Source organism: Thunnus thynnus, chromosome 23 (genome assembly GCF_963924715.1).
Source record: "Thunnus thynnus chromosome 23, fThuThy2.1, whole genome shotgun sequence".
NCBI classification, from domain to species: Eukaryota; Metazoa; Chordata; class Actinopteri; order Scombriformes; family Scombridae; genus Thunnus; species Thunnus thynnus.
Window position 1 is genome coordinate 10,277,302 of NC_089539.1, and position 138,582 is coordinate 10,415,883.

A 138,582-nucleotide genomic window follows, 5' to 3' on the forward strand; every position below is an offset into this window, starting at 1 on the left:
TGGTTAATAGAAAACGTAAACGCTCCCGAACAGGCAACAAGGGACAGAAAGAGGGAAAGGCGAGCTTTTCTTTTTCAATAGAAAGAGTCCTCTGTAACCTGGAGCTCAAGACTTCTAGTCTGTCTCTCTGTCTGTCTCTCTGTGTCCATGTCAGCACTGAAAGAGGTATTCACAAGTACAGACGTACTATTAACATAATGTAAAAAAGTTCTTATTATGCAGGCAGGATGGCTCTCCCATTTTTATTTATTTTTATTAATTTATTTTATCTTTTTACTTACATTTTGGTAGTTAAATCGGTAACAATGTATCATATTCTATAAGTTGGTCACCTGTTTTGCACATAAACGCAAAGCAACCAGGGGGTCACAGTAGCATTTAGCATATATTATAAAGTTTTAAGACCAAAGCCAACACATTTCAGGCAGCACAATCACATACAAAGTCAATGGAAAGACGTGAGTAGACACAAATTCGCCTGGGGAGGTGCAAATTGACACAAATACACATAAACGCAGGTTGAAAATGTTTCAACTTGAGTAAGAAATTTGCACGTATCCCAGAGTTTTATGACTTTGACATTTCATAAATGTAAAATGGAGAAAATGGAGAGAGACTGGAGGAAAATAATACAAAGAACCAGAGTGTCTGGTGTGTTCTGAGTTCGGTCAAAGGCTGAACTGAACACAAACACACAGGCACAGTCCATGTGTCTGTTGCTAGCGAAAAATGTGCAAACGAAAATCACTTTGTGTTCTGTCTGAACACGCCTTTATAGAAGTTATAGAAGTTTCTTGGTGGTAATTGTAGTTCCACAAGTACGTGTGTAGCCTGAAAGAATGGAAACACAGTCACTATGAGGAATATAATTAAAGCACAATGAAACCTGATCAGGTCAGGTATGACATATCCACCTAGTGTGGAAGGCGTTATCAATCAGTGAAATCCGATGTTAAACAATAAATCAATGGGTATCTAGTGTGGGACTCCAGGTAACCCCTTACATCAAGTATAATTAAGCACATGCCCATGGCGGCATGCAAGGCCATTAACACGGGCACACGAAGCAATTCAATAAAAAATGTTTTTTAAATATACTTTTGCTTTTGTTGATAAAAAAAACAAACATTTTTTAATATAAAAGATAGCCTAATGGTTAACTTAACGAACAATTTAATTTAAAATAGAGTGTATATAAAGGAGGCTTTCCAAAAGTTGCCAAATACGGACCAGAGATCCTGCAGCTCAGCAAAGAAAAGCAGGGACAAGGGTCACACTAAATCAGTAAGATTGAGTTAATTGCGCCTATGTAATTTTCATACATTATCACAAATAATAAAGTGTGTGTGTGTGTGTGTGTGTGTGTGTGTGTGTGTGTGTGTGTAGAATAATGATCTTTTGGCATGCAGAATCTAGATGGAGAGACAAGCAGCAGCAGTAAATAAATAAATAGATAAATGGTCATTATGAAAATTTTTTTTAAAACATTGTAAAGTGGCATGGGACATGCAAAAGGTTGCCGACCCCTGCTATAACCTATATACTACAGACTCTCTGTCTCCGTCTCTGTGTTTATACACTGTGCTTTTGTTCTGGCTGTCTCACTTTTCTGTCTCCACTTCTGTTGATACACAATATTACTATTCTTTCTCATGAGTTTTACAGCTCTCTCTCTCCCTCTCTCTCTATTTATACACAGTGTTACTGTTCCCTCTCTTGGCTCTTTTAAGAGCCTCTTGCTCTTGGACGCAGCCTTAAATGGAAAGTCTATACATGCTGCCTGTTTGTGAAGGCCAAAGAACTCCGTTCAACAGCTGAGCATTTATAATGGTTTGTTTATGTTTGAAAGGGCTTTCCACAGTAACCCACTGTCAAGTGTGGAGCCTGGTTCGACCGGTAGGCAACAGTAGCAGAGGAGTGGGTACACACACACACACGCACACACACACACACACACACACACACACATACACATACACACACACACACACGATACACTGCTGTGCTTGAGAGCCTCAGCGATATGGATTTAATTAGTCTTATTATTCTAATCATAGGCTGTACATGACAGGCTGTGCCACTGGGATGGGAGGAGGCAGGAGAGGAGAGGAGGAGGAGGAGGAGGAGGAGGAGGGAGAGAGAAGGAAAGAAGGGAAGAAATGAAGAGGAAAAAAGGGAGGGAGGGAAAGAAAGGTGGAAAAGACTGCTTTTGCGACTGATTGCGAAGATAGTGGGGTTATTATTGGTCGTTTTGAAGCATGGAAATTCTACGCTAGCTTTATCCTTCCAGGAAAGTGCTCAGATTTAATAAATTGATCGCTTGCTGCTTGAAGCTCTCCTTCTGTGCCTCTGTTTGATCGCAGTTAGAGTTATTGGTTTGAATGTTGCTTGACTCTAAGTGTGTGTTTCTGTCTGGATGCACGTGTGCTTGAGTGTGCACAGTTTATGTTCTGGCTGCACATGCTCACGCTTGCAAAACTGTGGCATATTTAATGGGTTACGTGTGTGTGTGTCTGTATTTAAAACTGTGGATTTTTGATTGACAAGTGTCGAGCCTCTCTGCACCTGTCTCTGGCATCACTAATGGAGCTGTGAACACAGGAGGTGGAGTAAGTGTGTGTGCACTTTAGCTGCAGCTTGATGGAGTGGTCCTCTGTGACACACACTCGGGGTGGAGGTGGGTGGGTAAGTGGGGGGTGAGGGGGGCGGTGGGGGGGCTCCTCCCTGCTCTGTCGTTAATTGCCCCTACTCCATAACCCGCTGAGCCGCTATGGAGGAGGAGGAGAGAGAGGGGGGTGAGGAGAATAAGAGTAGTAGAGGGGGAGGAGTGGCGCTGTCTGCCATCTGCTCTGACTCCTGACCCCACCCCACAACCACGCGCACTCCACCCTCCTCTCTTCCCTGCACATCTACCTCTCCCGCCATTTTCAGGGTCCTCGGGGGGATTGTTCCCTTTATTCTATAGTGAAAAGAAATCCTTGTATCTGCGTTCATTTTTGCATGTTGCTGTGTGTGTTTGTGTGTGTGTGTATGTGTGTGTGTGTGTGTGTGTGTGTGTGTGTGTGTGTGTGTGTGTGTGTACCGCTGCTACCTTCAATGAACAAGCAACCCACCCCCTAATTACATTCACACACTTTGTAACTGCAAATGATGCACACGTGCCTCGGTATGGTTATTAGAAAAACACACAATGAACAATGTACGCTTACGGGTACCAAAAAAAGACAATTACTCACACAATACTTAACACTTGTGTGTGTGTGTGTGTGTGTGTGTGTGTGTGTGTGTGTGTGTGTGTGTGTACAAATACATGGTTGTTTGAAACAGGGCATTCAGTGAATTGAAGGAAAAAATCTCAGCCACCACAAAAAACACATGTAAAGAGAGAGATGGAGAGATGGAGAAAGAGAAGAAAAGGGGAAGAACTGGGAGGGAGATAAAGGGATATAGGTAGAGAGAGAGAGAGAGAGAAAAAAAACTGACGGTGAGAAAGAAAGAGGGAAAGATAAAAAAGAGGGTGAGGCAGAAAGTAAGTGACAGAGAGAGGATCCTCTGTGAGAGTGGTAACAAGTGTCTGGCTCTTTGTGCCTTGATGTATTGTTCCAGTAGCAGAAGGAGACAGCCTGTCGTGGCTTGTGATTGACAGCTAGATGAATTGTGGAACAGCCTTAAAATAGGTTGCCCAGTTGTGTGAGCGTGAATATGTGTGTGTGTATGGGAGCGTGTATGAGCGCGCACATGTATGTTCCATTACACAGGAGCAATTCATCCATTATTGACATGTAGTTGTCACTGTGGCTCAGTTTGAAAATGCTGCATTCCAACTGTATATTGAAGAGCAGAATAGAATAGAATAGATGTTTGAGTGAGTTTGATTACAATCTCACATGTTTGATTGCTGATGATGTACCCAACATGACAAATGTGGTATTTCTCTGTGCTTGAGGGTACTTAACTATATTTTAGGAAATTTAAAGATGTACTCAGGCTAGTTTTTTTTTTCTTTGATGGAAAAAGACACATTGCCTGCACACTGACTCCGAACCACACATTTATTTAGGTGGATGTCTGGGTTCTTCTACACTTTTTTAAAGGTAATATTTAGGAATTTTCGCCTTTATTGGCAGACAGGAAAAGAGGGGAGAGAGTGGGGGATATGTCACATGACTATAGGGATGCCAGATCATCATCATTTTGACCTGATAAAGATCCGAGTGGAATATGAACAATGTCCATCAAATAAATTTGTGGTTCACACATTATTCTATTCATTGATGCTGGTTTCCAATAGCTTTCCTACATGTGACGCACATAATTACTTCTAATTTCAACACCTATTGCCCCAAATTGGACACATGTACATTGTATGACAGAGAGGTATTGGCACTGCCTCCAGCTGGATGGAAAAAGTGGAAAAACTAGAAAGGAAACAAAATGATGTATGAATGTATAACATGTTCAGCTCCACTGAAAATGCAAGCTCAGCATCCCTTTGCTGAAGGTGCTGGTGTGTGACCCCTCCTTCTAGACCTCCACCTCTCCAAAATGGCAATTGCCAACAGTCCATCAGTGCTCTGGCATTAATGGGCTAGCCCCATGCCCCCCTGGGTATTGTAGCATAATTACAGGGCATTCACCCTCAGGGCCGCTCTGATGTCAACGCCTAGAGCTGTCCCCCTAGAGGGACATCACAAAATGCAGGAGAGAGGACTTCCACCTTCTGAAATCAGGTTTGTTTAAGTCAAACGTAGCCTAGAGACTACACAGTCACAGACAATATTTGACATGCATGTAGAACTATCACAGGAGTCATACATGCATACATCACCAATGAATTGTGCGAGTTGTAGCTGTGTGCTCCCCGGGGACGTTCGCCTCGGAAAGGTCTGAGGGCCAACGGGGCCAAATCTGGCCCCTAAGGTGACAGTAATAATCAAGGCACGGAGGGGGTAGTGTGGTGTGTGAGGTCGGGTAAGGGGGGGGGGATCCAACCGTCATGATTACAGCGGAATTGAATTCCCACAGGGGCCATATATGTGAGAGGACGCAGGCTGGAATATAGGCCAACCATATGGATATGCTGTGATGATGAAAGACATTGCTGCGGAGGTATACAATGTGCATCCCTCAAGCAAAACAATGCTGCGGTTCTCCTTTTTTTTCACCATTTACCACATAAAGGCCAACGAGTTCATCGGCCATTCCACCACTGCTGCAGTGCAACTGTAGTGTGTGGCGGCTGCCAAGGCTCTCTGCCAGCACAGTATTGTATATCCCCGTATACTGTAAAGCCTGGAATGCTTTGTGACGCAGCCCAAGCTGAGTCACAACCTTGATTTACCTACAAGAAGCGGGAAATCAAATGTTTAGTGACCCTTAATGGATAGGTTCACATTTTTTCAAGTCTATCTTAAAACAATACTCTTATACCCATATGCTGTAATTGTTTCTCCTCCTGGCTGTATCAGTATCACTTAGAGAGAAAATGTGCAAAAAACTCCAAAAAGCAGTTTTGTTATCATACAGCTTCAGTACTGTACATTCATTGTGAAATGAAAATAATAAATTTGCATCTATAAGGTTCAGGAGGATCCAAACTGTATAAATGTTTTTTTTTTTGTTGTTGTTGTTTGTTTTTTTCAGTCAAAGCTTAATCTTGAGTGACAGTAGTTTAAAGTTTGGGTACATGTCAAAGGCTGAAAATTTAGATTTGGTTATTAAAGGGCTGATTGTGACCAGGATATGTAATGAGCAGGACATTTTTCATTTGAAAAATAATGCTATTAGCCATGCTGCTCTATCATTCAGGCTCTAATGGACATTTGTAGCATTTATTTAAAAAAAAAGAATTAAAGATTAATTTGTGAATCTTTCTCTTCAGAAATAAAAAAAAACCCTATTACATGATATGCATGAGGTGTCAGCTCAGGTTTGGCACTGCGATGCATTTTAAGAGTAACAGTACATCAGTGTGATGGTATAGAGGTCAGTCTCACACAGCTGGCCATATGTGAATACAAGCGCTGAATTCCTCCATGTGCCATGATAAAGTAGGTGGTGAGTGTGTCAGGATAGCATAACACAGTGTGTGCGCGTGTGTGTGTGTGTGTGTGTGTGTGTGTGTATATATGTGTGTGTGTGTGAAACTCTCTACTGTATCTTTTCCCTCTCTCTGCTCAACTTCTTTTTTTTATTCTTCTTTCTCTAACTTTATTTCTTTCCATCTTTGTCTCTTTTTCTCTCCGCTCTGTTGTCAGCTAGTTTCTTTTTCTCTCATTTTCTTTTTACCCGTCTCTCTCAATTACTCAGTATTAGCTGTATCCCCTCCCTCATCACACTCTCTTTCTCTCTCATCTTTCTTTGATGGGATCCTGTTATCTTGCATATAATATGATTGTGGTCTGGTGCAGTGGGCCTGTACCAACAAATGCCATTGTGCATGGGGGGTTGGCAGATCCCTCTGAAGCCATGCCAGTTCCTGTGCCAGGCGCACACACACACACACACACACACACACACACACACACACACATCAGTGGTTATCAAGCAAAGCCCGACAAGTGGGGAGCTTATAGAACTGCAGAAAAGGCCTGGCATGCATCCACCCACAGGCCTCTTACCCCCACCCCCACCTTCTCTGCTTAGCACCGTGGGGGGTCAGTACACACACACACACACACACACACACACACACTCTATCCACCCCCTGCAGAAAAACAGCTTCTGTATTGTGTTTCTGTGTTATTCTTCTTTTTTAGCCAATCCCAGCTCTCACGGTGAAGACAGGAGCAGTGTGATTCGGCTGAGCTTTCACTTTAACAAAGACATCTCGATGGGATCAAAGTGTTTTGGGCTGACGCACACACAAAGAAAAAAAACATGCAACATGCTCCAGTCATGTTGAATCACATACTTGTCCTCTTTGTTTCATTTCAGAATCCAAACCCAATGGGGTATCTTAACATGAAGTGACTAAGGATGGTGATTAAAGGGTCAGTTCACAAAAATTACCAAAAAAACATATTTACCAGTGGTATCTAGCCATGCAGATAGTTTTGGTTTCATTTTTTCAGGTTCTGAGATTTCTTTCTCCATGCAAAATACAACAGGGGTGAATGGGATTTTGACTGTGGTGCTCAAAGCATTGAGAAATTACATTACACATAATTTAATAGCAACTTGACTTTCCATAAAAAACGTCCCCATTACTCAAGATAATCTGTCAACAGCTTTCATAGGGATTATTTCTTTAGTAGAAAAATGAAAACCTTTGACAGTCAGGTCTTTTTTAATTTGGGGTTTGGGGGGCGGTGGGGGGAAAGAATCAGGATTTAAAGCAATAGTTCTTGTTTGTCTTGAGAAATATACTTATTCGCTTTCATGCTGAGTTAGGTGAGACTGATACCACCCTCATGTCTGTGCAGTAAATATGAAGCTACAGACAGCAGTTGATTAACTTAGCTTAGCATAAAGACTGAATGAAAACAGGGAAACGGCACCTATCAGCACCTCTAAACTCACAAAGTGACACTTTATATCTTGTTTGTTTAATTTGTCTGATATTAATGGGGGCTACATGCCAGACCATTTCATGGCTGGGAGCAGTGACTTCCTGGAATCTTGTTTACATTTTAAAAAGAGCTACGGTTAGTTCCAGTCTTTGTGCTAAGCTAAGCTAGCTGTCTGCTCACCGCAGCTTCATATTTAACCTCCAGACATGAGAGTGGTATTGATCTTCTCATCTAACTCTCTTTAAGAAAGCGAAGAAGCGCATTATAAGCTTGTAGGAATAAGCGTAACTATTTCTTTAAGATATATCTGATTGCTAAAAAAGCAGAGATGTAAGGATTTCTTCTTCTTCTGGTGTCTTCTAGTAAAATTTTGAATCTCTGTCAGCCATATTGTGACCCTGCACTTTGCCCTCTCTTTTTGCAACAATGTTTGTGCTGAGTGAGCTCATTGTGTCCCACTGCTGCCTTTGCCATTGTTTTGTTGTCTTTATAGAACTGTACTGGTACTCCAGCCCGCCTGCCCATGTCTCACACACACACACACACACACACATAGGAGTGTGAAACCTCCACAGCTGGCTGATCGGCACGTGGCCTGACCTCAACTACTGAAATGTCAAGGGTCACAGGTTGCCTTCCAACAGATGGACTCTCTGAGTGTGTGCGTGTGTATTTGTGTGTGTCGGGAGTTGGTAAGGGCTGATTGTCGGTGTGTACTCACATGGCTTTAACCTAACAACAAACACAACCCAGCGGATGGGCGGGAGTCGGGAGCAGGCCTGGCGTGTGCCGGGGTCATGACAGGTCAGAGGTCGATGAAGCTGACAAAGGCCAGCAGCGCCACTGAGGTCACTAGCCCAGGGCTTCTTTTTGGCTATTCACAGCCTTTTATTGCTACGCTACCAATGACCTGGCATTTAATGGTGCGATCCCTGAAGATGTGACCCCAGTCCTGTCGAAAAGGAGCGAGGTGGGTGCTAATTAAAAGGCAGGAAGTAAATCCAAAGGTTAGGTTTGATTATGTGTGTGGTATATACAGTATGTGTGTGTGGGGGGTAGGAGGGACACATATCCACTTGTTTTGAATTGAGGCATTTACAGAGAGGCGAAAGATGGAAAAAAATCGCCACCACCGCCACAAAATATTTCTCTCCAGTATAAACACAGAGAGAGAAAGAGAGAGAGAGAGAGAGAGAGAAAGAGGAGTTGCCAGTGTGAGAGAGAAAGGGAGGGATTTGGAGAGACAGCGGAGGGGTGAAAGAGAGACAGAGAGATAGGAGCCCATGGAAAAGGCCTTGTTTGCCAGCTGGGAGAGGCATGAGATCATTGCCCCGTGCTACTCTGCACCATTATCCCCCTAAACCCTGCACTCCTCCTGTCTCTGCCTCCTATTACCCCCCCCCCAAACACACACACACACACACACACTCATCTGACTGTTCTGTTTATTGATGACTCAAGCTTGCCGTTTCATTCCGGATACACAGTCAACACTGGAGCTCCGGCACCTCGGGGCCTAATGGACTGATCTCGACTGTTTACAGCTGTGCCCTTTTCTAGAATGACTCACAAAAGAACAAAGAGGCCTCTGTGTGCAAGAGCGCTTTTCCTATTCTTGTCAACAGGACCTTACCGACGATGCGCACTGTACTTTTCTTCGAAAGCCCTCCTGTCTCTCCTCCCCTGATAAGCTTGTCGTCTTCTCTCTGGGCCGACTGTCTGCTCATCCCCTCGGCTCGACAATCCCCGTCTTTCTTCCTTTCATCTACAGGAGGTTCTTTACTTTGTCATCTGTCATCACTTTGACCCCACAGTACCTCTTAGACTCTTCCTCTCCTCTTCTGCTTATCTCTTTATCCCTTTGGTTTCTTTTTTACTCAGATGTTTCAACATCTTTCTCCACTTGTCCTGTAAACACAGTAGCTCCCAAACATGCAGGTACAGTTTTCTTTGGCAAGCTCAAAACATCAGTTTGAATCTTGTTGCCCCTATGACATGCCAAGATGACAACAGTTCTCCTTCATCAATATGGAATGTCCCATTAAAATCTCTCATCTTTCCAACCCACCCACCACCCCGCACTAATTCTCTTTCTCTCTTCCAACCTTGAACCTTTCACCTTTGTCCCAGTTACCCTGCTTTCCTCCATCGTGTATGTATGTGTTTCCGGATATGTGTCTTTCCATGCATACCTGAGTGTGTGAGCACCTCTGTGTGTGTATACTTGCCTGTTTGACATCAAATTTCCAACCCTCGTTGGCTCTAAAGGACCATGTTTGTTTGTTTAGAGCAAAGCCCCGGCGCGAGCGCTGCGTCGGCGCTCACCGATTAGCCCGCCCAGGAACAACACCCCATCGGAATGTCAGGAATTCTACACAACAAGGATTAGCTCATCCCTGTCTGTTGTCTCTGGCCTCCGTGTTTGTCATTCTTTCACTGCATGGGCTTAGATGGACAGACTGATAGATAGAAAGAAAGAGGAATGGTAGCAGTAGTGTGTTACCTGAAGGCCTTAAGCATCATCCTGTGAGTCAGTGCTGGTCTGACCTGAAAAAATGCTTCAATTGTTCCTTGTTCTTGCTAAGTTTCTAATTGTTTTGAAGGAAATTTTCAACAAAAACAGCTGCTGGCACCGTACCTGGCATTTTTATCCCGGTGGATAACCGGCCAAGCTCAGACAGCATGACATCATGTTCAGATATTTCCAGCACAACAACAATGGATGATTGATTTAAGGAATTGTTTCAACAATCAAAAACATAAAAGGGAAGATCTTCTTTGTAGAATTCTCAGAATCAGTTATGAAAGGAGACAAACCTGCACAAATTCAAAATGAAACATAAATAGACTTAAAAATTTTGGGATGTACTGTGTTTTCAGTACTTTTTCTACCCACCTAGATGTATAACCAACAGCCAAATAAAGTTCTCTGGAAGTTAACAAAAAGCATTCTGGGAAGAGTGGGAAACCACTAACTGAAGTAGTACCAGACCAGGAAGGTTAAAAGAAAGTGGACACACCTTCATCGCAATAAAAGAGCTTTAAACCCACAGACTGATGATATATCACAGATTGGATTTTACCTTCAGCATTATTGTTTGGCTGCCTGTAATCCTCTTTTTTTGTGCTTTGAGGTTTAATGCCTTGCTCAAATGCACTTTTTGTCTGTACAGTTTATTCAGTAGCAGCTCCACTTCAGCCATCTTTCACACAATACTTTATGGTAGTTGTTGTGTTGGTTCCTCTCATTCAACTGTCCTAAATCCTTGCTGTCATCAGTGTTACTGTAATATTTTCCACTGATTTGCACCATGAGCAGTAACCGTTCCATGTCTTGTGTATCTTGTGCACATTTTCCCTCTGAGTTAAGCCTTGGTGAACACTGCCATCTCCTGGCAGGAGTTGTAGAATAATATGCAGGTATTGACAGTCCTGAGTGAAACTGATGTGGTTGATTGCTCCAAAAACAGTTCATGTATTAGCAATGTGACAATATGACCAATTCAGAGGCAGCACATGACAAGGATATAATATCTCCAGCATATCATTGTCTGATTACTGATTATTAGCTGTTTAACAGTAGCAGCAACATTACAAGTATTCCCTATTTGTGCATCTCTGCCTGACAGGGGGAATGTCAAAAAACGTATGTGATATTTCCTCCAGCATCACTATCTGCTGCATTCTGGGAATTGTCGAGGTCTGACATTTTTTTGCTTTACAACATTTCCTAACAAACTAAACAGTTTGAGATGGCAGAAATTGCAGGAAATAAATATGGCACAGGAAGTAAATATTCATACAATTAGTTTTTTTTTTAAATAAAAATGTGCTAGCCCTTTTATGTGATATTTATTTATACTTTGTGCCCCTTTATGTTTTTATTTTTTGTCTCCTAAGTTTATTCCTTCATCTTATTTTACTTGCGTTATTTAATTGTTTGCCCCGATTTATTTTGTTTTATTTCATTCTGTCACCCTTTATTCATCGATTTATTGTAATATGTGGTCTTGCATTATGTTTTGTGTATATTTGGAAAATTAATAAACATTTGAATTATGACAAAAAGGGAAATCAATATGGCAGTCATATCTTAGAAGAAGCACACCAATGAGAGCATGTCAAGACTCAGAAATCTGCTGTGTAAAACTGTCCTGAAGATGGCACTATTTACTATGTTTTTGATGGATATCATTTATCATCATATTTTACCATGGAAATGATACAAATAATAACTAATACTTTTTGCAGATTTAAAATATTTAGTAGCTTCAACAGAGAAAATCTATTTTAAAAATGTGGTGATTATGAAGGAAAAAATCTGTTATGCTACCTGTTCTCAAAAATTGCTCACCTCTTCAAAATGGATCAAATATGGACATTTTTCTCATATAAATATGAGCATTATCTTACACAAGATATAACTGACTGCACAGTGCTAGTTGTCAGCTTTTTGTTTGGAGTTTTTTTTACAGTGTGATAGGCAAGTGATATCACCTCATGTGCTGCCAGGTACCAACATGCATCCGTCCTTTGACTGAATGAGATAAGTGTTGGACGTTTCAGCATATCTGATGGTGAAAGGGGATATTAGTTGAAACCCCACCTTGTTTTTTCCCAATAAATCAAAGAAACAAAATTGTTATCAGATTGAGATTTTATCTGAAATCTCCTAAGGTTGGGAAACAACTAGAGCAGAGTGACTCACTTGTCGTGTTTTTCCCATAGTATTTCTTTTACTCATTGTGGCATTTGCTGACTTATGCTGTTTACTGCTTTGTTCAGTAGGTCTAGATGTGTATTTGACTCTTGCATTGATTTGCCTTTTTCCTTCTTTAATTCTTCCTGTTTTTGAGTGTTATGAAAGAACATTATTTTGTTGTCCATAAAGTAGAATTGCTCCATGCACAGCATCCACAAGAATACCTTCCCAGGTATTTATGAGAGCAAGAATCATATGATAATAAATGGAATATTCTTCAATAGTTCATTTTTTATTAAATAACAAATGCAACTGTGCTTTTCATATGTTGTTTTTTTTTTCTTAGAAAAGTCAGGGAGAACCTGATGAATCTTGTGGTGTGATGTTGTGTCTGTAAGCATTTCAAGGAGTTAAGGTGTCATTTGAAGCACAGGAGCTGAAAGCAGTTGAAATCAGTTTAAGTGTGATCACTATTCAGAAGTTGACTCTAGTTCTTGAATGGTCTCGGTTGTTCTGAGTGAGTTAAAAAAGGGAGGGGGTTAAGGAACATAAGTTTCTGTATGTTTCCAATAAAAATACATGTGGGAAAAAAGCGATCACTGAAAGCAGTTGCATTGTTAGTTTAGAGTTTGAACTCTGCAGGCAGTTGAATTGAATTGTTTGTATGTAAAAGCTGAATGTAGGTAAACTAACAGTTAAAGAGTAAGAGCTGAATGCAACAGATTAGTAAAGTAAAAGCCACTAAAATGTCAATGTCAATGCCTAAGCACTAACAGCAGCTGAACTGTCATTTAAAGAGCAATACATAAAAACAATTGACATTTCAATTAAAAGTTAAAGTGCCAGAGTTTGCCAGTTGGTATCTAAGAAGCGACAGCATCCAAAATGTTCAAGTAGTGGAAGTGTCACTTGAAGTGTTAAGCAATGACAGCAGTTGTGTAATACAGTATAAGGCTCATTGGATTTGAAATGACAAACAGTGACTATGAGTTATAGTCAAGAGTCGCCTTATCTTTAGTTCAAAGGTACTAACATTCAGAGTAGGGGAAAGGTGAAGAAATCATAGCCATTTCAATATAATATAGTCCACCAATTTTAGGGGGCTATGTAGTTGGACAAATTAAGATAATTAAATGAGGTCAAATTATTTTATATTTGCTTTTTTATTCGCTGTATTAAATGTAAAAAGCTTTACAGCATGTCCTAGTTAATCTGAAAACCCACAGACTTCACTGTGGACCATTTGGGAACTATTTTCTACTGACGTTTTATAATTAATTTATCAAATGTCTCTTATGAAATTCTGTGGATGCCATAAGTTCAGAAATCTCAGTGGCAGGTATCCCAAAAAACACACACACATGTGATATCAAACAAGGTAAGAGGGAGAATTGGTTGAAATGTTTTGAACATTTACCAAACACTTGTTTCAGGCTCAAGGTCACTTGTGGATTGAAGCACTGTCTGCTACGGTTTTTTGCTTTGTCACTATGAATAATAATGATATTGTGCAATTATCAAGTGACTATCAAGCAGAACTACTTCCTCAATATGATTAGCTTATGATTAATAAAGTTCAGTTATGATTTTACTAAATATGGGTATGGACAGGCTGTATGAGTCACACAAGAAATTTCAGTTACTATCTATTTTAAGGAAGCATTCTCTGTGTACATAGGTTTCAGGGAATGGCGTGGCATACATGGCTTTGTCATTTAATTTGTTTTCAAGCCCTCACATGTGTGTGGTGAACACAGAGAAAATAAACATACTTTTTGCTTTCCTACTTCCTGTGAGGTGATTACTTATGTAATCTCATTTCAAAGAGGGCATTATTTTCCTCGCCTGATTTGTATTTGAGTCACCAGATGTTTTACATGCTTGCTTACTGTGCATTCACCAGCAATCTAACAAGGAAATGTGTTTCATCTCGCCAAGGCCAAAAGGCAGACTCATTTTTACAGTAACAAGTTCCTCATGTGTGAAAGCCTGGTCACAAGGTGGATTGTGTACCTGCATATTCATGCCTGACCGGAACTTCTATGTAACTATCTGCACAGAGAGTCCTCTGTTGTCTTACAAGTAAAATGTCCTGTTTTGAGCAACATCATTTGCTTATGCAAACCAAGCAGAAATCATTCCCAGAAACACGTAGGCAGCACAGTTAAGGATTGAGGCAGGATGGGAGAGGTGTAAGCATCTTTCTACAGAGATGAAGGCTTCTTTCTTTCCAGACATGCATGATGTTTGGTTTCTGTCGAGACCAATGCAAGTCAAGCTTCACATCGATGCTCTCCAAGGAAGAGCACTGGACTAGAATCAACAGGAACAAATAAACCCAAACCTTAAAGAAAACTATAAATTGCTACTGGAGCTCTGGACCTGTAGCTTATGTACTTACACAATATGGTGATCTAACATTGGGCCAGACATTAGGACTTTACTTTGAGTTGATTATGAGTTTAGATGTACAGTAATGAGAGCCAAAACAAAGCAGATGATGAGATGAAAACTGGGGGGAATCATTTAAGAAATGAACGTAAAATGTACTGCAAACTTCTTGGATTCAACTCCATCACAGAATCATGTTCCCACCTTCCTCAGATTACCTAAAATATGTATTGTGGATCTTTTAGCTATGCTAGAAGCATGGATGGATGGATTGCCATGAAACTGCCTGGTGACTTTGGTGATCCTCTAACATTTCATAGAGTGCCGCCAGCAGGTCAAAGTTTCAGTCTTTCCGATACTTTGTTTTGAGACCAAATGCCTGCAAAACTAATAGCATACCCATCAGCCCCTGCTGTACTTAGTGTTTAGTGCTAACTAGTACAGTGCCCATTCAAAACATGCCTGTTCAGATCAGGTTGATTGCTTGGCCTCCTACTTCAGCACGTAAAAATATTAATACAGTTGATTTGAGGTGTGAATGAGTATATATTGAGTATATATATAGTGTTACATTTTGAGTTCAATACATTTCTTTATTCCTTGTTTATTTCCTCTTTGGATGCATTTTTCTCAAAGAAGTTTAGTTCAGTTCAGTAAAGTCAACAAGTTTTTTTTCCAGTCAACTACATAGTTTCAGTTCAGTAAGGGGCCCCCTATTTTTTTGTTTAAACTTATCTGTAATCCAAGTGGAGAATCTGGCATGTCCAAATCCATGGAGCAGCTCCTCAACCCTGCAACATGCGGCAGCAGTGGCCATTGTTGTACCTCTCGCTTGCTGAAAATCCTCTGTTGTCCTCTCTCGGAAATCGACCATACAAAAAAAAACCAACCAGAGAATAATCATCAAAACACATCAATTTTTGGTCTTCTATAACCTCCTTGTGAACAACAAAATACCAAAACACGGTACCTCTGTTCTGTTTAACCTTAACATCAACTTTTATGTAGTAAAACAACTTTTTCTTTTTACTGTAGCTAGCATGCATACCGGACTATGCTTGTTTTTCTTTTCTGTGACTTTGTTTGGAATCACATGAATGCATAAGTATGACATCATATCATATCACTAGATTAGCAAGAATGTCTTACTATGCGACATGAGCTCACTGGATATACTGAAGTCCCCTAAAATGCATTGCATAATGGCGGAGATTTTGAGACAGATTAAAAGCTGTTGTAATTTTCACTGTAGGACTATTAGTATGTCACTTGATTAAGTTTTAATATTTTTTTAGGTGAGAAAGTCACCACTTAGTTTCATAATATGTGGTCAGTTTAGTTTACGTTTCCGTGAGGAGCCGCTGGATAGATGAGACCAGCCGGTCATCTCGGCCCCTAGCAGCCCGATTCCTGAGATGATCAGCTGGTCAACATGTCGTCATCCCCTGGGAGAACATGATCCGCTGAATTTTCATTCAATGGTTCATTCTCGGATCAGTAATGTTGCGATTGATAGGCAGTACATTAGTATGCGATTTCAAACACAGCCTATCTCTGTCTATTTTTTCCCTTTGACCTCGGCTGAAAATGGACCTTTCTGCAGGCACCTAGTGCCTTCTATGGGATATTTTGAAAACCGCAGTATTAACCCTACAATTCAACTGGACTGTGTTCTGATAAATTTATGGGGTTACACTAATTAATAATACCATGCTAACATGCAAGAAGCCTTCCAGTAGTTCAGGCACAGAGGTCAGTTATAATCACATGTTCTCACAGTTCTGCCCTCTCTGCTACACTGTTGCCAGCTTCGGAATTGAACTCCCTTCACCTCCCTGTATTAATGTTCAGTTGGTTGTGAATTGTTAATGTTTCTTTTTTAACATGTTCATGTTCATAAAATGTTGTGTATCTCAGGCTCTACCGTGTGGGTTTGTGAGCTCAAGGACAGTCTGTGTCAAACTTGCTCAGACTTGTTCCAGAGCGTCACATGAGCAGAACCACACCGCCAAACAAAAATGCATGTTACAACAAATAATAATGATAATAATAATAATAATGATAATAATAGTAATAGAATAATAGATATTAACAATAATTAATGTTAACACTTCATTTCACGGGTCCACAAATTTCATGGTAATTAGGTGGTAATTAGCAAGTAACTTCTTTGAAATTACTCAAAATTACCTCAAAATTTGTCTCAACTTTCATGGTAAGTAGATATAATAAGCAAGTAAGTTGTTTGAAATTTTGTTGAAATTACCACAAAATTAAATTAAATTGAATTGAATTATTATTCATTAAATATTGCTGAATTTTTATAAAATTTTGCTGAATGATGTAGTGACAAGCTTGTGTAATGTGATCAATGCAATCATCTCCTGCCTCCCAGCTATATGTGGATATGTCTGTATAGCAGTTTATAGGCTGAGGCTTTCTTGCACTGTATTTCTCACATCTCACCACACACCTGGCACAACACACACACACGCACACACACACACACACACACACACACACACACACACACACACACACACACACGTTGACCTACATCACTTTCTGGGACATTACGTAGAGTTACATTAATTTCCTGGAGACTTACCCTAACCCTAACCATAACCTTAACCTTAACCACTGACCCAAAAATCAGCTTTTTCTCAGTTGGGGACACAGCTGTTGTCCCCAATTTTACAAGCCGTCCCAAATTAACTGGTCTTTAGTCTGAATTTTGTCCCGAAAAGTAGCCTATGACAGACACACACACACACGAACGCACCCAAAGACACAGATACACATCTCCTGTCCCCTAGCTGTATAGCAGTATATATCTCATGCTTTATTTCTCACATCTCACCGTACAGCATGCACATTTTTCACTTTTGGGAATTATTTCGTTTATCAGATCATCTAATGGTCTAATTTGCCTGTTCTGTTCATCATATGCAATAAAATAGATAAAATGATCCTATTTTAAACTAAAAACGATTTGTACATTGTAAGTTAAATGTGGTCTAAGGTACATAAAATATCAAAGTAAGTATATATATTATGGTTATTGATGAATAATAAGTCACTTAGCAGATACAACATTTTACTTATAATTAGTGTTAATTAGTGTTTTTTTCAGGGCTTGTTAATGAATTCAAGCAGGGGTCAAATTTGACTGACAAACACTAAATTAGGAGGGTTAAAGACTTAATGTAATGATGTTAATTCAGTCAGAATAAAAAGCTTATTGAATGTTAACGTCAGGAGTGTCATTTTTTTCAGCTGCAGATGTATCATTTGATTTGTTATAAATGTATTAGTTAAATTAGTTAAATGCCTCTCAGGGCTTCCGTATCTCTACATACAGGAAAACTTGATCATTCTTTACATACCAGTGAATACAGTGTGAAGATAGCCACTAAGGTCAGTGGAAAACCTATCGAGATCACAGTCCATGTACTCACGCGTAAGAATATAGGAAAATAATTTTGTAGATAGACAAACTCTTCAAACAAGTAGTCATGCAGAGTGTCATAGTCAAAGATGTAGTCGCTGTAGAACGGTGCCATTCTTCACAGTGTAACCTGTTGTTTGTAATAACAAAAGGCAGCAGGTTTGTTAGCATCTACTAATCTCTGTTCCTACCAAAACCATTATTTCCTCCATTACAATGTTCCCAAAAGTTTCACACAAACATGCCGACAATGCGCAAAATGGAACTGGAGAAAACATGGAGGCATGGAGAGGAACGCAAAACCTGATCATGAAAACTCAACTAACAAATAAAAGTACTGTGAACACATAATGAAAAGCAGCAGGAGTACTACTACTGCTATCACTACTACTACTGCTACAAATAATAATGATAATTAAAGTAGGGGAATACAGCAGGACTAACAGGAAAATATAAACATGTTCAAGAAGTTCCTGCTTAAAATTGTATTCATGCTAAGTAGTAAAATACCACAAAGCTTCCTAGTTATGTACCGCTGTTCCACCACTATGATGTGTTAAATGTATCAGCAACCACAGATTGTTATCTGCTTCTTAAAAGCCCCTGTACAGCAGTTTCAGGAGAAATCATTGCACAATTTAACTTCTTCCCCTTTTTTTTGCTTACTTCAATAGAAATAAGTATTATTAGATACAGTATTGATGTACAGTATAGCATTGTGCAGAAGTTTTAGGAACTAAAAGTAAAGTGAAGATTCTTTCAAAAATAATGCCACAAACAGTTTTAATCTGTCTATTAACTTCATACAAAGTTCAGTGAACAGAAAAAACTTCTGCTTTCAAAACAGCACTAGTTCTCCTCGGTACACCTGTACACAGTTTTTCAAGGTAGATGGCAGGTTGGCTGTTCAAAGCATCTTAGAGAAAGTACATGTCTCTTCATGTAATCCCTAACTGACTCCATGATGTTGAGATCAGGGCTCTGTGGGCAGCCATATAATCTGATGTAGGACTCTTCGTTCTTCTCGTCACTGAAGATAGCTCTTTATGACTCATGTATGTTTGGGGTCATTGTCATGCTGCAGAATAAACTTGGGACCAATCAGAGTATGATATTGCATAATTGATAAGAATCTAATTGTCTAATGTTAACTGCTGCTTATGTACACATCCAGCAGGCACAGAGCAACATTAGCCTTCATTTTGAGATGTGTGTGTATGAATCAAAAACAGTAAAACACTCCATAAAACCGAGGAGAACTGCAAGGTACAGTAATAATTATCACACATAGTCATTTTATCAAGTGTTAGTAAGAAAATATTGAGAACAGCAGCATCAATAATTTTACTACAGTTTCATTCACCTGCTCATATAATATGTTCATTGTAACTTGATAATGTTCCTCCAGTAAATTCAAATGCATTTTTTGTGTGTCACTAAACCTGTGTTTTCATTCTAAGAAGAATGGTACATTAGGGATAACATGCCCCAGCAGAAGCATGTGGGGCATTATTCAAAAGATGCAAAAGGATGAAGGAAGGGAATTTTGAAAGGAAATACAGCGAACAACAGTGTCAGCTTGTCTGAACAGGTGTTCAAACAAAGTGCTGTGAGAGCTGCATCGGAAACTCATTTCTGGGAAGCTGGTCTGTTTATATACCAAAGTAGACCTCTTGCGTATGGGGGTGTGCAGGAGACTGTCTGAAGGTGTGGACAAACACTATGTAATACAGTACAACCAGTAAATACCAGTTTGGTGAGGCTGTTTCATGAGAGGTGTTTATCATGTCACGTAATGTTGTGACTGATGTGCCACATTTAAGGCAGTTAAGGCTACTAAGGCTTACAATAGATCAGAAAACACAGAGCTAAAAACGTTAATTATTGCTTTCCTACAGTTTGCGTCATTATGAGAACTGCTAAAATGGCACAGCATCACTTAAGAATACATCTAGGACATACTATTGTGAAAAAATATTGTATTGTATTGCTGTTTATAGACAAAAACATTTTTTTTAAAAGCAATACCGTTACATATTTATTATGTAACAAAATTGTGACATTTTAGCTGCAAGCAAAATGAATATTTAACATAAAAAATGACAATATAACTTTCATACAGACAACAACACAGAATACATAAACATCAGCCACTAACTATAACAAACACACAAAGCAGCATATACACAGTAACATATATAAAATATCTGAAATATCTGTCCTAACATCTCACACTTGTTTCGACAGAGGACTCCTTTGGTTTGTGTAACATTTTTACAGTTTCATACTGCACATTGCGGGTAATGGAGCGCTGTTCTTTTGGTCAGTCAGAGAGTAAGTTGGCTTTCTCTGTGTTTCCACGCTGCGGTGAATCAGGTATGAGGACCCCTCCATGGCGAGCAGGATGAGTTTGTAATGTAGGGACCACACAGTCAAGAGTAGATTCTGACAAAACACAGAATCAGGTTCAAGTTTCAGGTGATTTTCATTAAATCTATAGGCTACATGGTCATCAAAAGTAAAAAAATAAAATAAAATAAAATCAGTTGATTATCTTACCTGTGTGCATTTCAGAGGAACAGTCGCCTCCGTTTCCCTTTTGTTTCCTCCTCTTATACACTGAAACAGAATACGTGGGGAATCAGATGAGGACATAGACCAATATGATGACAAATTCATTTAAATGAGTTGCTCATTTGGCATTTCCCATCACATCTGTGGTACGTGCTATTTTAATTTACTGTAAACACTTCAATTCACAGAGGAAGTCTGGCTTTAAGTGCATATTCAATCCAACTAATGTTTTATAAACACAAATGTTTTCTTGAGATCCCACAAGTTACTACTTAAAAGACTTTAATCAGACATCAACGAGAGGGAAAGCACACAAACATAATAACTGTTTTGAGTTTGGTTTTTGTTTTTACAGTAAACCACTATTCATTTGGGTAAATCTGTCATACAAAGTCTGCAGCATTGCAGACTTAACCAAGAGCGTGCAGACTTATCAGGAGCATGCGACAAAGTCTTTGAGTTTGAAGGGTGGACACTGGAACTAGGCTTAATTCAATTTTGGTACAAGTGTTATGAGTATGTCACCAGAGATAACTGCAGCCCTGAGCATGATAGCATGACTTTTTTACCTACCAGTTAACATTGCATGTAGCACCAGAGTGACAATTATGATGCCAGACAGGCAAACACCAGCAGGCACAATGAACCAGGTCAAGTCCCAAGTGACTTGTTTGGTGAAGAGAAGTGATGGATCTGTGAAGAGAATTTACAGTATGAAGACTGGTGGACACATGACACCCGGCTGTTGGAAGGATTTCATATGTTTTAAGGGAATAATTTGACACTTCTTCATTTTCTTGCCGTTAGATGAGAAGATCGATACCACTCTCATATCTGTCTGTTCAATACAAAGCTGGGGCCAGCAGACGGTTAGCTTAGCTTAGCATAAAGACTGGAAACAGGAAGAAACAGCTAGCCTGGCTCTGTCCAAAGGTAACAAAATCTGCCTACCAGCACCTGTAAAGCTCGCTAATTAATCAAATTTGTACAAAAACTGTTTGCCCCTGTTTACAGTCTTTATGCTAAGCTAACCTAAGCATCCCCTGGCTTCAGCTTCATATTTAGCGTAGGGGAGACCAGGGATGGTTGTAACATGGGTTAGTTGTAACACTGTCAATTTCTCCAATCAGGAACAAGTTACAAGTCACCTGAGTCACTCTGCACATGCTCACTTTAGTACTTGTTCCAAATGTGAGGAAGTAGCACCCTGTGGCAGACACAGCCCATTTTAGAAAGACAAAACTAATTTTGAGGTAAGAAAGTATTTTTTTTTACTTCACTTATTTTTGTGATAGCATTGCCTGCTTTGTAGATAAACTCATCAAACTTAAATCATGTTAATTATGTGTCTGTGTAGATATCTTTCATGCAAGTTGTTAGTGCTAATGTTTTAATTGTTAGCTGTAAGGTAAGCTAGTTCATGACTACAAGAGTCTGGGTTAGTTGTAACAATATGTCAAAAAATGTTGCAACCTTCCCCAAGCAAAACATTTCATTATATTTATATGTTTACCTTGAATTGCCTAGGTCCTGAAAGAGAAAGACTTACAGGGGGGTGCCTCTCAACATTTAGAAGAGAGCATCAAATGATGTAAAGAGTGGGGAAAGCTAAGATCGGGTTTGCTGTATGACCTGTAGTCTTTGGACCCATGAAGCCTGCACACCAGGAGTGCCATACATTTGTCACCACTGTGACTCAGACGTTGACTAACATACTTGACACACACAGACACACTCACACAGAAACTCACACAGCTAGTGCACATTTGCACATTTGTTTTCAGTTTTATTACTATGATTAAATGTTAGTGTGGCACACACACACACACACACACACACACACACACACAAACACATCCCAACTATGTTAAAAAGTCATTAAAGTGTTGAATAAAAAGTTTTTGTCATAATTCTTATTTCATAATGTTACATTTCATCCCAGGGTATGTTACAACGAACCCAGACTATGGGGTCAGTTGTAACATTTAACTCCTTGTGTTTGAGACTAAACCATGCATTTTCTGTTTGTGTTGCAGAGATAAAAGCTACACCATTTAATAGCAGACACATGTCACTACTTTGCATCACATTTTGAATGCAGTGGTTTAAAAGAGCTCCATGCTACAGACAGAAATGTCAAAAATGTTACAGCCATCCCCGGTCTCCCCCACAGACATGAGAGTGGTATCAATCTTCACATGTAACCCTCTTCAAGAAAGTGAAAGAGCATATCTCCCAAAATGTCAAACTCTTCCATTAAAGCAATATCTCTTGAGGATAATGAAGCAAATTTCACAGTTGGTCAGACAAACTGATATAATCAGTGTACTTTCTGCTTCCCACAGCTTCACAATCTTCAAATTTCTTAGGGGAAACTGGAATTCAAATCATAACAGGGTGCAACAAAGACAGGATCTTTCACTTTCCACAGAACCCTTATATTAACATATAATGATTTTTTTCCATCATTGCAAAGTAATTATCATCACTGAGTAAATGGCGCTGGGACAAAGAATACTTTCCTTTCTCAAAATGATGCCAGGAAACCAGAGCATACTTACCACATTGGTCATAACAGTGCATGACTGTGGCTGCAAACTTCACATCGAGCCTCTTTATCTGTCCAAATACAAAATGTGTATTCAAAGTCATTGTCTATTCAAGTAATGTGCTGGTTAAACTCAGAGGATCTATTTACTAAACAAACCTGGAGACAAGAGTTGACTTTGCATAGTTCTCCTGGCAGGTTTAAGTCAACAGACTTATGTTTCTCCTGAGAAAGACAAAAGACACATGAACTGCTTAACCTTTCAGGTGTTGTGGAGATTGTAATGGTTTCTGTTTTGCTTGTTTGTGTTGTTTTGTCTACAGCAGTGACTGAGGAAAAGAGATGAGATAATCGATACTGTTTAACATCAGAGTACAAGAATCTTCCTGCAACAACGAGTTCAAACTTATTATTTTGGCAGATGCCTTGTGATTTCTATACACCTCATTTTAAAGGTGTAATTACCTGTAATTGCTTTGTTGATCACAAATGATGGTTTATGCTTTACAAGCAGCGGTTCCAAAAGGGAGCCGCAAGATTAACCATATAATTGTTCATTTATTGTGCCTTTTTAATAACATTTCACTACATTAAACATGAAAATTTACAATTAACCGCAGCTAATTACATGATAACTTAAGGTTGCCGGTTGTCGTAGTGCTTCACCAGTCAGGAAAAAAGTGACTGTTGGAGCGAACAATGGTAAGATATGAGATGGCAATTGGAGCTCAGAAAAATGTTGATACATCTCAGCTCTCAACACAGAGTGACTTAATCTGATTTATGGTCAAAAAAAGTTCCAGAATCACAGAGAGTGTTTCCTAGCAACGAAAAGTAAATATACAACAAAGTTAACAAGAATGTTTTGAGCCCAAATGAAAAGATATCAGAGCTACTTATAAGATTGCAATCTCTATACCATCATCATCTTTTCTGAATCTGCACTGCTGGCACTGCCCTCAATTCACAGATGTAGAGTGTGTGACACCTACCACATGTACAGAGTGTGTCTCAGTAGTCTGGCACATGGGAGACACTGCAGACTGCTCACACAGCCCCACAGAGAAAGTCGCATTGATCTTTGACGACATCTTCACCTCTTCATGACCCTGTTGTCTTGTCACAGTCACCTCCCATGCTGGAAATGATTGTGCTGCTATCATTATAATGACAAATTGTACAACAACTGACTGTTGTATGCAATAATTAGATGTGACGTGATTATCATGCTGATGTGAGAAAAACTAGTACCTTGGAATCTCTCATCATCAAAGGGACACCTGGTCCAGGACTGAGAGCCTGCAGTGAACTAAAGAACATATTAAAATTATATTTTATATAGTGAATTTTGTTATCTCTGTTTTAGAACCAGACTAGGTGTTTTCCCCAGAACTCTAAGCAAATAAGCATATTTCCCAAAATGTTGAACTGTTCCTTTAACGCAGCTATGTTGTAACCCTGAGTTCTGCTATTCAAGCCTTAATAAGAGCAACACTTGCACAATAGCCACAGCTTTACACTCACATATGCACAATTCCAAGTATTTATATTCTGGGTGTCTGAACTGACACTGTAAGAGTATATAAATGACAGAAAACCACAAAAAGCATTTACGTCCCCTTTAAGTAAAGACTTACAATCCTACAAGTGAGAAGTAATGCCTACTAGCTAACTAATACAATGGTACTGTACTATCAATAATTAATTAATAACAATAATATGAGTGTGTCAGCTGTATTATTTCTCTACAGTGAAACTCCTAAAGCGCCAAAGGGGGAAAATGATCATTACCTTCATGCACAGTTGAGGGTGTGGATCCACTTTGGTAAATGTTATCTGCAAAGCAAAGTTTTATGAATAAGTTACACATGAAATGACAATCCTTACGCACGTACAGTGTTGTAATTACTTAAGTGGATGTATAAGTATTTAGTTTAGATCAGACTGAAAAAATGCTTCATCACACGCTTTGTTTGGGTTCAGACTTCATTGTTTTTTTTATGTCAGGTGGATTCAGATTTCAGCTGAGAGACTCCCTGCGTCACTGGCTATTTTTATATCAACAGGCAGGTCACTTCTCAAGTGACATGACCTCATGGTTTTTCTGATGATGATCTCTGATCAAAATACAATCTTGGTGTTGTCTAAGGATTCTCAGGTGCATAATCTCCCCCCTTGCTCCGTGCTCTTACTGCTGTTAGATGAGCAACAGTTTAGATAAGTTTATGAGTTTGGTTTGATGTTTAAGAAAAACATAAGAGTATGGGGTTGAAGCAAAACATGAACCCATACTCACTTCTTTTTTAAGACAACTGGCTAAGTATTCCACAGTTTACTTTAATATGTAAACACTTGACATTGACATCATCTGTGTAGCAGAGACCCACGCAGCATTAAGAGCACATTTTGACGTCAATAAAAAAGCACTCTTGCTGTTGTCATCGTAACTTCTTTCCCCCATTAAATGATGTGTAAAATTGTGCTGAGTCATAGTCTTAAGACATTTGAACATGTCATAAACCATGACACGTTCAAACTCCTGACACCTTATCACAATCACTCACCCAGTGATAGTGTGTCATCTGTTCTGTCATTCATAATCTAAATCCTACAATAATTATCATCTGTGTAGCATTTCTAGCATGCCAGGAATGTGTATAATCCTATGTACCATTGGCTTATGTGTACACTGCCTTCAGATTCATGCTTTAGTGATTTGTGACCAAAACCAGCAGCCAGAACCTTTGCCCTGAAGCTACTGAGCATGTCAAAGGCTGCTACCTTTTCTCTGCTAACATTCCGGGAGGAATGGGGCAGATCCACACAGATGCCGTCCTTTCTTTGTTGACACAAAGCAACAACAACAGCAACTGGACAAGCAAGTTCCCATGATAGTGCCTCCTCCAGTGGGTCAAAAGTTATTCCAAGCCACAGCTCCTCAAGACCTGCGGGGATAACCCAGGTCATGTATCCGTTTTTACAGCACAGAATCTTTTGTGACTAAATGCAATGAAGTGACTCACGGTCTTTGAACGGGCAGACCCGGACTCTGGGGGCATCTGTCACAGCAGACCATCCCTGTAAGGAATTAATCAGTGAATGGTAAAGGTTAACTCCTGTGTGCAGTTGACTAATACTAATATAAACAGATCCTAAGTGCTGAAAGCCAGGCGTGTTGACAGAAACTTTTACCTCAATGCAGAGGCAGGGCAAAGGTCTGGAGTAAGGGAGGGTGGCTCTCTTCATGGGTTCCTCCTTCTTTATCTGGAATGTAAACAGAGTTTATAGCATTTATCTATCTCTCTTTGGCACGTGTAACTTTTAAATCTGGAGACTGCCACGAATCCAGTAACTATAGACTGATAAACATACTGCCAGTACTCTGAAAGGTTGCAGAGAAGTTGTCATTGAACAATTGACAGCATTTCTTAACACAAGCAATTTTGGTTTATATTGTATGCAGTTTGGCTTTAGAGCAAATCATTCCACCAAACAGCTACCTTACATGCAATAGAACAAATTAAATCTAGGCTTGATAAAGGAGTTGGTGCTGTATTTTTAAATCTGCGTAAAGCATTTGATACAGTCAATCGTGACGTTTTAATCTCGAAACTCTCTAAATTTAACTTTTCATCTAAATCACTGACATGGATGTCTTCCTATCTATCTAGTAGGATGCAATGTGTTAAAGTTTGAGACGCACTGTTCAGTAACATGAAGTTCACAATGGGTGTACCACAAGGATCAGTGTTAGGTCCCCTATTATTTAGACTATATATTAATGATGTTCCACAACAGTGTACTATGGTAAAGAACTGCAAATGTATTGCAATTGCGATGGAAAGGATCACACAGCCAATCATGTCTTAGTCTAAATGTTGACAAGACAAAAGGTATGGTTTTTTTTTCTAAAACCATGGTACAACCTCCTAATGCTGATAAAGTCTCATCAAAGGTGAAAATTAGTCAATAGTCACTGATTTTAAATATCTTGGCGTGATATTGGATCCAAATTTTAATTTAAATTAAAATGTTTACAATTTATATAAACATGTTTAAAAAATGGCAAAAACCATAAAGTACAACTTGGCAAACTTTAGACACATTAGAAAATGTCTCTCTCTGGATCCAGCCAAGATATTTATGCATGCTATGATCCTTACATTACATGTTGGGGGCAAGCTAGAGAAACAGCCATAAAACCACTAGAATCTTTATATAAACAAACCTTAAAAACTCTGGATAAAAGATGATGCATTATCATCACTATAGGATACTGAAGAAATACAATTTATTGAGCTTAAGAGAAATAAGAGAATTATAGATCATATTCAAATTTTTGCCTTGTTTATAAAATTTTAAATGGCTTAGCCCCTCCGCCACTATGTGACTTTGTGTATTTTCATTCAGTGAAATCCTCAAGAATATTCTCTATAAAAGATTGTACTGCACCATTTCGTCGCACTGTATTCAGACAATCAGCATTCTCTGTGAAAGCCACAACTCAGTCAAATGCCCTGCCTGACAATATGAAGAACTGCAGCTCCACTAGTACTTTTATAACCAAATTAAAAAGTCTGCTAAAACCTAATCAGCTCTAAACATTGATTACATTTTATCTCATGGTCTTCTCATGAACGCAAATAATCTCATTTTAACTTTGACAAGCATACATTAGTCATTTCTAGCTGACATTGTGGGTCTATGTGTGATGTGCTATGTGTGTGTAGCTTTGTATTATCTGTCCTGTTTTTTTTTGCTTCATACTGTTAGATGTTTTAATTGTGACTTACCAAAGGGACTGCAGATGAAAATTAGCTATAAGCTATGAAATGAAATGAAATGAAATGAAAGAAAATAAAAAAGACTGAAAGGCAGATGCAGTTAAAAGACAGCTTTGAGAGTTTTGATGATAAGTAGTGAGTGTGTAATTTTAACCATTGAAATACAAAGTGAACGACCCACTGACTAAGTGAGAAAGGGCTCTAACCTTAAAAAGTTAATTGTCATAGATACACTACTACTGATGTGAAGCCGATGGCACAGTAATTGCCATTACATCACAGCCAGAAATTACGGCATGTTCAAAGTCCATACATCCATCATTCATACCTTCTTATCACACACAGGGACACTGGAGACTAACCAAGCACCCTGGACAGTTTTGAGGTACTTATACTTTACTTGAATATTTCTATATTATGCCACTTTGTACTTTTACTCCACTACATTTCAGTGGAAAATATTGTACTTGTAACTCCACTACATTTATTCGATAGCTATGGTTACAAGCTGCTTTTCAGATATACATGCCTTGTTTTGGATTAAAATAGCTAACAGTGCAAGTTGTTAAAATTAGCTTTATCTTCTTCTTCTTCTGAAATGCTGCTTACATATACATGTTAATGAATCATTATTAATCATCCAATAATATACTGTATATGATAAACGTAACACTCTAAATGGAGCCATTTTGCATAATGAGTACTTTTGAAGCATTAAGTACATTTTGCTGCCAATATTATTATTTAGGTAAGACTGTGAATCAGAACATATTTTTTATTGTGGTATCGCTTTTTTTTTTTTACTTAAGTAAAAAATCTGAGTACTTCTTCCACCACTGTCTCCAACCTATTACAGGTGACACAGACAACCATTCACAGCTATGAGAAATTTAGAGTTTCCAGTACACCCAACCTGCATGCCTTTGGACTGTGGGAGTACACCAGAGCAACTGAAAGAAATTCCCACAGTTGCAGGGAGAACAAACAGAAATCTCCAAGCAAGTCGGTGGATTTTAACCCAGGATCTTCCTGCTGTGAACTTAACACTGTACAACTGTGCTCATACCGTTTTCATTGACTCTCTGACAGACGTATACGTGGTGTATTCATATTTTCTTGCACTGTTCTGTAGTACTGAATTTAAGATTCTGTTGGCTCTCTGAGTTTATAGTCAGTATTTTACAGCACAAAAAAGTCATTCTGATTCTCATTTCCAATTATTAGAGGGACTAACCAGGGTATGGGCCCCTGTGCCAGCACAGATGAAATTGTTAAGGCACAGACGGAGGTGGTAGTCGTGGTCTTCAAGCATGTCTGTCACATTGACACTCAGCTCCTTCCTTTCTGGGTTTACATCATACGACAGCCTTCCAGCTGCAAGAGACAGAGGTCAATATTAGTAAAAGATTTTCAACTCACTCATAGGTACATGTAAAGGCTTACATCTCTCCTATTGTAGTAGTGTTCAAACTGAGGGACGGGACCCCCTAAGGGGCCACAAGATAAATTTGAGGGTTAACACAATGATTAACAGGAAAGAAAAAGAAACATAACACTAAATTAGTTGTATTTTTTTTTTTGCTTTTTCTCTCATCTTTGCTTTTTTCTCAAAAATCTTATAGTTTAACCTTCTCCAGTTTAACCTAAAATCTATTCAATCAAAACAATCCAAGTAGACAAAACAACTCCTTATAGACAAAAAGGGTTATAGTATGTGAGACATGTTGCCTTGTTTATTTAAGAAACAAAATTTTACTTACTGATGCATTCTGGGACATGTCTTCTCAAATCTTCACTGGTGCATCCTGTGGTGAAAAGTAAGTACTTTTAAACTAGTAAAAAGTAAGCATAGGAAAAAATGACAGCAAGAGAAATGTGACCTAGCCCCTGCACGTGTTGCTTTTACATAATAACCATCAATACAGTTTAATTATTTACCTTCATTTCAATATAACTGGGCTCAAAGTGTTTCTGATGTTGACTGTTTATATCAATTACAAGGAAGTACTTGAGAGATTACACATTGACTTCAACTATTTACTATGCGAAAACATTCCTTTACAGATACTAAATTTCCTGTTTGCTCATAAACGTGCATGTATGTCTGTGTGTGCATACGCCAATGTCAACATGTTCATACCTGGAGCATGATAGGTGCCAGTCCATGTTATGCCACAGTAGGTTGGCAATGTTTTCACCAATATTTGCATTCGTTGGTTTGGAGATATATTAGTGCAATCATCCTCAACCTCCACCTTCGGGAAAAAGGGAAATAAAAACACACAAGCTGTCACATGTCTGCCATGGATCAGCAATGTCGTCATGGAAACTACTAACTGTACGTGTTTGGACCCATATCTCTACCTACTTGATGGTTCAGTGTCAAATTAGCTGTTCTAGTCCAAGTTCTGAGAGTTCATAGCTTATTTATAATATAAAAAATACACCATAAATTAAGTTTTGTGAAAATTTAATTGTGAAATGAAATCAAATATATTTTAAATTTCTTCTTACTGATGTAGAACACACATGAACAAAATAATACAGGTGTTACAGAGAAATATTTTCTTCATTATTTGCTTTTTTAGCAATATAATTCCCTCCCTTAAACTCCTATTTCCTACACCCAATAATGTGGAGAAACTGAATGTAAACATGATGCTAGTGGTGCTGTTAACAGTACCTGCAGTCCAGACATCCTCTCTCTAGATTTTTTTGTGAAGCCGAAGATTTGGCAGTTGGTCAACATCCCTGGTGTCATCGTGCAGATGGACACACCATGGACGGACTCTGGTGAGAAAAAAATGTCTCAGTCAGAAGCCTGTGTAGAAGACAGCTGAAACTGCAGCTTGCAAACAGTAACATCAACTATTAACCAGACAGTTAACTAATCAGTTACAGTAAAAACTGTTGGTGCATATAATTAGTTAAAGTGCTGTGCAGGAAGACATCTTTCACGTTTTTTTGACTGAGTGATCAAAGGGATTTCCCCATGCCAGCCTGCAGAGTAAAGCTATCTGCAGCGGTTATAACAGTGCCAGCATGTGTGTGTTTTACCCAAACCTTATCAGTTCATGCAGCTTGTGCTGTCAGGAATCAGGAACAGAACATGTTAATTGGCATGACGATAATGCAAAAGCAGAAGTTCGATCATTGAAAGTGGTTAGCTACGTAAATGCAAACTTCCTTCAGCTTTGTTACTCTGCACTTTCCGGATGCTTTTAAATGTGTCATCAATGATAGTCATCTCTGACCATGACAGTATCTGTGTTTGACTACAACCAAAGAGTTGCATGTGATACTTCCTTGTCAATACAAAGTTAAATAACTGAAGTCACAACTTCTGTAGGTGTGAAGGTCAGTTCTAGAGAATGCACAGTCATTCTACAGAATAAAAATGATGTGGACAATATTTAGATTATATCACGATTTTAAGATACAAGCACCACCTTCCTGATTAGGACCTTATTCCTGCCCACCAGAATTATTAATGTTACATGTTTAGCAGCCCAAATGTTTGGGTGACTCTCCTTGCTTGACTGAAATTGAGCCTCTCTATACAACAGCATTTCAAGAACAAGTAATAATCAAAAGGCCATCATTTCTGTACACACTGTGCTTAAAGGTGCCCTGTGGGATTTTCTTGGAAAATTATATTTACATTAAAGATCAACTCCACTCAAAAATGTGTTTTTCTTCTTGTTCCTTCATTTGGATATTTGAGCGTCACTGTGCAGAATGATGTTTGTGCAGAGTTTCACACCAGAAGGCTGTTTCCACCTTAATCTCCTCACTGAAAATCTGAGTTTAAGGTGTACCAAGCATGATGGAACCATAATCATAGATCATTTTTCAGTTATAGAAGAGGGAGGAGAAGAACAAGGTAATTGAACTTTTTAGTGGGAAAACCCATATCAGACTCAATTTATAATTCCAAGCAGAGTCTTAAAACATGACTGGAGGGGATCTCTAAGTGTTTCTCACTCAAATGCATTGTGCGTATCCTTGAGGTGCGTTTCCTTCTTCATAAAACATTTACATTGTTTACATCCATGTTTGCTAGCTAGCAGTCTTCTTCTTCACTGCCTTTGATGGGGCATAGCTATGTTTCTTTCTTTAAAAACATTGGTCCATGGCACAACTAGTAGTCAAAAACTCCACAAGGTACCTTTAAATATTAATATTTATATATATATATATATATATATATATATATATATATATATATATATATATATATACCTGCCATCTACATTCTGTTGTGTACTAAGATGTACTTTATTTAGACATCTGGAATTGAAACCATCAGTTAATTCATTAGTTTCCAACTTTAACATTCATTGTAAACAAACACATTTCAACAGTCTGGATGGGTTTGGTTCTTATTTTAAGATAATATCCTGTATACCTTGGTGTCAGATAACTACTGTAGATACATTTCTCTGCTGAACGTAGTTAGTCACTATTAGTTAGTTGGGAATATCTAAATTTTCATTCTGAAGTCCGCTAGATAATGTGGTGAGTGTGCATTAGAGTTTCCCACCCTGTGGATGACCCAAGTTTATGAGAAAAGTCAGCTGGGTAGAAACTCAAAGCTCATTTGCATATTGAATAGCAGCAGCCAGTAAATGTTTTGTCTACTTCAAGCCATCACATGTACATACCAGTGAGTTGTAATACGGTTTTGATTCTGAGCTGAAGCGAGCACCTCTGCCTCCCCTCACAACTCATGACTGTGGAGAGGCTGATGTTGTGGAACAGGGAGGACGTGGTGAGATTTACAGGAGGGTTCTGACACGGAGGAGGGAACAAATCTACACAGGGCAGGGACCAGGAAAAAAAGACAAGTGCACATTATTTTTTCAATGCATCCATTGTCTGTGAAACTCTCTGCTTGCTTACCCATAAAGTGACGTAATACTGTATGTGTACGTGCAATGCAGGTTGTTGAGTAGTGTGTGTGTGTGTTTCCATGGAAAGCAGTTGCCATGGCAAATGGAATCTGTTATGCAGTCCAATTGTACCCCAGTAAAAATATCTATACTTTTTATTTCCGCTATTATTCACTGAGAGGAAGAAAACACATCATCTGTGTCATGCACAGCTTTAAGTTCTGTGCATGACACACATCTGCTTCCACATTCAATTTGAATAAAGATACAGACACTCAAAACAGATTCAATTTGAATGTGGAAGCACACACACATCTGCTTCCACATTCAATATGACACCCTCATACCTATCAGAGTAATAATTATAAGAATAACATGTAAGGCATTTATTTTCATAGCATGTCAGGTAATTATTTTAAGTAGGTTAAGTTCCTGATGCCTTAGCTTGATAGGTGGGGCACCCTGCTTTCAGATATTCAAAAGTGTTTACATGCTTCAATAGATGGTTTTGGTGGCACATGACTGTTTAAATGAGGTTTTATAGACCTTTACACTGAACAAAACAGTAAAATACTAAGATACAATATAATACTGGCTCTTAGCACTTAGTGTGTGTGTGTGCATGCATGAGTACAGATGTGATGTAGCAGTCATGCGTGTCTATACTCACAATTTGGTGTGGTTTTGCAGCGAAGACCCTACAAGGAGAGAGGAACAAGAGGCACTGGAGTGAGACGCACTTCAACTCTTTAAATCCTTTTTAAGGCTTTTTTATTGGGCTCCATTAATAAATGAATTCTTATCAAAATGACCAAAGGTAACACCAGGACAGGGGATTCCCAGACAATAAGGAGCTTTTTACATCCTCATTGCTCCTTCTGGTGAAACCCAACCTGTTTTTATTTGTGCTGCAGTTTGTTATGGTCCAGGGTTAATCTATTTATGCTGTGGTGTAGAACTGCAGTTGTGTTTGTGTGCTTCGGTTTGGCAGCACTTGCTATGAGAGTTGCAACAAAATTCTGTGCAGTGTGCAAAATTTATATGGAGCTGAAAGATGACACATGCAAATCATGCATCACCAAGGTTATCAAGCATTATTTGACTTGGATCAATATCAGAACTTTGTTAAATACATCCTTGTTTATCCATCAGGCAGGAAATGTGCCCTGAGAAAACAACAGTCATTACTGCAGCCAGTAATGACTGACAAAGTATGATTTGACTTGTGTACTTGGAGTACATTATTTATCGCAAGATGCGTCGGGGTTTTGAAAAAAATCTCAACAGAGATGTGAGTGGTAGCTTGTTCTTTACAATGCTTGTGCAGTTTTAACATTGCTCTGACGTATACACGATCAAAGACCAAACAGTCTCCAGCAGGAGGCCAATGTCAATACAGGATATGAGGTCAACACAGTCAAAGTCAACACAGTTCACAGTGGTGTCAAAATACTACCAGTCATCTGGGAAAAAAAAGGTTGGGATTTCTGGGGAACTATCAGCTGTTACAACAAGACATTTATCTCTGTTTTGAGTGTCTGTATCTTTATTGTGCACTTGGAACAATGAGAAAGATAATGCAACCAGTTTCTCAAGAGTTTATAGGATCAGAGTCTGTTCACTGAGACAGAAGAACATTGTTAGAGTTACCTGTCCAGTCTCACTTAACATGAGCTTAAGTAAATACTAAAGTTAGCTTAAGTGAATCATAAATGTCTTAGCTTTACAGCAGCACACACTTGAAGCACTTTCATCTGGATTCAACAGATTACGTCTTGTTTGGCAAGCCTTCAAGGAAATCCAGAATCAAGGTTAACTCATAAGTCCTTTAAAAAAAAAATCCCCCTCTAATACTGATTTATTTCTCTTTCTGTATCAGTCATGGCAGTAGCTGTATAATTAGTGGTAGCAGAGGTCTTCACAGCTGGTGTATGTAGTATTACAGGTCATCAGCAGTAGGAAATAGTAGTAGTTGTAAATAGAAGTAGTTAATAATAGAAGACACTGATATTTAACAGCACAATGAGAATCTTTGAGTAAGCTGTGCTAAAGTTAATGCTCCTGAGGATGCAGTTTTACCTGAGAACACGTAGTGCTACATTTCTGTATCCTCTCCAGTCCCATGTTTTCTGCTGCAGCTCCATTCAAACAGCAGTGAGACATCATCAGCAAGGCAACCCACAGGATCATTTTCACCAGCCAGCCAGCACTGGACACAGACTTCTGCTACTCCTCTGCTTTTCCAAGTCCTGTAATCTTGTAAACTCTTTGCACTCTTTATATTCCTCCTTTTCTCTTCTTCTTTTCAAGTAGGGTTGAGTGGCAGGCTCTGATGAGGGTTGGCTGGGAGACCACCTGGTATGACAGGAAATCTGATGCTGAGGAGGTTACTTGTTAATTTTAGCCCTGAATGTGGTGATATCTAGCTGTGGTGTTAGAGCTAGAGTGGAAGACAAGCTGCTGAAAAGAGTTTTTAATATTTCCCTCTAGAGGCGGGGCTTATTGAATATATGTGTGTGTGAAAGGATTTAATGTAATGTTACAGTCATGCTGGACATTGTATTAACTTCTTCCTTTGCACTGATGACACACTTTAATTTTTTTCTATTTGAGTGTCATGAACCATACTAAAGTGGAAATGGTATTGAATCCTTGCCCACCACCCGCACCACTGCACAAATAAATACACAAAAACAGAACGAGCAGTAAGTGTGTATCTGGATTTACAGGAGAGGGGCAGAAGTGCACACTACAACTTAATTTTTCCTTAGAAAACAGCATTGTAAATTTACCCAATTAAATCCAGTTCAATCATAAGTCACGTAGACAGAGACGTATTGTATAATGTGTAATGTGATCTGAGCATGATGTTCATTACGTTGTGTACAACCGTCTTTAGGAGCGCTATGTGTGAAAAAACATAATTGCTGGTTGAAATTTGAACTTCAGCACAAAACAAAAATGAACTGGAGGAATGAATACTCATGTTTCTTAACATTCGACTGTTGTGTCAACATGACAAAGATTCACAAAGTCACACAGGGAATGAGTTAGTCATAATATTTCCCCTTTGACATTTAACTCCCCAACAATTTACTGTTTTGAACTTCCTCCTAGTTTTATGATTGCCTTAACATGTTCAACAGGGCTGAAATTTAGTTTCTGCTTTCTGAAGGTAACATTTGAAGAGTTATTTATTTTAAAAGTAATAATTAATCAATTTTTTTTGCCACTTGGGAACAAGTTGAAACGAGCTCTGAACACAATGCTGACATATTAGCACCCATATGGCAAACTTGTTAGCATACAGTTGCTTATTTACACATCCAATGTATATAGAGCAACATAAGCATTCATTTAGAGGTGCGTCTCTGTCCAACAATAGTCCAATATTTACCGTCCTTTTAGCTCAGTTTTGTTCTCCACCAACTCCTGAGGGAATAATCTCGCCCCTTAGCAGCTAAATCCTACACTGTGTTCACCAGCTGGTTGCTAACAAAGTCTGTCTGTCAGCTCCTTTCCTGTTCTCTGTCTAGTCACCTATTCCCAATTCTTGTTGGATCCTTTAGTTCTGTTTTGCTTTGCTTTGCCAGCTTTGCTTTGCCTAGCCTGCACAAACCTTGAATAAAGAGTTATTCTACAAGAATGTAACTTAGTAGCGTTACATTGTGTAACATACAGCACTGAAGTACAAGCATGAAATTTTCTCACACTAGCCCAGACAGTATGATTTGTTTTGGCCATTCATAAGAACAGCTCACACCACCAAGGGCAGAATGTTCTGACACACAGGGAGGAGTTTCCATAAAACAAAAAAAAAGGAATTTCTTAAGGCAACACCAGAACTTCCTACTGTCCTAACACTGTAAATGACTTAGGGAAAAGCTTTCCCTTACTGGCATATACAGCTTTCAAGTAAGACAATAATTTCAGGTCATTTGAACATCTTGATAGCAGTTAGTCACCAAACAACAACATCTGGGACAACGCAGGTAGAGAAAGAAATGCAAGAGCGATAGTGTCCTTGTGTATGTTTTACTGTAAGGTAATGCACTTCTTTGAAATGTGTTGTTGTGCAATAACATCAAAGTGCAAGGCCGTACAAAAGATGAGACAACTGGACAAGTATAGGCTTATTGCCAACAGGCTTGATTTCATCCCAACAAAACATGGCCTTTAAAAACAGATGTCATCTTTTAATCATATAAACCCCACATTTTTCCATCACAAAGATGTGTGTCTAATAATAGAATAGAGATTATCGAGCTATGTTTCCGTTGCTGTGACACACCCACACGTGCCAAAATCACATGAGTAAGAGATAAAAGCACACAAAAAGCATTTAAAAAACAAACAATAGATAATTGGCTAGTCTGTATATCTGCACATCCTGTAGATTTATCATGTCAATGAGAACGTGAGACGAGGTAACACAATACTGACATGACCTGTAGACCAGGTAGCAAAGATCAATGAAAGAGCCGTTGACCTTAGCTGAACCTGTTTACTGTAGTATTTCTTGGCAGCTCTTATTTCACACAAGATCACGTGTAATACGGTTTGAAGCATTTCTTGAACAAACATTTTAAAAAATGATTTTGTATCTGGTGTACATGCTACCTTAACCAGTCTGTTTAAACTTGTCCATCTACTTTTGTGTAAGGGCTCTATCTACTGGGATTCAGTGTGTATTACAATATATGAGAGTAGGAAAAAAAGTGTTGCACGCTCTGGCTCTGCATGCTTTTCTCTTTTTATTATGATTGTTGTGGATATTTCTGAGCGATGGTCAACACTTCAGTGGAGATAAACACACAGGAGGGTTTGATGTCTGTCCAATTTGTAACCCCTAAAGATGGAAATGATGACATTTCAGCCCTTGGGCATTTCTTCAAGAACAACAATCATAGTATGACACAGGCACTGGTATGTTGTGTAGGCCACACCCTAGTGACATATCTGCTGGTGATTAGATAAACATGTTCCACCATTAGGGTGTAAGAAAAACAATCAAGACGTCGTCAGTGAATCAAAACGTTTAACAAACACACTGACAGGAACTACAGCCAATCAGTTCTCTTCAAATAAAGTGACAAAAACCATTATGTCTCATACCACATATAGAGATTTAAATTTTACATTCCAATTTTTTTTTGGTTAAGTATCTTCTGATTATTTTATCAGACCATTAGCAGAACCTTCAGAACCTTCCTTCCTTTACAAAAGACGCAGGACATATAGTAAACATTATCTATAATGTTTCCATCGACCCTCTCTTAGACAAGGAGGAACTTTATTTAGTGGTCTTTCATGTGAATGCTATGTGTACATCCATACCACATAATGGATGTATTGAGGCTCTGAAATTGAAACACAATTCTGTTTGAAGTCCATCAAAGAACTGTCTTTTAGAGTTGGCTAAGTTGATTCTAAAATACAACTATTGGATGTTCTAAGATACCTTTTATATTCAGAAACATGGAGTACCTATGGGTAGTTCCTTTTCACTTTCATTTTCTAACTTATATAAGAGAAGTTTATTTATTCTAATCATGGCTTCAAAGAGAATATATTCTTATTGAAGAGGTACTTGGATGATGTGTTTTGTTTATTTAAAGGGTCCAAGACCCATCTAGAGTCATTTCTTTACATACTCATCTCATGTTCTGAATTTCTGTCATTTACTATAGATTATGACTACAAACACATCAGTTTTCTAGATTTATGGATCATTAGAGAGAATAATTACTTGTATACAGATCTGTTCAGAAAACCTACTGCTAGTAGGCTGGTAATACTTTACTAATGGCAGACTCTGATCATCCTTTATCGTTAAAAAATAGTCTCCCAACATGAGTGAAATGAAAAACAACTTTCAACAAAGAGGGTACAAGAAATCCTAAATGATGCTGCCACTAAAATAAAAGACAGATCTAGGTCTGATCTCTTAAAAATTAAACCTACAGTAAAATCAAATGACTGTTCAATGTTTACAACAGAGTATTTAAAGGGTGCAGAATAGATAAAGAGAATAATAACAAAACATTGGCATATACTTGAATCTGATTGTCAGCTCAATGGTGTATTCAAAGAATGACCTCTCATGGTATATAAAAGAGGTGAAAACCTGAGAGACCACCTAGTACACTCATATTTACCTCCCCTTCAATCAGTACCAGCCCAAGCTACTTTAGCACTTATCCCTGAGGGCAGCTGCAGTTGTGGTTGTCTTAATCAGTGTAACTATACTTACTATTGGAACAGTTTTAAACACCCTCACATAGGTAAAGAGATCCCTATAAAAGGAGTTATGTCACTTTACACTAAGTTGGTCATTTATCTTATCACTTGCCCTTGTGGAAAGTCATATGTTGATAAGATGAGTTGAGCACAAAAACATGAATTATCCAACACGTTATCAGCACATTTTGTTGAATTTAATCATCCTATTTCCTTTTTAAGATATATTGGTATTGAGACGGTATCACTCCCCCCAAGAGGAGGTAACTTGAATGTTTCACTTTCCAGGAGGGAACACTATTGGATCCACTGTCTGAGAACCCTGTCACCTCATGGACTGAATATAGATCATGACTTGATTTTTTTTAAATTGCTTTTTTCACCCTATTATTGGAACATGACATTGTCTAATCACCATCAGATGTGTTACGAGGGTGTAGCCTAAAATAACATGCAAACATAACAGAACATACCAGTAACTGTGTCCTGATATCATTGTTTATCTCTTGGCCTGAGGGCCAAAATGTGATCTTAATAAAAGAGAAAAGCATACAGAACCAGAGCATGCTACACTTTTTTAATACACTAAAGTTTACTTCCAGTGATCAGCACCTCATTACAACCCTTGGCGTGCGTTACTTTTCCATTATGTATTACAATATATACCATTTTTTTCCACAGTCACAGGCACAATGGCTGTGGTTTTCTATGTGACAATGACGAAGTTATAAGAGTTAGTAAGCCATTAATAATAATAATAATAATAATAATAATAATAATAATAATAATAATAATAATAATAATAATAATAATAGGTTTTAATATATAGCGAGCAATCAATCAGTCTACACTTATAACTTTTGTCAATTCAATAATTCTTTTAGAATCAAGGGTTCATTATTTTATACTAAGTCATCAAGTCTGCAGTTTTTAATGTCCCGTGTTAAGGTCCTATTCACAAAAGATTTTGCGCTAATGATATGCCGGCGCAAATACGCCCATAAAGTTTTGCAGTTGAGTGCAAATAGCTCTTGTTTTGCGTCTGTTTGAGTGAGCGGAGCAGTTTCCAGGGTTTCAGGCTTTTTCCCCACATTTGAGCACAGAGATTGGTCCACAATGAAAACTGCAGAGAGCACAAAAGCCTCAAATCGCGCGTCTTTAATTAACAGAGGTGCGCACATAGAGCTCTCCACAATCACAAACCAACTTTCATGTATTTTGCTTCTTTTACTTCTCTACTATTTCGCATCTGTAACATAATATATTGAAATGTCCATTAAAATAGAATACAGCTATTAATATGACTATAATGTGAAATGTGTTAGATTAATGTCTGAATCTTACAATAATGTCGTACAGGTGTCACTGAATTTATCCGGAATTTCGCAGAAGCATCAGTTACGGCTGGCTGTGTGTCACAGCTGGCTGCAGCATCACACAGCAGCTGAAACGATAAGAACGTCGCTAAACTGAGAAAGAGGCTGTGCGCATTTACGCACACGGCACAGCAGCGGTAACTTCATTAACACCAGATCGGTCAGGATCTGACGGTACTTAATGTTCTGTGTTCTGCTACACATCTACACAATATCTATTCAATATCATTCAAGCCTCACAAGCTTGAAGATTTGAAGAAAGAGAGAGAGAGAGAGAGAGAGAGGCAGAGAGAATGAGTGTGCTCGAAGTTAACGCCAACTATCCAGTCAGCACCACTCTAACTGCTTGTGGCTATTAGCGCTGGTCTTTGTGAATTAGACTGTTTTTGCAAAGAGGCTTGTTTGCATAGAAAGGAGAAAGTATGATTATTACCTCATTTACATACATGCAAATGCAACTTTCTCATTTGCACAAGTTTAACCGCGCAATCCTTTTGTGGTTTTGGGCACTTGAGAAGTATAGATTCTTTTCTATTATGCAATATCAGGTAGGCATTTGATCGATCCCAAATTTATTCTGAAGCATGACAATGACCCCAAACATACAGCCAGAGCCACAAAGAACTATCCTCAGCGACTGGTATGTTACAGAGCCCTGATCTCAATATCATCGAGTAAGCCTGGGATTACATGAAGAGCCAGAGACAACCTCAATCTACAGAAGAACTGTGGCAAGTTCTCCAAGATGCTTTGAGTAATCGACCTGCCAAGTACCTTGAAAAACTATGTGCAGGTGTACCGAGGAGAACTGCTGCTGTTTTAAAGGCAAAGCTGCTCACACTAAATATTGATTTGATTAAGGTTTCTTCTGTTTACTGAACTTTGTATGAAGTTAATTGAAAAATAAAATCTATTCATGACATTTTAAAGATTCTGCATACAGTATTCTGTCAATTAACGTAAAAAACGTGCCATACTAAATTATATCTCTGAATGATACTGGTGATAATAATTGGGTTTGTTGTAGAGTACCTTGAGCTTTTGTTTATAAAGTGGTTGTATCGGTTTTAAAATGGAAACTCCAATTTGGGACCAAATTGTAACGTGATAGTGAAAACGTGAGAAAGTCATTGCGTGCGTGTACAGTTTTGCAGCATCTAGATAAGTTCTAATAAGTCTGAAGTTATAGACAAACTATAATGCATTTACAAATGATTTATCAACAAATAATAAAGCCATTCCCAACAAGCTTAGCCCTCATTAAAGTATGGTTATGCCTAGTAAAAGTAAGTAGTAAAATAATTCTCATGATGATTTCTCAAAACGTGATTACTGTCCTATATTTTTGTCTTTGCCTTCACACAAAGAAAATAGGATTTTTACAAAAATAATTATCATTATATAACAAAGTCAAATGTATATGATATTTTTCTTACCATCAATATCTTCCACAACTGCTTGTAAATGATCCAAGACCTTTCCTTTTAGGCTAAATAGCTTTTATCTGAAATAGTTAGAAGTCACCGCCCCGTGACATCATGCAGAAGTGTAATGAAACACAATAGTGAGTTTTTAAAAACAAACCAGACGACTGAGCTCCACCAAAATATGTGGAGATTTTTTTGGTTTTTTTAATGTGAGCAACTCCCAATTGGTTTTCCTTTTTGGGTTTCCTCCAAATGATTCTATCGAGACTCAGCCGCCCACGCATCCGTTTTATATCAACAGCCAGACACTCATAAATGTCTAATGCGCCTGTGGGGCTCAGTGTCACCAAGTTAAAGGGCTGTTTAGTTGTTTTTCATTTAAGAGATGGAACAATGAGATTAGTCAACCGGCCGTCTTAGCACTGACTACACGGACTGTGAAGCGCTTATTCTAGATGAAAGTGCTGGCACTGCATAATGCTCTCAGTGGGTCTCTACAGCCTACAGCTATAGGCCGGTTTTACCTTTAACCTGCTGTCAGCCGCTGTAAGCTGCTCATCCTACACTGTAAGAATTATCCATCTCTGCTCATCCTGCACTGCAAAAAAAGGAGCCTTGAAATTTTGTTTCGCCTAAATTTATTCATATCTGTTCTTTAAAAAAAAATAGAATTATACTTATGTTCAATGAAGTTACGTGCGGGTTACAGAAAAGGCGATAATAGCCTATATTGGCTTAAATTAATTCAAGCATGACTCCTGTATTAGACGAGTGAGTCAGAAAAAAAAATCGGAAAAATGTAAATAGCAAGAGCGAAAAATTACATCTCATATGACTAGACGTTTTAATATATTATTCTATTATGTCATGCATTTAAAGTTGGTATCTAGATATAAGCTTGGAGACCATGCATAGAGCGAACACTTTTTGCAGTGTGCGTTCACGGACGCGTCACATGACCCGTTAATCGCTCGTGTATTTCCGCTTTCAAGACGGCCGAGCTGTTATCAATGACTCTCCATGGGGGTGTGCTGGGTTTTACCTGAAGCATCATTGCTGTTTTCATCATCCTCCCCTGCTGCTGCAGCCGCCGTGTCCGCTCTGGATGAATGAGACCATAACCATCTGAGGGTCTCCTCCTCCTCCTCTTCCTCCACCTCCTCCTCCTCCTCTTCATCCTCTGCCGCCGCCGCCTCTTGTTCTCCATTGAGCCTGTCGTCGACCAGCGCGGCCGAGCTGGGGGGGAATCCGGGCAAAGGGAGCCGCGGCGCCGCGCACCGGCCGACGGACGCCCCGCCGCGACGCGCCACCAACATGCTCACACGGGTCAAGTCCGCCGTGGCCGGGTTCATGGGTGGAATCATGGCCGGTGGCAGCTCCGGTGCAGGGGGCAACCCCGGCTCGGAGCTTCCGCTGAAATTCCCATATATGAGACCCGAGTTCCTTGGACTGTCTCCGGATGAGATCGAGTGCTCCGCGGACCACATAGCCCGGCCCATCCTCATCCTGAAGGAAACCAGAAGATTACCTTGGGCCACCGGATACGCTGAGTAAGTAACCCGGCGGCAGCGGCTCTCAAAGCGACTGCTGTGCCATCACGGTGGCATTAAATGTGAAGCATCTGCGTTCAGTCTTATGAAGGCCCAAGTACTTGCAGGTGTTCATCACAACTGTTTATTTCACTGATTTGCGCTTCCTCAGCTTGAAATAAGGGCGTTACACCTGCACACTTGGGTCCCACTTACATGAAAAGACTTGGAACAAAAGCTGCACCTGTTGTGACCTCCTACATCCATCCATCTCCAACATGGCTTTTGCATGCACCCTCCAAGCTCTGAATCACATTCAAATTGCGAGAGCCCAAGCTGGGTTTCACATGCAAGAGGATGATGCACCTTCTACCTGCAGCATCTGGATATTTGGTCTACAGCTGTGCTCTATTCATGGCTAACTGTGTCTCAGTGAGAGGTTGCATGTCAACAGCCTCCAGATCCAGTTCAAAAAGATGCAAACTCACATTGTGGCTCAGCTTTCCTGACTAGTTTTCGACACCCGTTGCGGTTCTGAAAGTTTGCCGCTGTTTGTTGAGGGAATGAAATGAAATCCTACTCAACTGTATGCATTTCATTGCAGGGTCTGACAGCATCAACGTAGCAGAAAGACATCTGCGCTCTTATATTCAGATCCACAAATCTGATATTAAAAACGCACAGAAACCCAGAACACTGAAGATTTGCTGATTCTACAAATACTAACTCATTTACAAGTGCAGCATAGCAGCTTTCCACAGTGTGCTGCTCAAATCTGCCTGGTTGAGTGTTCAGAAATAGTTTTATAAGTGTCCAGACTTGTGGCATGGTCAGTATTTTTAAAAAAAATGTAATATCAAATAGATAGCTTGAGAAAATGCACCTCTAATGGCTTGGGCTGCATTCACACCAAATCCGGCAATGTGGCACTTCCCTGCAGGGTTGTGCGGAGGTGTTGGCGCACCACTACATGGCCTATTTGTGTGATGTCATGTCGTAAATTTTAATAAACTATAATATGAACTTATAATAACAATAATAATAATATAATGCAAGGCCCATTGTTACGATGGGTTTAAAACTGGTGCACAAGGCCAAATTGAGTGAGTAGATGGTAACATATTGTTACACTCCATTGTGTTTTGGTCATTCATGCTGCTAGCATTTGCTAGCCATGCTGATAGTAGCACAAGTAGAAATACTAACCAGAAATCCCAACTTGAAGAGCGATACAACGCCAAGCGAGTGCATGACGATTAATGTCTTTGTACTCCCTCGTGGCAGGGTTGTACAGCTCTGGAAAGATCATCACAGCGGCAAGTCTCTCTTCCATCTTGACGGTTGCTTGGTAAACAGTGGAGTGCTACATGGTAAACAAGGTTCTTCTTCCCATCATTTTCAGTCTGATCACTGGCTTACATGATCGGCCACCGCATGTCGGGTTGCATTTTGACAAAAGTTGACTCCAACTGAACTTCTTGCCAGACAACCACTGCGTTTTTTTGCTCAGCCCCTCCCGTAGCGTAAACGCACCGCCCCCATTCAAATGAACGGGAGGACTGCCGTTTTTCACACATTTCTGGATTTGGTGTGAATGCAGCCTTAATGATGATGATGTTGCTGGAGTGCTACACTGTGCAGCACGAAGCTCCTGATTTCAACTTGACAGAGAAAGTTTATGGGCCTTTTTACATTTCCCGTCATGTTGATGTTCATGTTTTCTCAAGTAAAAATCTAATCTGCTGCGTCACCACCCTAAGTACAATAAATAAGCAGGAAATTTCTTTTTAAATACTGATGAAAGGCCATATCAGTAGTAAAACAAAGCATCACAGGAACCTGATACAGAGACAGATTGACTTGAGCTGATGAATATATTTTGTACTAACTTGCCGCTCATGTTTGTTCTGGAGAGAAAAAGAAATCACAACACTTGGCAACCCACATGTCTTTAAACACTTGAACACAAAAAACACAATCTCACTCTCCACCCTGATACCAGTAGTGTGTTTGCTTAACATTTTCTTGTGAATGAAGGAACAAATCAGGAACTCAATGCTAACTAAAGAATAACTATCACATTACTCAAGGATAAGAGCAGGATGTGAGTGTAGATACTTTGTTAATGAACCATTGTCTAACAGTTAGTTTCTAGATAGCTGTGAAACTACGTACTGGCTTTTTTAATTTTATCGTTATCGTTCCACCCATTGCATTGTCCTAACAAGCTCAATAATGCACCATCAGTTCATGAAAAACATCATCATATTCATCATTCCTATTTTTGGGTAAGATTTGCTGACTCCTGTAAGATTCCCCTCTCACAGTGATTAATTCTTTTTTAGGAATATCTACTCTCGCCCCCTGGATCGTAATAGAATAATACTGAGAAAATTAGAGACATCTGGAAAAGGGAGGGAGAGATATTCCTCAATAGCTATGTCTGCAAGGACACTTTTTTCTTTTTCTGTCTCTCACACACACACACACACACACAGATACTCAGAGCAGGCATGAAGTGTCTCTTTGGGGCCGGTGTGGTTAATGAGTACAGCTCGTATCAGCATTTATCTGTAATTAAAGCCTCCTGTGTTGTCATTACAGCAGCCGCTTTGGCTCTCACCTCTCCTACCTCACACCTAACCTCATTCTCCACTTGTTACAACAAAACAGCAGGATAGCAGCTCTACAGTTGGTGATGCCTGTCAGACCACCGCTTTGGCCCAGACTGAAATATCTCAACAACTATTGGATGGATTGCCATGAAATTTTGTAAACATATTCATGTCTGCCTCAGAATGAATTGTAATAACTTTTTATGATCACTTAAAGATCCCCTCCAGACATGTTTTTAAAGGTGCAGTGTGTAGAATTAAGTGGCATCTAGCGGAACAAACTTGGCAGAAAGGTAATAGGCTATAATATTCATAAGTATGTTTTCATCAGTGTATAATCACCTTAAAATAAGATGTTGTGTTTTTGTTACCTTAGAATGAGCCCTTTATATCTACAGAGGGAGCACAGAGAAACTTTCCATTTTCAGCAGATGAATGTGAAAACAGCCTTCTAGTGTCAAACTCTACACATACATCATTCTGCACAGTGAAGCTCAAACATTCAACTGTAGACAAGAAGCAAAACATTGTTTCATGGCCAAATACTTGCAAAACTAATGGCATTACCTTCAGCCTCAGCTGCTTAATGCTACTTAGCAAATATTAGCTAACCCGCTAAATTAAGTAGATGATAATTTCAGTTTCTAACCCCATCCAATTCCATTTGAGATTGGATGGGGTTAGAAATTGTTCCATTCTGTTTTCATAAGTGTTTTTAGTGAGTGTTAAACAAAAGTCGTTTTTCTGTATGTTTTTATTTGCATTGAACTCTGCCTGCTACAGACAGTGATTTTAGCATCAGTCGTTTTAACTATATCCCACATCAACATTGGTGTTAGCTTGTTGTCCTTTGCTATTATTAGCAGCTAAATTATTGTTTTGTCAAAACAAATTTGCAGCACTGAAATGTGTCCTAAAGAGTTCACAGGCTCAATAGCTAAATAGCATAACGCTAAGTAAAAACATTAGTTACGTGTTTGTTAGCTGTTTTTACTTAAAGTTACTACAAGGAACTTTTAACTGGTTATGAGACGATGCCTCTGTATGACCCGCATAAGCGAACAAGACCATCAGCATGAAGACTGGCTATTTCTATATAGTTATTCTAAATGCCTGCCACCAAGTCAGAAAGTCAGACCGGAAGAGCCTATGTTTACATTACATGTAGCATTGGGAGTACAAAGAATTCTATAGAAGCCTATCGGACTATACTGCACGTTGAAAATGACGCTAAAGGGGTACCAAGTGGTCCTGACCAGGCTTCGGTATGTGATGAGTTGGGAGTGAGAACGGGCTGTAATAAGTTCATTCAGTTCTAGTTCTAGATAGTTACTGATAGGAGGGCACGTGAATCATAAACATAGAAGCCAAAGCAGATAATTACTGGTAACAACTTGGTTTGTTGTGAAGATCAATGTCCTACTGTTCCCCCTCAAAAAAAAAAATGACACCCCTAATTGTGACCATGCTATCTTGCTAGCATCAGTATTTTTGCATTTACAGCCTCACAGAGCTGCTAGCATGGTTGTTGACTCTTGTTTTGGAACAAAGGAAAGGCCAAGATGAATCAGTCATTTAGTCAAATCTTTTGTGCTTGCCAAAAAGGTCATAATTGTGCCAGAAGTGCTTTGAGCTTGTATTTCTTGTGTAATTACGAAACTCTGAAGATCTGTAAGACTAAATGCGTTCTGCTGCTGTAAGACACAGATATTTATTGATTTTTAGTGCCTCACAGTCCCATTAGGACTACATATATTTGTTATATAAACCATCCATTCCATCCATTCAAACTCTCCCATTTTGCCCTTGTATTTATCAACGGTCGGGTGTTGTGCTATACTGACCGAAATCCGCATGACAAAGTACTGAATTTAGACTGTTTCAGTATAAGCTGAATGTGTTGCTATTATTGTTCCTTTCATGTACAGAGTTAAACAGAGGCAAAAGCTTTCAACCATTGTGCCTCACCAAATAGTAATTACATCCTCGGGGCCGATGTCTGGCCCAGAATCTGTTGCAGAGGGTAGAGAAACAAAGAGGGCATTAGATGTCTGACAATGGAGGGGAAAATTAGGTTTTGTGCCTAATGGGAGGAAAGCTAATTGTTTGAAATGAAACAAAAATTTAATTGGCAGGGAAATATAATGACTAGATTGGTTGTAAGGGTACTTTCAGTCACTCACATACAAACACAATGGCACCAGCTGCACCTTCCATGAAACACCGTAACATAATACGATTATTGAGTTGAATGCATTGTAGTCATGAAGGGTGAGGATTGATTTTGCTGATAGTTTTTACATTCAGGGTTCAAAAGTGCATGTAAACCTGTTTTTTTTTTGTTTTTTTTTCACATAAACGTATAAAATTAGCAGCGCATGTTCATAACACGCACACAGGTCATCACATTACTGTGTTTGTTGACAGCTGATTAGATGAAGCAGACAAAGGCTGGATGTCTGCGTATCAACGAGCTCAAAAGTGGTCGATGCGTCAGGAGCGTTTTATGGCTGTTATAACTCAGAGGGCATTTTCTACTGTAATTATGGGTGCAGTGGTAAAGCATTAGGTTTGAAAGCAGAGCTGGGTAATCACAGTGACAATCAGCCCTTCTGGACATAATGGCTTTTATACAATGCATGTATGGTAAATGACAAGTTTTAACCAAAGTAGTGTCTGTCTTAGCTCAGCAGCTCCCTTGATACCGTATGTAGGACACACGTTCATGTTTCGGAGGCTCAAGGGATTCTGCTTTTTATACAGATTTTGGAGAGGACACAGCTTGAGGTTTTACAGCTCATCCATCAACATGTACTGTAAATGTCTTGTGTCAGATAAGAATAAAAACGAAAGGAAAATCAGCTTGAGAGGGCTTTTTACAGCTTTACGCTTTCAAATACAAAGTCCTTCTCCTTTTTGAAACCCAGGTAGTATCAAGGACAGGTGCAACAGACAGCTTTCTCTTTCTTTCACTCACTGTGCGATTCTTTTTCTTTGTCTGTTTTTCAGATTAAAATATTGAATGGGTGTTGGCCATCATTGCAAACAAAAGTATTTGTGGCAACGTAAAAAAAACATGACTGCTAGAGTTGCAACGATTACTCAATGGCCAACTATTTTGATAGCTGATACATCGTTTTTTAAAGCCAAATTCTCTGCTTCTCAAATGTGAATAGTTTGTGGTTTAATAGTCTTCTATGACAGTAAACTGAGTATCTTTGGGTTATGGACTGTTGTTCTGGACAAAGGAAGACACTGGAGGACGTCAGCTGGGGAAACCATGATCAGCTTTTTAGCAATTTAACGATTTCTGGACATATCAACAATTAATAAAGAAAACAATTGTCAGATTGATTGAAAATGAAATTAATTGTTAGTTGGGGCCTCCATGACACCAAAAAATGGAACATACATAAACCAGACATTGATAAATCTTAACAGTCCTTACCTGTAAAGTCAAAGAAACACATACATGCATATATGTACTTAAACATACTGTATATTCATGCTATTATAATGCATATACTCACATCTGTGTAGTCTCTCTGTGTTTGATTAGCTGTTTCTTTTTCTCTATGACTGTCCCTCTTTCTCTTTCTATATGAGGTTAACAAGCATTTGAGGCTAAGAACCAACAATGATGCGGCCCAGCAGAAAACAACCTACAGTCTGTGTCTATAAATAGTTTTTCCATTTTCTCAACTCACGCATTCGCAACACCCTCCAGAGACGTCTGTCAGACTTGGCGGTCTTATCGGAGCTGTCTCCATAATCTCACTTTTTTTTCACCATTTATTGGTAGCTCAGTTGCGTTAGCAATCATTAGCTATCATTCAGTGGGTTTACTGTATAATGACCTTTTTCAGATGGCCAGTAACAAGTTAGCGCTGCAGATTAAGGATTTGTTTGCTTTAACCCAGAAAACCTTTGTGTCAAATTTAGGATGTAGAACTTTTTCTCAATAAGTAGAAATGTCAGAGTGACATCTACGTTTGCGGATATCAAGGTCATGTCCTTGGTAATTTTGGGGGTTTTATCCACCTATAATTACATGTTTTAATTTAAAAAAAGTCTGGACTAGTCCAATAATAACAATCTACTCCAAAGTATTGGAGTAGATTCCAAACCACAGTCATTGTGGAGCTGTCCCCAATTGTTAGTGGGTTACATGTCTTGGTCTCTCTCTGTGGTCTGCTTTTTTAAATAAGGCACAAATAAAGCCGAGTAAGGCTGCACGCACATAGCTTTGGGCCTGTATGTACAGTCATAGAGAAACAAAGACTTCCAGTTCACCCAGAAGCGACTGTCCCGATGCATCAGGAGAGCAGTACCACAAACAAGCTCTCCTATTTGATCTTCATCAGGAACAGGAAACATACAAAGCCAGCTGCTTTGTTGGGTTCACGGATACAAACCTCAGGCTGTGGCTCTGACTAATTGTTGTGATCCTGCAGTGAGCCCTAATAACTATGAAAGACTCCAGTAACGTTTCATCCAACAAAAAGCATCTGATGTCAGGCTTTCATTCAACCGCTCGTTCCAGACCACAGCTGTCAGACTGGTAAATCCCAGCAAGGGGTGCATCTGTTACTTGTAGCAAAATTTTAACTCACCATAGAGGAAAAAAAGTCTGTTGCTAAATATGATTTTTATATAACAAGACTTCTGAATGGCTGTAGATAAGTTACCAAGCAAAGCCTAAATTATGACTCAGCCTGTATTTATCATGTCCATCTAACCCTCCATTACCCCCTCCTTCCTCCTGCAGGGTGATTAATGCTGGTAAGAGTGCGCTGAATGAGGACCAGGCATGCTGTGAGGTGGTAGTGGCGAGAAGGAGGCCAATGAGCTACTGCCCCCCCTCCACGCCCAGCAAGACGCCCACCGCCAAGAGACGCAACTCCCTGCCCAACGGAGAGGGCCTGGGGCTCCGCATGGAGCACAGCAAGCTGGGGGAGGTAAGAGAGTACACAAATACACACTTGATTGAATGCCTTCATATAGGCACAAAGGCTATACAGTGTACATGCATGATGCATTTAGAACCAGCTTTGTTCACAGGCACACACAGGGAGCTGTGACCTTACTAGCTTATCAGTAGCCGACAGTCACAGTGTACGTTCACACCATGTGGAATCTTTTGCTTTAGTGTGTTTGGTTTTGGCACATTTTGAAAAAAAAGTACAAAGAGTGAGGGCTGAATGATGTGTCTAGCTATGAATTTTTTCATTACTGAATAATCTTCAGATTTTTTTCTCAATCAATTATTTAATCTATTAAAATATAAGAAAATGTCCATCACAGTCTCCTATAACCAAAATGTATATCCTTGAAAAATGACAATTCAATCAGAATGGCCTAATTTTCTCTTGATTGGTTTAGTTCTAGGTGTGTCCTTTTCAAGAGAATGGCCTTTTGCATCACTGAACTGTTATATAATTTGACATTTGCTACTTAAGTGTTTTGAAATGAAGTTCCTGTTTAAGAGTAAATTTAGTTGAAAAACTCAACCATAGCTGACAATGTGACTGAGTTTCTGACATTCATTGCGGATGATCCATCATGCGAAAAACAAAACATCTATAAGAAAGAAAGTTCAAGGAAAAGTCACCTCATAAGAAGGCAGGTTTCATCAATCCCAGGAGTTCATATTGTATGATAAATGATTAAGATCAATGTTCAGAATATTTCAGTTCAGTGCGTCAGTTTCACTACGTCACTTCCAAAGAAATTTTACCTTCAATTTGGTTTTCTGTCATAGAAAATTGATTGGGCCAAATGAGAGTGGGTCTAGGCCCAGTGGAAGCAGTCATGTCATTTGTAACTAAGGAATGAGGTCATTCCAATAGCTAGGGAAATTTTTGTTAAAGTTACACCCTCTGCGCTGCATGGGAAAACTTGAGCTGAAGTCTTTCAGGGAATTGTTTCAGAAGGTCCAGATATAAGATAAATATAATTGTGAGTTCATGTGATTTCAGTCACTACATCCTGGTGCTATTTTAACAGAACAGAATGCACAAAAACTAAATATTAAATAAACTGAAGTGAACTTTTTCACTTTGCTTCAGACCAAAAGAAATGAACTGCACTCAGTTATGTAAAGGTTGGTATTTGCAAGCCTTAGTTGGAAGTTCAGCTGGAAAAAACTGAACTTTAGTTGACAAAGAATGTGTGTTGCCAGGAGAGCAGAGTGTACAGTGACACAGATATGTTGGGCTTGGCCTGTTCTTCCCTACAGAGAAAAGATTTGACCTCTGTAGCACCCACACACACTATTGGACAGGATGAGTCATGATGTTTCCTCCTAAAGATCTGCTCTCAGAGATGACTCACATCTATTATGAGCTCAATCCGGAGCTTTCTTCCCTTTTTTTCTGATTGTACAAATTTTCAGGAAATTACAGAAACATTTTATTTTTACAGTGTTTGTAATGAAGAGGGCTGTAGGATCATTTTGTGTCTACACTGACTCATATTAGTAGTAGTACAGTGATTTTAGGTCATCCTGCCCTTACTGGAACACAAAACATTACAGCCTCTTTGTAACAACAGGAGTGGAAAATTACAATTTTTCACAACACTGAAAAAGTCTGTAATGATTGTTTATGCGTAGTAAAAGAAACAGTTGAACTGGTGAATTTGACTCTACAATAAATAATAATGACTCTGATTGCTGATCATCTTATAGATCCACTCATGGAAACACTGATCTGGGAGTGACAGACAGACGGTGGGTCAGATATGTCCTGAAGCCAAAAAAAATGATAATCCCTTTATCTTTTTGGTCAGGATTGTGTTTGAATGTGATTATATTTGTGAATTTGCTTTGTTACTATGTGCTGTTGCCTCTTGATGTGTAATCAACATATGCATATTTTGTATATGTGTGTCTGCAGGACAGTGAGGGACTGGTATTCCACTACTGGGCCTTGTTCGACGGCCATGCCGGTTCAGGTGCGGCAGTTGTCGCTTCTCGCCTGCTGCAGCACCACATCGCCTGTCAGCTCCAGGCCGTCATCGAGATCCTGCGTAACCTGGCCTCCCTGCCCCCCACCATCATGGGGGAGGAGCCCGACAACAACCCCTACCTCCAGGGAAACACCCCAGGCCCTCACCGCGCCCTGACTCGAGCCGCCTCACTGCGGGGTGCCACGGGCGCGCCGGGTTCCCCGTGCAGCACCCCGCCTCCCCCTCGCTTCTTCACCGAGAAGAAGATCCAGCACGAGAGCCTGGTGATAGGAGCCATAGAGAACGCCTTCAAAGAGATGGTGAGAGACACATGCAATTACTTTTTTGGCACAAACGTCCACTTGGACTGAAGGATGAATTGATTTGATTTTGGTGGTCAAAGGTTGCTGTGACCTCACAAAACACATTTTTTTCCATAACTCAAGAATTCATACACTAATTATGACAAAGTTTGACCCAAATGTCAAATAGGATAAAATTATGAAGTGATGACATTTTATATCCAAAAGGTCGAAGGTCAACTTCCTTGTGACATTTTTCAATGTGACATTTTTCCATGTCTTTTCTGGCCATTACTCAACACCATAACTCAGAAACAGAAGGGGAGATTGTGACCTTGTTTCACATTTGGTCAGATACTGAATTGATGACACTAATCTTGGTGCCCACCTTGAAACTGTGGTGATTGTATAGATCTTCTGTGCTGCCGGGTTGAAGATGTGTGTGAAACATCCATGTTTTAGAATTTGTAGCTTCTTTGCAGCAACATCCACACCTGGATGTAAACTGCAATTTGACTAGTTGGTGGAGGCATATAACCACAAAGTGGTATTTTTAGCTGAATTTTGCCTGACACTGTTATCTAGAGGAAATGTACTGTGAGGTTGCAGAAAGGTGTTCATTATCCTCCTGCAGGGATCAGTTGTCTTACTCTACAGTCACAGGTGATTCTGTCATCAGCCCATCATCGCTATTTTTACCACCTACACTGTTCTGCCCTCAGTTCCAAGTCCCATCCTGTGAAAATTAATATCCACCTTAACTTACTTAGGCTGCTGTGACAGTAGTAATACAGTGATTTTAAGTCATTTATTTGTCTTTTTCAGCGATGCCCCACCCTTACTGGAACACAGACGTTTTGTGCTTGTTCTGCCCATTTGATGATTTTTCCACTATCAACATATTTTGACATTTATAACAATGGCTGCCGTCACTCGTAAAGACATGGAAAATGGGCACCACCCCTCAAGGACTAAACTGTTCCAAAATCATTCTAAGCCATTTAGTCATAAGAACAACAGTTTGTCAGTAATTTATTTTGGGCTTTTCTACTTGGTTTACGTTTATACAAATATATGCTTGTGTTTGTCTGGAGTTAAACACTGAAAAAGTCTGTAATGATTGTTTATGAGTAGTAAAAGAAACAGTTGAACTAGTGAATTTGACTCTACAATAAATAATAATGGTTCTGATTGCTGATCATCTTATAGATCCACTCATGGAAACACTGATTTGGCAGTGACAGACAGACGGTGAGTCAGATATGTCATGAAGCCAAAAAAAATGCTGCCACTCGTAAAGAAATGGAAAATGGGCACCACCCCTCAAGGACTAAACTGTTCCAAAATCATTATAAGCCAAATAGTCATAAGAACAACACAAATGCTGTGAGGTTGCAGAAAGGTGTTCATTATCCTCCTGCAGGGATCCGTTGTTTTACTTTACAGTCATAGGTGATTCTGTCATCAGCCCATCATCGCTATTTTTACCACCTACACTGTTCTGCCCACAGTTCCAAGTCCCATCCTGTGAAAATAAATATCCACCCTAACTTACTTAGGCTGCTGTGACATGTTATAGCAGGAAAAGCACAGGTGAAATTAATAACATTAACAATGGTTGCATTACATTTAGATGAGCCAGTCCGACTGTCCTTGTATTGTGCTTGCTGGCTCACTGGACTGGCTTACAGCAACACTTATTGGAACAGAACCTTCATTAATGTTATTAGTGACATTAGTTATTAGTACTTTACACAAGTCAAGTAATATTTTTTCACATCATTTTTGTTTATGGACAAGATTGTCAATGAGTAGTTTCAACAGTGAATTCATCATGTATTTACCTTGTTTCAGTTCACTACCCACAAATATCCAACTAACATTCTGTGATTTATCTGTTAACTGCCTGACAGCTGTAAAGTTAATTTACACATATTACCTTCGGTACGAAACACAACTTTGGTGATGAGTTGAGGGACTTGAAAACTGAAAAAATGTCACGCATTTTTGAATATTTTCTGGTTTCTTTCTTATTTGAAGGAAATAAGAGCACTAGAATACACAATGTGTCAAATTATATGTTTTTTCTGCAGTATCAACAGGCATGCAAGTATTCACATGGAAACCAAGCAGATATGGAAATGTAGTTACTGAAGGAAAATGCAACACGTGCAAACAAGTGCAGATAAACAAACGCTGTATCTGTTATATCTGTTGTGTTTGCACTGACCCGAGGACAAGAAGGCAGACACACTTAAAAAAGATGCACACAAAGATTATTTTCAGACCACAACATTTGGCTTTCTCATTTTAGAGTTTGTTTAGACAGATTGGAAGCGTCTGAGCTGAAATCATGGCCCCTGGCTACTTGTCAATGAACCGCACACCAGTACCCAGACTTCAGATTTCTGTTGCCCTGTGTAGTACAGAAGCATTATCTGACTAAATATGTCTCTAATAAGTTTCTGTTGAATTAAAAGCTTAATGTTTAGTTTATTATACAGGAAAATATGCTGTATAATAAATATACATATGCTGATATAGTGGTGTGTTTCCTTATGACTGTATATGTATTGTACGTTTCTTCTAATTTGCTTTAAGAAGAAATGTTTTTACAAGTGTGTGTGCAATATTACCACTAGATGGCACTGGAAAACAGTCAAGCTGCACCCTGTGATACCAAGACTGGAAAAAAAATCACTAAGGAAGCTCCTCTCAGATCAACCCCTCACCACCCTTTCCCCAAGTGAAAAGAAGCACTCTTACACTTGATTGGACATCCTTTGTAGAAGATTATCGCTGCATCAGTTAAAGCTGCGGCCCCTGTAGAAACACGTCAACCATCTTAAGGCTGCAGGAGAGAGCTGCTCTGCAGAGAAAGCTCTGTCTGCAGGGTTTGTTTATATGCATGCAAGTCTATGTTAAAATATGGAAAAAAAAAATAATGTTAATATATTCCTGACATAGAAGGTTTGAGACAGAAAAAGGATAAAAGGAAACAAATACAGAAATATGCGTTATGACATGGACGGAAAAATGCTCTAGGCTGTACGCGCTGGACATGCAAAGTCGACACACAAACCTTCTCACATATCTCCATCTACATTATTCATGCGCAACACAAATCCTTGTTTACTGACATGTGGTCAAACAAAAGGTTCAGGTTAAACCGATCAATAGTCTACAACGATGCCCACACCGCCCTCTGAAAAGTTGATCAAATTTTCTCAGTCTGCCTTTCGCTCACTTTCCTTCAGTTTTCTTCTTCTTCTGGGTCTTGCAGTCATATTTATGAATATTTATAAGCGCTATTGAATTGAAAAGGGTCAGACTATATACAGTATTTACATTTGCCTCTGTCTCTGTCTCTCCCAGGATGCCCAGATTGAGCGGGAGAAGCACGGCTATAGCATCACAGGAGGATGTACCGCTCTCACCGTGGTGTACCTGCTTGGAAAACTATATGTTGGGAATGCAGGTGACAGCAGGTGTGTGAGCTTCTAAATGAAAAGGGTCTGTGAAGGATGTAGTAATATTAAGCTGCAAGGCCCCGAGGGACCCAAAGACATATGATGTCAGTACATCAACATGTCGGGGCAGAGACAGTTGGAGCTGCTCGTTATCTTAAATGTAAGGGTGGGTGTACTGTACATTTCTACCTTTTCTTACTCTCTGCAGGGCTATCATTATTAGAAACAATGAGATCATTCCCATGTCGACAGAGTTCACACCAGAGTCAGAACGGCAGCGACTCCAGTTCCTGGTAAGAAAATTCTGTATTGATTTTTATATAGAAATCCTATTTTCTATGCAAGAAATGTCTCTTCAGTCAAAAGTGTAGTTTTGTTGCACAACAGCAACAAGTGTTATCTGAATCTTAATATTATCAAATATTTATGATAAGGTTAGTCACACGAAGCCATACCAGCCTACCTAATCTCCTGCCACAGTTACTCGCTGTGTGTTCACTACAAGCAACACAATCAGAAAGTCCATCAATGTCCTTTAGAGCTGTACGACACAAAATCAGCCGACACTCACCGAGCTTGTCAGCCAAGAATAGTTGACCGTGACTGACCTTTTTATAGTCGGTGGCAGTAAACAGTGAATCAGGTTTCTGCAATTCCTTTTGATTTCTTGAATAAATGTCTCAGATGTTGCCTCTTCGGGTCAGAAAGTTCAGTACTGAATTTCAATCTTCTTCTGCTGGCTCTCAACAGTAGCCATTGAAGAGTGTTAGCATTTTAATCTGTTTTGTGGTTCATATAATGTCTGCACAGATATATATAGATATATAGATATATATATAGATATGTACAGTATCATATATTAGCATGGCCATTATTACCCCATGATTTCATGTTATCTCTTATAAACCAGTGTTTATCTCAGCCAATAAACAACAAGAAAACAAGAAATTGCAGTACAGAAATGCCAAAAATATGTTTGTGCTCATTTAGTGTTTTCATTACATAGTTTTTTCCATCAGAGAGCATTGACAACTGTAAAATAAACCACTCACTACACAGTTTAGTCACAATTCTTCAATAACCAAATTTAAGGAATCTTTTCAAATGCATGTTTATCTTGTGTGTTTTGTTGAATAACTAAAGTCAGCAGACATATTATCAGATTTTTTTAAGTCTCAAATATCAAGTTGTACTGTCCTTAAATGTCCAGTATTAGACGGGGCTTCAGAGTGAAGTAACAGAGCAAAAAAATAATTAAATTGAGTGAAGACTGTTTTATGTAATCTGAAAGTCAGCCACATGATGACCATCCTTGTCTGTCCTCCAGGGTTTCATGCAGCCTCACCTGTTAGGAAACGAGTTCACGCACCTGGAATTTCCCAGGAGAGTTCAGAGGAAGGAGGTGGGCAAGAGGATGCTCTACAGAGACTTCACCATGAACGGGTGGTAAGTCTCCCCCTGTCTCTTTCATTTTCTTTCTTTTCCACACCAGCAAACATCAAAATGCGTGCTATAATTTGACCTTAAATGAAAACTCCAATGAAATAGTAATCAAAATCTGAAAAAGTTTGAAGTTGTTGATCACACTGTGGTTTGTATCTCTGCTTCTCCGTCTTATTTCCCCTCTTTTGCTGCTGCTTACACTCACACTTCTACACAGTGAGAGCTGAAGAGACCAGCAGAGAGCTAATGAGAGAGCAACCTAACCTGATATGACATAATGATACGGCAGAGATGGTCCCGGACAGTTTGTGCAGTGCAATGTGGGTTAGCAAGACACCATGCTGTTTTACTGCGGCTGCAGTTGAAGCCAGTAATGAGACGTGTTTTTACTGACTTTCTGACTCACTCTCACTGACACACACACAAACACACACACACACAAACACAGACGCATACTTTGGGAGTATTGTGGTGTGTGATGTAAATTTAACCATAAAACCACCCTTCAGGAGCAGATATGAGCCTGCCAAGATGTGTTACTGTACAGTATGGACTACATTTCTCAGGAAGTAGTTTGGAGTCATTTAATCCACATCTCAGCAGGACTGGGTATCATTTAAAAGATTGGTACTGCTACCACAACAATACTTAACTACCTACTGAATGTAGCTCCTCAAAGACCAAAGTAAAAGCTGTGGTTTTAATCGTTTAGTTTTTAAAATAGGAAATATGCCAATCACAAGTTCCAAGAGTCTGAAGTGACATATTTAGACAGCTTATTATATCCTCCCAGCAGTCCAAAACTAAAAGATGTTCAGTTTACAACAATATAAAACAGAGAAAAGCAGCAAATCCTCACATTTGAGAAACGTGAACAAGCAAATTTGTGGCATTGTGACAATTATTTAAATTGTTGGTTTGGTTTATTTTCATTATTGATTAATATGTCGACAACATTTTCTCGATTAATCCTTAAGTCTGTAAAATGTCAAGAAATCGTGAAAAATGCAATTTCAAATGTCATGTTTTGTCTGAACAACAGTCTAAAGATATTCAGTTTACTATCATGTATGACACAAAAAAGCTTAAAATCCTGAATTGAAAAACAATTATTCAATTATCAAAATAGTTGCCAATTAATTTTCCATCAATCCACTAATTGTTTAATTGACTAATGGTTTCATCTCTAATCAAATCATTTAAACTCTGAAACACAATCTAGTACATTATTGATAATGAGCCTGCACTTTCATTTGGCAGCCCTTCAACACCTCCTATGAAATAGAGGTATGATAAAAGAGTGCAGTGTGTGACTCACTGTTGTCTATCTGTGAGCTGTAAAGTTTGATGGGAAGATTGCAGGGTGCCTGCTGGGTTAAAGAAGTTGTATCTCTACCTCTCCTGCGCTAACGGAAAGGCAAAAAGCCAGACAGACAGAGTTTTATATGTTAGGGTCAGGAAAAGTACACGTCTCAGTTTTGAGACAGACAAATGGCAAGAGAGAGAGACACGGCCTGACAGATGGAGCAAACCCTGGTCAGATTTGAAGCCTTTTGAAGTTGTTGATATTCTCCGCTGGCTGGTGACGCCAAGTCTAATCTAGCAAGTTTAAGTAAATCAGTGTCTTTCAGTCTGACATCAAAGCTCCATTTCTAAGTGCATTTTCAGATCTTCTGCCTCTATTTGTGCACTTCTGAACCCATTTTTTTGTTGTTCGGGTGTTGCTTGTGTACTCTAAGATCTACGCCCTCCCTTTGCTTTCTCTCTACTACATTTTTCAGTAGCAATTCAGTGTTCAGTGTGCACTCCGGAGGGATTCGCTTGTAACAAGACGCAAGCGAAATCAAAAACTGTGGGAAAATTAAAGAAAAGAAAACAGTTGAGTAATGTCTTCTGTGGCTCTGGAGCTTTCTAAAGTCTCAAAACATAACACAACCTTAGAGATGTCAAGTTGTATTATGGGAATTGTGGGATCCATTATATTTGGAACTTGCTCCATACTTGAGGCTAAAAGTCTGGATATTTCAGCCAGTGCTTTTCATTTTTCTCTGGAAAGTCCCCCAGTTTTATGGAAGTGAGACAATAGTTTCAATAGATAGAACCTTTTAACAATGGATGACAGCACAAGGAAAATTAGCCTATGCATTTACATATGGTCATGAACTTAAAGGTCCAATAAATGACTTTGAGCCTCACTGGATGTCAGCAAACAACTATTTGCTATGTAAAGACATAGTGGAGTAATGGCGACCTGTGTTCTGTGTTTTGGTAACCGCATTGACTGTGCATGTATGTTAGTGCATGTATGTCCTCCTTGTCCTCCATGTCCATTTCCAAAATGGTGCCTGGATCAAAAACTTTCTCAGATTACAGCTAAACAGTACACTGAGGCGAGAAAAAGGCAATGCAGTAACAGAATCTTGATCCATATTTGATCAGCACTGCCTATTTTGACAGTTTGATCTGAGTCTCATGAGTTGTTGGCTTTTTTTTACCCCCAATTTTATTAAGTAACCAACACCTTTGATTTGGTCTGAGATGTTGGTGTTATAGTGTGACATCTAGTGGCTGAATGTTGTATATTGCAACTTTAAAGTAGCCTTAAGTTTCTTTTTCTTTTTTTTGGCCACTTGTGGGCAGCAGAACAAGTGTAAACACAGACTGACATACAGTTTTGTCACCTTTTTTAATGAACATTTCTGTAAATGTGTTATCTTGCTGGCTAATTTTCAACTGCAGTCCTTTAGCAAGATGTTCTGAAACCAATTAACTGTAAAACCAATTATATTAAAGTTAATATGGCTAATATGTTAGCAATGCAAGAATGTAAGTCCAATATTCACTCTCTCTTATACTCTGTTTTAGTCTCCACCAACTCCAGAGAAAAAGATCAGTCTCTTTAGCTGTTAAATAATCCACTGTGTTCACCAGCTAGATGCTAACTTTGTCTTTGTGGCACTGAGCACTGGACAGGTAGAGTACAGTGGGTTTATTACAGCTATTTTGCAGAAAAGGGAAACCAAGAAGACAAGAGCAATGAGTGGGAAACAAAACATTAAAGCTGCAGGCCGTGAAACCAAAGCAAAGAGCTAAAAGACGCTAAAATGCTCCGCTTGCATTTTGTGTGTGATAATTCTCTGTGTATTTGTCACTACAAATGACTCATATTACACATAATCATTTGAATTGAAAAAAATATCAATTAGTGCAGCTTTATTGAATATTTTCATCAAAATATAAATCTGAGAATAATCATTAGCTAGAATGAGATTAAAAATTAAGTTTGCAGTTGAATTTCCCCACCAGTACAGACAAAAGGGGCCCAAATGTGGTCAGGCAGATTTGTCCTTTAATTTGATTGATTTATTTTAATTATATTCATCTCACTCCTCTTGCATAGTTATCTTTCATAGAATGTATATATTTGTGTCAGACAGAAAGAAAGAAGAGAGAGAAAAGATACATTCACTGCTTTTTGGTCTATTTTTCTTTTCTCTCACACAGGGCCTATAAGACAATTGAGGATGAAGATCTCAAGTTTCCACTAATATATGGTGAAGGGAAAAAGGCAAGTGTGTGTGTGTGTGTGTGTGTGTGTGTGTGTGTGTGTGTGTGTGTGTGTGTGTGTGTGTGTGTGTGTGTGTGTGGATGTAAGAGAAAGAGAGAAAGTGTGTGTATCTGCTCTGGAATTCAAGACTGAAGAGGAAACAGTAAAGCACTTGTTCCAACATTGTCAGTCTGACACACAGACGCACGCTACAATGCCTGCCAGCCACCCAGACAGTGGGTGAACACTCGGTCTCTGATGTGCAAATAACACATTGTGCATGTGTGTCAATGTGCGCACACGCTAGAGAAAGGAGGCGGTCCATCTGTTTCACTCCAGTAGCTACATCTAACACAACACACACACACACACACACAGACATTCAGACAGACACACACCATTCGGGAGATGACAGTCGTCTCTCTGAGAAGTGAAGTTAATCCCCACTGGGACAGCAGGAAAGAGATGAGAAGAAGAGACCGAAACTGAAAACACACTCCACCAAATAAATTGCACAACACGCTTCAAAACTCTCAGTCATGTCAGTTTGTCTCATATTTTCAATCAATTCAGTTTGATGCAAAGAGAGACATAACAAGAATCTCCATCAGAAAGGAAAACAGCATCTGTCAACCACACAGCGCCATTGTTGTCTGATGAATAGCTGTTGAATTCAAAAGGGGGAAAAAAAGCAAAGGGTTTTCACACAGGCATGAAAAAGTGGAAAAATACTGAAAAAGAATTTGATAATTAAAGACATTTAGCTATTTAGTTTTATGGCAAATATAACCTAATTTACTGCTTATGTTTTCATAGATTTTCTTTCTATCAAACTGCACTGACAATATCTCAACTTGATATTGAGACAACTATAATTTTCAGTGTATCCACTGGAATAAGACTAATATACCACCAAGTACAATTCCCCCCCATAGTGCATTCTGTAGCTATATGGCAACACGCTGTACTGTGAGCAATTAGCACCAGCTCCACCACCCACACAATGTCGTACATTGTGACAGGCTGAAACACCACCATCATGGCTACTGTCAGACTGTCAGACACCATGTTTACATCCATATGTTCATTGATAGCTAACTGACTGTGAAGGTGGCTGTAGTAAGTATTTACTATTTGAACGCATTTTCAGTTACATAGCAGTCCCAAATACCAAAAGTTTCTCTTTAAAGAGGACATATCATGCACATCTCCAGGTCTTTATTTTTATTCTGGGGGACTACTGGAATATCTTCTCATGATTTACATTTCGAAAAACTCCTTATTTATGTTTTAGTGGCCCTTTATGCAACCGCTCAGTTCAGCCTATTTCTGAAACAGGCCATTTTAGCTCCTGTCTCTTTAAGGTCCCTCCCCACTTTACTCTGATTGGTTAGCTCTCAGAGGCTACATAAACAAACAATAGTAATCAGATTTTTCTTCTTTTCCTTGTTCTTTACACAAAATGGAAACTTCTCATATACATCCGTACATGTTCAAATCCAAAATCAAGCAGAAATACGCGAGTGGACGACCCAAACAACCTGTGGAAAAACCTTAGCAACAAAGGCTACGGAACAGATGGACGCTTGTCAGTTTGACGGTGAAGTAGAGGTAACTCTGCAAATGGAGCCCGGGCTTTTGACTTTCAGGGAGCATTTAACATGTGTTCACCTCAAGTATTGGACTTTTGACCATGTTTAACATAGACATCTGACAGTATAACAGCATATAAATGACAGAAAATCACAAAAAGCATCATATGTCCCCTTTAAGCTTGGGTAAAAATTATTTAAAAAATAAAGACATGTAGGAAATCTAACTGTATGTTTTCCAGGCGCGGGTGTTGGCAACCATTGGTGTGACCCGCGGGCTCGGTGACCACGACCTCAAAGTTCACGACTCCAACATCTACATCAAGCCGTTCCTTTCCTGTTGCCCCGAGGTAAGAGCTAGCACTGCATATAACCTTCTGACACATCCAGTAACTGAAGACTTGAAAACTAAGCTTAAGTTGACTTTACTTTAAAAGGCTGCATACACTTTGAAATGTAACTTCTTTTTTTTTTGTATGCGGGTCATTTCAGGTTCACCTAACTACAAATGAATCATGCCTTTGAAAGGAAACTGACATGCACTCATGAGCATCTTGTTTTATTAGACATACTTTTAATGCTCAGTTACCTTACCAGTTCAGTTAGATTTTGGCAGCAATGGTTTGATTCCACTCTCTGTAGTTTCAGCTGAACATCACAAACTTGCTGTCCCTTCTCTGGTGCTCACACCATTTAAGAACACATGGAGAAATACAGTAGGTATTAATTTCGTCTGCGGTTGGACTGTGCTTCATTTTGTCATGCTAGGATTTCCATGCATGAGGGATTCTGGACTAACGTGGCATCTATCTCCTTAAACCCATTAACTCCTGGACTGGGGTTGTTTCCTGTAGCTGGTACAATTACAATCTCAACATATTGATTGCTTAATGATTCAAATCAGATGTTCAATCAATCTTTCCTTCTTCTGTCTTTCGTCCATTCATTATTTCATCTCGTTTTCTCGTTATTTCTGTCCTATATGAGAAGAAAAATGCCCCGTCACATGACCTACCCTAGTTCTCCTGCTGTCATATCTGCAAACCCTCTGTGGAAGTAGCATTTTGCTGCCTCTTTGTCTGAAAAAGGTCCTCAGCAGCAGAGGAACTTGAGCTCACCTGTCTGTTTGTCTGGTACTGGTTTCAAAGCACTTTCATCTCCTGATGTAGTTTGTCTTATAAAGTTTTGCATTTTTTTTCCTCCCAGAGTTCTCTGCTTGATCTTTTATTCATTAATACCCGGGTTCATAGCAGGTTCACGCCAAAGACTTAACTCCTCTCAGCACTTTGCGTCTCCGTCTGTGTCTGTCTTTTTCTCACAAACACTACTCTCACCTCTTGCTGAAGACTGTCGATTGGTTTCTCGAGATGCTCTCAGTGACTGAAAGCTGCATTTAATTCATCGAGTTGCGGGAATGCCACGCATTGTTACATGTGAGGGCTGGGTCAGTGTAGATTTCACTATGGCTGTGAAACTTGAGCCACTTTAGCTGAATGTACTTGATCTTTCCAGCTGCTCAAAGAAATCTTTGACTTGTAAAGTTACAATTTGAAGTTCTGATTGGTTGTTGTTGACATGTTGGCTTTTTTTGATCAAATGAAACTGGTTTAGTTTACTTGCACTTTTTTAAACAATTTTTATGTACTTATTTATTGCAAAGTAGGTCAAGGCGAAGCTTGTTTTTATTGTCTTCTGAAATGGAAAATTGCCTTTGATTGAAGGATTTACTGCTCAGAAAAGCAGACATGTAACAAAATACCCTTGATATGCTTGAATAAAAACCACTTGTAAACTATATACACACCCCAAAAAGAAACATACACTGTTAAAAATACAAGAATTCCAAAAACGCACATTTCAAGCGAGATAAAAAGGTGTAAAATCAAACATGTCAGAGAACAAAACAATAGTTAAATAAATGTGTGAATTTAATAACAGACTTTAAATGACAGTAGACAATGGTAGAGCATTAACAGAAGTACATACAGTATATATTTACGATGCAAATAATAGTCTCATTTTATTTTCTTCCCTTCTTTTTATACATTTTTCATGTTTACATGAAATTATTAAATTATTATTTTTTATGGGTTATTAAAGATAAAAGGGGGGGGGCACTTCTGAATGTCAGTGGTGGAAAGAGAAATGTGTAAATCTGAGCCATCAGTGTGTTTTAGATTTAAACCCTTTGTGTTTTGGCCTGCAGGTGAAGGTGTATAACCTGACGCAGTATGAGCACGGGGCTGATGATGTTCTGGTGATGGGAACCGACGGCCTGTGGGACGTCCTCTCCAACCAGGAAGTAGCTGAAGCCGTCACCACCTTCCTAGCCAACTGTGACCCTGATGACCTCCACAGGTGCGATGCTTTCTTTCTTTCTTTCTTTCTTTCTTTCTTTCTTTCTTTCTTTCTTTCTTTCTTTCTCTCTGTATGAACTGAATGCTTCATCTCTGTTCCCTCTGTTGGCCAGGTATACGATGGCAGCACAGGACCTGGTGATGCGAGCGCGCGGCGTGCTAAGGGACAGAGGCTGGAGGATCACCAACGAGCGCCTGGGCTCTGGAGATGACATCTCAGTCTTCATCATACCGCTTATGTACGGCAACCGTCAGCCCTGAGGATGAGCCCAGGAGGACCAGAAGGCCCTGTTCAGCTCATAAACCAACAGGATTAATCCTGAACTCAGAATCCCCCTTTCAGTTCCCCCGGTGCCGTTTGCACAATTGTTTTCTTACTTGGACGAAGGTCAAGTAGAACATTTAGATGGTATTTCATGTCTCTGTGGATGTTCAGGATCGGTCTGCCACCAAATGTGGTTGCTCGGGGGAACTGCAGTCAATGATGAACAATCTTTAATGTTCAACAGGATGATGGAGGTTGACTGGTCCTGAACTTCTGCAGACATGTGAAAGCTGAAATGGTTGAATGCTCTTCCAAAGTGAAGAAAAGACCTCTTTATTTCTTCTCCTTCCCTCTCTTGCAGTGCTGTAAACTTGGCTCCCCTCTGTTTTATTTCCCTTTGCTTCCCTTATACTGTACAGTCAACTTGTTTATAAAAAAAAAAAATACCTCCTTCATCTCATGACCGTGGACCAAGCTGACAGGTCAGCTGCGTTTTCTGTTTCGCCACAGTGTGGCTTTGAAGGATTCACTCGTTGAAGAACTGCTTACAGATTACAGACTGATTGTAGCGCTGAGATTTTGGCTGGAACCTGCATTGCTGTTCATCATTTCGGGAGGCTTTTGGTCAGTAAGAGCCCAGAGTGGCTGAAATCTTATGTCACATGAAACATTGAGGGGTATAATTTACATGTTTCATGAATCAGTTCTTACTGTCAAGTGGGAAATCTGAGCCTCTCTGCATCAATTGCAGGGATGTAGTTTGACAAAAAGGTTTCTGAACAAATTTTGATGTGGTTAATCCAAACTTGCTCCATCATTCAACACCTGTACAAGCAAGAAAAACGTTCACTGTGTCAAGTCATTTAATCTGATGTTTAGTTTTAAGATGTAAACATTGGAAATTAGTCTTTAATTTAAGTACATGGTTCCAGTAGCTGTTGGACTTCAGCGGATTTGGTTGTTTGCAGTTAGTGAACCAAATCATTAAAGTGGCAGGTCGTAAAAACCAAAACAATGAGCCAAAAAGCTCCATGCAGCTGAGGGAAAGTGCAAAGTCCGATCATTTTCTGGAGGTGTCAGAACTACTTTGCTGAAAATGGGGATGAGAGCGGTGAGAGTGAACTGAAACAATAACATTGTGGGGACATAAAACCAAAACAAAGAGCTAAAAGGCGCTAAAATGGTGGGCTAGCTTCTCTGTGCATTTGTCACGATGAGTGAACCCTATCACATTATACATTGCCATTTGATTGATTGTTTATATAAATATATTGATTAATGCAGCTTTAAGGTAATATATTATACATGCTAACTAACTACACTGAGAAAAGTAGAAGCAAATTCAAAATATCAAAAAATATCCTTAAAACTTATATAAATTCCTCTATGAAAAAAACAAAACTAACACCCAACACTGGATTAAATGACTTGTACATCAGTGTAGATGCACTTTAGGCTGACCCACACCACTCACCGAGGAGGTGATCTATGGAAGGTTGAAAAGGCAAATATTCCCTGCAGCAGGGAGGAGAATTAAATTCATAACTTTGGGGAAAAAAACATCATGAAATACAATCAAAGTTGAGCTGAACCAACATTTCACAGAGAAAAAAAAAGCTAAGCTTTCTTTTGCTTTAACATGTTTTGCATGTTTTACAAGCTGAAGATGCTTGACCCGCAGATTTGGGAATAACGACGTACCGTGTTTGGATGTAGTTATTAACTGTGTGTCAGTGCATGCAGTGACATATTGTAGGCCTGGGAACATGAGTGATGGTGCAATGTTTTACACTGCTGTTTGTTTTTTTTATATGGACTGAATTTGTGTTTCTGTAACGTATTGAAGAATTAGTGACAATGTTATTTGTTTGTAAACGTGCAGAAACCATGCATACATATATTTGAGGTTGTTTTTCCTTTAGAATTATTAGACATTTAGTGGAAGAGCTATAGGATAAAGATTCATCATGAAGGAAGGGAATGAAACAAAAAACATTTGTCATCTTTTTGAGTTGAGTCACCGGATTTCAGACAGAAAAGTGACCGTCAAGACTTCCATAATGACCTCAGAAAGTGATGTGCATGTGTGTGTTTACACCCCTTCCCTACATTATTATTCTGTATTCATACAGGCTGCGCTGCCCAGCAAGCTGCTTTGAGTTAAGATGAAGGAGATGAGAGGTAGAGTCAATTCAGAGAGTCAGTAAAAAAAGTTCATTTTAGAAAAAAAGTTTGATTCCAAGTTGAGGAAATATTTCTGTCAGAACAATTGGCAGCATGAAATTAAACACAAACTGTGTGTTTTATAGAAGCTGTTAAAGTGGATATGTAGAGTTTTGGAGTAGCACTGGTTTACTTTAATGTAAAACTTGACTTACGAAGCGGGAATACATCTACTTCTTTCATAAAACAAGCGATTGACTGAATCCAAAGATGCTCATTTGGAAACTGTGCAGTGCCAGGATGAGGAAGCCATTGTTAGATCACATATGTATGTGCCATTGTGTTGCATGGCTATTTATCTTCTCTTTTTTTTTTTCTTTTTTTTTTTTGCAGTCGACAATTCTCTATCTATCTACATTCCTCCAAGCAGCAGTCATTTACATTTACCTGAAGATCGTATGTGCATTTTTTCCTCCTATACATTCCATGAAAGAAATGTTTAATCTAGTACATGTTGTTGTTATGTACCTGTTGTTGCTGTTTTTCCATCAAATAAGCTATTTGGCAGTTACCAAGTTAGTTATCTATTTATTGAAAGCCTGTTTTTTTTTATTTCTCTGATTTTATTTGTGGATCTTTTTAAGTTCAAACTGTCCTGACACCACCTGAGCTTTGTCTTAGCAATTGTCACAGTTCAACATTTCAAACAGCCAGACTTTACAGTTTAGAGTGATGTTTTGAACTGTCAACACATTAAGTCTGAATATACGTTGAATGTTCATCCTTCCGTCATTAAGCCTTTTTCTCTTAGATGAATGTCAAAGAATGACTATATAATTTATTTTTCTCATCCTATTGTGCCACCCAACTGCTGCACATCAACTCAGGTTCAATTATGAGGTGCGGGGAAACGTGGACAAGTCCTCTAAGGTGGTTTTATTAGTTCCACTACATTTGTAAATACATGGGAGAGACCGGTGTGTTCGGGAAGCTCTTAGATTTGAAAGTTTACTTTGTCCCTTCAGCTTTACAGCTCCAGGCTGTGGGTTTCCCTTTCTGAAGTTGCTGTATTGTGAAATAGTCACTACTGCTGTTGTTTTTTTTTTCTACTTAGTTAATTGGGTTTGTCATGGGACAATGAGAAGAGGTTTTTTTCTGTAGCAAGAGGAAGTTTGAAGCCCTTTGGGTAAACGTTTTAAGTGACCATTGTGCTCCCTCTCAACCTCTCCGTTTGTGAATGTGAAATGTACATTTTGTATAACAGAAAGAGAACTTAATGAAATCAAAAAGAAATATTTTTAATGTTTCCTTGTGCAAATCTGACTTTGGGGAAAAAAGGCAATGTTTACCTTCAGTGTTTCTTTTCCAGAAATGAAAAAAAAAAAACGACAATAAATGTTAAAGATCAATGTAAGAAATGTACAGTTTTGTGTCATTAAAAACAGGAAGAAGTAGAAGTAAAGCTTAAACTGAATATGCAAGTGCTCAAAATCAATAGTTCTCCAAATCTTTCTGCTTGCGGTCCAACAGTCTCAAGGAGCAAGAAACAAAAGAGGAGAAGTGCATGAAGAGCTGATCAATATAGTTGCTGTTTGTATTCTCTGAGTTGTTCTTATGGGAAAGTAAAAACTACCAAAAAGGTTCAACTGACTTCCCAAAAACTAGTTAGACTTTGTGAGTGGACAGCAGAGGGATTCATTAGTGGAACTACAGAGTGCTCACTGAATGTCAAACATTTCACAGGAACCACTCTGACAGAACAGGGTCGATTCATACAGTACAGTACTGCGGACCCCACAGACATGATTCTTAATGATGATTGGGTGAACTGGGGTAAAAGCTATTAACTCAGATTGATTTCCTCTATTGTATCTGCATTAATCACAGAGGAAGCGCAGAGAGAAACAGGTGAATCCTCACTTGTTTTTATAACATTAACTGGTACAACTGTTAAAGCATTAGGTTTATGAAGGCCAGCTAAAGGTCCATAACAACTCCTGTCTTTTTCCAAACCCACCACTGCCTTCTTAAGAGACTGTATGAAAATTATTTGAATGGGGAGAGGGAATGAGCATTATGTTTCAGTTTGGAAAAATTGCAGCAACCTCCCCACAATTATTCTAAAAATATGTGTCCTGTTTACCAAATATTCCAATTATTCTTTATTTTTAAACCAAGAACTGTCATTTTTACACATTTTACTGTTAAGATGGGTGCTGTTGTAGGATAGCAACAAATGACATGTTCTCTTTTGAGTTAAAATTCATTCTCCTTCACTCTCATAAAAACTCATACAACTCTCCCTTCAGAGAAAAAAAAAACAAACAAAATAGAAATCAACCTTTTGTAAACTCCCCTACCCCCGATAACTTTCGTACAGTCCCTAAACTGTCAGAAATTCCAACAATTATATTACACAGGTCCGGTGGTTAGTTCCAGCGCCATGAATAACATTTACATATAAAAGGAATTATCTAAATTTCAAATGAAGCACTTGTGAGTGTGAGTGAGTAAGTTTATGCATGCTTCTGGATACACATACTGAATTTCCTTGGATGATCATTTATTTCAGGCTAACCTGAGGACATTTCTGAAAAGAAAACGAATTAAAACAAGACCTGGAGAGAAGAAACACACACACATGATGCATGCAATTTGGGATTACTTTATTTAAAAAAATATTAATAAAAAGCAGGGTTGTTTTAGCTTCGCATGCGTTTCAGTTGAGCATATCCATCTCCACTTTACAGTCGGTTAATTTACGCACAGCCGTTTTAATGGACACTTGATAATTGTGAATGCATGTAACGTTTCCATTCAGTTTATTATATTTAGAAACAATACTGTGAGCTCAGTCTTTCACGCTGATCCGGTCGATCCATCTGTCGCAAGTCACCAGCGCCGGCAAGGCAGTAGATTGCGCAGTCATCTCCACAAGGGGTAATATGACAACCCGACCAACAGCACAAACTACTACCTCAACCAGCGCTTGGCCCCTGGTGTTTGTTTGCCTCCTTTTGTCCTCTTCGTGATCTCTTCACTCCAGTCTCAATGAATCTCAATTTCAGTTTAGTGCCGCTGTGCGTAAAAGCGCACGAAAATGGCGTGCGCGTAAAACGTGGCCGCCGGGATAAAAAGCGAGACAAAAACCCCACCCAAAGAATCGAAAAGGGGGGGAGGGAGGGGGGAATACCTCATGTACCTTCCCCATATTTCCTGCACTCGCTGCTCTCCTCAGATGACCTCGGTGAAAATGACAGAATGGCAGGTAAGGACGGAGAGGCCCTCCGTGGATTTCCTGAGTGGCAGAGGCGACGTTCACGGCATTGTCAGGGCACAAAGAGCGGATTGTAGTATTAATTTTAATTATAATTGAGATTAAAATGTATTTATTATTAAATATGAATAATAACGAGTCGAACAAATAAAACAATGTATAGCCTAATTGGGAAATATTGTCTCCAGACATCAAAACATTAAATAACGCGTGTAAAAAATCACCCAAAGCATACATTACTTACATGTTTTAACTAACATGAAATAAAATGTACATTTTTTTAAAACAGGGAGAAAAACAAGACGTTTTAAATCCTTTTTGTTCGTGTACAGAACCACATATTAAAATTAGACCACCAAAAAGTCATATTTAACTCACAGCTTTCATTCCATATAAATATAACCGGGATTTTGTTGAATCTGAGGTAAAAATGTAATAATTCCACATCGGCTCCTCACACAGTCCTTCACCTTGCAGCTGAACTGCAGCAGACTGTTTTATAATCTATTGTTGTCTGTTTGAGTCTCTGCGTCGTGAAGGAAAGTTGTCCCGTCATCCAGTCCGCTCCATTTAAAACGCAAACATGTACAGAAGTCCAGATCGAAATAATTTACGCGTTTCGTTGCCCCCTTTTTTTTCCTCCGCAAACGCCGCATGTCAGGTAGGTGTGGAAAATGAGTGGATTAGTCGGAGCAGCGTGGATAAAATTCGCGGGGAACGTCAGGACGGGTGTAGGCGCGGCCAGAGATGAGAGGAAACACAGAGCTCCCACTCTGGCGGGTTTTTTCTGACCGGTGAACACCAGCAGAGGAGATAAGCGGTCAGAGTGCGCCATCCGCTGGCTGCATCCAACAGCTGACAGACATCACTGTGAATTCCTCCAGAGGGAGTTTTAACCCGCTAATTCATGATTAAATGAGAACCAGCAACAGAATCATTAGACATGCACCAGCAGATCATCACTTTTATGACATGGATTAAGCTGGATCAGTTTACAACATATCACTGCACTGTACTGCATCATAAAGGTATTTCTGGTAGACTATTAGTTTTGTCTGTTTGTTGTTGTTTTTTAATGTTGTTGTGATGCATTTCTTAGCCTTATGTAACAATAACAAGGATGGTAAAGAGTCTGCCTTGCTTGTTGTAATAAAATATGGTAGATTCAATTTGTTTAATTACAAAAGTATTGATAATTGTAACCTGTTTTAACTTATTTTATTTTATATTATTTATTTATATTGTGTATGTTTTTGTTTGTTTTTGACTTCTTTGTCTTTTATTCTAAAGCACTTTGTGACGTCTGCCTTTGAAGGTACAATATACATATATTTTATTTTTCTTACTTATTGTACTTGTCATTTTTCTTTCACCAGCTAATCAATCAGGAAGTGTCTGGTGAAGTATAATCACCCCTGTATGTTAACCTGCTATAGGCTATATATATGTCTAAAAAAACCTTAACTTTTTGCACAAACTGATTGTTTGCATTATTTATCTGTTTTTTAAATTCATCTGTGAATAATTTAGTCTATAAATTAAAAAAAAATGCCCCTCACAATGTCACAGTTGATGTCATCAGTTTGCAAAACCTCAAGAAATTTAATTTACAGAAAACAAAACAGAGAAAATCAGCACAGCCTCAGATTTGAGAAGCTTAAATCTTTCTACATAAATGATTTGATCATTAAACTTAACAGTGATTAATTATCTGTTGGTGGACCAATCCATGAGTCTGATGAGCACTTTACACATATGTGGGTTCAGGTGAACAGTGGGACTATCACAAATTAAGTTTCAGAATGACGTTAACTTTTATGAATCTCTGTTTAGTGCAGTGGTTCTCAAAGTGGGGTCCAGGGACCTCCAGGGGTCCTTGAGGGGGCTCACTATAATTCCATCCATAAGCATCACAATGACAGGATGTATGACTATTTTGGTCATTGGTTTCTTACACTTTCTGTAATAACACATCTAAAAGCAAAAATCTTATCAGAGGGGGGTCTGTGGTCTAATTTGAGTCAGTTTAGGGGTCGTTGATGTGACAAGGTTTGAGAACCACTGGTTTAGCAGAATCATTAGTTTGACATTGACTCCCAGTGACTGTCGGTAAGTTGGTTTCTGTTTCCTCTGAGCGAGTGATGCACTGCTCTGCGCACTGGTTGCTCCCTCTTCTCCTCCCTCCTATTGGTCCAGCAGCATGGAGCCGCTGCCGGGGGAACCTCCCAGCTGTGAGCGGGCAGAGAACCTGTCAGAACCCGGAGAGAACACCGTGTTCCTCCTCACAGATCAACCAGCAGCTGCTGCTGCTCACACTGAGGTAGAGGCAAAGATAAAATGGAGGGCAAACCTCATTTAAATTCCTGCTAAAAATAAATCAATCAACAATTCATACATGGTTCAGAGGGCTGAAAGCTTTTTATTCTACTGAAAGACCATGATCAGTGCATGCTTGTGATGATGAATACTTATTGAAGAGTAGAAACTGCAGAACATGAGGTTGAGGCTTTTCAGCTTCATTATATTTGTACTAAAAATATTGATTATACAGCCCAAACCCAATACAAATAATCTGTTTTTCTTTCACTTTGATACTGATTAGGGGGGATATTTCCTCTTTTCATGAGTAAAGATGATAACTAACAAGTGTACCATCTATTATTAATAAAAAGGTACACAGTGAAACACATCAGGGACAGGGATGGCAACAAGATTTGTAGACACACACCACAGACAGAGACACTGCAGTGAAGAAAACCAGAACAGGACCCGCAGAAAGCTTTACACAACTTTATTGAAGATTGTGTATAAATACACATGCACAATTCAAATGTAAACCCAAGTGAACTCAAGTGCAGCCAAACCTGGAAACCCCCGTTATGTCATCATGCAAGGATGTCTGGATTATTTTTTACAAAAAAAGTCCCAGAACAACAGATCCATCCTTTTTGTTTGTTTGTTTGTTTTTTTAAAAATATTCCCTCCCTGACAAGAGCACAGGCAAGACTTCGCAAACTAGTGTGTATGTGTGGACTCGAGCCACAAATCCCCACCTCCCACCCCGACATTTCAGGTCTTGTCAAGGTTTTAAATATATTGTCTGTTTATTATTAAATGCTTACATATAAATAAATAAACTTTATCAAATGTGCACTCACAGAGTGAACTCTTATGTACAGAATTGTATAAGCCTATAGTAGCAATCACATCTCACTCAGTCAGGATGAAGGGGGACGAGGGGGGGGGGTGAGTCGCCTAAAAAGCAAGGCAGCGCTGAGGAAGTAAAGCCCACTCAAGTCGGAGCACGGAGATGCTCGTCAAGGCATGGTACACGTGTGATATTCTGAGGCAACAACAGGTACGCTAATGCTGTTTACAATGCAAAGAACAGGTAGAAAAAGAAAACATAAGAGCCACACTCCACCATGGAGAATAGTTTTATCATGAGTAGCGCTGATGGAGGAATATCCTGCAACCATCTGCCACAAAATATTTTTCACTGTATCATGATCCCAAAAGCTGAAAGGCCTTTTAGGTGGACTCACCCCCCCTCCCCTCCCCCCCAAAAAAATTTTTCAGTTTTGTCTCCCTCCCTCCCTCCCCATCCTCAAAGCTCAGGACCACAAAGAAGCATTTTCCATCTCCGGGGGAAAAAAAAGGGGGACGCATTCAGCATTACCCATGAATTCATACGGCTAATATCAAAGGCGAAGAACCCATTACCATCACATTCAACCAAACCAAGAAAGGGAGCCATGAAAAGAAAAGAAAATAAAAAAAAAACAGGAAATAAAATCTGTCCCTATGATGAAAGAATCAAAAAAAAAAAAAGGCATCAACCACATACATCTGGTCAGTGTTCATTTCATTCAGCATACATTCTGGCCCTCGTGTGGATTTTTTTTAAAAAAAAACAAAACAAAAAAAAAACGTGGCTGCGATATAAAAAGCAGTGTCTTACAAATAATACGGACATTCGAGTGTTTGTGTATGAAGGTGGGGGGTGCGAGAAGAATGAAGACGGCGTGTGATTGTGATGTGCAAAGAAAAAGGCGACCGGTCCGAGATCAAGAGTTAAGGCCGAGGTGATCCTAACAAGAGACGGTGCCATCTGATGTCGGCGAAGTCACCCATGTTCCTAATCTCACAGTGCCTCTAATATGAAGAAGAAGAAGAAGAAAGCTTTTAAACACCAAAACGTTAGACGTTAAAAAGAGCTGAAGAGAAGGTTTGTGATGTTGGAATCTCTGAGTCTGCCGGCTAACTTTCATCCTGTGCACGCTACGGTGAGTTAAGGCAGAGTGCTCCTAGATTTGAAGGTATTTTCTGAAACATCTCTACACTTTCCTAAATTTCATATTCGCAGATTTAAAAAAAAAAAAAAAAAGATATGCGCTTAGAGAATCAGCTGGATGACATCTCAATCCTGCTTTATTTTAGGTTGAAGGTCATTACCAACAGAGGAGGCCAGAGAGAGACGACAAAAAGCAGGACCTTAAAAGATTTTTAAGATTCATGCTGATACACTGATAGTCTGTCTAAAAATGCAAAGATCGCAGCAGCAGCAGCAGCAGCAGCAGCACGAAGCTCGGACTGTTTGGCTGTTTGACACTTTATAAAAACCACACAGCTACGGGCATCACTTCTCTACGTTGAATCTAGACTGTAGACGCGTCTCGCCACTGGCTTACTAAAGGGAGCTTCCTAAGTTGTTGTTTTTTTTTTAATGTGAGAAAACCCTCTGAGTCATTGAACGGTTGCAGTATGTCTGGCAATAATTACATTAAAAAAAAAAAAAAAAAAAAAAAAAAAAAAAAAGTGGATGGTTGGCGATTGTGCAAGTTCAAAACGTTTCAGCGCATCATGAAACCACATATAATTCAGTGTTTAAAATATATACACAAGGTCTAAATGATACTAAAAATGATATGCCAACAATGCATCGCTCTCAAAATATATATATATATAAAAGAACAACAATGTAACACAAAAAGCAAAGGGAGACTCAGAGCGCCGCACACGAGTAGCGTGAAGCCTCAGAATCGGTCCGCGGTGACGTTCAGTGACTCTTTTCAGAGAGCAGGTGAGCAAATCCTTTAGAAAAAGAACTAAATGGATGGACGTGGCGACACACTCTCACACACACGCACGCGCACGCACACACACGCGCACACACACACACACACACACACAGTGATCCAACCACAGAGGGCCCTGATTTCTTAGCGTTGCGTACCCCCGCAGCACTCTGACCAAACAGTCTTCATCCCCACGGTTGGCTCCGCCTGTCGAGCGGTTGAATCCGAGCCGCTGGGTGGGACTGGTGGCGCCCGCTGCCATGCTGTGTGTCCATATGGCTTTGGATGGAAAGATCCCAATCTCTCTCTCTCCGTTTTTTTTTTCATTTGCTTCAGTTGGTTTTCATGGTGACGTCTCGATTGGGCGCCCCTTCCTCCTCTTCCTCCTCTTCTTCTTCTTCTTCCTCCTCCTCCTCCTCCTCTTCCTCCTCCTCTTCCTGCTCGTTGTCGTTCTTCCTGCGCCGGTTCTCGTTGAGGTCCTCCTCGTCGCTCAGAGCGGCGGAGGCGGAGGCGGAGGCAGAGGTGGCGGCGGCGGCAGCGGCGGTGGCAGCGGCGGATGAGGCTCCCAGAGAGGACGAGGCACCCTTTCTCTCCTGCCTCTCCTCGCCTTCGTTCTCCTCCTCCTCTCCCTCCTCTTCCTCCTCCTCATCGTCCTCCTCTTCCTCGCGGTCCAGAGCGAAGTAGCCGGTGCCTTTCACGGTGTCCTGGCGCTGGTAAAACAGCACGTACCCTGCTTTGGACTGAAGAGACACACAAAGTTACTCAGCTACTCACTTACAGATCTGATGCTGCACACATGTGAACATGAAAATGAGTCACACTGCATTCACTACAGCAGACTCCAAGGACTGTTTGCTGACATAAGCTTTAGCTTTAAGCTAACTCTGATACATCAAATAGTAACATTTATGTTTAATATTGTACATGGTCCTTTATGAATCTTTAACTTTTCAATTATATACAGGCAGAACAATAGAAAGAAACATTTGTGACCTGACTGAAAGTGTCTTCTGGGTTCTGAGATTTAAAAGCCTTTATAAACTTTCTCAATACCCCCCACTGTCAACTCATCTTAATGAGTCTCCGTATTGGTTGAATCTCTGGCTTGAAACACTAACATGTTTCTATGTGCCAATTACTGTATATTTGAACCGTCTAAAAACAGTAACTGCAGCAAAATACCCATAAACCCAAAAAAAAAAGTGTCCTCAGTCCTTAATTAGTATCAGCACAGCTGGATGTCATTGAGAAATCAGGCTGCTTGGCGATGTAATAATTAATAGAAGTACATTATTTTGATGAACTGAAGCATTCTAGTCTGTGTCCAGCAAAACTGTCTCTGATGAATAAACAGTAGAAGTGATGCCTGGCTTTCCCAAATGAGGACACTCACCACTATTTGATCTTCGTTGGCAGGCGACACGCTGCTGTCATCAAAGTTGTACCACTTCCCATCATCTTTGTTCTTAGCATAAGCAGTATCTGGAAAGGACAAGATTAACAGACATTAATATAGTATTACACAGGCTTTCCACTTAATAGGCATTTTTTTTATATACTTACACTGGCTTTTGTGTTATAAAGCACTTAAACTTTAACAAAACTTCCACAGTTTTGATGTGCGGAGCATAAGATCTGCTCATATAAATGTAACTAGATCAGAGCTGTGTACGAGTAGTCAGAGGTAAAACTCTACCTATTACATACACAATCTCCTGTTGTGACTACAGGGAAACACTGAACACCACACAATAACACAAGCAGGGGGGTTGGTTAGTATCATAACAGCATGACGACACAAACTCCACAGAAATGAAGTTAAGAAGCCCTTAAAAACACATAGATTTGTCTTTAAAAATGCAAAGCAAACCCCTGCTGTACTGCCTGCTGTGAGCTTCAGAGTGAAACAGAGCTGATAAGCAGCCACAAACACGAGTCATGACTGATGTAAACATAGAGCTTGTTGGCGTTCTGCAATCACTGCTGTTCAGGCATGATGGTAAACACTATATTTGCGCAGCTTATTTCCTGGTGAGGCTGCAAAGCGTTGGTGCGTACAGGAACACACAGCTATAATAAAGAGGGAAGATGAGTATGACTCAAACACTTGCTACTCAGCAAAGCACATTAACAGCAATATTACAGGATGAGGACAGACACAAGTCATCTATTAAACATGTAGTTAAATAGAGGTCTCGATGTCTTGTTTTAGGGGGTTTAATAACGGTATTAAGCTCCATGAGGGGAGCTGTAAACCGATGGAGAAGGAAGCTTTTAAATGGCTCTGTGACATGTGCGGTGAGTCTTACAGTGGCCTCCACCCATCCCGCCGTAGTGGTTGGAAACAGCAATGAGGTCGTAGCGGCACGGCCCTGCGTTGGGGTTGATCAGGAACTCGGACATGTCCAGATCTCTGTAGGAAAAAACAACAATTCATAACGTACTACATATGTACAAATATCAGTTCTCACAGCGATTTCAGGGTGCTGCAGGGAATCAGAAGGTACCAAACAGGATTCTGACCACAACTGACAAGAATTTTACACAGAAAAATTGTAAACTAAGTGTTAAATTTAAATTACTTACTGTAAGTATTGAGTAAGGAAAGTTTTTGTAGTTTTCATACAGTTTTCTGTATGTGGATGATGTAAAAGCAAGTAGGACAAACATAAACAATGGATAAACTGCTGAAAACAGTGTTCTAGTGCAATGATATATTACCTTTTTTTCTGTGTGTGTGTGTGTGTGTGTGTGTGTGTACCTGAGTGGGAAGTCAACAAGGGAGTCCAGTTTATCCCTCATGTAGCGGCTGTAGGAGAATCGCTTCAGATGGACCACCAGCACCGGTGGCAGAGACCATAGGTCCAGCTTCTTAGTGGCCTGTTGGTGCTGCTTACAGTTTGGACAATACCTGCAGACACACGTGTTCACGTTAGGATATGCAGCACGCAACCTGCTTGTGACTTGTGTGTGTGTGGACTGTGCGTCGTTTCTCACCATGGGTCCTCTGCTCCCAGTTTTTCCTTTGTAGTGAACAGTTCGATGCAGTCGTTCAGCTTGAAGAACGCCTTCTTCTGAGGCTTGTACTCCATGCTCTCGTGCTTATCAAAGTCCTGCTCTCACACACACACACACACACACACACACACACACAGCTGTTTGACCAAACACTTCTCATAACACTGCTGTGTCTCACTGAAGCAGCTTTACATGAGTATTGTGCACTAACAATATCTTTCCACAAGTTATATATGGGCAAAAGTAGGGCTGCTTGATTATGGCAAAAATCATAATCACGATTATTTTGGTCAATATTAAGAACACGATTATTTAACATGATTACTCACTGACTCAGAACAGAAATTATTTCATTTTATTAAATGTATCAATCCACACAGACTCCGAGACACGCGCCTTATGGACACCGCCTGCGTTTTTTTAAGCTCCCAGTCTATTTCTGTCATTTAGTGAAGTGTAATCTGCACAGACAGCTGTTTAACTCACACAAATATCCCGCTGTAATATGTTTTGAACTTATTAATGGTATATGTTGAATGATCAAGGCTCCCAGTCTGTCTGTGAGCTGCCTGTTTCACTACAGGCAGATTCCCCTCACTCGCTACGGTGGGCGGGGAAATAAAATCGATAAATCAATAAACATAAACACTGTCGATTTCTTCCTGTGGAGCCGACATGAAAACAGTTTGTCCGGCCGGTGTCCTCTCAGCTCCCCATGAGCTGCTACTGACAAAGAGCTGGTTCTGTGGACAGAGACGATGAACGCAGGACAGAGTCGGTGTGGATTGAACGGATTGAACGCGCCACTCACGTCTCGCTTAGTATGTGAGAGTGAGTTTGGGCTTTTAGGGAGGGGTGAAAGTGCACCACTGTAAAGGAACACAAGACAAAACGAGAGCATCATTGTGAAATGGAACGCGGCACGATCGTTTTATCCCGATTATCTTGTTTTCATAATCGTTGGAGGCCAAAATCGTGATTGAAAATAACATTCGATTAATCGCCCAGCCCTAGACACAAGTGTCATCAGGCTACTGTAAGACAGTGGAAAACAAATCTGTGACCTTTTGATTACAAGATATTCGAGCTCGTCACTGAGACTTCCTGCTGCTCCTGTCTGGGTCACGCTGCCATATTTTGTAATGCTGTCGGTGTGGGTGCTAAAAAAGTGAACCAGCTGCTCAGCTACAGTGATATCTGTATGAGAGAGCATCTTCAGTTTCTGTTGTCGGCTTTACCTCGACAACGGTCTCATCGAAGTACTTCTTCTTGATCTCCGGTTCCCAGTCCAAAGAGAGATAAGAGCGATCTGGAAGAGGTGGACAGAATGTCAGATGAGCCATCTCTCATTTCACCTTCTCTGTTCATATATCTAGAGGGTCATCTATTCAGGCAGAGAAAATGATTTGCTTATTTTTATATGCCTCATTAAATTAGCAATTCATGCAAAATTAGAAATAAATGGCACAGAATAAATGAATAACAAATAAATGAATAATGAACGTGGATCGTTTAAAATCCTTGCAGGAGATATTTGCTTGAATTTGGGGTTTTTGAAGGGGATTCTTCATTTACTCCCTATGTCGCTCCAGTTCCTACCACTGAGTCGAAGGTGTCCCTCGTCAAACCGGATCTGCCTGGTGTCCTCCTTGATGAGGGAGAAGTCCGTTTTGCCCATGTTATTGAACTGGAATGTAAAAAGTCTCTTTCTGTTGTGCCCGGCCGTCTGCTGGACTTTGGTGGAGTTCTGCGGACCAACCATTCCGTTCTCCAGTTCATTGTCCCCGCCCACAGAGTCCTCTGACTGGCTGTTGTCGTTCTCAGAGGGCAGCTCCTGATCTTGACTGGACTCGTCGTCCTGCTCGTCAGTCTCCATCTCACCTGAAATAAGAGAGAGCAGATTTTAAAGCGCCTCTGATGCTTCGAATGAACGGTGACTTGAAAATAACAAGTGGCACAAATAAAAAAGACATAACAAAAGGTCAAATCTTTCATTATAATGTGTTTGTGTGTGTGGGTGTTTATGCGCTCACTTGGCGACCCCTCCTCCAGCAGTCCATTAGTGGCGTTGCCGTTGACAGTGTGCTGTTTGGGCGACTGTGTCTCTTCACAATCCTCCTCATCCTCCTCTACAGAACATCGCACGAATCGGCTGCAAACGCACGACCATTCTCATTTACAGCAACTGTTTTACACTTTTAGCATTGTCAAATACATCAGTATATTTGATACACTCAAAAAATATCTCTTCATTCGACTAGAATTTTTGTTTTCAGCATGCAACACTGGTGTAAGAGGATACGAGTCTGAAATAAGAAGCTCTATCACACATCAAACAGCAGGAGCACAAGCCTTTCTTTCCTTTTCTTACACTTACTGCTTGATTAAAAAATGATGATGCTTTTTACTTTTTTGAACAAGCCAAATCCAATTCTATTAAACTGTTTCTCTGAATTCCACTAAAAAAAGTTGCCAAAAGCCGCTTTTTCACTGCATGGTACGACTCGACTGGACTCTACTCCAAAGTTGTGGATAGTACCTGGTGCCTGGTACTTTTTTTTGGTATCACATCCGTTGAGGTTCCAAGTGAGCTGAGCTGATACTAAAAAGTGACGTGAAAACACTGCAGGCCACCGATTGGTCGGAGGTGATTGTCACTAGAATCAACACTTGCATGACATGGGACATACTGCAGTGGAAAATGAATGAATGAAAAGGAGAAATGCAGAGGAGGAAAATGAAACTATAATAGCATCTGTTTCCTCGCTTGACCACCGCTGCGTCGTCTCTTAAAGTGAGAGGCCAGTAGAGTTAAGTAGAGCAGAGTGGAGTCGAGCCAGTACCTTGTAGTGGAAACGAGGCAAAAGTGGCTTGTAGTGTCCATGAATGTATGATCAGACACTGAGAAACATGAGCCTACCAGAGGCGCAGGAGCAGCATATTGTAGAGTTTGTCTTCGCTGAGTGTTCTGGGGACAGCGATGAGGAAGGGCTGTCCAAAAAGCGGCGTGCTGGTGTGGTTGTAGCCCGACTGCTTGTACTTCTCCCTCAGATGCACTGGGATCACTACGTGGTCTGTGTCCTCTACCCTGTTCACCGCTACCTCAAACCTACAGGGAGAAGTGTGGTCAGTCGATGGTAACCACACTGTATGAGCTAAATCACGGATGTCACAAATATAATGCAAGTCTTCAAACCAATCGGAGGTGAAGCTGTTATTAAGCCAGACTTATACTAAAATTATACCATGAATCAGGGCTAAAAACGTTTTTTTTTATACAGTAAACAAAGGCCAAAAACTTAAATTTAGACATGATTTCATTCTGGTTGCAGTCCAACTTAAGATAACACTGAGGTTGTAATCTGATAACACAGTATATCTGTCAGCAAAGCTTGACACTCACACATAGATATCATCTCTCTCCATGATGCTGCTGAGATTCTCATTGGTTGCAAAGATCCGGTGAAAGCGGTGGTTGTAGATGTCAGTTACAATCATCTGGGGAGATGAGAGTTGGAGGGAACCACAGTCAGTAAAGACGGAAAGAGAGAAAACCTCTTTGAAATTGAGGCTGATTAAACAAATCAACATAATGGAACTAAATGACTTGGTATGGAATGGAAAGTTAGTTCATAAAGAAGTGTGATACACTGCCCGTATTTATTTTCCTCTCTTCTTTTGCATTTTTTTTATTTAGTTGTTTATACTTTCCTTGTTCAAAAGGCAACAGATGCAATATTTTTCTCACTAGCTGTTGAAGCTGGCTGGGCAGTGTTAAAGAGAATAGACTATTTTGGTCTGTGCTGTCTGAGGAGATGTCAGTATTATAGTGTGACGGCTAATAAGCAGGGTTACTGCCCAGAGCAGAGCTGACTGCAATGTTATTACCTTCTCAGCAGGCACCCCAGACAGGCTGGAGAGAGAGGTACACAGGTCGGAGATGTAGCCCACCTTCGGCACAGTCAGCTTGTACTGAAAGAGAAACTCGTCACTATTAACTACTGTCTCGAGATGAAATCATTACTTCACACTGCATTTCTGTGCTTTCCCAGGCACCGCTGTGCATGTTACCTGTGTGGGTTTGGCCAGAGGGTCCAGTCTGACCAGATAAACCTCCAGTGTCCGCTCCTTCTTCATGGGTAGTGGAAGGGTCAAGTAGCAAAAAGGATCGAAGGTCACGGAGACCTTGGAGCACACGGGACACACCAAGGTGGACTTGAAAAGGCCGTGGAAGATGTCCACAATGATGGAGTCGTTCCTCTTGATGTGGTTCTCCCACGCTTCCTCTGCCACCACCTGAGAGAAATCACAAAGCAACATGTACAAAATGTAAGAAAAAGTACAAAAATAACACAAATATAAATAAAATCTAACTTTTTTTCTATTTTTATTTTTTGAGGGGCATTTTGTGCCTTTATGTTGACAACAACAGGAAACAAGTGGAGAGAGAAATGAGTAATGATAGCTTGAATAATTGACTTATTAAAAAGGTAAAAAAAAAAAAAAAAACCTGGAAAAATGGCAAATATAATACTGCTCATTAGCCAATAAACTATAATTACAATAACTTATTTAAAAATGCAGAAAGAAAAACATTTTTAGTCATGCATTTTCTCCCACCAGTCAGCCAGCTACAAACGCTTCAGGATCTGGAGATGATTTAATACATTTTCAGTATTTCCAGAACTTGGTCTCACCTTATCAGGTCTACCGTTAGCGTCCTTGAGCTGTATGTAGGGCTTCTTCCTGATGCGGTTCAAGTCCTCATGAAGGCCGTCCAAGAGAAAGGCCAGCAGCTCATGAGAGTCCTGCTGTTGGTAGCCCGAGAACTGGGGGGCAAAGCGGCCCACCTGGGTCTGCAGGATATAAAAACACACTCGGAGATTAACGAATGACGTGCAGGAGTGCAAGGGAAAAAAAGAAAAGCTGAGATATTTTCTCCTCAACATTAGATATCTGTCAAATGACATCGGTCTAGGTGGGTTCTATTTTTACACTTCAAAAGTTCAGTCTTCTCATACTCATGTTTCACATAATTCACAACCTCTTTTAAGTCCCAGAAATGCAGAGATTTACCTGTCACAGTTTCAAGACTTCACCTGAACTTCTGATATTTTAAAATTGCTAAATTTTCTGGGAATTCAAACTGGTGTTTCCTTCAACCAATACTCTGTGCTGCACAATCACATAGATTGGTCAGTTCTGGTCCTCCATAGGCATAAACACTTGTATGTAAAGACCATTCTTGATTTGCTACTTTCCTACCGCTATGTTTGTATCTTTCAGAATGAAAATCTACATCTCAACAACATATTTTGGCTTTCAGCTCAAAACTGCCTGTACACAGATTTGAAAGATAACAGCAACAAAGATATTGCTTTTACAGACCTTCCTTTCCAAAAAATGTACACTACAGTGCACTGTTTTTGTAGTGAACTCAACATACAAAATTGCTTCAAGAAATTATTGTTGTTGTTATTGTTTTTCCCATTAAAACTTTATTGCAGGTAGTCACCTTGAAAGGCCTCGGGGTGACATAGCTGTATTTGCCCGACCACAGCTGTTTGATGAGCTCAGCGTAGGCTCTGGCAATCTCCCCCTTCATGCCCAGCGGGTTGTCCTCATTCAGCTCGTCTGTGTACTTGTCTTTGAGGAAGTACTCCGTCAGTGGAGGGATATTGCTTAAACACTAAGAGGGCGCAATAACAGGGAGAAGACGATGATAAGAAGAGAGACGGGAGAAGACGGTTCAAACGTCCCGAGCCATCGCAGTCATTTACCAGATACCTGCCATAATATGTGCAAACAAAGACAACAACTGCTGTTACCTGCACAGCAGAGTTCATAAAGCAGGTGTTGCCCAGGTTGGAGAGTCCACAGAGGCCTGAGCGCTCACTCTGCCTGCTCTGGTCTGAGTAGTCATAGCTGTTGCTGTAAGGGTGGTAGGATGGCAGACTATAGCTCGAATTCTTCACACTGTGCAATAAACACACAAACACACAGGTTATACAGGGTTTGTCAAACCGCTACAAACAAAGAAAAGGTCATGAACACCCTTTTGCAGACATAAAATAACATTGCTACATCTACAATATGTAACCAGGTATATACTGCATCAAAATGTCAGTCTATTTACCATTATGACCATTTTTATCAGGATAAATATACATTCAACAATGCACTAAAAAGACCACCAGGCAAACATATCATTTCAGCTTCCACTACACCCTTTTACACCGCCCCCCCCCCCACACACACACAAAGACTCTCAGGCTTCCTAGACAACCAGAGAGAGCGTAAAGCTAGGCATCCCCAACTGCAGCAATCAGCAGACCTCTGAGAGGGCTGCAAGGCATTGTTGGTCGTTTCTGGCTCCCACTGGTCAAGGGAAACAGCTGTTATGGCGGTGGAGGCAGTGGCCTCGCAGTTCAGCACGCGGTGGTCCACCCTCCTGCTGTCCAGCTCCACCGCCTCAGGCCTCAGGCACCACCAGCAACACAGGAGCATGACATCTCAGCCCCGCCCCGGCCCATGCCGGCCCGCATGTCCGCGCGAAACTAAATGACCGGCAGCTCGGATGAGGTTCAGCTCAGGTTCGGTTGCATGCAAAAAAGCCTGGCTTTTAAAAGGGGCGGGAAACAAAAGTCCAGTTCCAGTCTCCGCTGCTGAGTCCTGATGTTAACCCAGCTCAACCCGGTGCAGCTCCAGTAGCAGTTTGAATACTGTCCAGAACAAGTTTAGGCCTAAATTTGACTTCCAAGTCCAGCACAGGTAAACAACCAAACAGCAGAACGCAAACACACACACACACACACAAAAAAAACACTCTTTCTCTCCTCCAATCTTTTCAGAGCTAACTAAGCAGCTCCCCTCTTCTCTTCTCCCCCCTTCTTCTTTTTCGGGCTCGACCGCCTGTCATCTTGTTATCCCCTCTGCTTCAGATCCCTTCCCCCTTGTCCTGTCCTGTCCTGTCCTGTCCTCTCCTGTCCTGTCCTCTCCTGTCCTGTCCTGTCCTCTAGTCGTCTGCTCCTCCCTCTGGCCTGCCTGCTGCTCTCTGCCGCTCTACGGCTACCAGCGGATATTTATAGCAGCATCAGCAGCAGCAAGGATGCTCAAGACTACTGCTACCAAAGCTAGAGGTGCACAGAGAGAGAGAGAGGAGAGGGAGAGAGGGAGAGAGGGAGGAAGAGGCAGAGAGAATGGGGGGAGGGGCGGACAGTACAAGGGGGTGGCGGAGGGGGGAAAAATGGGGGGTGGGTGGGGGGGGGGGGCTGACAGAAGAGAAATGAGATGGGGATGGAGGGAGCAGCTGATCCACTGCATCCAGCTGAGGCTGCAGTATTCACAGGCCTGACTCTCTCTAACACACACACACACACACACTTATTCATGTCGACACACCATTTATCGCCTTTTCTCACACTTGTGTAAGCATTGTATTGCTTCCTCTCACATCTCGACACACTAACACACAAATACTCGCTCTCATTTCCGCTCTACCCCTGTAAAGCACACCCTATGGCACTCCTCCTGAGTGAATCACACACACACACTCTGACACTCCCTCGTTCATCATCTTTTATATGCCATGGCTGTCTGTATGAGAGCTTTTAAAACGGGGAGGGTCTAGAAAAATCTACTAAAAACCCGAAGAAAGCGCAGTTTTTAATGACACTGGCCGGTATGCATGTGTGTGTGTGTCTGTGTGCGTGCGGGTGAAGGCAGGCGATGAGAGGAGCAGGAGCAGATGAAATGTATTCTGAAGGTCACTTCGACTGCAGAACATGTGCATCGCAATGAGCTAAGGGGAGAGGAGAGAGGTAAAGAGGGGGAGAGAAACCGCCTGCCGGAATCAGGGGACACCGCCTCGTAAGACGGTGGCACTCACTGCTGATAGAGAGCGTTGCTGCTGAGGCTAAACCCACAGGGTCAAAACCGCATAATCAAAAAGACAAGTGTTATGTAATGTGGGAACACTTCATGTGAAAAGAGAGGAAAAAAAAAAAAAAAAAAAAAAAAAAAGAGGCCCCATGCATAATTCAGAGGAAACGATGGTGCTGGCACTACAGTGAATCAGGGACAGAGGAGCTGCTTAGAGTGGAGATCCAATTTCCCCAAGTCAACCCACCAATACTGTACGGAAAAGGATGCCAACGCTGTCAAATAATGTAATACAGAGCTGTGAAATGATAATGTGAAACCATGCTCAAACCAACTCAAGCATAAGCCAGTAGAATGAATGCACTGAAAAATAACCGGTAAGGTTTTCTTTCACTGGACAGCTAGTGAGTGTAGGAAGGAGAGGCTCACCTTGCTTCTTTTTTCAATATTGATTTTTTTTCAGGTGGCTGAGCTCGGGGCTATTATTTCTGCATTCCAACAGTGTTAAGAAATGCTAATGCTGAGCGTCTATATCTAACACACACACACACAGACACACTCCAGCATGCAGTAAATCACACACATAAATTGGGAAGGAGGGGACAGAAAAGTCTAGCGGGCAGCAGAGGCGACAGCTCCACCCACAGTCGAGCAGTGCTCTCTAGCGCAGGGCTGACAAGAGCCTCTAGGTCTCAATGCTTCGGTGACAAACCTTTATTTAGGCTACGGTAAGATCTTCGGGGAGAAACGGAGCTCTGATTAAGCTTGCAGGGCAGGGAAAACTTGGCTGCTCTGATATTTGAGAGGTTGCACTTGCATCACCGCTGCCTCTTGTCAGAGATTTAATAAAGATGAGGTTTCTTAAGAGTTGAGATGCTTAAAAAAAAGGACTAACGATAGGGCTGCATGATTAATCATACACTGCGATTTCCTTTTTTTTTTTATTAACAATAATGTGCTTTATTTTAGAGCTGCAACGATGAGTCAACTGTCAGAAAATTGTCAAACTATTTTAATATTGAATAATCGTTTCAGTCATTTTTCAAGCGAAGATGATAAATATTTTCTGGTTCCAGCTTCTCATATGTGAGGATTTGCTGTTTTTCTTCATCAAATATGACAACAAATTCAATACCTAAAGGTTTTGGACCATTAGTCAGAAAAGACAAGCAAATTGAAGACCTCTGAGAAATAGTGAATGCCATTTTTTCACTATTTCGCAACATTTCATAGACTAAATGATTTATCAAGAGCATCGTCTGCAGATTAATCCGGATTGATTCAGGGAGGCCACAACGAGAGAAGAGCCCTCTAACAAGACAACCCTGAAAACTGCATTGAGAGACCAAAATAAGCCTTAAAGATGGAGACGCAGGCTGGGAAATGAGGCAAAGTAGAAAAATGGGTCTGATCGTGAAAACATTTAAGTTCATTAAAGTAAATAATCACCTGTTATTTGGAGACAGGTGCAAAGACTCAGTGCCCATACGGTCTCAAATTTGTAGCTGATATTTTAGTATTTAAACATTTTAACGACGCAGACATTAAGAGTGAGAGATCAGGACCTTGTGGCACACATAATTAAGTAAAAATAATGATCACATTTGTCATAATCACGCAGCCCCAGCCAAAGCTATCAATCAGTGAGATATATGTATAATCAGATGTAAATGTTGTAAATGATGTTAATGGACATGATTAAATGCTGACTAAGACACCCAGAGGCACCAGTGGGCCATTAATAGAGAGCACTGCTGTCACTGAGGAAAATTCCAAAGAGATCAATCCCACGTTAAGCCCCAATCTCCCCCCCACCCCACCCCCCACCCACGCTATCAGCTCTTACAGCTGAAACTGCATCATCAGGAGATAGGCTTTAAACCCCAAACCACAGCCAGAGACGGACCTGTAAACTGCATCAATGTCAATGAATGAGGAATGAGTATAAATCGAGCAGAACAGAGCTGAGAAAAAAAAGTTGAGACTCTGAAGTCACTGCAGACTTTCTCCAGCTATAATTTTTTTAAGTTACGGTGCCACTGGCAGCACCCACTCAGTCTGAAAATTCCAGCCAGGTTAATGTGAACGTCTGTGCTGAGCTACAGCTACTCCAGGTTCCATCTCTGGCTGTTTGGCATCCAAACCCCCCCCCCCTCAGCTATTTCAACCCACTACTAAGCCTTACTTCCTGCTGTTGAAGCTGCTGTTATGATTGTTTGTGAGAGATGAAGGCGAGATCTTTGGCAAAGCAGAGAGATTGGAAGCACCAGATGACCTTCAAAAGATAAAGAATAGATCATGAGTTAGAGGAGAGGAAATAAGGAGCTGTTCCAGAAAGGTGCCTGAGTGTCAATTAAATAAAACTGAGATGAATTTAACAAAATAAAGTGATATGTCGGCAACGAAAGATCAAGCAAAAAAAAAGAGGTAGACTGAGGCAAAGTCGTAGAGAGCAGAAAAAAATTTGACGATGATGAGGTGCCGTGGTGACATAGCAGGAAAAATTTTTTAAAAGAGTTATACAATTTGAAGTTTCCAAAGAGGAAGCAATGGAAAAATGTTTCAGGCAGCTTCCCAGATGAGGAAATGTGCTGCTGTCATCTAGCATTACAGTAACCAAACTCCCTTGCAAATCAATAATACACCGCCTGTACGTTATTTTTGCGGTCAGTCGAAAGGTAGTGATTGGTTACAGCATGGAAACTGTGCTCTATTTCCTGTGGTAAAATACACAACTAACTTCTTCCTTCAGTAAACAAAGAAAATAGAAAGCCAGGACTTGTGCCGTTCACTCACTTGGGTGCCGTGGAGCCTCTGGGCCATGTGCCATCCTCATTCTTCTGCTCTATTACAAGAACCTGCGGGAGACAACATAAAGAAAAACTGAAGCTCCGTCTGCTGTTGCTGGTTTAAAGATAGCAACCATTTAAGTGTTTGCTCATCTGCGTTCTGAACAAATAAACTCTATTTAGTTGTGTTTATCTTGAATTCTTTTTTAAATGCAGGGATGGATGAATGCTGAGAGACATATTTTTAGGAATGCAATTAAGGGGATATTCAGATTTGACCAAGATATCAGATTATACTCCGATCTTTAAAAAAATACATCATGACAGGACTCTTTTTTTTTGCTTCTCCACCTACTTTAGATGACCCACAATCGATATTTCAAAAGCTGCTGGGAGGACAAACAACCTGTTGCGACTGCCAGTAAAATACTGTAGTGGTTTCTAATGGGGGAAGACAGGAAGTCGGATGGCTCTTAACTGTGCTTCACTTAGTGAGGATTTGTACTCTGGAACAGCTGCTGGCGAATGGGACAGCCCTTTGGTCTATCTAAAGCCTGCTGGCTCGCTGCGTCCAGGTGTCTAAATTAATCTGGGCTTGTATTCTGCTCTCTAGTTGACTGCCAGGTGGATGCCAGGACATACGTGTACATTTTAAGCAGCTTAAAAGAGGACATGGAGCGGCTCGCACTGCTGCTGACAAAACAGATTTTGTCCTGTAACCGTTACAGGACAGTCTTACCATATTGTCTCAGCACAACTCCAGCTTCTCTTCTTGTGTATCAAGTCAGAAAGTCATTTAAATAATCCATGTAATGTTACCTACGGCATTTGAATAATTTCATGGTGCATCATGAAAAATTGAGCACAAAGAAGAAAGCCGGTAGATATATTTTCAAACCACTTTCGTGCCTGCTAGAAACATAACACTGAGATAAGTTAGACTGCCCTCTGCAGGTAATGATAACCTGATTCAAACAGAGCAGAAAAAAGAAATATTTTATTGCAGCTCTGCCCTACTGTGACCTAAAAAAGCCTGACTGGCAGAGAACACAAATATGGGAAAGCTATCTTATAAGGGTGATTGAAACTTGTGTATATTTCACTGAGCTCAGGAGCTGTCTACATAGCACGCCATATTTGGACACCTTTGTGTCGATTTTGTCAAATACTACTATTTTTTTTTTTTTTAGGGGGCCTCACAGGGGCTTTACTGTCTCCCAAGAAAAATAAACTCTGTATCCAGGAGGTGTTGAAATTATTCTCATATAGTGAAACTTCTAGATAAAGTCCCTACCTGTCCTTGGTAGAGGCCGGCGTCTTGAATGGTGCTGTCAGGTTTGTTGAGAGGCTCAAAGGTGTTGCTCATGTACCGGTTCCAAAGCCTGGTCTCCTTCTCATCAGGGATGCTGAACAGCTTCCTCATCTCCTTCTCTATCAGGTCTGCAAGCACCGAGTGAAAATGACCAAACTTAAGAAACTCTGAAGACTACATTTGTGTGGTTTACATGGTTTAACACAGAAATGACTGAGAGTTTACTAAATAACAAACAAATCATTCAACCACCAAGATATTATAAGATCTATTCTCTTGTTTACTTTGAATGAAAGCCTGGAGGATTTTGGGGAATGATGGTTGACAGACACTGATGTAATTCATTCAACATAAAGACACTTTAGTGGATATTTTTGATTTTACAAGTCATCTTATGTTTGATTCATTACTATTGAGGAGCTTCTTATACACACATCCTCTGTACTTGAGATTTTAAAAGTTGTGGGAGTTCATGTTTTAAAAGCAGGACATTTACAATATTGTGGAACATTTCTGTGAAGACATATATTATTTTCTTTGTTTGCATCCAAATGAAAGGGTCAAGCCTTAACCAAACAAAAGATGAAAAGTAAAAGAAATACAAATTGTGGAAATGTAAAAAAAAAAAAAAAGAACTGAGTTTCATAAACAGAGGTTGCTTGAGTCTGACCAGCAGCGTTCATAGACAGTTTCTCCAGAGTGACTCAGGCTTACCTATTGTGTCAGCTTTGCTAAAGCGTCTGGTGATCACATTGTCCATGTTGCTGTCTTCACAGAGCTTCAGCTCCGTCAGGTACACCTCCACCTTGCAGTGCTTCACAAACATACCTTGTTCCACCACCTGGGGGGAAAAAAAAAACATCATGGGGGCATTATTTTCAGCTCACATTGTTTAATCATTGAATCCATAATTAATTAAATACACATATAATGCATAAATGCAGATGTCAGTATTAGATACTATATGTCCAAGCAGAAACTGTATAAACACATGAAACAACAGCTGCTCTAATGAGAGAGACACAGACATTATATGAGGGATCCTCAGGATCATTCAAAATATTTTCAATTAACATTAAATGTTTCATATCTGGACTATATAAGCTGACTACGCCAGGTAAAATGTTGAACTTTCAAACATTATATATCAACAGGTACATGTTAAACCAAACAAACAGAACTTGATGTGAACCAAATCAAAGACAAATCTTTGCTGCCACCCTTTATTAGGCGTAACTGCACAAATTGCTATAGCAGATGAAAATATAGCCTTCTGTTTGTCATGATACTAAATTACCTCTTCAGCTTTGACAGTTTGCAACAAAAGTCAACCAAACAGAGAATTAACACGAGCCACCAACTGTTTATTCTTTGGCAAGAAACTCATAACTGTGCCTAACTAAAGTATACCACCTATATTATCTTATTCTCATAATCTATCTTAAAACAACGCCTCCAACAACTAAATTAAATTGGTCAAATTCACACTGTACTAGCTTCTGCTTCTCATGGATAGCAGAGTTAAGTTTGCTGCCCTGGCTGCCACTTGTCTAGTGTCCTGATAGGAACAGAGTCAGAGTGAAGTGCCTAAATTAGCAGCACCTCGTGGAAACAGCTGAGGGGTCCCAGCCTATTTATTTCACCACTTAGCCCCTCCAACACACACGCATATATACACACAGTACCAACTTCACAAATGTCCCAGAGAACTGAAACAGTCATGCACACACGGCTCAGATTCTCCCCCACCGGCTCCCCCCCTCCCACCCCTCCCACCCCCCCCAGTCCCAAACCCTGATCCCCAGTGGGCCCATCCTACCCCGGAGCACAACACCCATGTGTTTGTAAGCTAGGAGCAAAAGTCCAACTCATCAGCAAACTCTTGACAGAATATCTCAAATCAGAGCTGAGCCAAAACCATTTACCCCACCCACCCTCCCCCTCCTCCCATCCTGGTTATGCCTCTCGCACTCCTCTTAGCAGCGTTCACTCTGCTTCTCTCAGTGTGACCTCAGCCGGCATTCCTCCACTTCAAAAAACAAGGACACGCAGGAACACTCCGCCAGTGCTGGCAATCAAAAGAGACAGTGGAAGGACCCGAAACGCCACAGCTGTGACTAAAATCCATTTAACGCTTGTGCTCCCCCTGCACCTCAGGATGACAACCCCACAGAAGAAACAGAGTTTTTTTTTTTAAAAAAGAGGAAAAACTAATAATGAACCTCCTGCATGTTGTGTCTCGCAGATCGCTCCATGTAGCTTTTCAGTCATCCAGAACGTTGCCTGAAAATAGAAACCCCGCGGCTACCCGATACGTCCTACGACATACATGGCAAAATGGGAGGGTCAATGTAAGAGGGGAGAAAGAGCGAGAGAGAGAATGATAGAGATAGAGGGGGGAAAGAGGAAACCTTTCCAGCAGCCATGATGCCATGACTAGCAAGATTTCAAGCTGGGATTTGATACTGTATGTCTTGTAAAGTTGTACCCGCCTCACAAAATATTTCCCTGACTAATCAACTGTAACCACACATACAGAGATATTCCATTCTTTGTTTCGCAATAGCAAAACTTGTCTGAAAATACTCATTTCCCCCTAAAAGAAATGAGATCAGTTCGTGACGTGAATGAATGAAAAGCTAAAGGAAATGACTGAAAAGTGTCATTACTGTTGCTTCCTTAAACATTTGTGTATCAGTAGTGTTAACACTTGTTTTCAACTTCTATACATAGCTTATCTCATGCACCTCCAACTGACCAATCATGTCAATCAATACCAAATGTACACAAATTTCCAGTAGCCTTATTAGCCTTTATTTCTCCCTTTCAACCCAACACAAACCATGCTACACTACATAGCTGGTAACCACAACCATTTCAGAAAGCCACCTTTTCTGGTATAATGTTGCCCGACTGGTTCTATTATCAATGCAATGAGCTGTACAAACTCCAGCCATAAAATGCAATCATAGTCTTATGCTCAAGACTGAACCCTTACCTTGCGTGCAATTGGCTCCTGAACCTCTGTCAACCCATACCAGCTGACAAGCTTATTCCAGCCCTCCGTTGGGACCAGGATGTAGTCAAGCTCATCAATGAGGTGCTCCTTGATGGCCAGCACATCCCCATCTAGAGGTAGGGAGGCAGTGAGAAAACAAGTATGAAGACAGAGAAAGCAAAGGACAACAAGGGAGGCTAAATAACAAATGACTTACACTAGTGACCCTGCACTGACCGTCTCACAGGACACAAAACACATAAAGAAAAAAAGGTATGCTGGAGAGCTTTCTATGAACCCTCCAAAAAATAGACTACGCTATAGAGTCAGTCAACAATGTTGTTTTTGTCCCCTTTTTCCTCTGAACTCTTTGTTGCATCTTCCAGAATGATGAAGCTATACTGGCCTGCGGGTTTCTGGTGTAGTGGGATTGTGAAATACAGCTCCATACTACTCCGCAAAGTATTTTTAATGGTGATTTGTATGTGACTACATGTATATAAAGTAACATCTTTTTTTTTTAACCATTAAATATGAATCTCAGCACTCCTTGCACTCGCTACTGCTGTGCACTATCCTCTTTATAGTTCACAGAAACAGTTTCACCTGTATATAGTAATTCCTTGTGTATATTTCTGAAGATTGTTGTGTTGTTATTCTGTATAACGCGGCTAAACTTCAACTACTTGGCCAATAAAGATTATTCTGATTCTGATTTAGGGTCTAAGGAAGTGAGGCATTGTTTGTCTTACCTCTGAGAAGACCAGAGTTATCAACTGGTCCTGGGTAGACATTCTGGTCACCCATCTGGTATTTGTCCCAACTGTCAAATCCCACATATTTCTTCCACTGTTTGAACCAGTGACTGTCCACCAAGTACCTGCGGAGAAGACAAGCTGTAATATTTAAACTCTAGTAAAGTCATACTGGACACAACAAGCTTTAAAATGGTGTAAACGAACGCTTTTGTATGTCTTCCCTCACACACTGAGTGGTAATAATAGCAACACTTTCGGCAGGTGAAGGCTACCTTGTCCGTCATTAGCCGGGACAAATGTCACTTTGAAAAGGCAAACATTGCACAGATTGACAGTTGTAAGAGTAGCACAGTTGATCTGCCTGGCCAGCTGGCTCTATGATTTTGACAGGTGCTTCTTTTCCGACTCCGCCCTGCCGAAAGTCGACGGATGAACCCACTGACAGAAAAAAACCCACCACTTGGAGCTTCGGTAGGCTAGCCTGTTAGCTCTTAGCTGGCTGGCTAGATCAGAAAAGAAATGACACGTAACCTCCCAAGATCGTGTCAGCAGATTTTTTTAAAGGCAGATGGTAATTTAGAATTGGTGGAATAATCACCAGAAAACAACAGGTGAACGATATGTGGTCGTTCTTCATAGCCACACATGAAGCTGACAGTTAGCTCCAGCCCAGCTAGCTCCGAGCTAACTGTCAACACGGCCCGTCACCTCGGCTTTCTTATCCTCCGTGGCGTTGACAGCCGCGGCAGAGCCAACCGACAGGCACTCAGCACCTTTGAAAAAGGTTTAAGCTCAAGTCTTACCAAGTGTCTCCTTTTCTTAGCTGTGTTTTCAGCAGTGCCGCGACCTCTCCTCTCTGGGTATCCAGATCGGCCGCTCCTCCTTCCGCCATCTTTCCTCAGACATCACCCGCTGCATGGTGGGAACGTATTGGGGGGACGTCCCCCAAGGTACGTCGCGTGTGACGCAGCAGTTTTTCAGCCAATCATGAGCTCCCAGACGGTGCAGCAGAAGCGTGACACCCAGCGGTAAAATTATTCTAGAAAAAAAAATGGTCCAAAACTGCTCCATCATTGTAGCTGCACAGTCTTCTTGAGGTGACACCCCTATAATTAAAAAAAAACAAGTGTCATCACTAAACCACCTCTTTGTCCAGTCAAGGAGTCATGTGACCTTAAACACACTTACTGGATGTGTTACATATTAAGCAGTGTCACATTTTATAAAAGATGATAATAATAATTATAAACTTTTCTATTAACTATTAACTAACTATTTCTATAGCACATTACAAAACCAGCGTTACAAGGTGCGTCACAAAATACGATGCCTTAAAACAAGGTGCAAAATAGCAAACATAGAAATAAAACAGAAATTTTAAAAGATCATACACAGAAAATGCAATAATATATATATTTAAAAAAAAACAATGTTAAAAAAACATTTGAGCAGACACTATAAAAAAAATTATATAAATAGCAGTCTGTGCAGGTGGGTTTTGAAAAGCTTTTTAAACTGAGGCACTGACTCAGTTGATCTGATTCTGTGGGTGAGTTTCTTCCACAGTGTTGGAGCTAAAACAGTAAAAGCATGATCCCCCTTTGTTTTCAGCCTGGAGCATGGTACGATTAACAGCATTTGGTCCTCTGATCTGAGGGGTCTCGGTGCAGAATACAAGGTTAAGAGTTCTGCAATGTAAAGTGGAGCAAGACCATGTAAGGATTTAAAAGTAATCAATAGAATCTTAAATTGAATTCTGTAACAGAAGGGGAGCCGGTGTATTTCGGCTAGGACTGGAGTGATGTCATCTGTCAGTGGGCCGAGTCTGAGAGGACTTTCTTTTTGCTGTAACTGATATGAACTAATTTCCCTTGTCAAAATGTATACATTCTCTATTGTTGAGTTTAACAGTGAAAGAGTGAAATGTATCTTTTCATAATGTTTTCTGAGGACAACTTGAAAGACTGAATTTTAAGTGGCCCTAAAACCTTTGAAAAACAGTTTCAGAGGCAAAAAGCTTGGGTTTCATTATAGACCATGGCTTAAATTTAAGGACTTATATTTAAGAAAGCATAGTGTCACTAAAATCACATATTTCTATCTTAGAAATATAGGACAAGTCAGATCAGAACTGTTTTAATATTAGAGGGAAGCTGCTGCAAAGTTAATATGAGAATGAGAATATTAATCAAAATTAATGATAAATTGTTGAAAATTACATCTGCAAAAAAAGCAAAGATGATTATGAACACACAAAGCCACGATCAATAAGTTAAAATGATAAAATTACAATTACGCAGTAGGGAATGGTTCAAGACAACATTTATTTTGCATGTTTATTTAAAAACATACTTACACATTTCTTTGTACAGACATTATGTTACAGTACAAAATATGAAACTAAATTGTATATATCACGTTAGTTTTATCTATAACTATTTGCAGTGCTACAGTATTATAATGTTCACTGACATTCTACAGTATATTTTCATTACAGTCCTTTATTCATGTTTCCATTGAAAATAATACATTTTATTGCAATTCCTGTAAATACAAAAGGAAAATTTCCCCAATCAGTTATGATAATACAATAATATGATACAAATATAGCTTAGTCGCCATGTAGAGATGTAAGATATATAAAGAGACTCCAAGAAGTCGTTGTATCCACAGGTACTATTACTGATTTATTTGTCTTAGTGTTATATCTGTAAAAAAAAAAAAAAAAATCCCTCACTATCCAAACTAAAATATTTTATTTAAAGAGTTTTAGGGAACCTGCATGTCTGTATCCAGAATTAACATAATTCATTTGAATGAAATAAAAATGCCATTATCTTTTATTGTAAAATTTTATGAAAACAGGGGCTGACTAATAAATGTCTGCAGACTTTTAGTTTATGTACATAATCTGTGAGCGAAACAACATTCCAAATTATTAATACACTTCAGTTTGAAAAGAGTAAAGGATTTTTGTCCCTGAAAATGTCCTTATAGTACTTTCTAAAATGTCTAACTAATCCAGTAGGCGACAAACTATATTTTTTCCGTTCTATAAATGTACAGGCGCTGCCAAACTCAACACACTTTCCCTGCAGTGATCTCTGTGATGGAGCCAAAACCCATGTGTCTTTCAAATAAACATCACCCACTGGGGCCTCATAAGTTGGAGTCCCTCTCTGAGACAGGAAAGTAGCCATTTTTATTCATGGTGGCATCTCCCCCAGGAGCAAAGATGGCCAGTAACTTCTCCTGCTCCCTCTTGGTTTTGGGTAAGTCGTCAGACGGTGTGATGAGCAGCTGGATGCGCTGTAGAGAGACAAAGCAGTTCAAACAGGCTGAAGTCTTATGTGTGCTTTATTTCCTCTCCTCTGATTTAGATTTTTAAAATGAATGAGTTTCATATGCTGTTGAGTGTGGTGACCTTACCTCTCTGAGTGTCCCCTGCGTGGTGCTGATCTTGTACACCATCCAAAGGGGAATGCAGACCATGGAGGAGAGGGCGAGCAGCCAGCCAATGACATAGCCCCACCAGGGATACACATACTCATTATTGTATTTTAGTGGAGTGTATTTGATGAGGGAGAAGGCAAAAGTACCCTGGAGACAAATATTAAAATTAGAAAAATAATACATTCTTTCAATTTCAACTAACAAGATGGCTGCATACTTAGAAGAGAGGAGATCATATGAGAATAAAGGAAGAGAGGAGGCCTCCTCTCAGTTGCTGTTTGTCATCTTTGGAAAGCTATGATACTAGTTAATTAGTTTGTTGATATACTCACAATGCACGTGGCTGGGGTGAAGAACAACCAACAGTACTTGATGTAAGGTCCTGGGCGGTAGCCAATCATGTCCTCGATGTTATCATAAAAGCGGTCTGCACCTGGAAACACAGTAAAGACATTTGTTTTCATGCAGCGCATTTAAAATCATAGCTGAATAGGAATGTCTGCCAGTAATTAGGTCAAACACTGTATGTTAAAAAGTACAGTCAATAAGACTGTACGGGAAATGCATTTCTCTATCATCACACAGGAATAAAAGTCTTTTATGTCTGAGGGCAGCTTACCATAGACCCATGCAATGCAGACAGTCTCAAAGATGGCCATGAAGAGAAGACACATGCCACTAGCCGCGTAGTAATCAAAGAGCTGGAAGACATACATGCCGCCCTACAAAGAAAGAGATACAAAGACTTATCTATTTGTATTTATCTATTTCAGACCAAAGATGTTAAAGGAAAGGTTCACAACTTTTCAAGTCTGTCCTAAAACAACAGTCAGGTGCCCAAATGAAAATTGAGAGAAAATATAGGCACCTCAATATTGTTTTAACACAGACTTGAAAAATTGTGAACTTATCCTTTAACAATGATTGTAATACTCTATAGAATTAAACAGCAGTGTAGATAAAGTTGATTTCATGCTCTTCATATTTAAACATCTCCAAGCCACACAAAAAACAAAGAAAATGGCTAAAACAGAATTATAAAGAGGAGATAAAGTGAAAGCCCTTTTTTTTTTACATGAACATCTTACAAGAGCATCAGTGGCTTGACTTGATGTTTAGTGACTTGATGTTTCGTGCACATTCAACATGTCTCAGTTGTTGCTAGACTAATTGTAACTCAGCTACTGTACATATTATTTCTGTTTTGACGAGTTTTCAGCTTCACACCTTGTTGCCTTTGACTTTTTGTGTTTTCTATCCCAAATTAGAACAGTAAAAATGTATAGCAGCCTCTAGATTGCATATTACACATAATAGGAATGTTTGGATAAATCTGAAGCATCTATTGTCAATATTTAATCATATACAAATCCCATGTGGTTCTTATACATAGTTTGTAAAAGAAACTTGAAACACTGAAGCCCAGAACTTGAGACTTCAGACTTGATTAGATTGGAAGCGTTGTGTGACGCCTGAGACTTACCTGAGACGTGTTGCACAAAACCTTTGACTTGCTTGTACTTACAAAATGATGACTTGTTGACACCTCTGCAGAGCATTCATGCTTCCAGCTGTGCAGAGGTGAAAACATGTCAACTATAATGGACTCTTGAGCAGAACAAAGCATCCAGGCATGGTTTACCCCTTAACAACCATCAGGTGTAGCAAACCCCCCCCCCCCCAGCAGCAGACTGATTTGGAGTTTCAGTGTGAAACAAATTTCTTTAATCTGGATTTGAGATATTCAGTGATTATCTAAATGCTGTTTTTAAGGCATTTTCACCCTAGGAACAAATCAGTAAATGTGCTTGCAGATGTTTGTCTGTGTGCATGCATCTACAGTTTGTGTCTATAGTCTGCATCTGTGTGTGTGTGGCCTCAGAGAGTGACCCCCTACCTCCATTAGCATGATGAGACCCATAAAGAAGGAGAAGAGGACCACACCCAAGAGGAAGAGCTCCCTGCGGTTTTTGCGGCGGAACACAGCGGGGTACATGTCGACTATCGCTGTCACAAGGCTCTCTACGCACACAAACTGATCAGGAGGAGGGTAGAGAGGGGTGGAGAGAGAAGGGAGGTAAACACAGAGAAACAAAGTCAAATCACACCGTTTGTTCAGTAATCCTTATCATTACGGAAAACGGAAAGCTCTCACAGCATCATTCATTAACTGAAAGTGGTGCCTACCTGACTGTCAAGCCCCAGAAAAACAATCATGATGAAGAAGAGGGAGGCCCACAGAGGAGAGAAAGGCATCATGCTCACAGCACGGGGGTAAGCTATGAAGGCTAGACCAGGACCTGCAGAGCCAAGGCAGAAAATTTTAATGAAATAAATGAATATTGACCTTAAATACATGATCTGACTATTACTGATCTATTGCTGTCGCTTTTCCTTTGAGCCTTGATGCAAACCTCACCAGATTCTGCAACTTCTGAGATGGGAACATTCTGTTCATAAGACATGAAACCCAAGATGGAGAAGATAGCAAAGCCTGCCACAAAACTGGTGCCACTGTTCAGAAAGCACAGCGACAGGCAATCTCTGCAACAGACAGCAGATTTGAATTTTAGTGGAACAAATATGACATAAGAGACAAGATTAGAAAATTAAAGGGGGAACTCCACCAATTACTAGTGAATATGTGGAAAAAAGTTTTTACTATCCATTTGTGAGTCCAACATTGTTACAGGAGCGTAATGCTAAATCTGTGAAGTACGACTGAGGAAGCCTTTGATTGACAAACCTAACTTAAACCATCTATATATTGCTTTGGAAAGGAAGTCCTGTTAATATAAATATTGAATCAAGTGTGCATGTAGATATTGTGTTGTTAACATACTTGTAGCAGTTATTGTTGTATTTGTTGTAGCTGCCCAGAGCAGTCAGTGACCCTAAACAGATGGCGTAGGAGAAGAAGATTTGGGTGCCAGCATCCATCCACACCTAACAAACAAAAAAGAAGCAATCAACGTATAATAGGGCCATGCTAAATCATGAAGCCAGCATAATGGTGCACACTCACTTAGGTTGATGTATATGGACAAACGTGTCATGCAGTGTTTATATAATCCAGAGGAATTCACGTGCGGAGAATGCTTGCAATCGTTAACTATTGCAGTGACCTAACAGTAAGCTGTAAATGTCTTGTTTGTCTCAACACTGATTAACAAACCAAGCTTCCACAAATGTAGAGATTGTGACGGTTAGCTAAATCGGATGTTTCTGGTGACAAGTCATTTTAAAACTTTGACAAAACCTCTGTTTTGTCTTATCCTCCCAGAAGGGAGAAGCCTGGTTAGCTGATTGTCTGCAGCTCAGCCCTGGTAGAGCTCATATTTACAGTCCCAGTGGTGTCCTGGCCCTGCATTTGACCCCTGCGGTCCCTGCCTCTTTCATGGAGAGCAGATGGACCCAGCAGAAACTAGGCTCCCCAGCAGAGAACCATGGGATATCTGCACCTGGTGCGCCCTCGCCCATGGGGATCAGAACACCAAAAGGCCCTCATTGGGAATTTATGAAAGGGTGAGAGATGTTTTTGTGGGAACTACCTCATGCTAGATACATATAGTAGACGTTAATCAATAGAATTTCTGTATCTCTGCTTTAATTTGAAGGTGTTTGCGTGACATCATGGTACCTGTGGGTCCGCCAGTCGTCCCAGGTCAGGGTAAAGGTAAAACTGGATGCCGATCCCGGCGCCAGGCAGGGTGAGCCCTCTGATCAGCAGCACAATCAGCATCACATATGGGAAGGTCGCAGTGAAGTAGACCACCTACATTGACACACGCATGCCGTGATGTCAAATATGCAACAAAAAAAAAAAGATAAATACCAGATGTCATCCTGAATGATAGCACCCGAGAGTTCAACATCAGTCAACCTTTGGCCAAACAAATAAATAAAAAGGGGTCTCCTGGTATTTTCACTAGGTGCAGATCAGAGGTGCTGATCAGGACAAGACCCTGAACCCCTCCCCCCTTCCACCCACCTTTCCTGTAGATTTCACCCCCTTCCAGATGCAGAAGTAGCACATGACCCATGCGATGAACAGACACAGGGCCAGGTCCCAGTTCAGAGAGCCCATGTGGTCAATGCCTGGGGAAATCCTCAGCGCTCTTCTCCTGCAGAGACAAACACAGAGGTGAGACATCTTTTTCTCTATGTCACATGGATAACATATCATCAGGTCTGAAAACTCACTCCCAGAACTCCATGACAGGAGAGGTCATGTTTAGGTGGATTGATTGGTTGACAGAGTTGTTCCTCCTCTCAAACTCCACACAGTTTGCTGTGGGAAAAAAATGCAGAAATTCTTAGAACTGAGCAGTCATTTTGATAATTTCTTGTCCCATTTAAAAGAAAAACATGCTCTTGTTACCTGTGTTCCATGTGTTGTTGCAGGAGGACCAGGCCAGGTCCCAGGAGAAAGAGAAAGACAGGTAGAAAATCCCCCAGGCCAGAACGATGATGTAGTAGAAGTTAAGCAGAGTCACTATCACCTGGGTGCCATAGCCAAGACCTGCAGAATATGACACATGCGACATCAACAATGACCCTGTTAAAATAATCTGAAACATTTATTAGGATGTTGAATAATTAGTTGTAGTTTTATCATCCAAGGATAATTTCACTTGTGTAAAACTAAGCAAATTTCCCTCCAAAAGTAGGCTACTGAGGGATGAACATGATTCAGCACTCATCATTTGCCTGTCGTTGCTTTGCTAGGATCCCACATTGGTTTTGGCCTAAGGTGATACACATGTCCTCCTTACCTTCAAACAAGGGGCTGATTTTCCTCCAGCAGGTAATGCCTCCCTGACTGGTGTACTGACCCAGGGCGGTCTCCAGGAAGAAGACAGGGACACCACAGGCGAACAGGAAGATGAGATACGGGATGAGGAATGCACCTTGAGTTGAGAGAGGACAGAGGACTCAGGATTAGAGATGACTTTTGATTTTGGTCAGTGTGACTTTGTTTGCAAGGTCACAGCAAAAGACTGAAAATTTGTCTTTGTCCAGGTGTCACTCGTATAGATACATTTATACATTGAGTATTAACCCTCTATACCTATTTAATCCTATTCAGGAGCCTATCCAAGTATACACTTGGTAACAGGTCTTCAATCTACTGCAGGTCTAATGCATAGACAGAGAAATATATTCACTCTCACACCTGTTTAGAGTTTTCAATCCCACAAGTACATGGGGTCATGACTGAGGTCAACTCTGGGCCTCTTGCAGTGCTGGAAATGTTGACCCCGAACACTCTGCAGCGCCAGAAGTTAATAATAAATCTGCTTAAATACGGATAAATGAACCAAAAGCCCACCATGAGTCCCCTGTGTATGGTGTAACCTGCAGAAAAAAGATGCAACACTTAAGGAAACTGTTAATCCTGATGTGTTTGAAGCCTTTTGTTAGAACTACAGAAGATAAATCTACCATAAGATGTTGCTTCAGGGAGTTTTTTAAAATTTCGTGTGAACCTTCTCACTCCATATATCTCTTCTCTCCTCTAACTTGCACTTTCATTCTTGGATTACTTATTAGTTATTACGAAACATGCTTGTTTCTTCTGTCTCTAAATTGATGCTGCTACTGTTTGATCCAGATCGCCTTTGAATAATGTTTAATTTCAGCCAGATCAACCCTGTTTGAACAATCTTAAAACACAAAAGTAAATCATATAAAATTTAAGAAGTATGCAAGGTCAAGAAAAGGTTATGTATTATTTCACATACAAGAATTAAAAATATTACTGTCTATGTGAAGAAATATGTGCCTGAATCGGTCTGAAACTGTATTAATGAATGAAAATTAGGTTTCTTTAATGCTCTTTCATTTCAGACGAGTTACACCGCCACTCTCTTTTAGCTTTTGTGTTGACGTCCCGTCGGGTGGCCGAGGATGTTTGGCGTGCTCAGATTTCCGCCTCTCAGCGGGGACAGCTGCTATGAGCAAGGAGCAACAACAGCTGTCTGACCCCGCTCAGCCCTGAGTCCTGACCCTGCCACCCCATGGAGGGAGAGAGAGAGAGAGAACCGTCCCATTTACCAGCTACACAAGCATGTTTCCGCACGACACTGTGTGCAGAATCAAATGGGGGGGGGGGGGGACATTCTTTAGGGTCAGATTAATTAAGACTTTGTTTTTCCTGTTTTTCCTGATCTCAGGTGCTCTGTGAGGCCCTTCTTGCATGTGATGTAAGGCTTCCTGTCAGCTGTCATTAATCTCCTATTTATCAAGTAAATGTAAAAAAACAACAACTTGTAGATAGATCTGTGGAGAATGTGCCCTGTGGGAAATATCAAATAATAAAAGTTCAAGCACAAACTTGGCACACAAGTACCAGTAAAACTCTGCAGTGCTTCTGTTACTGCAGATGAAAGGAACCTACATTTATTCCTTGACCCCTCCATCCAATTCCCCCACTCACCTCCCCCGTTCTTGTAGCAGAGGTATGGGAAGCGCCACATGTTGCCCAGGCCGATGATAGAGCCGGCAACAGATAGGACAAACTCTATCTTGTTGCTCCACTGGCCCCGCTCCTCCATCTTTTCCTCCGAGGGGGGCAGCAGGCCCTTGGATGGGCTGGTGCCATTAGGGAGGCCTGCTTTGGCAGCATCTCCTAAAATCAAACGAGAGAAAAGAGGACAATTTTCCATTAGCCTTGAGGTTAATTTCAGTCTTGGACTGAAACTGTTCTCAGTTCCCTCAATAACAGTCAAGATGCAATTGAGTAAGACACTGTGCATCACTAAGATCTGAATGTGTACAACTTAATCAATATGAAGCAGGGCATTAAAGGAAAAAGAGCAATAATGTGATTTTTGTCATCTTTTACTAACAAGAGATTTACCAGTCAAGACAAAACAGATTGACTAATTTTGATCTCTGTATACAAAGTTCCATGCAACTTATATACATTTTAAATTAAAAAAACAATCTCTAAACAATCTAAATTACAGTGGAAAACTTTGTCTTACCTTTCATTGCAGTGTCACTTGCTCTGCTGTGTACAACTTGTCTCACACCTGAGGTTGTCGCTGGGGATTTCTCTGAAAACGTTCAAGTTTTAGTATTTAAAGTGACTGGACTGAGGGGCGGGGGTTAGTAATGCTAAACTTAGGGCCAGCCTCCGCTTTCTTTCCCTTCATCTGCCCCTTTCAGAGCAAAGTACATCACCTACAGGCAATACAGACCAGAATAGGATGACACTGGACCAGTCAGTCAGGAAACCACCTCCGCTATAGAAACTGTATAATAAAGTATATCACCTTAAGGGAAATTCTGCTTTCAGTTTTCTTTTTTTGCAATCAATTACCCATTTTTTTTATTTAAGTTCTATTAGATGGAAGGAGCAGATCCACATATTTTGTACACATGATGTATGAAAGACTGATGAGAGAAAATTTATAAAGAAATTGTGAATTTCTGCAATGTTATAGTGGAGATGGGTCCGGCTTGTTTGTACTGACAGATCTTCCATTATGTGGTCACATAAACAATTCATGCTTATGTCTGATAAAGGAGACACAGCAGAATGTATGGAATGAAAGAGGAAGCAATAAACAGTGTTTGTGTGTGTGTGTGTGTGTGTGTGTTCAATCATTAAGTGCATGAGCCAGGAGAGTCGACACAGGCGGCGGGTGGTGAAGATGGAATGGCATGCGATAACGAGGAAGGCGTTATGTAATCGATCATGTATCATTACAGTTGATGCCCTGCAGCCCACTGCGACCGCATGTTCCTCGCTCTCCCTCCCGGTCAGCGCAGTGACAAGAGGTGAGACACTCAGATGGAGGCGAAAGCAGCTGAGGTCAGTTCACACCGGATTTGACTTGGCTGAGTTAGAAGTAGACATCCACACAGCCCCCACCAGCCCCCACCCACATTCCTTTCTGCAACAGAAATGTGTTTTTCAGGTATTCATATTAAAATCCTACAAAACTGTTGCAAAAAACTGATGAAATTAAGAGCACCATGTTAGGAAAAAACCTGATAATGTATGGAAGATAAAAAGAGGCATCTGTTTATTTTTTTTGCATAAAATGGAGAGGTATTCCTGATTGTTAGTGAGGAGAAAAAACAAAACACATGTAACTGGGAATTCAAAATGCAAGTTGTCATACTGGAGACCCGCAACTTGCTACCGCATCTCTCCTCTAATGGAGCTAATAAGTAACATGGGAAATGTGAAACATAACTTAGCAACTTGAAAACAATCATCCTCTCAATAACATGGTCAATTCAATTCATGGTTTCCCCTTTCTTTTAAGAATCCAAACTTGAACTGGTTTTCTTGTGTGAGGACACAAAAAGTTCATTTTGCTCATTTTTGTTTCATTACCTCTGAAAGAAAACAAAAAACAAAGTGGACCATTTTTAATTCTTAACAACAGATAATTCAATTCTTAAAAAAAGAAAAAAATTGAAAAAAGTGCCTTAAATTATGGCAAAATGCAGTGTTTCAAATACAAGACTCAGAATCAGAAAAGAAACCATCACATAACCATCAATCATTTGACTAGGAATAGTTTATTAAAGGTGAGAAAACAAAAAAAAGCCACAATCCATTTGTTTAATTGCTTAAAAGCTATGTACATTATAAATAATTGCACTACATTACAACCATTTGTTTTTCCTAGTCTTGAGTCCTACATATTGAGATGTTACTGTCTGGAGGGCCGGGCAGTGGGGGAGCGGTTCAGGACGACCAGTAAAACGCGACTGGGATCATATTTGTTTGAATACAACAGCTGGGGTAAGTGCGTGTTTGTCTGACTGTTAAGTGGACTGATGACTTTATTATTGTAAAGAGGAGGTTTTGGGAAGTAGCTGGTGGATGTTTCTGGAGCTAAAACTCTTGCGCGCTGTCGGCCTTCTCGACACATCTCAGCGCTCGGATCCCTCGCACGGAGAGGAGAGAAGAGGACATCAGTTTGTTTTAGTCTGTGAAGGCAGGACTTTGCTCTTCCTCTCCGTCTTTTTTTCCTTGTGCTCTATAATCCAGGCAGTTACAGAAATGCCCCTGCTGAGCTTATTCGTAAAGGGCTTTTCTTTCCCTCGGTTAGATGCCGGACAGTCTTACAGGTTGAGAGGTTGAAACGCTATCCTGGATACTGGATTTTGTGTTATGCACATTGTGTGAGGTACGGTATTCAAACTCAGTCTTAAGCCTCCTTTTTTTTTAGCGCTAACTGCCCTGCTGAGGCTCTTGCTGCTGCTGATGATGTGAACTCGCTGGGTTTAGAAGCAAGGCGGATGGCGCGTGAGACCACGAGGCCACGACCGCCGCCGGCGAAGGCAGACTCTGCACGCTGCCGCTGCACATCGATGTCGCCAGCACCACCACGCTCTCCTCTGCCACCTCCTCCACCGTCATCCCCGCGCCTCCCCCGCCCCCTCCGGCGGCCTTCCGGGAGCAGTCCATGCAGATGTAATCCTCGTTCTCCGCCATCTCGCACGACACGCCCACGCACACCTGGTGGAACCACTCGTCGCAGCCGCCGTCGCACTGCACCCAGTCCACCTGGACACACACACACACATGCGGACGAATGCAGACATGTGAGCGAGGATTAAGGATTATGATGACATTGAGAGTACAACGTGGAAACAATGACAATTATTGAAAAAAAAAAAAAAAAAAGGGTGTTTGGCAGGGTTTTGTCAAACAAAACACACACACACACACACACCAAAAAACACTTTCAAGTGTAATTTTTAACAGGTCACGTTAAAGCTGTAAGTCTGTCACTGTTAATGTGAGTACGGTGGAAAGTAGATGATCTTTGATATGAGCAACACACCACTAACATTTTTTGGGTTTCCCCAAAGTGATTGAATAAAAACGTGAGTTCAAGTGATGGACAGTGTGCAGGATACTTTGGTTTTCTTTTCAAATGCTTTTGATCCTATGCACCTGTTACTGAGACCTTGTTGTGTGCAGGGTTTACCAATTTAAAAGAAACATTAGGAACATCTTCCTACATCTCCTTTTCTTCATCTCTTCCTCTTATTGGAATATATTTAATAAAGCAAAACAATGAGACTATTAAATAAGTGCACTTCACATGCTGAAGAAACCCCAGTTTAGCTAGTCAATTAGTTCATAAGTGTTACACTATCTGCAGCAACATGTCACACAACATTTAATGCATTTAGTTTTTATGTCATATGTAATTATCTACACATCTTCTATTTTTCTATACCAGCTGATCCTGTTAAAGGTTACAGAGGCCTGGATCCTGTACCAGAATGCACTGGTCTAGAGGCAGGATACACTGTAGACAGATCATTGGTGTGACCCCAGGTCAGATTCGAACCCGTGTTCAGCTAAATGATATGGGTTAATTTATAAATGGATGCAAAACATCCCATGCTGACGCGAAATGACGACTGATTGTGAGAGGGAAGATACAAACATCTCAATATCACTCGTTAGTCATCCCAACTTCAGGAGTTGAGAGCAACACTTTCACATTTCGTCACCTCTGCTGCAGGCTGCAGCCGATTCCACGGCTCTGATTGGCTGAGGAAGGAGACTGGCCACTGGTTAACTCGGTGGCCAGTCTCGTGTGCTGTCTCCAAAAAGGACCACATCGGCCTGTCCTGTTAATACGTTATGTGTAACTCTCTTTAAGGTGTTCCAGTGCTGTTATCAGCTGTTGATATTCAATAAAGTTCCCTTATGTTCATTTTGAAAAGTGTTCGTTATTAACTACATACAAGGAAAACCCGTGTCTAAAAACCCGTCACTAGGAGACACCTCGGCGTTTTGTTTCAAGGACCTGAATTTTCCAGTGATTAAACTATCAAGCAGAATTTACTGTTTCTTTATGTGTACAAGGGATGTTACTGAGGAGGGTGAAGAGCAGTCTGAGCAGCAATCTGCCAACATCATGGTACTGCAACAATCTTTGCAGACTTTTGTTTGTTTTTTTTTACATTTAACACTTGAAATAATGAAGACGCTTGCAAATAAAAGGGTAATAGAAAATGTAAACCATACTTTGGGATTTCATTTGACTTCTTTAAGATTCCATTAAACTCTTCTTATAACTTTTTTTTTTTTTTTTTTTTTTTTAAAAACAGAGCTACTTTTTATAACAAAATCACGCCTGATCTAATTAGGTCAGTCTGCAATGGCTGCACATATGGGTGTCTCTTTATCATCTCACATAAAACTTTATTATATTGTGATTGACAGTTATCATGTCTTAGTGAACGATAACAAGAACAAGTTTACATTTTGTTTAAGTGAGATCTTAGCTGAGGGGTTTCATTTTGAGAATGATATGATTTTGTTCTAATAAAACACTAAGAAACACTTGAGTCAAAGTGAGTGTATCATTTTACAAAGTGATTTTGAATGCTTGAATTAAAGTCCTAATATGTCACTAGATAATGCTGTGATAATTACACAATATTAATGTTGTCCATATAAAGAACCTCTGATAATATGTATAAGGTTTTAAATAAATAGTTTAAAATAATATTTAAAAGAAACACACAGAACTTTGACGTTTAAAAAGGTGCACAGTCACATGGTCCCCTTGACCTCTGTTAACTGCTAAACCATAGCTGTGTCTATGAATCATCTATGATTTGCCCCTTGTGCCTCTTTTACTGCAACCTCCTGACAACACAATCTTCATCTGAAGTGCTGAGACTCACTTATTTTGTGTGTGTGTGTGTGTGTGTGTGTGTGTGTGTGTGTGTGTGTGTGTGTGTGTGTGTGTGCGGGAGGGGGGGTGGTGGCATCAAATTGCAAATATTCTGCAAAAATATTTTTCACTTTCATTGTGGATGCTAATGGCTGATGAGTCCTCACCTTATCTTTACAGGGTCTCTGGCAGTTCTTGGCTGCACAAACAGCGTTCTCATCATTGGAGTCTTCAGCCCCAGACCAGTCATACTTGGAGGGAATATCAAGAATCTTCTTCTCTTTCCTCTTCTCCAGCCCCTCCCTGATGGCCTCGGCCTTGGCGGCTGCCTTCTCCTTCCGCTTCCTCTCCTTCTCCTCCTTGGCTAAACGTTTGGCCAGCTGCTTCATCTCCCGGTTCTTCTCCAGGTTGAGTTTGAGTTTCTTCTTCTTGGGTTTGCCCCCAAGACCAAGCTCCAGGCCCACCCTTTTCAGTTCTTTGGACTTGGCTGGTCGCATGTCTCCCATTGGCGAGGCGCCACCGGCGGCGGCCATCAGCATGTGGTGGTGCTCGGCCCTTTCTAACTTCCGTTTCCTCTTCTTCTCTGAATCTTTTAGCTTGATTTTCAGAGGCTTCTCCATTAGAGAGTCATCAGGCTGTGGGGAAGGAGGAAAAAATTAGCGAAGGGATTGAGAAAATGGGCACATAGCACATTTTTGCCAAACTATTTGTCTTTTAAGGTGAAGACACCTAGAATGAATGTAGGTTTTCAATGACAAATGACTGTTTATGGGCACAAGAGCTGTTTTTGGGAATAACGCAGGTATCTTCTGGCTACAGGAAGAAACCAGAGGGATTGATTCAAACACAAACCCAGTGATCGGTTACTATCCAGCAATTGCCATGGGGTCCAGCTGCGCAATCGGGTTGTGTAATGGATGACCTCCCTACCTCCATGACCTGCAGGAATCTCTCCTCCGAGGGGGGGTGCGTGGCCTGCAGGATCCTCCAGATGTGCTGGGTCTCATCCAGGGACACCTCCAGCAGGTCTCCCAGCATCATCAGCTCCTCCAGCTGGGCCTTGGCCTGCGGGGACAGCTCGAGCACTGGCGGCTCCAGGCTGCGAGGGACCAGAGGGGTCTTCCTGGGCTGCTTTCTAGGCGTGCCCAGGTCTGAAATATAAATATGTAAATATTTTCAGTAAAAGATGACATATGCACTTATTAAAGAGGAAATCAGGAATACACAGCAAGTAAAATAATAAAAAGCTTTTCTTTAATCATTTGTGCTTGAATGGTCAGATCGGGGCATGAAAAAACAACAAAGGATGATGGGTAGACAAACTCAAAGCAACAGAGGAAATCTTAGTAAGTGAATGAAGCCTCACTTTGCACGCAGGACTTGGAGGCTGAGGAGTAGGCGTGTTCGGCGCAGAAGGAGGGCGTGGCAGCCGGCCACATGTGACTGACCACTTCCTCGGACTTCACAGGGATCTCCTCATCACAGAAAAGGTAGGGCTTCACCTCGCCCGGGTCCTGGAACCACACAAGACACCCGACAACAGGGAAGAATTAGAAAATATAAATAATGTTCCCAGTTTAGGGGCTGGCTTCAATTACATCACTCATTTAAAAATCAGACCATCTCAGCCTCACGTACCTTCATGTCGTAACCGTAAGTCTCCCTGATGTCCTCATCTGAGTCTGTCTCCTCGTCATCGTAGTCCACAGACTGCCGAGGTGATGTGGCTCTGCTGAAACCTGACTGCTGAAAAGTCTGGATGTGGCCCTGGGGAGGGAAAAAACACACATAGTGTAAACACACAATTCCACAGTGACTGAAATAGTGTATAAAGTTCTCAAAAGCACTTAACTTATGACAAAAATATGCAGGATGTTGTTGGTTTTTTTTGACAAAACCTATTACATACTTGAGAAAAAAATCCATCTACCATTTCATATGTAATTAATGTGATTCCTTGCATTTCTTCACATTTACCATGTCAGTGCAACCATTTGGTCTATTTCATGTTTACATATTAGTGCCCTCTTCTGGTGAATTCCATACCTGCATCAAAGCCACAGTTGAAACCAAAGGAACTACAATCTGCAACTCAAAGCAAGATTCCTAGCAGGGGTGTAACTGTACACAAAATTCACGGTTCAGTATGTTCCTCAATTTTGGGGTCACAGTTCAGTGAGTTTTCAGTACAGCAGGGAAAAAAAGGGAGGAAAATAATATTTTGATCCTTTATTTTGAAAACTGCAAGCATTCAACAATGGCTCTTTCACCAAAACTATTACTGACACAGTTTACTTGTGCTGCAGTGGAAAAGGAAAACAACATTTCTGTTTCATGCAAGGAGCCAGGACACCTGTTTTCAGTTGTTCTATGCTGATTTATGGTCACTCAGAAATGGTTCTTAGGACGTGTTGTCTGACCATGACAGAAATTAAATGTGTTTCTTGTTGTTCCGAACGCCTTTACTCAAAGGTGACCGTCACAGAGAGGGGAGGGGGACGAGGAGATGCAGTATTATGTGTATTAAATGTGGGGATAACGGCAGATATTTTAATTATAATGACGGCAGCGACAATACATGAGCACGGGTAACCAGGGTAACAAGGGTAACTTGACTAAGCTGGCTAGCATACATCCATGAGCGTGCTACAGCTAAGTGGTGCATTGCCAAAATGCTCCAGGCGGAACTCAAGCACTAGAATTATTGTTCCATGTGTTGAAGTAAGTGGAATATTAAACTATTTTGACAGTAATTGTTGACTGAACTGAACATCCTGTACCGAACGGTTTGGGATGAATACACCAAACGATACACCCCTAATACCTAGAGTCTTATTGAAGTAGATCATTTAAGATTACAATCTGAAGTACCTGCAAGTCAGGGTTGGCAGCAGCTTTCTGCAACTCGGCATTGATGATCTTCTCGGTTTTCTCCCTAGCGGCCTGCTCCACCATGCGCTGGCTCAGCACTGACAGCTTCGCCAGGGCTGAGGACAGCTCCTCAGTGGCCAGAGCTTGACGTGCTCTGTCCTGGTAGGGCAGTTAGACAAGTGTAAGGTTGAGTTTTTTAAAGATTAAGAGCATTTTAGTGATTTGCTCTGTATGCTGACAATATGAAGTGGTCAAAATAAATCAGGTAATGGTCTTTTGATATTATTTCCATGCGTACCTGCCAGCTCATTGCCCTCTCTGTCAAACACTGGAGGGCCTCTCCTTCTGGTAGACGCACTGGAAGCTTCTGCAGCGACACCAACAGCGACAGGATGGTTTCTAATCTCGGCCTCCTCGACCTCTGACACAGCGGGCACAGGAATTTGGAGTCTTTGCTATTGCTCTGCCAGCCCACACCCAGCTTCTTCTGGGATCCTGTCTTGGGTAGAGGCACGCACGCTCCGTGGAACCAGTCCTTACACAGCTCGCACTGCAGCATGAAACCGCTGGCCGTCTTTCGACACAGGCAGAACTTGACTTCCTCGATGCGGTCGGCCATGGCCATCTTGGCTAGATTGGCGGCGCGGAGCGAATGGATGGCCTCTACTTCTTTTTGCTCTTTGGATTTGAAGGCTGCTACAACGGTGGCGGGATCTCGCACCTCCTCGAGGCTCTCTTCCAGGTCACTCAAGGTGTCCGGGTCAAAGCCTCCTCTCTCCTTCTCCATGAGCTCTTTGACGCGCTTCCGCTTGCTCTTGCTGTTGCCGTAGACCCCGATGTCCACACGAGGACTGAGAACCTAAGAGAGGAGACAAATGAGAGCAACAAGTTTTCATTCTGCTTAAAGTACATATTATTCTACTTTGTGAGAACATGATAAGCATGTCAACTCAATATCATTTTAAATATTGACATCCAAGAATCACTATGACTGCTACTTGAGTCATGACAGCCCACCTGGAGCAGTGTGTAGGTGGAGTTCTTCTTGAGGAATGTGCGAGCAGTCCTCTCCCTCCAGGCTCTAGCTGAGGCCACCTGTGACTCCACCTGGGCCAGCGGATCTAGCCGGACAGGGATGGAGCGACCTCGAGCCAGCAGGCTCTCCAGCTGCTCCAGGTATGCATAACTACTGCCACTCTGTGTGTGGAGGATACAGAGAGGGAGAGGGGTTAAGAGAAAGCTTAGCTTGGTGTCTTTATTCAGATAGAGATACATATACAGACACTTTCTGCTGTAATTCATCAAACTTTTTTAACTAATTGTTATTATTCTGACATCTAGTGTATGCATAGTCAGTACCTGGATAGCCTCCACCTTGGCAGTCCACTCCTTAGCCTTCTGCAGGGCCTCTCGGAGGGCCAAAATATTAGGTAAGTATGCTGGAATGTTCCTGGCCTCCAGCACAATACTCTCCAAGGTCACCATGCTGTGGCGAGGCCTGAGGTTTTAAGAGGACAGAAAGGCAACGGAATGGTTCAGCATAAGAAGAACTGAGTAGCACGGTTTAATTTTTTGCTCTATTGTTGTGATTAAACACCCCGATGTAGTCTTTGCGATTGCATGTGAGCAAATGGGTAAATGCAACCGTACCTGGCCTGCAGGCAGGCACGAGCCTTATCCTCCCATCTCTCCGAGACAGTGAGGATCTCCTGCAGTTCGGCCATTGCCTTCTCCACAGCGTGGTGGGGAGCCAGGCCCACCCCAGAGTCTATCAGCCTCTTCATCAGCTCCAGGGTGACGCGGTGAGGCTCGGCCAGGGTGACACGCACCTGGGATGTGATCAGGGCACCGCAATGTTAAATGAGGCCACAATTACAGCTACTTATATAAAAACAACTCAAACAGTGTCTTATCAAGGCCTACCTCGTCGAGCCAGCGGGCCTGTTGAAGCTCCTGTTTGAGTCGGGGAAGCTCCGGCAGCTCAACGTCCAGGCCGCTGCCAAGGTCCAACAGAGCCTGAAGCTTGGAGGAATCAGGCATCTCATCTGCCAGTGCCACCTGGGCTCGCTCATGGAAGTCCTCCACATTTTCCAGTAACTCCTGGACACATGGGAGATATTGCACAGAGTGAGAGTAAAGGAAAAGAGGGATTAGTTATGTAAAAGTTTTAGCAGCAGTTCAATAGTGTTTATGAAGAAAGAGGGAGGTTTATAGGAGGACAACTGAGAAATATTAATATATCAGTGTAATTAACAGTATTTCATTGACAACATGGCTAACAATGACTGTAGCTGGGTGTCTGAGTAAGCACATAGGTATGGACGGGACTAACTTTGACTTGACGGGCCTGGCTAATGATGCAGGGCAGCCTGTAGAGCTGGTCCACGAAGGCCTTGAGCTCATCCACTGTCAGTTTGGTACGGTTACGACTGCTCTCAGAACGCAGGCGGCTGCTGAAGACACACATGGACAAACACCAACAACTTAGTTCCGAACCTTTGAAACTGCACACGAAATTGAACAGAAAAAAATGTTCAGGTGTATACGTTTTCTGCAGGTCCCCACTTGCTGGTGTATGCTTAATCAGTACGTTGCTTTTCTTTTGGTTTACAATAAGTGTGTGTATTGACGTCCACTGACCTGTGTCTCTGCTTGCGGCTGAGCAGCAGCTGGGCTACAGAGGAGCATGTTTCTGCCTCCTTTACCATCTCCCTAAGGCGACGGAACAGAGCGTTCTCAGGGTACTTCCTGTCCTCTGCATCCTCCAGCAAAACCTTGAGCTCAATAAGATCTATGAGAGAGACAGTGAGAGAACAAAAAGAGGGATGCACAATGTATAAATAGTCAGTCAGTCACAACTGATTCAGTCATACAAAACAATCCCCCAGTGACACAAAAACACATTTTTGTGCAACGTATATATATATATGGAGTAGAATAAAGAATAAACCTTTCTTGTTCTTCTGGTCTGCTGCCAAGGCCTCAGTGACTCTCTTTGCCCAGGTGTCGTAGGACTGTGCCCGTGTCTTGACTCCATACAACATGGACGGAAACTCCTCCAGATCATAGCGATACCTGAAATATATTATAAAAAATATATCCTTGAGAATATGTTTAATGTGTACCAGTAAATGTGTGGTCAAGTACTGCTAGTTGATGTTATTCCACATTACCGAATTCACTTCAAAGCAATATCTTTTTAATAAATCTAATTAAACTGGTGTGTACTTTAATTGTTAGACATTTACTGTACATAGGCCAAAAAGCAAGAAACTCTCACCGGAGACACTTGTTGCCGAGTGGACAGTCACAGAGATCTGCCGCATGATGGAGACAAACCAGCCGGTCGGGGCTACAGGAACATGTCAGCGCAGACAGGAAACAGGTCGTCTTACACTTGTGGCACTGGCGCTCGTCGTCAGGGACCAGCTCAAAAACCTCCTGCTCTGAAGACAGCACCCCCTGGAAGTAAACATGAACTGATGAGTTATACATTTTCATGCCATAATTTCTACACATACAGCTAAAAATAAAAAGGTTTTTGGCACCTTTCCGCCTCTATAAAAATGAAAAACAATGTGATTTCTCTCACCATTTCTTGGACCGCCTGTCTGAGTTGTGTCTCCTCCGCCATCATGTCTCCCATTTCCTTGAAAACAGCAGCAGCCAGTTCCACGTCAAGACTCTCTGGATCAGCAGCCATCTTGCACAGCAGCTCCTCATGGGAGAAGACGCAGTAGCGGTGCAGGCGTCGGTAGTGGGCCACACACTGACGGCCCATAGGTAACTGAGGAAACGAAGAAGAGAAAGGTGAATCATTCAGAGAAAAAAAAACAACTTTCCAGTTCTTTTAATGGAAGAAGAATTTGCTTTTCACTCACCCAGTCAGCTGTGCAGAAGTTAACAGCCTCTGCGAAATTGTAGCCCTGGTTGAAGCCGCTGTGGTACGCCCTGGGGAAAGTCACCACAAATTCCCCTGCACACTGATTAGTCCTGTACACCTGAGGGGGGAAATATGTGATTAATAATTAATGTGGACAACAAACCAATATCTTAATCAGATCCGATATCAATCCCACGAAACATCCAGGGCCCAGGCTACGTACAGGGACGCCATGCTCCATAAGGACATTGGGATTCATGATGGTGACCAGTTGATGGAGGAGGTCAGGCTGGGAGTCGAACAGTTCTGGAGCCAACTTTTTCATAACCGCCTCCAGCTGCTCTGCTGCTGAGGCTGGCACTCCATACCAGGTCTTTGGCTCTCCCCTGGAGAACAGAAGGAAAGGCATTTAAATATAAACTATTTAGCTCATGCTCTGACAGTATCCAGAGTGAGTTGTAATAAAGTCTTTTAATTAAGTCTCACCAGTGCAGGAAATTGATGGAGTAACTCCAGTGGTCCTCGATGTGCCAGCAGAATGAGGAGAAACACATGCCCACGTAGAGCCAGGGTACCTTCATACCCGAGATGTCCACGTTGATGTGGGTGAGCACCGACTGCTCCAGCACCGGCATGTTGTTCAGGTTCCAGCCTGAGTTGGCGTACTCCTGATAGGATGGGAGAAAAAAGAGCTTTATTTCACTTAAGTAAAGAAGCTCCATTAAGTAAGAATAAAAAATGCCCTGGGGGTCAGTTAAATGGAAAACTAATGAATTAAATGTCCAAAGAGGAGGAGGCAGGAGAAATACCCATTAAAATGTAGTGCTTCCTCTCCATTAAAATACAGCTTATAAACATTTCATAGAACGTGTAAGAAAATAAGAAAATACAAAAAGGTTTTTGCCAAAACTACAAGACAAATTTTAACACCAAAATAACATCCACTCTCAGTGATAAGACATGAAATTAAACTGGTTTATTTACTACAGTGTGTGTCTGACACATTCAAAATAACCACAGAATAATCCCAGTGCAGCCTTTTTCAAATGCATAACTCTAAGGGTGCACGATTCAGGAAATCTCACAATTCGATTCGATTCCGATTCTTGGGGTCACGATTCCATTCACAATCAATTTGCGATTCAAAACAATTCACGATTCAAAATCAATTCTCAATTCAATACATTCATAGATTTGATTCTAGATTGATGTTTTGAGTTACTCTTTCCATTTGACTGCAGTAGACACTTTTATAGGTCTCAAATATAAAGATCACACTGAATCAAATGTTAACATTTGCTACTCAATGTCAACCTGAGTAAGATTTATGTTCCTTTAGTCCACTTAGTCAATAAGAAACCAAAGCAGCCCTGAGACAAAAGGTCAAATGAATACGTTATACAAAGATAAAAATGATTGCAAAGATAAACTGCTAAGTGGAAAACTTCAAATAATAACTTAAATTCATACTTCAAATAACTAAAATCAAATAAACAACAGCTGCCTGCTACATTTAGTTGTAAAGTGCAAACGAGAAAATTGATCAAATTGGTCAAATTGATCACTATAAGCGGGTGATAATTATAACCAGTTTTGTTTCTTTTTCTTAATTTCTCATGCAGAGAATTATCTAATTGACATTTGTATATTTATTACATGAAGATAAAGTCATGAAACTGGCAGTTTCGCTATTTACTGAATTTTATTGACTTTCAAAATACAGAACAGCTGTTTAAACGCTTGTTTCGCTGCTGCATCTCATTGGCTCGTTTTTGGCAGTTTGTCATAAGCTTCAAGGTGACTACGTGAACTAGAGGAGACGAAAGTTGAACTAGAACCAAATTTTGGAGAAAGGCAACCTTTAACGCTGTACAACCTGCCATATGACAAAAACATTACTAGGAAGACGGGAGGACATTTCTCTTTGTTTGATAACGTTAAAAGTAAAGTTAGGCTTTGCTGACGGCTTCCCGACTCATTTTAAAAAAGACGAGAGAGAGAGAGAGAAGTGGTGGTCGAGCGAGCTAGAGAGTGAATGAAGAGAGGGTGAGTGAGGAAGCTGGTGAATCAGATCAATAAAACATTATTTTCTGACGATTTCACAGCGGATACAAATAAACAAGCCCACAACCATGGACTTGCACTGCAACGCCTGATAATAGCATTGGTCTTGTCAAGTTCCTTCTTCCCTTTGAGATAAAAAAATCCAAAATATGTGCAAATGATCGCCTTCATTGCCGGTGGGGCAGGTTGTACTCGTTTTTCTGTCAAGTATTCCATTGCTCGCGGTCTCTGTCTCCATGACAAACACTTCACCTACTTCTTGCCCCTGGAGTTGGGTCCGGGGGCAAACTCATGTCAGGAAAAAATGGAAAACAGCGTCACGGCAAGACTGAAAAATGTAAACGGATTCTTGGAATTTCTGAATCGATTCTGAAGCAGCAGAGATAGAATCACGATTCTTATGTGAATCGATTTTTTTGTGCACCCCTACATGGTCCGTGACCAGACCACAGCTTTTTGCCAGAACTCTTCCATGATGACTTTTTTCTTATTGCCCAACAACTACTACAGTATTCTACTCTTCAACAGATATTTGTCAAGTCAACACTTGAAGAAGTTTTATACGACAATAACAATCTTCTCACCTCTTCATCTCCCAGTAGCCTCCTCTTGCCGTCCCTGATGGGAAACCCGCTGCCCACCTCCTTAGAGCTGATATCAGCTCCGTACTCTACGATGACGTCCTCTTCGATGCTGCTGACCAGACGCCAGAACTCTTTTTCCACCAGCTCTGTGGGGACCATCTGTGGGCACAAGGTGGAACTAATGAAATCTCCTGCCTTCATCTTATTACTGAAAAGCCTGTGAGTAATACATTTAATCTTGAACTGCTGAAGCATACAAATCAGCAGTAGAAGATGAGAGGTGCAGGCAGTAGTCAGAGAATTTTGTGTTAATGTGGAGGTTTTCAGCAATTAGTTAATATTGAACAGTAGTAAACTACACATCCTACACAGCATGAGCAAAAAAACAGTTCCGTGACAGCCAGAAGATAGACGGACATCCATACAACAATTTACATATTCTAGCTCATTGACTGGAATTTACATACATGAACAGGCATGTTGAAATAGTCAGACTTGAAGTGGTCAGCCATTTCTCCAAAGCTCTGGAGAGAGTACTCCCTCACAGCCTGCTCAAAGCCAAATGCCTCCCTGGGCTTACTGCATTCCTGCGAGGGAAAGGGGACAACAAATTCATTATAATTAGGAATTTACTTCACATGCATTATGTATAAAGAGGGCAAATTCTACAATAGAGAAATTAGGAAATAAATAACAACTCTTATCACATGTTTAATGATTATAATTCTAACAATAACATGATGTGAAATGACATTTTTAGATGCAAAAATCGATTTTTGCAAATGTCTTCATATATTTGAGTGCCTGAAAATGATCAACTAATGTTTTAAACTTGCTTTAAGACTTTAGATAGACCACACAGTGTTAAAGCTTTACCTCAGCAACACACTTGGGGCAACGCCAGTCCCCTTTAGGCACATCCTGCAGGGGCGGGATCAGACAGAAGGTGTGGTAGCTGTCGTCGCAGCCATCACACAGCAGGAGCCGGTCCTCCTCGTCGCCTCGTCCACACATCAGGCAGAGGTACAGGTCGATCTGGGAGATCAATGTACATAAAAAAAAAGTAGGGATGGTCACGCCCAGAGTTACCGAAGATACAAAAAGTTAAAAGTCAGCTATCAGGCAAATGCTAAACACGATGAATAGTCTGTTACTCACAAAGTTGACCTCCAGGGTCTCCTTGCGTGGTCTCATTTTGATGGCGAAGGCCTGAGCTTTGAGGTGACGCTGCCTCTTGTTGAATCCATCGTCTACATGAACGGGGAAAAGTGCCAATGTAAGAGTAGTAACACTGCTGATTCATTGCTCGGTGTCTGCCGTGTGTAAAAATGCAGGTCTTACCAGCTGACACGATCTCCAAGCCCACCATCTTGGGACTTGTACCAAAGATCTTGAGGCCTTTTGGCTCCTTGTTTTCTCTCTAGAGAAACACAGTAACAGCATCGAGAGCAGAGTGAGAAACAGTCTGTGAAAAACAGTGATCCTGCTAAAAGGCCAAATGTTAGACGGCCTCCGGGGAGCATCTCTGCCATCATCCCCGATGCTGAGGCAGAGGAGGGGAAGTGTAAGGACGACATACAAGTAAACAAAGGATGAATTTGTGAACTATTTGCAACAGTAATGTTATCAAAAACTGTACTTGACATTCTGTAGTATGACCACACCTCCTGATCCAACTATTACCAATATGACACATTTTTACAAAGCACATTCTTGAACTTGTTTATTTGTTTACCTCAGACTTAAGACGCCTGGAGCGTCTCTCAGGCAGAAGCCGCTCTTTGGTTTGCGTTGCATCAACCTCCCCGTCTCTCTCCTTGTCTTTATCATCCTCCTCCTCTAGATCCTCCTCCTCCACCGCCTCCTCGCCAACCCCCTCATCTACTTCTTCCTCATCATCCCCCTCATCGTACAGCCGCTGGAGGCCCTGATTGGAGAAAGGAGTGAAGTGTTAAGAGAAATAGGTTTTTGAAACCTGTTAACACCAATTCATTCCTTTTACGAAACATGGATACTGTTACTGGGACATTTGGCCCAAAGCTATCTGCAACATGATTCAGTCAGGCCAAGTTCAGTTGGTGTCCCATAGTATAAAGCAGACTGAAATTTAAGAGGAACACTGAAAACACAAAGCCAAAGCAATATTATCTCAATGGGAAAGAAATGTAAAGATAGGCAGAAGAGAAGTCTCTTCAACATCTAAACTCACTCAAATGGGTTTCAACTTCTCCCAACTTTTGAAGGTTGTTGTACAACTTCAGTTACAATAAGACATTTATCTCATGTACAATGTAGCAACATGGCTGCATTCTTACATTGTGTTTACGATGTTGGTGGATGCTGGAGCTAACAGATTTGCTGCCAACACTGCATCATGTGTCATTTTATCAGAAAACCAACCTCTGAACACACAACAAAATGAAACAATAAGACGACAAACAAGCAAACATGCCTGTTGCCTTTTTAAAAACTTGTGATGGCCTGAAATATATTTAACTACAATGTTCCTACCAATAACAAAATTATTACTATTGTGCAGCAATATGAAGCACAGACAAACTGCAGTTTAGTCAGCAGCACTCACAGTTAGTGTGGCTCCAGACTGGAAGAGCTCATAGGGGTACAGGATCCTCTCATAGTGGGAGCGTAGTAGTGAACCGGTTCCTTTCCCAGATGGGAAGCCCATCCGACTGGACACCTTAGACCACCTCTTCTCTTTACACACCGTCTCAAAGCCGCCCTCGGATGACACAATCTGAAACACACACGAGTGAGCGTTTTTACCAGCGTGAATGACAAAATGCTTAAACATGCTAGTGCAAAACAAAGGGTAAGGAAACAAGAAAAACCTGACTCTCCTTCACAAGAGGGACATTGGAGCTGCAATTAATGATTATTTTTGATATCCATTAATCTAGAGATTATTTCCTTGATTAATTGGTTCATTGTTTTGTGTTTAAAATATCAGAAAATAGTGAAAAATGCCTGTTGTAACTTCCAACGGCAAAAGGTGAAGCATCCAGAATGCTTGTTTTAGTCCAAAACTCAGAGATATTCAGTTTACGATCAGACGAAGAGAAGCATAAAATCCCCACATCTGAGAAGCTGGAAACAGAGAGTGTATGGCCTTTTTGTTTGAAAAAAAAACTTAAGTTGAGGATGAATTTTCTGTTGATTGACTGGTTTATTGGTGCAGCTCTATGTGAAATTGCACCAACAGACAAGGTGTATCAGGAATGACAAATAGCAGCCAATATATTTGCTATTTTTCTAACTTTCAAGATAAATCATCAAAACTATTTGCATAGTTTTCCGTATTTTCAATACACATCTAGCATCTAGTGAGGAGACACAAATACTTAACCCCACTAAAATCAATATTATATATTAAGTGTATCCAAACTGATCTAGTTTTACCTTGCCGAGCTGATAGAGGTCCAGGATCTTTCTCTCCACGTGAGGGAATCGAATCTTGGATCCCTGCAGTTCCCAGAACTTTGCGATCTGATCCAGAAAGTTGAGCTTAACCCGAGTGAGGGCCTGGACAGAGAGAGGACAGATTACAGACTCTAAATGCAGGAGTCCAATGTTCTGCTGTTGTGCACAGTGGATACCTCGGGCAAAATTATGTCTGAATGGCTGCACTCTGCTAAAAGACCATACTGCTCTGGTTATGTGAAAATCCCATAACTCCAGTATTGGAGCTGCTCTGCTGCCCCTTCATTTACCCACATTAAAACATCACAGTAGGAGTAGAAATCTCAAAAAGGTGTTGGAGGATAAGACACTGAAAGTGGAAATGGCGTCTAAATACTCTGCTGCCATCCAAGGAGTATTGATGTGATAATTAACAGTATGTCTTGGAACAGCGTAAAGCATGTGGGTGCTGTTTCTCTCCAGAAATATCAAAACTGAAAGCAATTAGAATAATCTACAAAATACATGAAGGTTAGTTTCCGTTTCCAGTTCTTTCAAAACACCCCCACTCAATACTTTTGTTGATAGCATGATGCATCTTCTTGGAAATCTCACCTCAAGTTCATTCAGCCTTTGTACTCGAGGAGTGAAGCGGAAGTTGCGCACATCGCAGGCAAACGGAGGCTGCCAGTCCTGATAAACGAGATCACAGAAACAGAAACATTAGCTCATTACCAAAACAACAATAAGGAAATGGCAGCAACACACCGCAACTTGCAACAAATCACTGTCTCTCAGGAGGAAATAACATGAGCTGAAGGTACTTAGTGAAGAGGCTGAGGCTGTAACAGTTTAAAACAGTGTAGTTATAGTGCCTATTTTAGTGCGACAATATCGTAGGGATTATAACTGGTGCTTTCACAAAATATTTACACAATGAGATGTTTGATGGATAATCATCAGTAATGTGGATATAATGACTAAGAGGGTAAAAACAAATAATAGAACAGCTAGAACAGTCTGGTAAGTTCAGAAAAATACATCACTTTACTGTAACGCAGCCTTTAAAACCAGTAAAAGACAACACGATATCCAAAATCTAAGACGATATCTAGTCTCATATCACGATATCGATATAAAAATCGATATATTGCCCATCTTTAACAAACGTAGCTTCTTTCAAGCTCTTCTTGTGACATTTCTGTTTATTCTGAAAGATGTAAACGCTCTACTGGCCACACAGACACCCCCAGCAGTTAAAGGTCCAAGAAAATTATTATGTATTATAATGGATTTCTTGTATGTTTTATATAAAATAGCATGAATGTGGGTTTAAAGTGTGTCAGGAGGGACAGGCCTGCATGTGGCCCAATGTCGCATCTTCGCAGCTAACGTGGTACAATCACTGTACTGTAACTTAGCCAGCTATGAGAGAAAACAAAAACAAAGCAAATGTGATCGGGATTATTGGATGTGTTCCGCCTTTATACAACTTTTAAGCACCCCAAAAACAAGCCAGTATCACCTAAGTGCAAAATATGTGCAGTTGAGTGCTAAGAAATTAAGCCTTATTTGACCTCTATTAGGGTAATGGCAACTAGTTACGTCGTTGCCTTTCGCAAAATTCACGCAGGCCCAAAGTAAACTAGCACTGGCTTACGTAAGAACATAACAGCCAAATCCTCGCCGACTCCGACACAAATGTTTATTCCCATGCTCTAAAATGATAGCTGATGTTTACCTCGGGGGGTCGAATCTTGCAGATGCCCGTTTTCTCTGCAATGGGTCGGATCTTGTTGATAAATCCTAATGGATCCGAGAAATCCTCCCAACTCGGCTCAAAAACAGGACATTCAGGAGGGGGGACAAACTCAGCAAATGCAGACATGTTGGAGTGGTGAATAAATAGTCTTTAAAAAAAATTGGTTTTGTTTTTAACACAGAGTTGAGGCTCAACAGTCCATGATTATTTCCAGTTATTTTCTTCTTGGGGAACTTCCTCCGTGTCCATCATGATGCTTCAAATCAGCTATATCACAATCCACTTTAATGACAGGACATGGATGCATAAAGACAAAACAACCGAGCTGCGGGTGATTTTCATCCGCTCACAGGCCGGGCCAGGGCCGGGGAGAGTCTTCACCACCACTCCCCTACCTGGGACGGAGGGCAGGGTCAGTCCAAAACGCCATCAGTCCTCACAGACGAGAAGCTTCACACACAAAAATCAACTCTGCAGCGAAGATTTGAGCAAAAGGACGGGTCACAGACAGAATTTGAAAAGAAGTTTTGTGGATACAAAACAAAAAACAACCCAGCTTTGCAATGTTTGCTGCGATATTATGTTACGCAAGCTAACGTAGCTACGTCTGTGTACCTGGGTAGTGCATGATTTCTTCGTGATGATGCATTTTCCAACAAAGTTATCCACGGCTGGCTACGTCTTATGGCTGGCTAGTAATCCGGTCTTTGTGTCCACTTCTTCGAGTACCTGGCAGCTAAGTACCAGCCAAGCAGGACCACAACAAGGGGGCTAAGTAGTAGCAGGCGAACATTGTTGACTGACGCTTTCACTCAGTGCAGCAACCCCCCATTCATTGAAGCATTTGAAGCGATGGAAAACTAGCGTAGGGCTAATTTGGTTAGCTGAAATAAGCTTAGCTGCTGCAGCTCGTTGCGCAGCTAACATTGACGTTAGCTGAAAAAGTCGGTTGAGAAGGACTGTCCGCCATGGCTTGATTAAGTTGATTGGATTACAAAGGAAAAAAAGCTACAATCCTTTCGTTTAGTTTTACCGGGTGTCACTTTACGTATAATTTAACGTCGTCTGTAGCTATGGTAGCCGCATTAGCCAACGTGCTAGCTATAACTAGCTGTTAGCAAGGTTGGGAAGAGCTGTGATGGTGCATTCACGGAAGCCTCGGAAAGTTTTTACTACTTCCGAGTTCGCAAATTATAAAAAAGGCAGTGATTTGTCTGAAAATAGCCATTTACAACAATTTGAATCAGAAGCAGCTATTGATGGCTGTTGTCTTGTTATGGAAATTAAACAATGCCGTGTGTGTTGTATCGGTACAATGAAAGAGATTCTGGTGATAATTTATGATATCACAAGCAATCAAACTATAATATATATCTGCATTACCTTTGATAACCGTCACTGCTACTACCTTGACGCCACATCTGAGCATCTAGAGTATGACCGCAAGTTAAAAAGACTGACAGTCTTGTGTGTCACTTTGACAGACATTCTTGAGCGTTGAAGGCAAAAGTATAATATTTCCTACAGCACATGAAAGCAACACTTTCTACAAGGATTCGTTGGATGGAAATAAATCTAATTAACTTTTGATGAATACGTGCTCAAACTTGATCGTACTGTTCAATGATTAAAATGTCTTATTCATAAATATCTCTTTGTTACAATAATATTAACTGTAATGCAAATACAATCGTGCCTCCGCTTCCATCTCAGATTCGTCCAGATTGAAGTGTTCATCCAAAAATGTGAGGCCATTGAGAACATTGTTGTACATTTGTTTTTGAATAAATTACAATAGCTTTTAAAAAATATATATAAGTTTGAAAAATATTAATAACGAAAAATAAATAAAATACAAGTCATTTCCCACAAATGAAACTGAGGGACTTTATTGAAATAATCAGATTTCCTTCTTTATAAAAGTCAAGTTAATCAAACTTGCAGTGAATTATATATCAGAAATATTTCATGGAATTTACAATGACAGTGCTATCAAAATTATTTACAAGTTAAGGCACAAAACATTGTAAAATCAAAACAAACACACACACAAAAACAAGTGTTTCTCAAAATTAAATGACTTGTTGATATCTACTGGGTCTAGTAGTCATCAAAAAATGGATACTCAGGGTGATCAGACCACCTGTTGAATCAATGAGGAGAAATATGAATTATTTGCTTATTAGAAGAACAGAACATCACTCAATACATATTATATACTCACATGAGGAGCTCCACGAAACGAATGTTCTTGTTCAACCCCTCAATGCTCTTCATGTCAGCCTCAGAGAGTGAGAAGTCAAATATCTGCAGTGTTGACAACAGACTATGAGGCAACGCAGCAAAAAGAAAGAAAACTAGCAATGCTGAATCAATGCAAAACAAACCTGGAAGTTCTCCTTTATCCGAACAGCGTTGAAGCTCTTTGGGATGACCACCACTCCTCTCTGCACGTTGAACCTCAGGGCCACCTGGGCTGTGGTCTTGTTATACTTTTTAGCGAGTGATACCAGTGTCTCATCTTTCAACAGTGGGGGGCATGTCAGGTTTACCCTGTTGAAATGTGACACGGCAAATTCATTTTCTTTTACAGATAAATGCATTCCATCTTTATTTACTTATTTTAATTATTTTATATTATTTATTAACTTATTTTAACACAGGGTATTTTACTAGTTATACTTGAACAGAATGTGATGGATTCGAATTTCTCCACCATACCAGGACTCATCTCTAGATGTCCCCAGGGGGCTGTATCCCACGATGACGATATCATTCTGCCGGCAGTACTCAAGCAACTTTGGCTGAGTGAAATAGGGATGGCATTCAACCTGTATTTAAAAAAAAAAAAAAAAAAAGGAAAAAAAGTGTTAGCTTGTGAGTCTTGTGTGCTGTATTAGTCAACCCAGTTTTCCCAAGGGTATCATTACACTTCTTTTAAAGGATAGGTTTACAGTTTTTTCAAGTCTGTCTTAAAACAACAATCAGGTGTCCATATGAACACTGAGAGAGGTTTTCCTCACTGTAATCATTCCTTGTGTTCATACTGGCTATGAAAAGACCCCCTTCTCTCTTTCACTTTCAAAATGATGTGGCCAAAATCCACAGTCTTTTTTTTTTTTTTCCAAAAATGCATTTAAACGTTTATCTGAAGTTTATATGAGGCTTAAGTGGTCTGGGTTAATCATATCAAGTGGATATCTGCCACATTTGCAGTCTTTTTTAGTATCAAATTCCCCTTTTGCTTTCCTCTTGAGCTGCAGGGGGAGTATAGTAACAAAAAGAGCGACTTTGGCACTAAAAGTACTGTTAATGTTGAAAGATATCTACTCGATTTGACTAATTCTAACAGCAGAAGCTTCACATTAAACTCAGATAAACTTTTAAATGCATTCTTGCACAGAAGGAGGCTTGTGTATTTTGGCCGCCATCACTTACATTGTAAGCGCATTAGAAGGGGATCTTTTATTTGCCAGTATGAAGAGGAGGAATGATTATGGAAAGGAAAACTCTATTTAAATGTTTACTTGGGCACCTGGTTATTGTTTGAATTCAGATTTGAAAAACTATGAACCCATCCTTTAAGTTTAAAGTTCACTGTATTATCTGCCACTTTTTTTTCCTAAAAATAGGTCTACTATCAACATATCAGTACCTGGTTTGACACAGGTTTGTGTTTCAGTCCAGGTTTGTTAAGGATTAACTCCAGTTGACGCTTGTTGAAGTTGGACACTCCGAGAGATTTTACCAGCCCAGCATCTTTGCAAGATTCCAAAGCCTACACAAGAGGTTAAAACAAGCCAGAAAGGAGTAAATAAAACTTTGAACTTTGAACGAAATGTTATAGGTTTATACACACACAACACAGGATGCCGCCCAAGGCTTATCTAAGTGCAGTAAACATTGACTTGCATCAGGAATTGCTATAGTCAAGACGGTGAGTGACCTTCAGTTGTGCAACTGACAGCTGATTTTCTTTATCATTGATTTATAGTCAGTGTCATGCATAAATGAGTTAATAAAAATTAATAAAAGTTTCTATTCTTGACTGTACAGTAGACAGCAGGTCAAAATTCTCACCTCCCAAGTAGCACAGAGATCCGTCTCATGATAAATGTATTTCCCATTTTCGTCCTTCGGGTAAAATGTATCTCCTGGCTGCAGTAAATAATAATATCATTATTCAATGAGGTGAAATGACAGTAATTCAAAGCTACAAATAAGAGACAGTTATTAAAATGCCATGCTGTTTTCAGTATTTCAGCAGGTTTTTTTTTTTTAATGTGACATTAAATACATGTGTACCTTGAAGGCAGTGGGCATTTCTACAATATAGAGGTCGACATAATCCAGCTGCAGTGTTTTCAAGGTTTTCTCTAAAGCAGGTCGTACCAGTTCTGGCAGATGGAAGGTGTTCCACAGCTGCATGAACATGTCCAGAAAAAGGTAAGAGTTACTGCCAAAATGTAGCGGTTACAACTGAAGTCATGCAGTTTTTTTAAAAAACAATAATTTTTACACAAACACAAACTGATTGAAACAAGCTGTTGCAAACCTTTCCGCAGTAGAAGATGTCCTCTCTCTTCACAGTCCCATCTGCAATTTTCTCTCTTATAGCTTGTCCCACTTCATGTTCGTTGAAATAAACCAAAGCCCCATCAATGTGTCTGTACCCTGTTTCAATAGCCACTTTCACCGACTCGTATGCAGTTCCTTTAGGAGTCTATTGTAAAAATACACTTTATGAATGAGTATGGTTGTAAAAATAAAACATAGTTACACACAGTGAAAAGTGTAAATCTTTGAAGTTTATGTCCTGTGTAATGTGTCTTACTGTGCGGGGATCTCCATATGTTCCCAGTCCAATCAAAGGTATGCTGTTCCCATCATTCATAGGAACGGAGTGACTCTCAGCTGTCAAATCCATTCTCATCAAAGTGTGAGGTGTCAAAGTTAAAAAATTCCCCAGTGTTGCTGTATCACATCAAATACAAGCTGATCCACTTATTCATTTTCTTTTAGTCCTCTGAGGCAGAGGCAGGACTCCACCCAGAAAGGGGAAGCACCCTCCCACACGAACGGGCAAATAAGGATAGGGGTGCTCAAGTTTTCACTTAGTGAAAATAAATATATTTACTCAAGCACTGTACAATTTTTAGGTACTTTCCATTTGATGCTACTTTATACTTACAGTTCGCTACATTTCAGAGGGAAATGTTATACTTTCTACTCCACTACATTTATCTGACAGCTTTAGTTACTTTTCAGATGAAGATTTGACATAATGGATAATATAACAAGCTTTTAGAATACAACACATTGTTAAAGATGAAACCAGTGGTTTCCAACCTTTTTGTTTTTTGACGTCTTACAAAAAGCAGTGTGGAGTCGGGGTCACATTTCAGATGTCTATGAGTTGTTAACAGCTCCACCAAATCATTTCAATAATGTTCAAATGATTAAATATTTCACCAAAGATTAGAGGAAAAAGTCAAAAAACTGAAAACAGATGCGTGTATCTAACTGTATATAAAGTAGTTGAAACTAGCTCCACCTCCAGCAGCTATAACAGTAACATGCTGCTCTAATGCTGATGCTGCAGTATTAATAATCTAACGATGTCATATATAATAATAAATCAGTCAGAGGGACCAAACCACTCCTGTTATTGCAATACTTTAAATACATTTTGCTGCCGATACTTATGTACTTACATGGTATACTTTTATTAGTATATTTATATACTTTGTGTACTTTTATGGTTATATCTCTAGTGTCTTTTCTGTTTTTATTTATTCTATTCTATTTTTAATATATTGCTATATTTGAGTTAGTTGATTTAGTTATTGTATATATTTTAGCTCTTATAATTGTATTTATTTCTTTTACCTATCTCATTGTTTTTTGTATTTTTGTATTTTGATTTATGTCACGTGGCTGCTGTAACACTCTCGTTTCCCTTTGGGATTAATAAAGCACTCTATATCTGTCATCTATTTTAAGAAGGATTCTTCATGCAGGACATTTATGTGTAATGGAGTATTTTTATATTGCTGTATTGGTACTTTTACTTAAGCATAGGATTTGAATATTTCTTCCACGTCTGCACTTTTAAATAAGGCAATTAAATAATTAAATGGTGTGACATTTTAAGTGAAAAAGGGAAAATGTCCAATTTATATTTGTCCTATAAAGACATATTGCTTGTCTGTAATGCCATACAAAGCCAAACGTAAGTAATTACAATTTTGTTCGATACTGAGTTATGACTGAAATTGAACTTTTCAATGTCTGTTTTACCTTGTGAAAAATTGTCTAACAGTTTAAAGTTTACTAACCTAGATTTGACTGATATAATTTGATTCTATTAAGACAGGGATTTGATTATATTCTATGAGAGCATATATCTAATTCTAAAAATAGGTTTACATAATTTTACAATTAGAATAAATATGTCCAGCCATCTTAATAGGTTAAACCTCACACAATAATATTTGAAGATTGCTTGACTTTTTCTTAATTACTCGTCTATTTCAACTTTTTAAACATGCAAACAATGAAACAATTAAATACAGATATAATGTAATAAGAAATCAAATTAGATTATTGATCAGACACTAAGATAGTAGTTACTGCACTTTGCCTTTGCACTACCTATATATTTGTTTAAGGTAATACAAAGGCCAAAGAATGCAGTATCTGTTTTTTTGGGGTCATAGGTCAATTAATTTGTCGATTTTAAGCCAATATATTATATATAATATATTTAATAAGCACATAACCGCTTTTCTATCAATTAGGGGACCTACACATTTGGCTGGACAGCCAACAAACTTTGAATCCATTTTCTCCGTTTGTTAGGGTAGTGTAGTTTGGCCCAAACCGGACACTGTAGCTTTACAGCACCGCAGTGCTCTCTGGGTAATGTATGTGTTTTGAGCAAAGAAAGCACAGATGTTCGCTTTTCTCAGAGACACATGAGCTTCAAAATACAATTTATATACCGTAAATTTGACTATTAAGTAACCGTACGCTTTTATCTCTCGTCTGTTGTAAAAAGAATCGCCACAAACCGGGCAATTTATTATTTATTGTCTCTAGCATATGTGCAAATTAAAACAGGCTACGTTGCTAATTTAGCTTCCAAGACGGAAAGAATAACATCTCAACTAAAGCTGTTAATGTGACGTTACTGCTCAATAAACCAGCTCGCTAGGATGATGGACTAATATGCGTGATATTGGTATCAATATCTCCTCTCTGACTCCTTAAGTCAGAAAAAGATCTACAGGTTTAGCCATTGTTTTCAAACGCAACGCGACATTGATCGGGAAGCAGCAACAGTAAAAAGAAAAATGGATGAAAGTGCTGAAAATGCTGCCAACGATGACATTGTCATCATCGTAGAAAACGAGGCGGAAAGTTTACCAGCAGAGGAGGAGAGGCTGAAACAGCAAGGCACCTTCGGGCTCATGGACACTTGTCCCATTTGCAAGTTGAGCTTCCACAATAGGGAGCCCAAACTGCTGCCGTGTCTCCACTCCTTTTGCAAGAGGTGTCTGCCTGCCCCGTTCAGGAGTGCTGACCCGAGGCGTGACTCGCAAGGTCAAGTCGACAACAACAAATCATGTGAGAATACTGTCTTTAATGATATGAAATCTCTTAGGTCACTGATAAAAGTCATGATTGATGTAATTGTGTCAAGAGTTGTACAACTATAGCTGTTTCTAAGCATGAATGAAGCAGGTTGGGCTGCCCAGCAGATATTAGGCATTCAACCTTTAAACTTAGTGACATGAAACTTTTGGGCAGTGTAACCCCTGTGTGGAGCTGGATGATGTGGACAATAGAAACAAATTATTTTTATTAAATGTTAATATTGATTGAGATGACAATATTGCTTGCTGTCAGAGGATGTTCACTCAGCAAGAGCAGGAAGAGGCCTCTATTTTTCATTTCACATAGCTTGTACAATCATATATCTCACAAAATGTGTTATCTGACTAAAATGTAGCCGTAAGCATCAGCTGAAAAAACTATAAGCCACACCATGATGTTATGATAACCAATATTGCTCATCTAAAGGTACTCATTGACCAACTCTGTGTACATTTAAAATACTAAAATCAGTATTTTAAACAGTAAAGTCATGCCCTTCAATAATCAATCTGGTCTCTCACACCAGTAGGTGCCATCCGATGTCCAGTTTGCAGACAGGAATGCTGGGAGATGGACGTGTTGGATAATTTCTTTGTCAAGGACTCTGCCGAGGTACCAAGCAGCACCGTAGAGAAAACCAGCCAGGTTGGTCAACTCTCGTCTGCCCTGAGTTGTTCAACAGTTTGGTTTCATGACACCGTTCTCCCAAGACTACACTGGTGATGTTTAATTTGCTCAGCCTTCCTCTTTTGTTAATCCTTTTAATTTTCGTCTTTGACAGGTGTGCATGAGCTGTGAGGACAACACGGAGGCAACAGGTTACTGCGTGGAATGTGTGGAGTTTCTGTGTGTGACGTGTATTGAGGCGCATCAAAGGGTAAAGTTCACCAGGGATCACACCATACGCCAGAAAGAGGAGATGTCTCCAGGTAGTAAGTGTTCTCCACGGCAGGAAAACAGCTGTTTTTCTGAAATTAGATTAGCTAAAAGTAACAATTTCCATGTTGTACGTCTCACTGTAAGGATTATGCATGCACCATAGTGGACTTATGTGACTGTCTACTGTTACATATTGAAATAAGACAATGCTGCAAACAAGATGTTCTAGTTTGCAAGCTGTACAGTGTATTTCCTTCACCTCTTAATCCAGATATAGAGAAAGGGGCATTCCATAGCCATTAAAGGTTAGCTATTAGGGTGTTCAACAAGTAAAGAAGAGAGAGGGTGGGACCACTGTTGGCAGGTGTTCAGAATTGACTTCCAAAGGAGGGTTAGGGTTAGTACTTTATACAAACTTTACAAGCAAAGTAGCAGCAAGATGTGAGCTGATATTGCATTTTGTCTTCTGAAAATTCCTCCTTCGTCCAGAAGCAGTAGGTATTTCCACGCAGAAGCCCGTGTTTTGTGACATCCATAAGCAGGAGCCACTGAAGCTGTTCTGTGAGACGTGTGACCGACTCACCTGTCGAGACTGTCAGCTGCTTAAACACAAGGATCACAAGTATGCTGAATTTGGTTTCCTAGCATAGGAATCATGTATTGGAATACTATTTTTCTGTTATGTGACTTTTGATGATGCAGGATGTCTGTCAGAAAACAATAAAAATATTTCAGTCTAATGTTTGAAAAGCCCTGATTATCTATTACCAGACAGAATAACCAATGATTAATGATTTATATGATAGACTTAACTGAACTGAAAATAAAAAGAACAGAGCTTTCATTCATTAATTCAACTTGGATATTTGTTTTATCCAGCTACCAGTTTTTGGAGGATGCATACAGGAATCACAGGCAGTATCTGGAAAACATGACGCAGCAGCTGCAAGAGAAAAGAAAAGCCATTGAGGAAGTTTCCAGCTGTATCAGCACTGGGTAAAGTTGTCTCTACTGCTGGCACTTGATCTGTGTTGCTGTTTTGTTTGTGTACTACAGTACAATATATGTATTTTTGTGACTTTTTAATTAAATAAGATTTTCTGCCTTTGTTTTTCAGACTCCAGCAAGTTGAAGAAAACCGGAAGTCTGTAACTAATGAAATAAAGAAGTCCATCTGTAACTTGATAATGGAGATCAACAGGAAGGGAAAGATCCTGGTTAACCAGCTTGAGGTATGTTTAATCTTAGTAGTAGTAATAATGCTTTTCAAAGGCAATTTTGGCATTTAAGATAAATTTTTTTGCATACACACTCATACTCCCAGGCTCTGACCAAAGACCACGAGTTGGGTTTGAAAAAGCAGCAAGAAGACGTCAACTCTCTGACCAGGCACCTAGACCATGTCATCAGATTTACCAAATGGGCCACAGCTAGCCATAGTGGAACAGCCCTCCTGTACTGCAAGAGACTGGTGAGTGTCTTACCACCACATGATCCATGCACGCTGACATGTACTGGTTTTTTGTAGGAAAAATATTTTCTACAATAATAAAGAAATGTAAAAGTTTCTCTATCTTTTTGTCTCCTAGATTCTTTTCCAGATCCATTACCTGATGAGAGCTAGCTGTAGTCCCTCCATCGTTCCTCAGAGTTCTGTTCGCTTCCAGTGTCGCTCTGGGTTCTGGGCCACAAACGTAGATCTCGGTAAGACCGGCATCATCTAAAAATGACAGTACCAGACAAGCGCTAACAAGTGCTGCTGTTTGGCTAAGATGATAGTGGAATAAAAAAGTGTTTTGTAGCGTTTCAGTTTGTAGAAGGCCAAGTGTGTCTTAGAAACTCATCTCCTGCAGGAAGAACAGCAAAGTGCACATTTTGTTTTGTTCATTACATCTTTTAGTTTATGCTTTTTATTATCATCTTTAAAAGACAAAATAACTACATCATCAGCTGAAGTTGAAGGGAATAGGAGTATTTTCTTTTAAAGGAAATCCACAGTAATGAGTGCGCATCAGTTTGATTGAGGGAAGTGTAGTCCACTTATGGAACCTTATTTTTGTTACGTCATACTTTAGTTTTATATTATCTTATCTTTGATGTCAGCATGCTCTTGAGTCTAGTAAGCAAGATAGATTTGTTTGGCATCTACGTCTTCTAGTGTATAAATCTCATCTGGCCTAAATACGGAACATTTTTCTAATCTTATCTTTTCTGTGTACGTAATTTTCTCCTCCCCATTATTTTGTTTTGCGTAATAGCACGTGTATATAGATCTTTTTAATACGTCTATGAGAGGGTGACGATACCTGCCTGAATTCTTGCTGCCGCTGTTATATAAAAAAAAAACTTTCACTGCCAGCACCCAGATACAATAAAAACACTGTTTTTTTTAAGAACTGAGTATTGTCAGACTGACACTGCAGTCAAAACATTGTAGAGTTGGAAATGTATATTAGGAAAAGTGTAGTTTGGTCATTTAAGCTGTGCTGAAGTGGCAGCAGAAATGTATAGTGAATTGTGTGACTACCCCTTAACCAGAAGAATGAGGTATAATTCATGATAATATTTTTGATTGCCTGCTTCTTTTCTTCAGGTTCTCTGGTAGTAGAAAGGGGCCCAGGACGACCGACCGTCAGCAACCACCAGGCAGGTACCAGACCAGAGGCGCCCACTGGAGGTCTGTCGGTCTCAGCTCAGCAGCGACAGAGCACGTTGGCTCAGCTCCAGATGCAGGTACAACGATTTTCAGCAACGTCTGTAGTTTTATTCTCGTTAAACTGTTAAAGTGACTTACGCCCACTGCTTCAATACTGTTAAATCTCCTAAATTCTGGGCATGTATTGTTCATTTATTTCACTGGCATTTTATTCCTCTGTCTGAGGTGGAAAAACTCTCCCAGCAGCCCCACAGGCAGCCCCCTCCTAACCACTGGTCCTGGTACCAAAATGTCAGACTGCCAGGACCCCCGGGCCCTCCGCCTCCAACCAGACCCATCCACGGAGGGTCCTCCCCGTCCCAATGCCCCACCAGCATGGCACAGCCGGGACCGGGACGCAGGTACGGGAGTTCCCACCCTAACCCCAACCCCAGAAGCCCCACGTCCTCCATGCTTCACAACACCGGATTCACGCCTCCTCACGTAAGTGGGTAAACAAATGAGAATGTATCCGTGTGTGGGCGATGTGCTGTATATTAAGAATGCCAAACAAGGGCTCATGGAAAGAGTTTGTAGATGCAGCTTATCAAAGAGACAAATACAGCTGGTGTTTTATCACAAGAGATTTAATTTGACGTAAATATTGTTTAAACAGTTCTGATAAATCTTGTTTATGTTTTTGTTTTTTCAAGCTGATTTATCTGTTATCTTATAATGTGTCCTTTCAGCTTTGTGATAAGTTTCTTTTACAACGTTTTTATTCTTAAGGAATATTTTGTTCCAACCTTTTCATCAAGAAAAGCAGAAATATTTGTTAAATGTCAATGAGATAAAAGTCGTTTAATGCCAGTTTGCAGAATCCTGATTGTTTTTCATCAGGGATGCGGTTTGTTTATTTTCCATCATTTTTAACATCTCCTGCTTCCTCTTCCTCGGAAAAAAAAAAAACACGCACTCAAATGGCTCATCCCAATGGGACACATTAACTTGATGCTAAAATGGGTTTTTAAAAGTATTCTTTTAACTTCATCACTTTTTTCTACATCTAGTCTCTGAGAGATCTGATCCTTAGCTCCAGCTTCCCTCCTAAACCCATGGATGTGTTGCAGGGTACGTCCCGTTACCCACAGCCTCTGTCCACCGGAGCAGCTACACAGACGTCATTGCACCAGGTAGGTAGAAAATGAGAACGGAGAAGAGCCAAAGAGATTTATAGTCTCATATGAGGTGGTGCGTTAATCACCCTTTTCTTGTTTTCTTCAGCAGCGGGGCCTGACGGAGTCATCTAACCCTTTCCTGAAGAGGAGTGAAGCTAGCGGATCTGTCCCCTCCATTACCATCTCCATCCCGAAACCCAGCTTCGCTCCAAGTCTGGCTTCAGCAGCCGCAGACAAAACTAGCACGCTCAATCACATAACAGGTCATTACACGTGCTCGGATTGAGCAGCAACTGTAAAGATCTATGTGAAAATTACTCTTAAAATACATTTTTCATTGTGACCTCTAATCTTTCATAAGTAATTTTTCCTTTTTCTTTCAAGTTCAAGGAAGGCAGAACTCACCCATGGCCAAACCGTCTTCTTCAGACAGAAGCACCGGGTAAGAAACCATTAAAAAATGATGATGTTTCTTTTCCCAGCAGTTGCCTTTTTCTCTTGTGCTGTTGTCGATCTTTTTTAATTTTTAAGAATGTCGGGGGCTGGTATCACGAAAATTTGATTTTATGAGTTTGTCTGTCAGTTTTCACAACTGTCTCTGTCAGAGATTATGACAAATATTTTGTTTTGAATCTCTGTTAACTCGACACATGTGCGGTGCAACTTGCTGCTTTGATGGTTAAAGACATTTTTGAAGCACAAACTTTAAATTGTGTTATGTTTTGACAGCTATTGTCTTGTCATACAGTTTAATTATACTGTTCATAATCAGACTTCACACTTTTGTCCCAGCACATAGTATAATTTATTCCCCCCCCAAAATTGCTACAGTCTGTTTGGCTGTAACTGTTTGTATTTCATCCCACTACAGACTTAATAATTCAACATATATTCAGAGTCTTTGTGACACTTATTTTCATGGTTTCACTAACTATTCAAAACTCACTCAAAAACACACTTATCTTTCAAACCAATAAATGTAAGCAAGGGCGGTGTGTCTTGTTTTTTGGGTTTTTTTTATTATTACATCATGGTCACAATCTTCCCCTCTCCGCTTTCTGGCAATCTGTGTGTTGAAGGACGACTTCCTGGAAGCAGACATCTGAGCCACCATCTGCCCCCTCAGCCAAGCGACGAAGGAGGTCGTCCCCCGGGCCCGTTATCGTCATCAAGGACGAACCAGAGGATGAGGACGAAGTTCGTTTTGTAAGAGAATTACTTGGGTTTTATAAGTTTTCAGTTTTCAAAGTTAAAAGGATATTCTGTCTTCTGAATCAGGCCAACGCCAAA

General features: G+C 40.3%; 7 protein-coding genes across 13 annotated transcripts in view; 2 read left to right on the top strand and 5 right to left on the bottom strand.

Moving 5' to 3' along the window:
* Positions 1 to 20,014: 20,014 nt before the first annotated feature.
* Positions 20,015 to 43,044, bottom strand: il17rel (interleukin 17 receptor E-like). Of its 3 annotated transcripts, none has more exons than XM_067581427.1 (19): positions 42,936 to 43,044; positions 34,930 to 35,205; positions 33,521 to 33,548; positions 32,623 to 32,772; positions 30,642 to 30,748; positions 30,099 to 30,213; positions 29,719 to 29,763; positions 29,193 to 29,332; positions 26,367 to 26,438; positions 26,198 to 26,252; positions 25,956 to 26,119; positions 24,966 to 25,010; positions 24,426 to 24,483; positions 24,167 to 24,312; positions 23,334 to 23,399; positions 23,188 to 23,245; positions 21,200 to 21,319; positions 20,612 to 20,671; positions 20,015 to 20,497 (listed from the first exon to the last, which is right to left on the bottom strand). In XM_067581427.1, exons 2-19 carry the CDS (start codon positions 35,038 to 35,040, stop codon positions 20,376 to 20,378), a joined length of 1,662 nt encoding a protein of 553 aa, XP_067437528.1. In that variant the 5' UTR covers positions 35,041 to 35,205; positions 42,936 to 43,044; the 3' UTR covers positions 20,015 to 20,375. The 3 variants fall into 3 exon arrangements, with proteins under 3 accessions (XP_067437528.1, XP_067437529.1, XP_067437527.1); XM_067581428.1 differs by lacking the exon at positions 42,936 to 43,044 and adding an exon at positions 41,903 to 42,042; XM_067581426.1 differs by lacking the exon at positions 42,936 to 43,044 and having other exon boundaries at positions 34,930 to 35,305.
* On the top strand, positions 42,896 to 66,314 carry LOC137175632 (protein phosphatase 1H-like). The gene is made up of 10 exons (XM_067581430.1): positions 42,896 to 43,443; positions 50,806 to 50,995; positions 52,934 to 53,305; positions 56,663 to 56,775; positions 56,966 to 57,050; positions 58,085 to 58,203; positions 61,705 to 61,768; positions 63,582 to 63,689; positions 65,546 to 65,697; positions 65,810 to 66,314. Exons 1-10 carry the CDS (start codon positions 43,208 to 43,210, stop codon positions 65,955 to 65,957), a joined length of 1,587 nt encoding a protein of 528 aa, XP_067437531.1. The 5' UTR covers positions 42,896 to 43,207; the 3' UTR covers positions 65,958 to 66,314.
* Positions 66,315 to 74,176: 7,862 nt separating this feature from the next.
* LOC137175495 (ubiquitin carboxyl-terminal hydrolase 15-like) lies at positions 74,177 to 96,166 on the bottom strand. 3 transcript variants are annotated; one of them, XM_067581142.1, is made up of 22 exons: positions 96,039 to 96,166; positions 95,230 to 95,357; positions 94,478 to 94,608; positions 92,194 to 92,320; positions 91,462 to 91,607; positions 90,175 to 90,236; positions 89,564 to 89,653; positions 85,326 to 85,473; positions 85,013 to 85,186; positions 84,195 to 84,353; positions 83,569 to 83,793; positions 83,386 to 83,469; positions 82,901 to 82,995; positions 82,418 to 82,606; positions 81,531 to 81,649; positions 81,097 to 81,378; positions 80,736 to 80,806; positions 79,477 to 79,592; positions 79,241 to 79,390; positions 78,789 to 78,892; positions 77,873 to 77,961; positions 74,177 to 77,219 (listed from the first exon to the last, which is right to left on the bottom strand). In XM_067581142.1, the coding sequence occupies exons 1-22, from the start codon at positions 96,125 to 96,127 to the stop codon at positions 76,812 to 76,814; spliced, it is 3,186 nt and encodes a 1,061-aa protein (XP_067437243.1). In that variant the 5' UTR covers positions 96,128 to 96,166; the 3' UTR covers positions 74,177 to 76,811. The 3 variants fall into 3 exon arrangements, with proteins under 3 accessions (XP_067437243.1, XP_067437245.1, XP_067437246.1); XM_067581144.1 differs by lacking the exon at positions 89,564 to 89,653; XM_067581145.1 differs by lacking the exons at positions 94,478 to 94,608; positions 95,230 to 95,357; positions 96,039 to 96,166 and adding an exon at positions 93,702 to 93,794.
* Positions 96,167 to 97,540: 1,374 nt separating this feature from the next.
* LOC137175947 (sodium- and chloride-dependent GABA transporter 2-like) lies at positions 97,541 to 105,770 on the bottom strand. Its single transcript, XM_067581894.1, has 15 exons — positions 105,678 to 105,770; positions 105,128 to 105,319; positions 103,464 to 103,598; positions 103,070 to 103,210; positions 102,892 to 102,979; positions 102,680 to 102,812; positions 102,329 to 102,463; positions 101,531 to 101,634; positions 101,108 to 101,232; positions 100,876 to 100,988; positions 100,586 to 100,723; positions 99,308 to 99,410; positions 99,021 to 99,121; positions 98,665 to 98,835; positions 97,541 to 98,544 (listed from the first exon to the last, which is right to left on the bottom strand). Exons 1-15 carry the CDS (start codon positions 105,682 to 105,684, stop codon positions 98,395 to 98,397), a joined length of 1,836 nt encoding a protein of 611 aa, XP_067437995.1. The 5' UTR covers positions 105,685 to 105,770; the 3' UTR covers positions 97,541 to 98,394.
* Positions 105,771 to 107,210: 1,440 nt separating this feature from the next.
* kdm5a (lysine demethylase 5A) lies at positions 107,211 to 126,567 on the bottom strand. 3 transcript variants are annotated; one of them, XM_067581902.1, is made up of 30 exons: positions 125,557 to 126,563; positions 124,921 to 125,412; positions 123,795 to 123,872; positions 123,180 to 123,302; positions 122,347 to 122,517; positions 121,498 to 121,689; positions 121,104 to 121,182; positions 120,921 to 121,012; positions 120,639 to 120,797; positions 120,230 to 120,349; positions 119,763 to 119,921; positions 117,601 to 117,782; positions 117,338 to 117,500; positions 117,113 to 117,232; positions 116,824 to 117,018; positions 116,512 to 116,693; positions 116,182 to 116,306; positions 115,872 to 116,022; positions 115,564 to 115,684; positions 115,155 to 115,331; positions 114,882 to 115,060; positions 114,591 to 114,729; positions 114,249 to 114,428; positions 113,530 to 114,090; positions 113,232 to 113,390; positions 111,999 to 112,127; positions 111,727 to 111,874; positions 111,291 to 111,511; positions 110,528 to 110,995; positions 107,211 to 108,223 (listed from the first exon to the last, which is right to left on the bottom strand). In XM_067581902.1, the coding sequence occupies exons 2-30, from the start codon at positions 125,065 to 125,067 to the stop codon at positions 107,888 to 107,890; spliced, it is 5,256 nt and encodes a 1,751-aa protein (XP_067438003.1). In that variant the 5' UTR covers positions 125,068 to 125,412; positions 125,557 to 126,563; the 3' UTR covers positions 107,211 to 107,887. The 3 variants fall into 3 exon arrangements, with proteins under 3 accessions (XP_067438003.1, XP_067438004.1, XP_067438002.1); XM_067581903.1 differs by having other exon boundaries at positions 115,564 to 115,681; positions 124,921 to 126,567; XM_067581901.1 differs by having other exon boundaries at positions 124,921 to 126,563.
* Positions 126,568 to 126,814: 247 nt separating this feature from the next.
* Positions 126,815 to 131,846, bottom strand: LOC137175955 (aldo-keto reductase family 1 member D1-like). The gene is made up of 9 exons (XM_067581904.1): positions 129,776 to 131,846; positions 129,497 to 129,664; positions 129,247 to 129,363; positions 129,022 to 129,099; positions 128,597 to 128,719; positions 127,663 to 127,772; positions 127,329 to 127,494; positions 127,166 to 127,248; positions 126,815 to 127,084 (listed from the first exon to the last, which is right to left on the bottom strand). The coding sequence occupies exons 1-9, from the start codon at positions 129,872 to 129,874 to the stop codon at positions 127,042 to 127,044; spliced, it is 987 nt and encodes a 328-aa protein (XP_067438005.1). The 5' UTR covers positions 129,875 to 131,846; the 3' UTR covers positions 126,815 to 127,041.
* A 17-nt stretch (positions 131,847 to 131,863) lies between these two features.
* Positions 131,864 to 138,582, top strand: part of LOC137176295 (transcription intermediary factor 1-alpha-like) — an 11,754-nt gene continuing 5,035 nt past the window's right edge. The window contains exons 1-14 of the mRNA XM_067582495.1: positions 131,864 to 132,570; positions 133,127 to 133,245; positions 133,382 to 133,529; positions 133,969 to 134,101; positions 134,359 to 134,475; positions 134,597 to 134,711; positions 134,804 to 134,950; positions 135,069 to 135,183; positions 136,073 to 136,212; positions 136,361 to 136,618; positions 137,185 to 137,307; positions 137,399 to 137,555; positions 137,677 to 137,734; positions 138,372 to 138,576. Of these exons, the coding sequence (XP_067438596.1) occupies positions 132,297 to 132,570; positions 133,127 to 133,245; positions 133,382 to 133,529; positions 133,969 to 134,101; positions 134,359 to 134,475; positions 134,597 to 134,711; positions 134,804 to 134,950; positions 135,069 to 135,183; positions 136,073 to 136,212; positions 136,361 to 136,618; positions 137,185 to 137,307; positions 137,399 to 137,555; positions 137,677 to 137,734; positions 138,372 to 138,576 (2,109 nt within the window). The 5' untranslated portion in view covers positions 131,864 to 132,296. The remainder of the gene's footprint in view (positions 132,571 to 133,126; positions 133,246 to 133,381; positions 133,530 to 133,968; positions 134,102 to 134,358; positions 134,476 to 134,596; positions 134,712 to 134,803; positions 134,951 to 135,068; positions 135,184 to 136,072; positions 136,213 to 136,360; positions 136,619 to 137,184; positions 137,308 to 137,398; positions 137,556 to 137,676; positions 137,735 to 138,371; positions 138,577 to 138,582) is intronic.

What these genes read in the sequence shown, in the direction of transcription:
- il17rel (XM_067581427.1), bottom strand. Translation starts at nt 35,040, where the DNA reads ATGATCCTGTGGGTTGCCTTGCTGATGATGTCTCACTGCTGTTTGAAT. An exon ending in AACCGTATTACAACTCACTG is followed by an intron (nt 30,749 to 32,622) that starts GTATGTACATGT and finishes TTTTCTCACCAG; the next exon opens with AGTCCGTCCATGGTGTGTCC. An exon ending in GGAATGTTAGCAGAGAAAAG is followed by an intron (nt 25,011 to 25,955) that starts GTAGCAGCCTTT and finishes TTTGCTTTGCAG; the next exon opens with ATAACATTTACCAAAGTGGA.
- LOC137175632 (XM_067581430.1), top strand. Translation starts at nt 43,208, where the DNA reads ATGCTCACACGGGTCAAGTCCGCCGTGGCCGGGTTCATGGGTGGAATC. An exon ending in AGAACGCCTTCAAAGAGATG is followed by an intron (nt 53,306 to 56,662) that starts GTGAGAGACACA and finishes TGTCTCTCCCAG; the next exon opens with GATGCCCAGATTGAGCGGGA. An exon ending in GACCCTGATGACCTCCACAG is followed by an intron (nt 65,698 to 65,809) that starts GTGCGATGCTTT and finishes TCTGTTGGCCAG; the next exon opens with GTATACGATGGCAGCACAGG.
- LOC137175495 (XM_067581142.1), bottom strand. Translation starts at nt 96,127, where the DNA reads ATGGCGGAAGGAGGAGCGGCCGATCTGGATACCCAGAGAGGAGAGGTC. An exon ending in AGCAGCTTCAACAGCAGGAA is followed by an intron (nt 85,474 to 89,563) that starts GTAAGGCTTAGT and finishes TTTATTGCACAG; the next exon opens with TGTGAAGAATTCGAGCTATA. An exon ending in TCGATGAGACCGTTGTCGAG is followed by an intron (nt 79,593 to 80,735) that starts GTAAAGCCGACA and finishes GTGTGAGAGCAG; the next exon opens with GACTTTGATAAGCACGAGAG.
- LOC137175947 (XM_067581894.1), bottom strand. An exon ending in AATCAGCCCCTTGTTTGAAG is followed by an intron (nt 103,211 to 103,463) that starts GTAAGGAGGACA and finishes CATATTCTGCAG; the next exon opens with GTCTTGGCTATGGCACCCAG. An exon ending in CAACAACACATGGAACACAG is followed by an intron (nt 102,980 to 103,069) that starts GTAACAAGAGCA and finishes TTTTTCCCACAG; the next exon opens with CAAACTGTGTGGAGTTTGAG.
- kdm5a (XM_067581902.1), bottom strand. Translation starts at nt 125,067, where the DNA reads ATGTCTGCATTTGCTGAGTTTGTCCCCCCTCCTGAATGTCCTGTTTTT. An exon ending in CGTGCCTGCCTGCAGGCCAG is followed by an intron (nt 114,730 to 114,881) that starts GTACGGTTGCAT and finishes TTAAAACCTCAG; the next exon opens with GCCTCGCCACAGCATGGTGA. An exon ending in GATTCCTGCAGGTCATGGAG is followed by an intron (nt 110,996 to 111,290) that starts GTAGGGAGGTCA and finishes CCTTCCCCACAG; the next exon opens with CCTGATGACTCTCTAATGGA.
- LOC137175955 (XM_067581904.1), bottom strand. Translation starts at nt 129,874, where the DNA reads ATGAGAATGGATTTGACAGCTGAGAGTCACTCCGTTCCTATGAATGAT. An exon ending in CATATGGAGATCCCCGCACA is followed by an intron (nt 129,665 to 129,775) that starts GTAAGACACATT and finishes TTTTTACAATAG; the next exon opens with ACTCCTAAAGGAACTGCATA. An exon ending in ACATCTAGAGATGAGTCCTG is followed by an intron (nt 127,495 to 127,662) that starts GTATGGTGGAGA and finishes ACATTTCAACAG; the next exon opens with GGTAAACCTGACATGCCCCC.